The sequence below is a fragment of the Cannabis sativa genome, chromosome 1 (genome assembly GCF_029168945.1).
Source record: "Cannabis sativa cultivar Pink pepper isolate KNU-18-1 chromosome 1, ASM2916894v1, whole genome shotgun sequence".
NCBI classification, from domain to species: Eukaryota; Viridiplantae; Streptophyta; class Magnoliopsida; order Rosales; family Cannabaceae; genus Cannabis; species Cannabis sativa.
Window position 1 is genome coordinate 48,763,473 of NC_083601.1, and position 144,179 is coordinate 48,907,651.

At 34.0% G+C, this 144,179-nt stretch overlaps 11 protein-coding genes across 14 annotated transcripts; 7 read left to right on the forward strand and 4 right to left on the reverse strand.

Moving 5' to 3' along the window:
- Positions 1-1,816: 1,816 nt before the first annotated feature.
- On the reverse strand, positions 1,817-4,699 carry LOC115704691 (probable RNA-binding protein ARP1). 2 transcript variants are annotated; one of them, XM_061108437.1, is made up of 6 exons: positions 4,226-4,699; positions 3,974-4,139; positions 3,745-3,886; positions 3,292-3,337; positions 2,808-3,033; positions 1,817-2,157 (listed from the first exon to the last, which is right to left on the reverse strand). In XM_061108437.1, exons 1-6 carry the CDS (start codon positions 4,442-4,444, stop codon positions 2,114-2,116), a joined length of 843 nt encoding a protein of 280 aa, XP_060964420.1. In that variant the 5' UTR covers positions 4,445-4,699; the 3' UTR covers positions 1,817-2,113. The 2 variants fall into 2 exon arrangements, with proteins under 2 accessions (XP_060964420.1, XP_030487752.2); XM_030631892.2 differs by having other exon boundaries at positions 1,817-2,177; positions 4,226-4,695.
- A 15,827-nt stretch (positions 4,700-20,526) lies between these two features.
- On the forward strand, positions 20,527-26,681 carry LOC115703877 (uncharacterized). Of its 2 annotated transcripts, XM_061108441.1 has the most exons (5): positions 20,527-20,622; positions 20,698-20,826; positions 21,366-21,445; positions 22,695-25,818; positions 26,297-26,681. In XM_061108441.1, the coding sequence occupies exons 2-4, from the start codon at positions 20,779-20,781 to the stop codon at positions 25,807-25,809; spliced, it is 3,243 nt and encodes a 1,080-aa protein (XP_060964424.1). In that variant the 5' UTR covers positions 20,527-20,622; positions 20,698-20,778; the 3' UTR covers positions 25,810-25,818; positions 26,297-26,681. The 2 variants fall into 2 exon arrangements, with proteins under 2 accessions (XP_060964424.1, XP_030486972.2); XM_030631112.2 differs by lacking the exon at positions 20,527-20,622 and having other exon boundaries at positions 20,654-20,826.
- A 3,938-nt stretch (positions 26,682-30,619) lies between these two features.
- On the forward strand, positions 30,620-35,350 carry LOC115706745 (uncharacterized). The gene is made up of 8 exons (XM_030634478.2): positions 30,620-30,792; positions 33,386-33,907; positions 34,040-34,123; positions 34,232-34,407; positions 34,572-34,656; positions 34,746-34,838; positions 34,943-35,038; positions 35,129-35,350. Exons 2-8 carry the CDS (start codon positions 33,386-33,388, stop codon positions 35,207-35,209), a joined length of 1,137 nt encoding a protein of 378 aa, XP_030490338.2. The 5' UTR covers positions 30,620-30,792; the 3' UTR covers positions 35,210-35,350.
- Positions 35,351-37,520: 2,170 nt separating this feature from the next.
- On the reverse strand, positions 37,521-39,035 carry LOC115703878 (protein FAR1-RELATED SEQUENCE 5-like). The gene has a single exon (XM_061110443.1). It carries the CDS (start codon positions 39,033-39,035, stop codon positions 37,521-37,523), a length of 1,515 nt encoding a protein of 504 aa, XP_060966426.1.
- Positions 39,036-50,108: 11,073 nt separating this feature from the next.
- LOC115706783 (uncharacterized) lies at positions 50,109-52,477 on the reverse strand. Of its 2 annotated transcripts, XR_009685707.1 has the most exons (3): positions 50,689-52,477; positions 50,466-50,597; positions 50,123-50,385 (listed from the first exon to the last, which is right to left on the reverse strand). XR_009685707.1 is itself a non-coding variant. In XM_061108438.1 (2 exons), exon 1 carries the CDS (start codon positions 52,200-52,202, stop codon positions 51,483-51,485), a length of 720 nt encoding a protein of 239 aa, XP_060964421.1. In that variant the 5' UTR covers positions 52,203-52,477; the 3' UTR covers positions 50,109-50,385; positions 50,689-51,482. The 2 variants fall into 2 exon arrangements, 1 of the variants encoding a protein (XP_060964421.1); XM_061108438.1 differs by lacking the exon at positions 50,466-50,597 and having other exon boundaries at positions 50,109-50,385.
- A 3,422-nt stretch (positions 52,478-55,899) lies between these two features.
- LOC115705208 (PWWP domain-containing protein 5-like) lies at positions 55,900-59,874 on the forward strand. Its single transcript, XM_061108442.1, has 3 exons — positions 55,900-57,977; positions 58,056-59,011; positions 59,490-59,874. Exons 1-2 carry the CDS (start codon positions 56,090-56,092, stop codon positions 59,000-59,002), a joined length of 2,835 nt encoding a protein of 944 aa, XP_060964425.1. The 5' UTR covers positions 55,900-56,089; the 3' UTR covers positions 59,003-59,011; positions 59,490-59,874.
- A 7,075-nt stretch (positions 59,875-66,949) lies between these two features.
- Positions 66,950-69,961, forward strand: LOC115718100 (uncharacterized). Its single transcript, XM_061110450.1, has 3 exons — positions 66,950-66,953; positions 67,449-67,675; positions 67,793-69,961. Exons 1-3 carry the CDS (start codon positions 66,950-66,952, stop codon positions 69,959-69,961), a joined length of 2,400 nt encoding a protein of 799 aa, XP_060966433.1.
- A 5,787-nt stretch (positions 69,962-75,748) lies between these two features.
- LOC115705207 (protein GET4) lies at positions 75,749-89,501 on the forward strand. Its single transcript, XM_061108443.1, has 13 exons — positions 75,749-75,767; positions 75,843-75,971; positions 76,524-76,603; positions 78,044-78,122; positions 83,895-83,976; positions 84,221-84,371; positions 84,654-84,744; positions 85,071-85,154; positions 87,700-87,746; positions 87,896-88,024; positions 88,160-88,244; positions 88,352-88,432; positions 89,216-89,501. The coding sequence occupies exons 2-13, from the start codon at positions 75,924-75,926 to the stop codon at positions 89,231-89,233; spliced, it is 975 nt and encodes a 324-aa protein (XP_060964426.1). The 5' UTR covers positions 75,749-75,767; positions 75,843-75,923; the 3' UTR covers positions 89,234-89,501.
- A 14,818-nt stretch (positions 89,502-104,319) lies between these two features.
- Positions 104,320-106,378, reverse strand: LOC115708282 (uncharacterized). Its single transcript, XM_030636511.2, has 3 exons — positions 106,051-106,378; positions 105,598-105,943; positions 104,320-104,583 (listed from the first exon to the last, which is right to left on the reverse strand). The coding sequence occupies exons 1-3, from the start codon at positions 106,293-106,295 to the stop codon at positions 104,521-104,523; spliced, it is 654 nt and encodes a 217-aa protein (XP_030492371.2). The 5' UTR covers positions 106,296-106,378; the 3' UTR covers positions 104,320-104,520.
- Positions 106,379-136,763: 30,385 nt separating this feature from the next.
- LOC115704698 (LOB domain-containing protein 1) lies at positions 136,764-138,498 on the forward strand. The gene is made up of 2 exons (XM_030631898.2): positions 136,764-137,270; positions 138,053-138,498. Exons 1-2 carry the CDS (start codon positions 136,887-136,889, stop codon positions 138,377-138,379), a joined length of 711 nt encoding a protein of 236 aa, XP_030487758.2. The 5' UTR covers positions 136,764-136,886; the 3' UTR covers positions 138,380-138,498.
- Positions 138,499-141,347: 2,849 nt separating this feature from the next.
- On the forward strand, positions 141,348-141,912 carry LOC115707033 (low temperature-induced protein lt101.2). The gene is made up of 2 exons (XM_030634844.2): positions 141,348-141,552; positions 141,640-141,912. The coding sequence occupies exons 1-2, from the start codon at positions 141,472-141,474 to the stop codon at positions 141,721-141,723; spliced, it is 165 nt and encodes a 54-aa protein (XP_030490704.1). The 5' UTR covers positions 141,348-141,471; the 3' UTR covers positions 141,724-141,912.
- Positions 141,913-144,179: the final 2,267 nt, after the last annotated feature.

The window sequence follows — 144,179 nt, forward strand, 5'->3', positions numbered from 1 at the left end:
GAGAGAGAGAGAGAGAGAGAGGGGATTAAACACACTATATGTGATAAATAAAGAGATTACTAGTCGAAATACCATACCTGTGACTTGGAATCTCCATCCTTGTAACTCTGAACATCAATTTTATAGTGAAATTGAGCTCTCAATCTGAGGAGCAGCTCAACGGAGACGTAGCCAATTTATTTGGTGAACTTCGGGAAAAAACTGGTGTTTTCTAACCCTATTCTTACTATTTTTGTGTGTGTTTGAGGATAGATCAGATCAAGTTTGATCTGATCTTGTGTTTGTGTTTGATCTGGGATTTCTGGGTTGTTTGAGGTTTGGCTTCGAGTTTCTCAGAGAGAAACTCTCTGCTAGGGTTTCGAGCAAAACCTAAGGCTGAGGGAATTGTTGAGAAGGTTCTCGATCCCTTGTTGGTTTTGTCTTGGGCAAAACAGGGTCGTATTGACCCTGCTGACTTTGAAAAGTCAGGGTTAGTAAAAGGTCGAAATTGACCTTGGTTAAACTGATTAAGTTGATTGTTGGTGTAGGGCAAATTGGTAAAAGAACCTAATTCCTACAATATTTCCTTAAGCTTTATTATATTTTATTAGGTTTTAAAAATTTTGATAAACAATTACATTAAAAATGTAACCATAATGGTTATATTTTTTATAACTTGCTACAACAAGTTGCCAATAGGTTTTTTTTATTAAAAAATATAATTTTTAGAATTGAATTAATTATAATTAACTATGTACATAAAGTAAATTAACTTTTTTAATCAAAATATTAAATAAAATTCTTTTAGCTATTAATATTTTTAAGTCCCTATTATAACATTTATTTAAGTCCTTACCACTTAGCTAAAATGCTTCATTTTCTTCTATTTATACTTAATAAGGATCATATTTTGTAGCAATTTCAAACTATTAGGAAGTGTTAATGCAAATATCTTAATTGTTAACATATGAAAATATAATACCAGATGCATGAATTACTCTTCTAATTGTTAAAAAACTATTTGTGAAAAAAAAATGGTAAATATTATTTTAGACCATGTATTTTGTAAAAGTTAACCTTCTATTTGTTAAATGACTAAATGGACCCTTATTTTCTAAAATTGTACAAATAAAACCCTGAACTAATTTTTTGTCAACATAAAATTTAATAATAATCCGTTCTAAAAGTATTATGACAAAATTGTTTACATTTTTTTGTATCTGTTCGTATTAAGAATTGTCTTCAAATTGGTTATATTAAAAAAAAAATTATTGAATATTAAGTTCAAAATCCTATTTTTACTATTTTAGAAAATACAGGGTCTATTTTGTCATTTAACAAAATAGATGATCTAATCAGTAACTTTTACAAAACATAAGGTCTAGAATGGTATTTACCAAAAAAAAAACTTGTTTAGTAGTTAATTGGAAAAATTAATTAGTAATTATAAATAGATTTAGTGTTAAAATAAAATTAGTCTTAATAAATATTTTATAAGAATATAAGATATATTAATTAATGAAATAAAATAGGTTAGTATTGAATTACAAATAATTTGTTAATTATTTTTAATTCATTTTTAAATTCTTAATAATAATTCAATAACTAAAATTGTAGTTAGATGGTAACTATTAAAAATTATTGGCATTTTGGCAATTGAGTTGTATTTGTTTATTTATTTTTTAAAATTTCTTAAACAATATATAGAAGTGAAAGGGATGTGGATGTAACTAGTATTTTACTAATTTTAAATGAAACCACCAAAAAAAAAATACCAAAATTAATAATAATAATAATAATAATAATAATAATAATAATAATAATAACCCACAAGACATGGGGAAATTTAACCATGCTTCACATGGATATGATTTCTCAGTTACAATATTTTCTTTCAATGGTTCACAGCTAATGCTGAGATGGATGTTAGAGAGAGAGAGAGAAGAAATAAATCTAAAGAGAACAGAATAATGAAAGAATCTTATCAAACACCTAATCAGAGTAAGAATAATATTTTTTTTTTAAAAAAAAAAAAAATGGGAAAGAAGAGGCAGAACAGAGCAGAAATAATAATGTTGTTCTGAGCAGCCACCACCTTCCGATTGTTATTGCCAACTATAGTCCTCATCATTCCTTAATTGCTCCATTGCCCAACCTTTATAAATCTTTCAATTGTACCTATTCCACAGTCAGGCAAACTATGTCTATAATATCAGTTTACATGGATCCACCCACTTACTTTCCATATTTATATAATGTATGTATAAACCTATAATTACAAAGATATAAATACACAGATTAAGAATCACACCTTATGTCACAACTATACACATTAAATAAATCTTTTGTAAAGGTTTCAATATAATGTTATGGCCAGTAAATTAAAGAATATTTTTCGGTACCAGAAAGAGAAAGAAACAAACTAGTCAAAAGTGACAGTTGGAAATGATATTTATTTAGGGTATCATGTGCAGAAAATAATAAAAGCTAACTAGGAGTATGATTCTTGAAATTTGATATGTATTAAATTATGCTTTTTGAACTTTTAAAGCCTAATATAGATAAAAATTTAGGAGTATGATTTAGTACATATCAAAATTCGAGAAGCATAATTTAGTAGATATCAAAATTTGAAGAGCATGATTTAGTACATAAACAATCGCTTAAATAGTAAAATTGTATAAAATTAGATAAAAATCCTTAAATCTAACAATTTTCAATATTTTAAAAGATATTTTTATCGACTTTAAAAATTCAATAAATATAATTTGATACACGTTAAATCTTAATTAGCCAATAATAAACTTGCAAGTAGAAGAACGAACTACCTGAGTTAGGGGCAGTAATTGATGGGGGCTTAGAAATGATGGCCGGGACTGCGCTAATGGGCCCTGTCGTTGTGGCGAACATGTGGGCCGAAGGGCCCATTGTATGTGCTTGATGGTAGTGATACATCGGGTACATCGGCATCAATGTGTTGGCGCTCATCACACCAGGGTATACTTGAGAGTAGTGCCCTCCTCCCATGTAGGCCCCACCATTGTAGCTTAGCTTCTGTATACCATCATCACATACGATCCACTTCATTAAAAAATTATTAACTATAACAAACAAATATTTATCAGAAAATAAAAATCTTGGCATGTGAAACACTAGCTGGCCTGGAAAAGTAATAAAATTAATAAAAAGCGAAAGCTTTATAGTTGTCGTATTGTGGGGACCAAAGCGAAAGCTTTATACATGCGTGTGCACCATAATTAATGGTACATCACAATAGAGAAATGACACGTATTGATTAAGTCAGCTACTTACTGGATTGTAACTCATATCAGCAGCAGCTATGTAGGTCGGAGGATATCTGGAATAAACACAGAATATAGTTAATTCATAGACTAATTTTTGTCTCCTTAAATTTTGTTGGGCCTTAGAAATTCTTTTGAATTATTGAGATGGTTAAATTTAAAATTTTTTATTTAATTTTACTATTTTAGTAATTATTTATGCTCTCGAAACTTTGATATATTACGTTCCTTGAACTTTTACATGTACTAAATTATGTCCACTAAATTATCGTCCATATCAGATTTTTTTTTACTAAAATTAGATAAAAATTCTTAAATCTAAAAATCTGAGTTCAGATAATATTTTTAAACACCTTACAAATTCAAGACATGATTTGTTCCATATTAAATTTCGAAAGATAAAAATCTTAATTAGCAATTAAAATAATAACCTACACAAATAAAATGACAAAAAAGTACATACCCGTAGACAGGAACGGCGGCGTGCTGATGAGGATGCTGCTGCCGATGAAACGGCGTCGCAGGAGGGGGCGATGCAGCTGGATAATACCACTGCACGTGATTCGCAGGTGCAGGCGACATTGACCTCGGTCCAACGTTAGATCCTATTAATATTTCATAATAAAGATTATATATAACCCAATTTTTCTAGTGAACATATATCATATATATATGTATGTATATATGTATACCTTGTTGAGGTGTAGGAGGAGCATTTGGAGGAGTGTTTGCATTAGAGGCGGACCTTGGTCGGCGGGCGCCTAGAGAAGCCAGATTGCAGTTGGCTCGGCGACCATTAATGATCGGCGTGGCTTCCTCGCACGCTTTCTTGGCGGCTTCAGGTTCCTTAAAAGTCACCTATATATATAAAAGGACAATAATATCTGATGATCTGATTAATGAGAGTTGCAATTGATTATTAAAATGTATGATAATAAACTTACGAATCCGTAACCCTTAGAACGACCGGTGAGTTTATCGGAGATGATGACGGCTTCCAAGATCTCACCATACTTATGGAAATGGTCTCTCATGGCTTCTTTCGGAGTTTCCCATGCAAGGCCTCCCACGAACACTTTAGTCAATGTCGTATCTCCGAACTGCCCAATGTGATTGTTACCATTACCATTACCATTAACGTTAGTATTGTTGCTTAGAGTCATGATGGATTGGATTATTATATATTCTTGAAAACCACAAGGTGTGTTTAGAGAGATGAGAGCTGGGATTGGGACTTGGGAACGAATCAGAGGGAAGGAATTAATGTATAGAGGAAGAGTTCCGGTGGAATAATTAAAATAAATAAATAAAAATGGGAGAAGAGAGAGAAAGACAGATTGACAGAGAAGCAGACAGATAGACTATAATGGAGAGAGAGAGAGAGAGAGTATTATAGCTACAACCCAACGTGAGTAGTACACACTCACATACATATTACATATTATTGATTTTCTCTTATAGTTATTTATTTTTTATTTAATTTTTGTTTATAGTAAGGTTTATTGTTATGTTTATTTTTTGTTAATTAATTTTAAATTAGAGACCTAAGAAAGTAATTTCATCACGCGCTAAAAACACGTGCCACGTGAATGTGTGTCACTGAGTTACTATGTGACAGTGCTTTCTTCCTAACAATTCAACTTGATTTTAAAACTTTTATAGAAAATTTGAGGATTCAAAAGGGTAAAGTTTTCACATTTAAATAGGATTTGATTGAATTCAAAAATATTACCGAAAAAGTATAAGAAAATAAAAGTGTTTTTGAAAGTTAGCTGTACTTATTAATGGAGAAAATTTGAATATTTATGATTAAATTAACATATTATATACACAAAAAAAAATTATTTCATATACAATTTTTTTTGTTTTTTTGTACGGTTTGGGTTGTTCTGGAATTGTTCCGATAGTTTTTATGTGAATTACAATGTAAATTTTAGTTGCAATTTAAATTGTTTTATTAATTACTATGTGAATCTATAAAAATACAAAAAAAAAAAAAAAAATTGAAGTGAAGTGAAAAATAAAAAACCTCAAAAAAATGCCTAAATTAAACACATTATCAAAATATATAATTCTTATGGTTGTTTCTAAAAATACTCTCTTATCTATAAAAATTAACGAAGTGACATAAACAACATTTTCGACTTGCACTATAAGAACAATACTAAACATTTTGTTGTCCTAAGTTATCAAAATCATCCTAAGTGCACATTAGGGACATGTGCGTCATATCCTAAAATGAGATATGAATTAGCAATTATAATTAACTTAATTAAGTATTAATGATAGTTTATATTACTTTATAATCCAATACTTGTGATTATACGTGAATATTTGAGCTTAAGTTCTCATTTTTATCTTTGTGGGCATTTTTATAATTTTGACCTGAGTAAAATTACAATCTTAATGTAGTGTGTTTAATTTGTTCGATTAGTTGTATTACCAATAGATGACTTTCAAAATAGCTAGATGCGGTTGGATGAAGTTACTTGCAAGCAAATTCATTCTAAAATCAGCGTATGAGAGGATATAAGGTGAGCAAAATAGGAGTTATGATCCAAATTAGAAGCTAGTCTAAGAGTAGAATGCATCCAAGATTCAAATTGATGTGGTGGAAGATTCTGCGTAATACGTTGATGACTAGAATAAGATCAAATGAGATTGTTCATATTGACCTTGAAAAGTGGTCAACCGACACCGAGGTCGTATGAATCTGATATTTGTCACGTGTTACACAATTAGAATGAGAAAATAAAGAACACACAAATTTGTTATAGAGGTTCGGCCCCCTTAGATAGCGGGTAATGACCTACTCTCATTTTAGTTGTATTGATATCGAGGGATAATATTATTCAGATCACTATAGGTAGGATCTGATATAGCTCCCTTAAGGATACAAGGTAGAAATCAAGGTTGGAAAATCTCAAGTGTTTAGAATACTTGTGTGTGTGTGTGTGTGTGTGTGTGTGTGTGTGTGTGTGTGTGTGTGTGTGTGTGTGTGTGTGTGTGTGTGTGTGTGTGTGTGTGTGTGTGTGTGTGTGTGTGTGTGTGTGTGTGTGTGTGTGTGTGTGTGTGTGTGTGTGTGTGTGTGTGTGTGTGTGTGTGTGTGTGTGTGTGTGTGTGTGTGTGTGTGTGTGTGTGTGTGTGTGTGTGTGTGTGTGTGTGTGTGTGTGTGTGTGTGTGTGAGAGAGAGAGAGAGAGAGAGAGAGAGAGAGATAGTGAGGAAGAGAGTTATCAGACTTAGAGATTTAGGAAAGCCTAAATCCTAATTTATAACTAAAACCCTAGGATATTTTTATATTAAATTAGTTAATTACAAAATATCAAAATACCATTAAACATAGATATTTTTTAGCTATTTTATTGGGTTGTTAGGGCCCAATTCGTAGCCCAACTCACATTCCACATGTAGAATTGCATAAAAAATCCTGACAGGCCTTCTCTTGACCGGCCAGACATCTGTAGGAAGCAGACTGGCCAGTCTTGGTGTTGTTCAAAGGCTGGACAGCCATATGGCCGACTAGGGGTGGCCAACCAGCTTCTTTGGGAAAGCTGGTTTGTCACTTGATGTCCTATTTGAGAGTCGCGGGTCCTCGTTTGCTAAGGTGTTGACTTGGCCTCTTGTTGGTGAGTTGTATTGTCACATCGCACTAATTTTGCCCACGTAAGCAACGTCACATCAACTGGACAAATATTGGGATAGCATTTGCCCCTAAGTCTTTGTGCTAATGTTTATACGGATAGGGACTTACTAGTTCAATCAATTGGAACTAAAGTAGCCTATTTTGAATAGAAGTTGTTGCATTTTAAGCCTTTTGAAATATTTGTCTAGAGTCTCTGATCTCATTTTCTATAGTAAACTAACTGCTTTATTTGTTTCTTTGTTGTGTATGTAGAGCAAGTGAAGGAGGGGTCCCACATGTACTATATAAGGGATTATGGGGGGAACCCTTTTCACTTTTTACTTTTTACTTCTCTCACTATAAATTGAAATTTGAAGAAGCTCTTCCTTCTCCATAGAGGACCAAACCCACACAAGCATCATTCTCTTAGGATTTTTGCGCCGTTTCGATGATCTAAGCTTCCCACATTCTTCCTTAACAATTTCTTGTAGTGGGTAAGCTTTCTATTCCCGTTAGTTCACTTAATTTGGTTGATTTTGCTATGAATGCATGAACATTATTCTTTGCTTTGAATATCTCTTGATTCCTACGTTAGATTGTTGTCCTTTTGGTATTTTGATCGGCATGATAGCCTTAGGATACGTAATGTGTGATTTCTAGACAAAAAGATCTGAATTTGACCTTCATTGTGATTTTTGGCTCTTTGAGTCACGAAGAACGTGTTTGAGTTCTTGAAAAAACACATGTTCAGATCTGTACAGGTCTTGGCCGGCCAAGGAGGTCTTATTTGAGACTTTGTCGGCCAAGGATGGTTATTAGGGGGTTTGGCCAGCCAAGGGGGTATACTGTTGGAAATTATTTTACCAGGATCTAGATTTACTAACAAGTATGTTGGATTAACAACCTAATATGAATTCTAAAACAATGAAAATAAACACATATAAAGTTAGAAAACCTTACAGTGGGTGCAGCGGAATAATATGACTCCTTCCGTTCAGATCTCTAGCCCTTGATTCCTTTCTGTAGCAGAGCATCACCAAGATCTGAACCTGGATCTTCTTTTCTCCTTCTTTGATGCAGAAATTCCATAGTCTTACATACTATGATTGAGGTACTTGATGTGTGTGGGCACTACTCATCTCACAAGGATTTCGAAATTTTCTCTCTTTTTCTCTCTTGAATTCCGTGGCTTATGAAGCATACAAAGACATGCAAGAGAAGAGAACAAGGATTGCTTTATATAGGGAAAAAAGGAGAGTACAACCTTCCAAATAAAATAGTTTCCTTAATTACTGTGTAATCAATTAACTGCCTTATTTAGTGTGATCCACCACTTTCCTATTTTTGCTAGGCTTTGATTAGCAATTACATGACAATTAAAATTGAAAATAATAATTGGAAAACACAAACCATGTGGCCGGCCATAGGGTGATATGGGCCTCACTTGGATTTTGCAATTTCCTCAATTTTATTTCTATTTCTCCAAAAATGTCATTTTTCCAATTCTAATCATTTAAATGCCAAAACTAATTATTTAATAACTAAAACAGATTATTAAATAATATTGTCATTTAAAATAATTATTAATTAGACATACAAAGTCTCTTAATTAATAATTAAACCTAGAAACCCTTTTCTTTACGATTTCATCCTTAAACTGTGAGAATTCATAAAGTAGACATAGTCTAACTTTTAGAATTATAATTGATTAATTAAAATCAATTAACTGAGTCTTACAAGCAGTATGGTCTCAACTAGTATGGGGACCATGGGTCTATATAACCGAGCTTCCAATAAGTCGAACCGAATTTACCAAGTAAATTCCCTAACTTATTAATTCCTCATTGAATCCACACTTAGAACTTGGAATTGCACTCTCAGTCATATAGAACGCTCTATATGTTCCATGATATAGACACGTCATTAGTTATCCATTGTTATAACCCTAATGTGATCAATGATCCTCTATATAGATGATCTACATTGAAAAGGCACTACTGTTACCGCTACACATTCAATGTATTTTATCCTTAAAACACTTAACCATGTATAAATGATATTTCAGCTAAGTGAAATGAGATCTCCACCATTTATCTTCGTTTGGTTAAGCTCGAAGGAAATCATCCTTTACTTCTATTGGCCAAATAGAAGCTATAGATTCCATATTTATGTTAGCGCCCCCACTCAATTGCATTACCGTGTTCCCAAAATGTATGTATTACCCTGACACAAAACTAGGCTTAACTAACAAATCAAAGAACACGTATAGCACTCTTGAGATTGAGCCTAACCATATCAGGATTGAGATCATTTGATCTAGGATCAACAGGTGATATTGAATTGAATAGATATTACGGTAAATTTTAACATATCTAATTAAAGTTCAATATCGGTCCCTTCCGATGTATACTCCATACATCCGATACTGGTAAACTTTACCAATGTCCTGGAAAGGACATAATACTTTTCCAAGGTGTAAGAATACCTATCGCTGATTATACCATGTCAGTCTAAATCCAGTGTTCTGACAAATCAGGGAATAAACTTTTGAACATATAATAAAGATTATATTCCACTGTGCTGACAACACTATAATCTTTAACAAACACATATGTTCTGGACTTAAAAGGAATTCATACATTATATACATATAATCATGAAATAAATCATGTGAACCATGCAACATAAAATGTTATTTCTGATCTTTATTAATAAGTAAATCTGATTATATGAAATGAGTTTTATTTAGGGCATAAAACCCAACATATACCCCATAGGCTAGCCAGCCTATACCTGGAAAATGGATTCTTGGCCAGCCCTAGATTGGGTCATGGGGTCTAGCTAGCCGACCTCTAAGGCTAAGGACCCTGGCTGGCCAAGGCTCCAAGCGGGTAGCCAATTTTTTACCCTTTGTTGACCTCGGCTAGGGTCTCGTGACGACCTTGGAGGCATATACAATTGTAGTCTTATGCGTGATTCCCCTTAGGAACTCTGTATAAGGCTCGATAGTGAGTCTATTATAGTCAATTGTATAACTTAAGACTTACTATATGTCTAAGTAAGTGTACTTAAGACGGTACTTGGTCAATAATTGCCCTTGTACATTGTGATTTACCTGGAAGGTATCCTTGGGTACTATTGACTTGAATGTGTTTGTAGCTTTGTCAGGTTGCTCACCTCCCTTTATTACTTCTATGCAGGTGGTTCTGAGTGTTGGATAAGGGAGGTGACAGCTACGTAGGTCCCTTGGTTATCCTGTGATCATGGCTAGAACAAAATAAACTTGTTGTAGAGCACCTCCATGTGACCCCCATGTAGCCAGGGTGGCTACAAGGGGTCAGGTCAGGATTGTAGAGGAGGCTACTCAGCTTCACATTAATGTTAATCTAGAGGTTGACCAGGAAGAGGTGCCTGAGGTCGACTAAGGGGTTGAGAGTCCCGATACTGAGTCTGATCTTGAGGAGGATGCATAGTTAGGAGAAGGAGATACAGGATATGTATTTGTCCTCTCCAACTACCCTTTGGGTCGTTACGAAGCTGATGGTATTTTTCTGAACAGGCTTGGTGGGCCTTCAGTGCTTGGCTTGGATCATATCTTGGTATAGTCTTTTAAGCCTGAGATACTGGATGCTAGACCACAGGGAGACAGTTGGGTCTCACTCGCTTCTACCCTCTATGTTGATGCTTTTGGCAAGGTACTTGTTAGTGGTTTAGTGAGGGGTGTCCATTGTGAGATACCTCATAGAGATCAAAGGGTGAACCGACTTCCCCTAGTTTGGTTGGCTTGGTCAAAGTATCATATTGAGCAGGGGCAGTGTTGCCGCTTCATCCATACTTCCAAGACATTGCTACTTACTTTGGGATGTGTCCAACACAAATCACCTTGAAAAGTATCAAGTACCTTTCAGCAATGTTTGTTTTATATAGGGAGCTAAGCTGGCCTTAGCCTACTCCTTATGAGATCAGATATTATTTTGATCTGAAGTCTGCTCTGAAGCAGAATAGGACTGGGTACTTCAACTTCAGCCAAGTTGGCTACCAGTGGTTGGGTGACACCAATAGTGCAACTATGTCAAAAGTTGTTGGGTACGCCAAGAAGTACTTTATTGCTTAGGAATTTCAGAGGATTGGACACTACGAGTTCTGGCAGGTACTGTTCTTCAAATGCTCTATCCCCACACTGTAAATGAGGGATATGGTGAACCACATCTTGTCTCTTTGGGTGGATAAGAGAAGCATACTCAGGTTGACCAGTGTGGCCAAATTCCAAAAGTATGGTTTGTACCCTCTTGCTCCTGGAGTTGTGCGAGCCCCAATTGCAGAGGGAGCTTGTCCTGGAGATGGTTAAGTTCCTGACTTGGATGACGACGTGCCTTTGTCTCGTATAGCTTAGAATCTAGAGAGGAAAGAGAGGCCCCTCTGTCGATGCTTGGCTAGTAGGGGTTCAGTTGGTGATGCTTCTCTCTAGATCAAGCTTGGAGGCTAGACTTCTGAGGGATTTGCTCGCCTCTTGCCTACATCTAAAGGCAAGGGCAAGGCAGTTATTGAGGATTCTGATGATGATGGTAATTTATAGTTGATAACGCTATCTCTTACATTCTTGTCTTGCATTGAATATTTATGACTTGCTTTCTGACTTTGTTACTTTCTTTTTGCAGATATGTCTTCCAGGTTGAGAGGCCTCACTAAGGGACCTTCTGATGAGCCTTCGGGTCGACTGAGGGCCAAGGTGGCCTGAACCTCTTATGGCGGAGATGCTACCGGATCATCTCTGCCTCCTCCTCCACCAGGGCCTGCACCAGCTGAGCAGCCTATGATAGATGATCCTCCTGCTATGAGGGAACTGTTGGATTATATTTTACTAGGACCTAGATTTACTAGTAAGTATGTTTTTAACATCCTAAATATGAATCTCTAAAACGATGAAACTTAAACACATATAAAGTATGAGAAACCTTACATTAGTTGCAGCGAAATTAAATGACTCCTTCTACTCAGATCTCTAACCATTGTTCCTTTCTGTCGCAGAGTATGATCAAGATTTGAGCCCGACACTCCTTCAGTTGTTTGGATTCTTCACATTCTTACACATTATGATTGAGGACTAACTTGCTATGGGTTGGCATGCACTCAATCTCTAAGGCTCAAATTTTTATGTGAAAAACACTATAGGATTTGGAAAATAGAAGAGAGAAAAGAAAAAGAAGAAGTCTCAAACTCTCTAGTTGTCTGACAAGATGTAAACTAGGTTTAGAGTCATTAGTTGGATTAAGAGACCATTCTTTTCTTTTTATACTAATTCACTTAGGGTTAGGATTGAATTATATGGAATAAAAAAATGATAAAATAATAACAAAATAGGGCATAGTGGCCGACCATGAGAAGGGCCCAACACTAGTTATATTTTTGCTATTTTACTTAACCATTTATCTATTATTTCACAAATATTTTCTAATTTCAATCCTAGAAATGCCAAAATTATTTATTTAATAATTATAATTAATTATCAAATAAAATTGTCATTTATATTATTTATTAATTAGACTCTACAAAGTCTCTTAATTAATAAATAAACCCTAAAATCTTATTTCTTCACAATTAAGCTATAACTTAGTAAAAATTCAAAAATAAGACATATTCTAATTTAGAATTATAATTGAATAATTAAAATCAATTAACTGAGTCTCACAAGCAGTTTGACTCAACTAGTATGGGGACCATGGGCCTATATAATCGAGCTTCCAATAAGCAGATCTAGAATTTATCAAGTAAATTCCCTAACTTATTAATTCCTCCTTGCACCACTATAGATTTGGAATTGTACTCTCGATTATATAGAACGCTCTATATGTTCCACGATATAAATACGCTATGAGATTATCCATTTGTTATAATCCTAATAATCAGTGATCCTCTATAGATGATTTACACCGAGTAGGGACAAATTTATCATTACACTCTTCAATGTATTTTATCCTTAAAACAATTAGCTACATATAAATGATATTTAAGTGATCTAATATAATCACTGAAATGAGCACTCAATCATATATCTCTATTAAGCCAAGCTCGAAGGAAATCATTGTTTCACTTCTATGTCCAGATAGAAGCTATAGATTACGTATCTATGATTAGCGCTACCCCTCAATTGAACTACCATGTCCTTAATCTATATGTCACGAGAAGAACCATTGGTCGACTTTAATGAACAAATTGAAGAACACAAATAATACAATTGAACTAGAACCTAACCATCTCAAGATTGAGATCATTTGATCTAAGATCAACTAGGTGATATTGAATTGCATAGATATTACGGTAAATTTATTATATCTATTCCAAGTTCAATATCGGTCCCTTACGATGCATACTTATACACCCAACCCAAGTTTACTTTAACCAATGCCCTGGAAATGACATAACACTTATGCACGGTGCAAGTAAACTACACTGTAGATTATCCTATCAGTTTAACCCTGTGTACTGATAAATCATAAGAATATATTTAATCACATAATCTTGATTACTTTCCACTATGTTGACAACACAATAAAGAAGAATATCAATGTGATAAGGATTTGGATGAATTTATAAATAAAATAAATAAATAAATGATCACATGAACCAAATAACACATTAAATAAGTAATAAAATAAATTTGTTTCTTTATTGATAATTGAATAGAAAGGATTGCATTGAAATAGAATTTTATTTAAAGCACGAAGCCCAACAAACTAACACTTGCAATAACATAACAATCAGTACATTTTCATTAATCCTAGATTCATTCTAGGCCGTACACAATAATAGACCAGTTTCTAGTTAAATTTTTGCCACTTTATTTTAACCACTCATTCTTCTTTTCAATAATACTATATTTTCTAATTCAATCCTATAAATGTCAAAACTATTTATTTAATAATAATTAATTACTAAATAAAATTGCCATTATGTTATTTATTAATTAGACCATACAAAGTCCCTTAATTAACAAATTGACCCCAAAATCTCTTTTCTTCTTAATTAAGCCCTTGCTTAGTGAAAATTCTTAAATAAGATATAATCTAATTTTAGAATTATAATTGATTAATTAAAATCAATTAACTGAGTTTGCAAGCAGTATTATCTCAACTAGTGAGGGGGCCATGGGCCTATATAATCGAGCTTTCAATAAGTAGATCTAGAATTTACCAAGTAAATTCTCTAACTTATTAATTCCGTCTTGCGCCACTATAGATTTTGAATTGAATAGCACTTTCAATTATATAGAACGCTCTATATGTACCACGATATAGATACGATATGATTATCCATTGTTACAATCCTAATAGTCAAGGATCCTCTATAGATGATCTACACTGAATAATAGGGATAAATTTACCGCTCTACCCTTCAATGTATTTTATCCTTAAAACCCTTAGCAACCTATAAATGATACTTTAGTAAACTAATATAATTACTTAAATGAGGCCTCAATCATTTATCTATATTCGGCCAAGCTCGAAGAAAATCATCGTTTCACTTCTAAATACTTATAGAAGCTATAGATTCCATATATATGAGCAGCGCTCCCACTCAATTGAACTACCATGTCCTTAATCTGTATGTCACGAGAAGATCCAATTGGTCGACTTTAACGAACAAATTGAAGAACATAAATAATACAGCTAAGTTGAACCTAACCGTATCAGGATTAAGATCCATAGACCTAAGACTAACTATTGATATTGACTTAGAAAGATATAACAATAAGTTTATGATATCTTATCCAAGATCAATATCAGTCCCTTCCAGTGTATACTCCATACATCCGATACTGGTAAACTTTACCAATGCCCTGGAAAGGACATAACACTTATCCAAGGTGTAAGTATATCTTATCGTCGATTATCATGTCAGTCTAAATCCAGTGAACTGACAAATCATGGAATTAAACTTTTGAACATATAATCATGATTATATTTCATTGTGCTGACGATACTATAATCATGAACAAATATATACATATTTATGTATGTTCTAGACTTAGAATTTATACATTAAACATAATCATGAAATAAATCATGTGAACCATGCAACATAAAATGCGATTTCTAATCTTTATTAATTAGTAAATCTGATTATATTGAAATAAGTTTTATTTAGGGCACAAAATCTAACACTTTCCATATCTGCGTGTGAAAAGCACGAGTCCTAGACTTGAAGGGTGTCGTTGTTACAAAATAGGTTATGTTAAAGGCGAACCGGTCAGGCTTGGGTGGTTGTGCATGTATAGCATGAATCACCCAAACTACCGAGACTTTTAAATTTAATGTTTAGGGGTTACTTTAAAAGTTCATGACTGTTATCCTGATTGTTTCGTCTTTACTTATGTTTAAAAGTTTTCACTTGTTTTGGCCACTTTTTTATCATATTGTTGACATCCTATCGTCATTTCATCGACATCCTATCGATAACCAACAATTACGATGGAAAATAGAAATTTTTACTAACCTTCGACAAAATATCAAAAAACCATCGTCAAATCATCGATAAGTTGTGCTTAAATATATTTTCCATATGTTATCGACATTATGTCGATATACTATCGACAAACTATGTTGCATCTACTTTAGACTGTATTATTAATAAAATGTCGATAAGTTATCAAAATCTTGTTAATAATGGTCATCCTTGTCCTTTTATTGCATAATATTAACATTTTATTGATATTCTGTAAAAAAATCTAATTTTCGAGAGAAAATCAGATCTGGCATTTCAGACCAAAAAATAGTAAAATAATAACAGTTCAAACAAACACCACACACATATAACAAAAACAAATTACATATTACATATTATTCATAATGTCTAAAAAATGGTTAAAACACAACTTACCTATTATAATGGTGAATTTGAGGGATTGATGTGGTCTGGTTGTCAAATGTCCACCATAGTCAGAGAGATTAAAAGGAAAGTGAGTGAGAGGAGGCTTGAACCAAGCTTAGAGAGAGGGTATCAGAGAGAGAGAGAGAGGGCAACAGATTGAGAGAGGGTGTGACTAGGGGTGAGCATAAAATCCAGAAAACTAAAAAAGCCGTTCAAAATGACCTACCGAACACCGTTGGAACCGAAAGCGATGAAACCGAAAATCAAAAAAACTGCCAACGGTTAAAACCGCCATTGAATGGTCAGTTTTTTTTTTGTAATAAACCAACCGAAAAAACCGAAACCGACCGTTATACATAAATATTAATTTATTAAGTTTTTTTTTGCATGTATTATAGTTACTAATGATATATAAAATTAATATATTATTTTTTTATTAATATTAAAGTTAAAAGAATAAGATAATTAGTTTTTGAACAATTAATTTGTATGTTTGTAGTTGTAAAATATAGAATAATGTATTTATAGAATAAATTGGATCATTTTTTTTTTGTAAAAAAAAAAGTTCGGTTTGGGTGGTTTACACCGACCAAACCGAGGTTCAAAACGGTCGGTTTTAAGATAGGTTTTGGACTGGTCGGTCGGTTTTTGGATAGGTTTTGGATTGGTCGGTCGGTTTTTGGATTGCACCAATCCAGACCGAAAACCGAATTTTGGATTTTTATATAGAAAAAAACCGACCAAACCGACCGATGATCAACCCTATGTGTGATTGAGATTTTTTTTGGCTGTGATATTTTTTTTTTTATTTTGATTTTTTTTAAAAACAAGAGCAAAGAGGAAAGTTCATGTAATCAAAAAAATTATTTTGTAAAATTAATTAAAGGGGTAAATTTTGAAAGATGTTTTATTATACAGTAGAACCTCTATTTAAGAATACCCTATTCAAGAATAACCTCTAATTTATTATAAAAAAATCAAGTCCCAATTTGGGCTTATTTATAAATAAGAATAACCTCTAAACTGTAATTAGTTATACAATTTCTAAGTCTCGAATTAACAAAGTATACCTCTATATAAGAATAATTACATTTTAATAGAATATATGCATATATTTTATAAAATTATTTATGTAGAATTAGTAATTTTATTCCAAATTGTAATACATGTATAAATATTATATTTACTCAAAAATAATTCTATTATGCTATAATATTAATGATTGTTTAATGTCATTGTTGTAACATTGATATTTCTTTATATTTTGAATTTTTTTTAGTGTAACTCTATTTAGTTATAACCTCTCAAATTAGAATATAATTTGCTTAGTTCCAAGTGTATTCTTGGATAGAAGTTCTACTATTTAGAAATTGGCTAATTAGTAATTTTTTTCCCCGAACTTTAACATGTACTAAATCATGCCCCCTGAACTTTTTTGGCTGTTAAAAATTCCCCCTGAACTATTAAGATTGTTAAATTTAAGGACTTTTATCTAATTTTAGTAAAAAAATTCTAACATGGATGAAAGTTCAGGGGGCATGATTTAACACATATAAAAGTTTGAGGGGCATGATTTGGTAGATATCAAAGTTTGGGGAGCATAATTTAGTACATGAAACAGTAAAATTGAATGAAATTAGACAAAAGTCCTTAAATTTAACAATCTCAATAGTTCAAGGGGAATTTTTAACGGCCAAAAAAGTTCAGGGGGCATGATTTGGTATATGTCAAAGTTCGGGGGGGAAAAATTGCTAATTAGCCTTAGAAATTTTTCTCACAATTGGAACTTCCCAATTGTATACATTAAAGAAACATCTTAAAATAGCTCCCCAATAGAAAAGCGCCGTGTCATCAAGCAATGACGTGATTTAGCTCTATTCGACGTTCGCTACTTCAGTTTTGAGGATCAAACTCACCCAAGTTTTCCTCAGAAAAACTAAGCAAAGCTGAAACTGCTGACCAATCAGTGCGAACAAAAAAAAAAAAAAACAAGAACACTTTATATTCGGACTCTTTTTTTCTTTTCTTTTCTTTTTTTTTTAAATTAATTATTATTATTAGTTTGGATCTCTTAAAGGGTACGAACCATATTGCTGTGCCCAAAAAAAAGGTTTTATGTTCAGTCTCTCTAAGCCCCAACTCTCAAAATCCTCATTTTAGTAGAACTTTAAAGTAGATCTAGCAAGGTACGACCATGATCTTAATCTTTCGTCCACTATTTTTGTGTCAATTTCGTTTTTTATTTTTGTATTATATTGATCAGCTTCTTGATTCTGTTGCTGTAGATTCTTTCAAGCTTGCATTAGGTTTTTTTTTGGGATTAAGGATTTTTGAATATTGTTACTTTATTTATTTATTTGCGGTTGAAAAAGCTTTTTTCTGATGGTTTTGAGAAATACCCAGATAGCGATTTGAATGGATGTAAATAAGGACGGGGAAATCCCTGTCGGTAGTGTTCCAGAGTCTACAGTGACTGAGAGTGAGCATGTGGCAGGTGAAACCCTAGTCGGTTCTGGTGGTGATACAGCTCAGGGGCAGATTGAGGGGTCATTCAGTAATGGGGTGGAAGATGATTCTTGTCATGGGAATGACATAATGGTGAAAGTATTAGGTTCTGATGTATATGTTGGTGGAGTTTGTACTAGTGGGAGTGGCGAGAACCTGGATGATGAGAATGAGGATGCCGTGCCTATGGATGTTGAAGTGGTTTCTGAGAAACCCGTTAATTCCATTGGCATAGATGGCTGTGGTGCTATTGATGAACAAGATGGGGAACTTTTGAAACAGGGAAATGGGGGTTCTTTGGGAGTGTCAGAATCATTGGAAGAGAAGGCTCAGCATGTTGATGGCATGACAAGGGAGGCGAGCTTGGGGGAAATTGTGACAAATTTTCATTACTTTCAAAGGAGTGCCTTTTTAAGGTTCAAAATAAGTACTATCATGGAAATTTGAATTTCGAAAAGTAACTAAATGTGGGACTTAGCGTAATTGGTTGGGTGATTTTACTACACGTGTCTTTATTTCCTTAAGATTATTTTCTCCTAATTCTTTCAATTTGATGTTATGTAGTGCTTAATAGATTCTTATTTTCTTTGGTTATATGTTTTTTCTTGATAAATGCCTTTAATTTTTTAATTCAATTTTTTCTTTCTCTTGGCATATTAGCTGTAAATGCTTTTAGATTTTATGGTATTTTTTATTATTAAAATATAACTAATGTGAAAAAACAAATAAATTGTAACAAATAGTCTTAAATCTTAAATCTCACACTAATGAAGGTTAATGTCTATTTTTTTAAAAAATGAAGTAAATGGCTTTTTATAAATGTTAATACCTAAAATACCCTTGATTATATAGATGAAGCTCAACTCCATTTACGAACACCATACCTTAAACCAATATAGAAGCAATATATCTCAAGGAAAGCGCCGCGAAAAAAAATTAATATACCACCAGCATAGTAAAAAAAAATTAAACAAAAAACTTAATTTAATATTCCACAAGTTTTTTTCTTGTTCTTTCCTTCATGAAATACCAATGAACATAAAATCAATATACCTCAATCAAATATAACTATACTTCATACTTAAATTAATATTTCATGTTTTTTTCCCTCTTTCGTTCATTATATACAATAACATATTAAAATAATATACCATAATATTAAATTAATATATTTTCTTTCAATTTTTTTTTCTTAGTATATTATTACACATAAAAACAATATATCATAGTGCAAAATAACTATACCGAACACTAAACTATTATTCAATTCTTTTAATTTTATTTTTATTTCTTTCCTTCATGATATATAATATAACATACAAATACTATACCTTAGAGTAATATGAATATACCCTAACAATTCTATAGTCAAATAAATATATAGAAAAAACTTAAATAAACTTTTCCAAGTTTTTTTTTTCTCTTTTTTTCATGATATACCATAGCAAATAAAAACAATATACCACTCTATTTATTTATTAATACATCATAGCACATAATAAAGATATACCGTACAAAATAAAAAAAAAATACTAAAAACTTAAATTAATATTTAAAAGTTTTTTTTTTCTTTCTATCCTTCACGATATACCATATCACATACAAACGATATACCTTAGACCAATATGCATATACCATAAACTTAAACTATTATACTATTAAATGATTTTTTTCCACGATATACAATAACATATAAAAATTATATTCTGCAATCATAAGCATAAATACTATAGTGAAAAATTAATATACCACCAGTATAGTGGAAAAAATATATATACCAAAAACTTAATTTAATATTCCATATGTTTTTTTTTCTTTTTCTTTCATTCATGATATACTAATGAACTTAAAGACAATATTTCCTAGTGAAATATAACTTTACCTCAAACTTAAACTAATATTCCACATTTTTTAATTTCCGTCTTTCGTTCATTGTATACCATAACACATTAAAATAATATACCACAATCTTAAACTAATGTACTACCTTTCAGTTTTTTTTAATATACTATTGCACATAAAAACAATATACTGTTGTGCACAATAACTATACCAAAAACTTAATTATTCAAGGTTATAATTGTAATTTTATCATCAAATTTTTCAGTGAATAAACATTTTGTTAATTTTTTATAAAAAAGGACATTTATTATTTTATTTTTTGAGATGAGGGACATTTATTAACTTAATTATGTTAAATTTAGGGTCACTTTGCATCTTGACCCAAAAATTTTTAAAATGACAAAAAACTATTTTTTATTCTGACTTTTAAAAACACAATTTTAAAAAATAGGGTTCAACTTTTCTTGAACACAAATCCGAACACAGTAACTCTTTTTGAGGGTATTGACCCTAAAAAGAAATGTCAAATTGAAAAAAAATGGCAATACAAATTACACCCAACTCGTTGAGAACATAACATTCATTTCCAACACAGCTGCTTGATTGAGCCAGACCCAGATCTCTGCCATTGAAATACCTCAATTCTAAGAAGCAAGGTCATGTCCGGGGAGAGACCTAGAAGAGGTGTTCTGCCTCCGGCTCAAGAGGTAATCCATCTTCTTCCATTTATTCTTTTTACCTCTTGGTTTTGGTTTTCCCGAGAAACCATTCTCTCTATTTTGTGTTTGTTTACCTGAAAAGTGATTGGAAGCGAAAAAGAGGGGTGGAGGGGTCTTGTGGGTGTTTGTTATTTGGATCCAAATAGTTGAATTTTGAAGCATTATTCGTTATTTGTTCTATGAAAAATTGATCACCTAATCGTTTTGTACTGGTGCATGGTCCTTTTGGAAAATGTCAAATCTCGGTTGATTAAACTGTCATCAGCATCGATTTGTTTCTGTATTAGAATATTCCTATTTTGCTTCTGATTTCAATTTCACGTACAAACTTAGATGCATAATTTTGTTGAATGTTGAAAATTTGGTTAGTAATAGTTGATGGAAAGGAGTTCTTATTGAAATTTGGTGCAGTTTTTGTTCGTGTGGTCTTAATTTATTAGCTAAGTTGAATGTTCTTTCAACAAAAAAAAAAAAAAGCTAAGTTGAATGAGTAATTCCAGTCTGTTTTTTTTCGATTTAAAATGCAGAATATTGAGAAATTAAAGAAAGTTGTTGAAGAGGGTAACTACTATGGAGCTCAACAGATGTACAAGTCTATAAGTGCAAGGTGCGGACATTCTCTTATGTTCAACATATATAATATCAATTTACACACACACATATATATATATATATATATATATACATACATATATATATTAGAACCTTAGATAATACACTTGACCAAGTAAATTCTATTCTAATGGAGAGATTATAACTAAATAAGGCTCTACTGTTTATATATATAAACATATTAGACGGCAGCAACATCCAATGCACGTTTAGCATTTTTTCATGCTTATTAATATAAGCTAACAATTTATCTAAATCTGATTTAAGACAAAAAATTTCATGCTGACAAGATGAAGATTTCTACTCATGAATAGCCAAGCACTAATTTATACTATCTTACAATTTCGTAGCTTCAAAATGGTTTAAATGTTAATGTAATACTAGTACTAAAATCACATGTTGAAACCAAATAATCTCTTAAGATTCCGTGTGTGTTGCCCTCCAAAAACTATTGTTCTTCGAAATAATATCAAGGTATTCTTACAAGTTTGTTACAGATGTATCTCATCCATCTACTGGTCTTGTACCTTCCACGTTAGTAGATTAATCATTGCAAGACATAGGATGAGATAGAAGACCATATCTAGAGCCAAAACCAATGTGCCTTTCCCAACCCGCATAACTCATATATCAGAAACTTTGGAAAAATTAGCATAACTCAATAATCTTAGTTAAGTAATTTACCTAACAACGAGCATGGCATCCAGACTAATTTGTATTATAGTTAACAAATTAAACTTTTTTAAGCTTCTTCGTTAAGTAACAGAAAATTAAGATAACAAGTGTTAAACCAACAAATTCTTTACACCACATAGGCCCTTTTTATATATAAGGATAAGGAGATAAGGGAATATATATGTATGGATGAGTTTTTTTAGTGGTTACATTTTGTAACTATAGTCTATAGGTGATTAGCAACAAACTTATGGAAATTATTGCACACTTTATTCATAAAACATAACCCAAGGTGATTTGTAGTAATTAGCTATAGTTTTCAACCATGACTTTTGGCGTTCAATATGTTGTGGGGGATACCTTACAATTTAGAATTTTCTCTCTCAAATATTGTAGGGTGCAAGGGGAGAATCCGATGTATATGTTTGTACATGTATATATGTGTGTGTATATTATTTATTATACATGTGTGTTAAGTGTATAAGTAAAGAGATCATCTTAAAAAGTTCAGTCAATTGCTTTCTTCTTTTCCTTATTTGGTGAGACTCTAATAACATTGAAAATTTCAGTTCAGTAGAGAAAGAGCAGTTGAAGATTGCGATAACTGGTGAAAGCACCGAGAAACACACAAATTTGATTTCAGAATCAGAGTCCTCACTCCAACAGACTCAAGTAATTGCTGAGAATGAAGTTTCTGTAGTAGAATCTAAGGTTATTTCAGTTTCTGAAAAAGATGAGACCTTGAATCCTGAAGAATACTTTGATGACAGCATGGCTTGTGATATCCACGTTCAGTCAAATGTAGAACAAGCAAGGGAAATAGATAGACAAGTGAAGGATAGTGATCAGGTTTATTCTGATGGAGGACATGAAAAGGCTTTAGATTTCAACACTGAAGTTTCAGGTGCCGCTGAGCACCTTAAGCCTATAGAGAACTTGGAACAGACTGAGACTTGTGATGTTTCTCCGATTTGTGTTAGTACTGTACAGGAGATAGAAACTGAACATGGAGGGCAGCAAATAGAATTTGAAAAGCAACAAGAAATGCCTAAGAAAATGGGTGGTGTAAATGAAAATGATGGTCATGCATGGGCAGATGTGACATTCTCATGTGAGCCCAGTGAATTAATACATGTTGAAGGTACAACACCTGGTGACAATTCTCCTAACCCTGTTGATAAAGCCGTGCTATCTCCACCAGACCATGACAGGAACTCACCTACTCAAACAGTATGTCGCTCAGAAATGGACAACCAAACCACTAAGAACGTGGACATTGCTCCAATGGACACCAATGAAGTTTTGATTTCAGCTAGTGAAGCTTTGGGCCAGTCAGATGATAATCAAAACTTGAGTAATGAAGAGTGCTTACAGGAGGGTGTAGCCACTGATTATAGTATTTCTGATGGAAATTTCGCAGATGAGGAAGGTGTTAAAGAGCAAGTTACCCCTGTTGAGTTTAGTTTACATGGAGAGAAAGACTTGACAGTGGTCAAAGAAATTACTGATAGTAAACAGCCAAACAACAGCGAAGAGAAAATCATTAATGAGAAATCTCTGGAGCCAGAGAATTCGTTAGTGAATCAACAAAGTTGTGACTTACCACCAGAAGATGAAGATGTATTTTCTGTAACCGACTTAGTTTGGGGTAAAGTAAAGAGCCATCCATGGTGGCCAGGACAGATATTTGATTTTACTGATGCATCAGAGAAGGCAATGAAGCATCATAAAAAGGACTGCTTCTTGGTTGCCTATTTTGGGGATAGAACATTTGCGTGGAATGAAGCTTCATCTTTAAAGCCCTTTCGGTCTCATTTCTCACAGATGGAGAAGCAGGGCAATGCAGATTCATTCCAGAAGGCTGTCAATTGTGCTTTAGTAGAAATTTCGAGGCGAGTACAATTAGGCTTAGCCTGTTCTTGTATACCAAAAGATTTACACGACAACATTCAATTCCAGGTCGTTGAAAATGCAGGGATCCGGCCAGAATCAAGTATAAGAGGTGTGGATGAATCTGCTAGTGTTAATTCCTTCCAATCTGACAAGTTGCTTGAATACCTTGGAGCATTAGCACAGTCTCCATCAGGTGGGAATGACCGATTGGAACTTGTAATAGCGAAGGCTCAGTTGTTAGCCTTTTTCCGTTTGAAGGGGTTTTGTAGCTTACCTGAATTTCATTGTTGTGGAGGATTGGTTGAGAATAACACCGTTGGCTCCCGATTTCAGGATAGTTTACATCCTGATGATATGGCTGAGGATGCAAGTTCTCTTTCTAAAGATGACGAACGAGCTTCCTCTAGCCAGGAGAGGTCGAAATTACATAGTTCTTCTCATAAACGGAAACATAATCTTAGAGACGGCGTTTATCCTAAATTAAAAGAGAAAAGCTTATCAGAGTTGATGGTTGGTGCCATAGATTTTTCAGATGACGATAATCAGTCTGGTAAGAGGAGAAAGGGTGTAGATTACCATGCTGAGGACTTGGCAGCTCAAGATGGAAGGAAAACTGTTTCTGTTGCAAAAGCTTCTAATTCCACTTTTCCAAAGCAGTCATTTAAGATTGGTGAATGTATCCGTAGAGTTGCTAGCCAGATGACTGCTAGCCAGACGACTCCCAGCCAGATGACTCAGAGTACTCCTACTGTGAAGCTTGAGAGGGTGAAGCTAGATGGAAGCAGTGACAGACCTGGGGATGGTTATGAAATTTCCTTTCAGAGCTCTGAGGATGTCTGTAGAGGAAGGACAAGTGATGCAGGAAGGGCAGCTGATGCAGGAAGGGCAGCTGATGCAGGAAGGGCAGCTGAACCAGCAGAGTACTCTTCACTAGATGAATTACTGTCTCAACTTCAGTCTGTTGCACAAGATCCCTTGAAGGAATTCAATCTTTCAAGTGTTATTATTAACTTCTTCACTGACTTAAGGAATTCAGTAGTGATTACAGGCCAGTATTTTGGGAGTGAGCATGTGTCAATTGACAAAGTCACTGGTAAAAGGAAGAAAGGGTCTCCTGAAACTTTTGAATTTGATGATATGAATGACACCTATTGGACAGACAGAGTCATTCAAAATGGTTCAGAAGAGCAACCTCTCCGTAGAGGCAGGAAAAAAGATAATCAACTTGCTGCTACACAGTCAGAAAAACCTCCTCAAGAAGGCCGTAGAACATACTCTAGGAAGCGATACTCTAATGGTGAGCTTGGCTTGACACCAGAGAGACCTGCTGGCTACGTTAGCGAGAACGCACCAGCAGAACTCATAATGAACTTCTCTGAGGTAAAATCTATGCCATCAGAAAGTAACCTGAACAAAATGTTTAGGAGATTTGGACCACTCAAAGAAATGGAGACAGAAGTTGATAGGGACAGCAGTCGTGCTAGGGTAGTTTTTAAGAAGTCTTCGGACGCAGAAGTTGCTTGCAGCAGTGCTGAAAAATTTCACATCTTTGGCTCAACACTTGTAAATTACCAGTTGAGCTATACTCCAACTCTCCCTTGTAAAGCATCTCCGGTTGTTATTACAACTCAGGATCATGAAATGCAACTTGATCTCTCTGCCCATGACCATGAGATGCAGCTTGATCTGTCCACCCACGAACATGAAATGCAACTTGATCTGTCCACCCATGACCATGAGATGCAACTAGACCTCTCCAGTCTGTCAAGTTTTGAGGTTAATTTGGTTTAGGAATTTCAGGTATGCATCATATACTAAATATATTTAGTTGTCTTTTGCAGCTCTTAAACTTATATTAAATTTCTCCTTACATTGATGGAAGGAGTAATTACTATGAAACTTTAAAGTATATTGCTAGTTGGAAAACACTTATAAGGTGAACCATGAGATGAATTTTCGTTATTGTTTCTGGTTATAATGTCTCTTCAGTTCTGCTGTTGGGTATAGAGAAGAGAATGTCTAATTAATTTTGTTCTCACACACACAACACATCTGTGAGAGTTGGGATTATTGTAAATAGAAAAAGGATAAAGACTGTTGAATTGCTAATAAAATGTTGGCATGTGTGGTAATGTTGATAAAGAGTTATTGGTAGATATAGAAGAATATAGATTGCCTATGCTCTTGCCATGATTTTCTCCAACTTGATTTTCTCATATACTTTTTACTATTCTGTGCATTATCACATTTAACTTGAGAAAATCCTTGTCTATTACAGGAAAAGGTTTTAGAAATCTGGCTGCAATGCTCTCACCTGGGCTGCCAAAAGGAGGTATAGGTGACCGAAATGTTAACCAGGTTATGAGATATTCACTTGGCTTCTGGGTGCTGTGTTTTGTTTTCTGTCAAAATGCATTTTTCTATCCTTACCCTTACCCTTCTTGTAATCTATCTGGTTGTTTAGTTTAATTTTAATGTATAGCTGAGTTAGCTGAGCTTCTTTTCATAGTTCATTTCTGTTCAGCCAGTCTTTTTTCTATCCTTGATGACTACTACAAAATTGAATCATTGATCAGGGGTGCACATGGTGTCTACTTGAAAAGGGTAAGAAATTTTCAGTATTGTCTATATAACATGCTGGGGAACCTTGCTTTTTTCTCTTACCTGAGAGCTTCTTATAATAGACTCATTTGACAATTAACAACCAATGCATTTAACTTGTACTTTTTTAACATGATTGGGCTCAAAATGGCACAAAATTTACGATTTTGTACCATCTGATGAGATCCAAGGTTTGAAAACAAAATTAGCTTGTTTGATTGATGAATCTTAGAATTTAAAATAAGATGAATAAGGTTTTATTTTAAAATTAATTGGCAATGGGAATGGTATCGCATTCATCTTATATATTCTATTATCTTAGATATAGGAGTAATTAAATAGTTTTTGGGTTTTGGGAGACGGGTGAGTACTTGAGGTGGGTTATTCGAAGAGAGGCCTTTCATCTAGAAGAAATGAAAAGAAAAAATATAAAGAACAATCACCTGTGTTTGAATAGGCAGGCTTTTGCCTTTTTATATAAATCAGTTATGAGTATGAAGCTATTGGTTGTTGCCAATTTTTTCTTTCCTGAATAATATTTTCCCCCTATATTTACCTTAAATATCTTTTGGAGTTTTGTTGTAAATTTTTATTGAAAACTGATATAATTTAATTACATTTAATATATATTAAAAAATAAAAATATATATTTTAATTATATTTATTAGATTTGTAATACTTGATTTTGTGTATTTGTTTTTATGATAATTTTTTATATTTTATTATTTGGTACTGGTAGTGTTGTTTTATTTATTTTAAATTTTATTTCAAACTTTTAGTTGTAAACTTGTAAGGATAACATATATATATAAGAGTATTAAATTAAAATGAAGGGTGATAATAAGTGTATTTTTGTAATATTAACTTACAGTTTATTTATTCTTATTCCGAAGTGAAGTAAATGTGTGAAATGATGAGAATATTGTCAATCTAATTCTAATTCCTGGGACAAGTAAACAACATATTCTAATTTCAATTCATCCATTAAGAGTAGTTTATTATTAGTGAGTTTGATTATGTATAAGTAAACATATTACTAGAGTTAAAAGTAGTCAATTTAATTCAATCTACATTTTATTTATGCATACACGTGTAGTTTTACAAAATATTTATATGCAAATAATAATCTTTAAGTTAATATGTTTGCTACAAAAATTAATAGTAATTAAAAAAAATTAATTTCTTCTATCAATCTTTTTTATAATAAGAGAAATTTGTTGTATGAAATTTAGATTTAGTTAAATGTTAGATGCTAATTATTAATTTTGTTTTACAAAATTTGGAATTTTAAAGTATAATAAGAAAATATTACAATTGATTAATAGTTTGAGATTTAGAATAAAGAAAAAAAAGTAACTAATTCAATTTGTACTTTTTACATATTGGGTTGGATTGAATTTAAAGAGTATAAATTGGATTAGTATAAGTTATTGAGTTGGAATTCTACCATTCCAAACCACCTCTTCATCTAGCCCTACCTTATGAGCTAAAACATTGGCATTTGTTTGTACATAAGTAAGAGTAACATTAGGGAAAAAAGACTATACAATTAAACAATATTTGAAAGTGAAGAGAAATTGCTGGAATTACAATTAATCTTCTCAGCCAATCCTTTTGAATATGTTTCTACTTGCTGAATAGGCATCTGAACAGCTACACACCAACATCTCATATTTTCTCGAATTGGAATAATACAACCAACAATAACTCTTTTTACATCATTTCTAATTACAGCTCTAACACCTATTTTATCTATTCATTATCTATTGCAGCATCTACATTTAATTTTAAAACTCCACCAGATTGTGGTATCCACTTTGCCTTGCCACAGATTCAGATTTATTTAGTCCAACTTAAATATGAATCTTTTAGATTGGATTAGTTGAATACTAATTAAATTGTTTAATTTTCTCCTCTTTTTTACCTTTGTAGCTAGCAAGTAATAATTTCAATGATTTTTGAATCAATTTATTTTTATTAAGTTCTTATAGCAAAAGTACAAATTAAATAAGCATTTGTTGTTTTATATCTATGGATTTAATTTAATTTTTTTTATAACTAAAAAGCAAATCACATGGTGCACATTTTAATTTCACTCTTTTAACTTAATAGCAATCCCAAAGACCACCGAGTAGTTAATTGGGGCTTATACATTGTTTGTCAGCGGAATCCCTCTCATGTAGGGATATCATGACCTATCAAATAGGGTGCACAAATTTTCATTACTTTCAAAGGAGTGCCTTTTTAAGGTTCAAAATAAGTACTATCATGGAAATTTGAATTTCGAAAAGTAACTAAATGAGGGACTTAGCGTAATTGGTTGGGTGATTTTACTACACGTGTCTTTATTTCCTTAAGATTATTTTCTCCTAATTCTTTCAATTTGATGTTATGTAGTGCTTAATAGATTCTTATTTTCTTTCGTTATATGTTTTTTCTTGATAAATGCCTTTAATTTTTTAATTCATTTTTTCTTTCTCTTGGCATATTAGCTGTAAATGCTTTTAGATTTTATGGTATTTTTTATTATTAAAATATAACTAATGTGAAAAAACAAATAAATTGTAACAAATGGTCTTAAATCTTAAATCTCACACTAAGGAAGGTTAATGTCCATTTTTTAAAAAAATGAAGTAAATGGTTTTTTTATAAATGTTAATACCTAAAATACCCTTGATTATATAGATGAAGCTCAACTCCATTTACGAACACCATACCTTAAACCAATATAGAAGCAATATATCTCAACGAAAGCGCCGCGAAAAAAAATTAATATACCACCAGCATAGTAAAAAAAAAAATTAAACAAAAAACTTAATTTAATATTCCACAAGTTTTTTTCTTGTTCTTTCCTTCATGAAATACCAATGAACATAAAATCAATATACCTCAATCAAATATAACTATACTTCATACTTAAATTAATATTTCATGTTTTTTTCCCTCTTTCGTTCATTATATACAATAACACATTAAAATAATATACCATAATATTAAATTAATATATTTTCTTTCAATTTTTTTTTCTTAGTATATTATTACACATAAAAACAATATATCATAGTGCAAAATAACTATACCGAACACTAAACTATTATTCAATTCTTTTAATTTTATTTTTATTTCTTTCCTTCATGATATATAATATAACATACAAATACTATACCTTAGAGTAATATGAATATACCCCAACAATTCTATAGTCAAATAAATATATAGAAAAAACTTAAATAAACTTTCCCAAGTTTTTTTTTCTCTTTTTTTCATGATATACCATAGCAAATAAAAACAATATACCACTCTATTTATTTATTAATACATCATAGCACATAATAAAGATATACCGTACAAAATAAAAAAAAAATACTAAAAACTTAAATTAATATTTAAAAGTTTTTTTTTCTTTCTATCCTTCACGATATACCATATCACATACAAACGATATACCTTAGACCAATATGCATATACCATAAACTTAAACTATTATACTATTAAATAATTTTTTTCCACGATATACAATAACATATAAAAACTATATTCTGCAATCATAAGCATAAATACTACAGTGAAAAATTAATATACCACCGGTATAGTGGAAAAAATATATATACCAAAAACTTAATTTAATATTCCACATGTTTTTTTTTTCTTTTTCTTTCCTTCATGATATACTAATGAACTTAAAGACAATATTTCCTAGTGAAATATAACTTTACCTCAAACTTAAACTAATATTCCACATTTTTTAATTTCTGTCTTTCGTTCATTGTATACCATAGCACATTAAAATAATATACCACAATCTTAAACTAATATACTACCTTTCAGTTTTTTTTTAATATACTATTGCACATAAAAACAATAGGGTAATTCTACAATGGACACCCCAAATAAGATATATCAATGCACCACTTAAACTCTTAATAATTATTGGGTGTTAAATCAAGTCCACACATTATTTGGTGGGATGCAGTACAGGAATTTTTTTTTGTATTTAAAACACATACGTACAAACCCTAGAATTATGTGTTTTGTTATATTTTTAAACCCCACTCACCCACCCCTCTGTTAAAAAAAAACAGTCGCAATCTTCTTTACAAAATATATATAAAAAAAAGAGTTGAATCTCATATAAAACAAGGGAGAGAGATTTTGAAGGCAAGGAATTAGCAGGTAATTACACACTCTTTTATTCTTCTTGTTTCATTGTTGTATTCACATTTTTTTTTATTAAATTCTCACCTAAAAATTCAGTTTTGTTCCCTCTTTACATCTGCCATCTTCTAGTCTTTGTGGAGTCCTTTTTGATTTCGTTGTAATCCTTTAGTTTTCTACACTGGTTTTGTGTGTATGTGCTGGTTTTTTCTGGTTTTCCTTTGTTTTTTACTGGTTTTTACTGCTGCCCTGTTTTTGGGTCCTTTAATGAAGTTTATTTCAGATTAAAAAAAAGAAAAACTCATATCCTAATCCAATCAGATAATGCCAAGTCATCAAATGGTCCAACCCATAAGTTTGGTTTTTTTTTGGAAGTGCATGTAAACTCAATATTATACTGAATTGAAGGTCTAGTCTAGAACACAAATACTTCCTCATGTTCTAAATTCAAAATGAACTTTGATAATATTAAAAAACAATGGTTCCTAATTAAATTACAATTATCTAAATTGATAACTTGAAATAGATAATATCAAATGAGAACTCCAAATAAATAAATGCTAGATCTTTCAACTATTCAGATGATGATATACACTTTGGAAATCTGAATGGGAGTGTTGTAAGAGGTTGATCATCAGATAATCCTTGACTAGCTAAACCCAAGGTATAACCTAAGGCAATACCCACCACTGCATTTCCTACTTGCATATACCTTTGTTTAATTGGTCCACTAAGTTTATAACAATCGGGAAATCCTTGCAGCCGTGCTAGTTCACGTACAGAGAGCACTCTATCTTGCTCTGGATGAATAATTATCTGGTTGTGAGGTTCAGCTCTGGTCACTACAGTTCCAATCGTTTCGTCCCATACGTTTGGTTATTGCCACAAAACAACCCCTGTGGAACTTAACCTGGTCCATTATCACTTGGTGTGCAATAGTCCATACAAAATTATAGGTGTAAAGACCACAGTAATTGCTCCCTAATTTGTAGTCTTCCAAACCAATCTCATACAAATTAAAATGTAAGGTAAAAAAAGGAGTAAGATTACAGTAATTGTGTTTTCTTTCAAAATCTCCAAGCTTTTATATCAGAGGAATGGAAAAAGATAGGATGGAAGAGTGAATAAATTGGAGATATAAAGAGAGTAAGCAATAGGGGAAGTGGAGAATATAAGAGAGTACGATAGGACGAAATATGAAATCTGAATCTAGCTACTAGCTAGGTAGGCCTATCAAAATGAATTCTTCCCCCACACTTATCTACCTGGGTTAATTATTAAAAAAAATAACTAATTTATGGGATAAATTTAGCATAACAAAATTACATTCCATGTTTGTTGATTTTTTCCCCTTTGTTTAATATTTTTTATTTTTCTGATTGTTGCCTCATTACTTTTCTTGTAAAATACCAGTAGAAAAGCGTGTATTTTGCAATTTAGCTGTGAAATTATTTATAGAGTTCTGGATGTATTTTTTACAATAGTGGATAATATGACTAGTTTAGATAATATTAGATAGGTATTTTCATACAATGGGGATTAGTTTCAAAGTTAAAAGGAACCCCTTCCTTCCAGATGATTACAACCCCTATATCTTTGTATTTTTTTTCTTTGGTTGTTCATTTTTTTTTCTCTCCTTTGTATTTGGATTTTTGGTTTGTAATGCATTCATTTGCTTCTTTTTGGGTGCTTTCTTTTCTGAAAAAAAAAAAAATTATATATGCTGAAAATAATTAGAGTCATTGCTATTACCCAACACCAATAATTGAGATTAGGAACTCTGTCTTAAATATATGAAAGTCTTATGGTCATCTTTATAGTTCTCTGTAAGTGACAATTTGTGTTTACTTCTCATAGCAAAATTAAAATTGAAAATTTGATGAAATATATTCAAGTAATCCTAAATACATAAGATGTGCTTCATTTTTTAAATATTGAAACACTACTGAAATATAAAATGGTGACAATATTATTGAACTTGTAAAAAGAAGTATATTTTATATTTATAGTCTCATTTTATGTATCATAGCACACATATATATATATAGGCTCTATCAAAAAAAGTTCAAAGGAATGTGTTTGGTAGGGGAAATCAAATTCATGGTTTGAAGGAATTTTAAAAAAATAATTAACATTTTAGAGGAGCTATTTGGATTCTTTGGAAACTAAAAATAATGGTGTCTTCTTGAATCTCTTCTATGATAACTCCAGAAGCCATGTTTCATGGACAATTATATCTCTTGCTCAATTAGTGTTCAGATTGTGTAGTTTTTTGGTGTTAGTTCATAATATTTAAGCCCAATCTTCTTATTTAATTGTTTAAGTGCTTTTTTCATTATCGTTTGACAATACAATATAGATTAAAATTTTTCTCTTTTTAATGGATATTGAATGCAACTCTTTTTGGTGGAGTAGCATTAGGCGTTGCTGATAAATATTTTCTCTAAAAGTTTAACACATTTGGGATATTTATTGTGTGAGGTTAGAATTTCACCCTTATTGAGTTTGAAGCTTCATTATAATGACTTAATTAACAATATAAAGTGTCAAGTTCAGACATGTTACATCACCTATTTTATTTTTTATGAAACATTGTTGTTGGTTTTTTTAGATGGAGAAATATCTACTACAACACTTGGATGAAGAATTGAGGCGTTTACAAAGTGTGACCCAGCAGATGGAAGAGTGTATTCATTCAAAGAATCACGAGGTTGATAGATTGGTGGAAGTAATTTTGAGGGCAGAGGAGGGTAGAAAAAATTCAACGAATCAAATTTTGTCTAGTTTAGCAACAGTAATTGATAAAATAAATAGTTTTGAAGGTCAATGTTCAAAGGGGCATATGCAAACCGGTTTGGCGGAGAGTAACATGGAAAAAGATGCTAAACAATTTCAGATGAAGCAATCTAATGTTGGTGAAGTGAAAACTAATATAATGACTTCAATTGAATGTGTAGATGGTAAACCAGTAAATAGTGTTGAGAGTGAGGTGAAGTTTGTCTCTGATTTGAAAAGGAGTGGTAATGTGATTGAAGGTGAAAGTTCAAGTGAAAAGCGTTGTAGAACTGTGCCAAACCGTATACCCTCTTTTACCCAATTTGGGCGAACATTGAAGGATTTAGGACACATTAAGGTTAAATTTTGAGAACATATAATATCTAATTGCTCTACTTTGTTCATTATTATGTTGTGTAAATTGGAGACAAATGGTTTAGAATTTCAGTTTTTTGTTGAATTTCATAATTTTGTGTTTGCTCTTTGTTAGGGGATTGATGGTGTTGAAATAAGAGGATCTCAAAAGTCATTATCAACTTGTAAATTATCAGTTAGACAAAGTTCATGTGTTAAGGTATTGAATCATTCTTTCTTAATATATTTAGAGTGAAATTTTTTTGTTCTTTTTCCCAATTAGATAATAAATATTGAAATTGTTAAATATATATCTTTTCATGCACAGGGTGTGTCTGAGATATGTCCTGTTGGTCAGGATACTAGTAGTGGGTTAGATGTTTTGGAACTTTGTAATTTGAAGGAGAAGAAGGACGTTGGACCTTTTAAAGTTAATGTTTCACTAGTTAATGTCGAGATGGATAAAATAATCTCGTATTTGTTTGAGAAGAGCTTAAAATCAAGGTATATATTGCATGTACTATGTTTTTTCTTTTTATAATAATAAAAAAAAAAACAGTAGTTATTTTGCTATTTAAAAGTGTGTCAAGAAGTGAGATGTCAAGTATGTCAATTCTAGTGTTGATATTTTATTTAGATAATGATATTTTTTTATTATTTTAATGTAGTGACATTCTAGTTGACACTAAATTTCATCAGTTGGAGCGTCATATATTTCAAACACTTGCTCCTTCTCAGAACATTAATGGAGAGGTTGGTGAATGAGTATGTATATTATTTTAAGTATATTTAATTTATTTTGTTAACACAACGTTTGGTTTATTTTGATATACAACATTTAGATAATAAACATTGTATCGGAGATGTGTACACATAAAAGGAGAGATTCTATGAGTAAGACTGGTTCAAACTGGTACCTAACTACTTGGATGACGGTAATAAGTTCGGTCATGCATATTTTTTTTTTTTTGGTATTTTTTTTTTAATTGAATACGATACATCTGTTATATTTATATTTTAATTTATGTTTGAGATACAGAGTAAGTTTACTTATTCCAAGAAAAGCCAACGAAATGGTGGAACAAGTAATCCAATGAGATCATTCTTTTTAGGAGATTTGGCTTTGTGCGAGAAGGTATATTAATATGAAATTTATAATTATATCATAATACAAGGATTGTAGTTTTATTTATGTACTTGTTGTTTACATATTTTTTTTTTTCAGATATTTGTTCCTGTTCATGTAAGGTCCGAGGATCATTGGATCTTGTTGATAGTAAAGATGAAGGGGATAATAGAAATATGAGACTCACTTCATGGTGGAAAGTCTGTTGGGAATGAAATTTTGAAGGAAGCGGTTAGATAAATTACCATTATTCATAATAATATATCTATGTGCACTTTTATGGTTATTTGATATTGGGTGGTGTCTCTTTTGCTTAGATAAAAAATTGGGATTGCTTTTTATCTGAAGAAATAAAAAAGTTGCATGGGGGAAATAAGTGGTCATTTACAGAATTTGAAGTTATTATGATGGATGTACCTCAACAGCCTAACACTTTTGACTGTGGGATCTATGTTATCAACTTCATGGAGGAACGAGATACACAACTTCTTGTCCCCCCCTAATGTATGTATCTTTTAGTGGTCTTATTTGAAGAAATTATTTTTTGTTAATAGTTTATTATAAATTTGGCTAACTAAATGTTTTACCTTTTAGTATGACAGTGATAATGAGCGTATGCGTGTTGCTTGGAAAATATTTTCTTCAAGCTTCAACAAAGTTAGGGAGTCTCAAATCAAGTACACATAGACGAAGAATTTAAAGTTGCATCTCTGTGGCTGTCGAAACTTTTTCCTGGATAGTAGTGTTTTTTTATTATCTTTTATGAACAAGAATCGTTGTAATTTGTCTTTTTTGAATGAACAAGGAAAAATTATTGATTCGAATGAGTACACTTGTTTTTTTGAAAGAGGTATTACTTTTCAAGTCATTATAACATTTCTATCTATAAATTTATTCCATTTCAAGTTTTGTTTGCTGCTTTTAAATTTATTCCATTCCAAAGTTTTGTTTTGTGATATACTCATTTTTCATGTTACGAAAATTCTAGACAACAAAAGAGTCGTATATAAATATACACACTCCTATTTCTTGGCATTATTTTTAACCTTACTAATTGAAATTATTAATCAAATGAAACACAATTTTAAATGACAAGTAATAAACAATTTTAAAGGCTCATTACACATGTACCTCTTTCAAAAATTCATGTTTCTTGTCATCTTTACCATTTTCAATTTGTTGTAGATTTTCATGTGTCTAATAAGTGTATTAAACTTTTTAAATTAATACCAATGAATGGACTACTCTTTTTATGAAATTAATCTGCGGATGCAATGGGAGTCAGCCCCCTCGGTCTCTAATACGAGGGTCAAACGCAGCACATAAGGTCAGCCTTCAGTTCTACAGAGCCAGCAAGCACAAACGTTGTTGCAAAAAACAGCAGCAGCCCCAACTCTAACAAATACCAGCTGCTAACTATATTAATAAATACATGTTTTTTTACAAGCTTCATAAAGACCCTTGCTCTTAACTCTAATTTGCACAACTTTCTTGACATCTTCGCTTAGTCTACTTGCAGCAGTACACACCATATCTCGAAGATGCATCAGTTTCTATTCTGCCAAATCATATACAAGGCAGCAGCAACAACTGCATTCTAGACTCGATTTTGCAAATCATGAGGCATAGTCTTGAACCTTAAAAGCAACTCAGCAACAGAATTGGGCCAATGAATACCACCTAGCTATTTACTTATGTCTTCAAAAACCTGTTTAGCATAAACACAAGTAAAAAGCACATGGTCATGAGTTTCAAACTCGTTATATGTACATAATAGTATTGGTGATTAATTTGCACTACATTTCCTATTCTATAATTGCCTATATCTTGAATTGATTGCTTTCCAGCTCAATTCATCAAACAATTAATGAATTATACAACTCCGTAGTCAGAAACCATTTATAAGTTCTTATGAGGACTCATCATTAGTGATTATAATTTCAACTTAATTTGTACCGTAAATGTTTTTCATTAATAGAAACCACATATATAAACTATATATTTTGCAACTTTTCATTATGTAGTGTATGGAGGATATAGTCTTATAATACGTGTAATGATAATAATCCTAAAATTAACAAAAGAGTTGGATTAGATTGCAGATCCACATTTAATATCAAGAAAATGAAGTCATGTTGCTGCAGAAACATGAAAGTTTACACAGGCTTCTATTTGTATCTTATTTTGAGACTTTCTTTTATTAAAAAACTCATTTAATTAACCAGCAAAAGGCTCACAACAGAGCAAAACAAAATAAAGTCTTAAATGACAACAAGAGGTGCCAACTCCTCAAAGCAAAAATAACAAAAACCAGAAAGGTTACTAACTCACTGGCGAAAACAACTATTATTTGGTTCATGATAATTAAAAATGTGAAAAGGAAACCACTTATTAAAAAACATAATAATAGCATCAAACAAAAATCAAAACAGGAACAATCTATAAGCATTAGTCCATCTTCTTATTTTCTTCTCCACTTTGATGTACCACTTTATTGAATATCATGAGTTCCATAAGGTGCTCCCCACCAATTTCTCATTGTCTCTGTATCATCTTTTTCCTTTCTTTCTTCCGCTACATATGTTGCATCAAATTTGTGCTGGTCTACATCAGTTGTTTGAGGTGTTGCTTTTTTTCTTTGATTAGCATCTTCCCAACACTTTATATTTTCATCAAACACAAATTCCTCATCTGAAACCCCATTATGTTCATTATCTTCCCAAACATTGCAGTCTTCATATGCACCTTCACCATTGGATATGTCCAAATCAGAATTATTTATATTCTCTTCTCTATTTTTCTTGCAGGTTGTTTTGTTGTGGCCATACATTCCACATTTGGTGCATTTTCTTTTCCTCACTTGCCTCGAGGTACCAGCCACTTTTCCGGTCCCTTTATTTTTGCTAACTCGGGGGTTGTTCAAATCATATTCCATGTTCTTGTCACATTGACTTGGCTCTTCGTATCCATCTTCTTCTAATGAAATTTTTTGTAGCCTATACATTAATTGCTCAAGTTCCTTCTTTGCCAAATTCAAAAGATTGTCACTCGTACAAGCAAGGAAAGAAATTTGGTAAAGCTGGGTTGAAATATTACCAAAACGAATTTTGTCTTTACGACATGTGAAGCTGCATCGGGTAGAACTTTCGTTTGGTATTTCTTGTACCTCTCGTGCATGTATTGTCCATTGTGTAATGACCAAAGACTTTGGAATTGAAGTCACTTTGAATTTTTTCATGACACAGAATATATGTCGGCATGGGATGCCATAGGTCGGGAAATATTGACATTCACAACCTATAGAACCAGTTGACAAGTCTAGATATACTGTTCTATGCAGCGTGTCAAAAAGAGGTGTTTTTGTCAATCGAACGACCACCATATCATCTTTTTTTGTTGAAGAATCTACCATGTACCTTGCTTCTTTTTCTATTTGAGCACGAACTCGGAAAAACATATTTCTTGTGTACAATTTTGCTGCCTCCTCCTCGATATGTGTCATGTTTGTCTGCTGAAGCAACGGCATAGTATTCATCGTGTCATAGTCATCCTTGGCATCTCGAGTTCTTAGCAATGACATTCCCACATCAATAGCACGAACAAATTCATACATTTTCATCTTCTCATTCACTCTCTTTTTAAGTAGAGCATGCATGCCCTCACACCTTTGTGTTGTTGTCATTCCAGCAAAGAAATTACCTCTCAGGTATGCCTCTGCCCATTGCTCTTTTCTATCGGTCATCCACTTTGCCCACTCGTTTTTTTGGAGCCCATATTCTTCAATCAAATCTATCCATAAAGTTTCAAACTCATCAACAGAGTAATAGTTAAAGAATAATTTATTGAGCTTCCTTAAAAACTCTGGATCCTTCACAGCTATCGCAACCTTCTTGTGGATGTGCCAATAACATAATCTATGAACAACTTCAGGCATGGTTACATTGATTGCAAGTCTTATTGCTGGATCACCATCTGTGATGACCGTCTTTGGTGTAACCCCTCCCATGCAGTCTATAAATGTTTTTGTTGCCCATAGTTGAGTTACAAGAAAGATGAAAACAGAGAGAGAGAAGCAAGAAGAGAAAGGAATTCTTTATTCAATGTATGTACTGTTATGATACAAGAGTTGGTATTTACACAGAAGTAATAATAACAGAAAACACACTAACTAACTGTACAACAGTATAACTGTTATTAACTAACTATAACAGCCCTTAACTAACTTCCTAACCGTATGGACTCTGTATCTCAACATCCCCCCTCAAACTGCACTGGGATTGGCCCAGTGACAGTTTGTTACATAAAAAGTTGAACTTAGGAAGAGTTAAGGGTTTGGTGAAGATGTCAGCAGGCTGCTCTTCAGTGGGAATATAGCAGACAGTAAGTTTGCCTTCAGTGACCAACTCTCGAACATAGTGTACATCAACCTCAATGTGCTTTGTTCGGGAATGAAAAACTGGATTAGAGGCTAGTTGTTGAGCTCCTTGATTATCACACCATATAACTGGTGTTCTTGCTGGTTTTATGCCTAATTCATTTAGCACAGAAATGATCCATACAACCTCTGTTGCAGTGGTAGATAGTGATCGATATTCAGATTCGGTGCTAGATCGAGCCACTGATTTTTGCTTTTGGACCCCCATGAGATTAGATTTCCTCCAAGCTTTACACAGTAACCTGTTGTCGATTTTCTATCATCCAAATTGCATGCCCAATCCGCATCTGAAAAGGCCTCTAAAGTAAGACATGTTGCCGGTTTGAAGATGAGTCCCATGTTAAGTGTGCCTTTAATGTATCGAAGGACCCTTTTGCATGCATTCCATTGGGCAACAGTTGGCTGTTGCATGAATTGACTCAGTTTATTGACTGAGAAGGCAAGATCAGGTCGAGTCATGGTTAAATATTGTAGGGAGCCAATGGTACTCCTGTATAGAGTAGGATCTTCGAACAAGGGACTGTCAGCAGTGTATAATTTGTATCCTGGGGTTGCTGGTGTAATGCATGATTTGGAGGTGTCCATGTTGGTTCTTTTGAGGATATCCAATGCATATTGTGATTGTGACAAAGAGATGATGTTGCCGGTTCTTTGAGCTTGAAATCCCAGAAAATAACTCAATGACCCGAGTGTTTTGAGAGCAAATTTGGCTTGTAGATCAGTAATAACTTTGTTGACAGCTTTAGAATTGGCACCAGTGATGAGAATATCATCAACGTACACTAAAACAAGTAAGGGACTGCCATTGGAAGTGCTGAAAAACAAACTGCTATCTGATACAGAATTGGTGAATCCCCAAGCTAATAATGCACTTTTGAGCTTCTCATACCAAGCTCTAGGTGCTTGTTTTAAGCCATACAAGGCTTTCTTTAATTGACACACATATGTAGGATAGTTGGGATCTTCAAACCCTTGTGGTTGCTGCATGTAAACCACTTCTTCTAAGTCACCATTTAGAAAGGCATTGTTTATGTCTATTTGTTGTATGTCCCAACCATAGGTTGCTGCAAGTGTAAACATGATGCGAATGGTACTAGCTTTAACAACCGGGCTAAAGGTATCAAAATAATCAACACCAGCAGTTTGTTGAAAGCCCTTTGCCACTAGCCGAGCCTTTAGCCTTTCTACAGTTCCATCAGCTCTTAGTTTGATTCGATACACCCATTTATTGTCTATTACATGCATGCCATGATGGTAGGGAACTAGAACCCAAGTATTATTTTTCTTTAGAGCATAGTATTCTTCCCCCATGGCTTTATTCCATAAGGGATTGTTTAATGCCATTTTTAAAGAAGTAGGTTCTTTGAGATAACATTAATAGTCATTTAACTCAGCTGCAAGAGCTTTTGGTTTAAAGATGCCAGACTTGGATCTTGTGGTCATAGGGTGTATTGATGTGTTTCTTGAGTCATGTTGGGCATTGGTAGTGATGGAAACGGGCAAGGCAGGTTGAGTGGGAATATTGGGGTCAATTCTTGGTGATGCAGGTGGCTGTAGAGGAATGTTTACAGCAGTGGTGACATCAGTATGGTGAGAGAGAGGGATTGGCTCGGTTCTTGGTGGTGCAGGTTGTTGCACAGATTGTGTAACTGGTGGTGTGATATTGGGATTGAGGAGAGGCACATTGGATGGTAGAGGGAGATACTGAACAGTAGGAGTAGATGAGACAGACTTGGAATTGGAAGAAAACAGTTGGGAATACGGAAAACATGTCTCATCAAAGGTGACACTTCGGGCAATATAAATTCGACCCGAGGAATGTAGACATTGATACCCTTTGTGTTGAGGACTGTAGCCCAAGAATACACACATGGAAGTTCTGAAATGAAACTTGTGTTTGTTGTAAGGACGTAATAGAGGAAAACATGCACACCCAAATGTTTTTAAAAAGGAATAATCGGGTTTGGAGTGGAACATATTTTCATAAGGAGAGATGTATTGATTCTTTTGGATAGGAAGTCTATTAATGAGATAGGTAGAGGAGACAAAGGCATCCCACCAAAATGATAAAGGCAAATTTGCTTGTGCAAGCAAAGTAAGGCCCATATCGGTGATGTGCCTATGTTTCCTTTCTACTCTTCCTTGTTGTTGGTGTGTATGTGGGCAAGGGTGTCTAAAAATGATGCCTAAGCTATAAAGAATAGGCTTGAGAGGTCTATATTCCCCATCCCAGTCAGCTTGGACTGATTTGATTTTGGTGTTGAATTGCCGCTCAACATAGTTGTTAAAGTGTGTGAAAACACTTGCGGTTTCAGACTTTGCAGTAAGAGGAAAAATCCATGAGAATTTGGTAAAATCATCAATGAAACAGATGTAATACTTAAATCCTTCAGGTGAAGGATGGGGTGAGGGTCCCCACAGATCAGTGTGAACTATTTCAAAGGGTGCATGGGTTCTATTTTGTGATGAGGGAAATGAAAATCGGTGAAGTTTGCCATATTGACATGCATGACAGAGAGGCATTTCAGCACTAGTAATATTGAGAAAATGGAGAACTTTATTGAGAACTTGTTGATTGGGGTGGCCAAGTCTATTGTGCCACAATGATACAAGTTTAGAAACTTTATTACAAGAATTGGGAACACTTGTAGTAGTAGAATTTTTATTACAAGATGAAGTAGAGACAGCATGTGCTTGACAGAAAGAAGCATTTCTTGCAGCAGCAGGGGCTGGGAGATGCTGGTTGGACTGTGGAGTCTTGTGAGTAAACTTGGGTGCTATTTGGTAGAGGCCATCTTTAAGGGCACCCTAAAGAAGAGGGATCTTCGATTGATTGTCCTTGACAAAACACAAATCAGGAGTGAATTCAACAGTGACATTGTTGTCACGAGTAAATTTGGAAATACTAATCAAATTTTTTGTTATGGCTGGAACATGAAGAATGTTTTTAAGATAAAGAGACTTTCTTGCAGCAAGAGTGCTATGACCAATGTTATTTATAGAGAGTGAGGAACCATTACCTACAACAATTTTCTCTTTGCCTTTATAGGAGCTTTGATGATGAAGGTTGTTGTTATCTTGGGTGACATGATGAGAGGCTCCACTATCAAGAAACCAGGATTCATCTGTGTTAGAAGTTGTTGCAGCAACATGTGCTTGAGGGTGGTTGGGGGCAGAGGGTGCATCATTGTCATCAGGACCATTGTAGGAGATATCAAATCGTCTGTAACATTTCTGAACTGTGTGACCAATTCGTCCACAGAGTTGGCATGTAGGGCGATTATTGTTGTAAGAACCTCGGCCACCATTGTTGTTTGATCGACCACCAGGAGGGCCTCTTCCTCGACCTCGAAACTGGTTTGTGTTGCCACGGCCATTAGTGTTGGGAGGGCTTGATTGGTTTCTTCGATACTGGGCATAATTTGCCGTGGCACCATTTAAATCAATGGTGGTATGGGTTTGATTTGCTTCGATGCGAATTTCCTGGCTTTGGAGCATAAACTGGACTTCAGCAAGGGTGAGATTTTCTCTTGAAGTCAAATTAACAACCACTGCTTCGTACTCGGTTCCCAAACCAGCAAGAACATAGAGTATTAATTGTTCATCTGAAATTTGATTTCCTGCAGCTCGAAGACCGTCTGCCAGATTTTTCATCTTCAACAGGTATTCATCAATGGCCAGCGATCCTTTCTTGGTGGATTGAAGTTGATTCATGAGATTAATTTGTCGTGCTTGCGATGCAGTGCCAAACAATTGCTCAAGAGTAGTCCAAATTTCAGAGGAGGTAGCACAATTTACCACATGCCCAATCATAGATTCAGATATGGTTGACATTAGCCAGGAAAGAAGAAATTGATCAAGACGCATCCAACGATTGAATTCAGGATTACTCACCATTGTTGTGGATTCTGGAGGTTGACGAATCCTAGCTTGAGGCCGATTTTGATTTAGCAGAATTCCTTCAAGATCATGTGCCCGTATTGCTGGAAGCACTTGTGATCTCCAAAAAAAATAGTTGCTTCGATTTAGTCGTAATGGAGGAACAAACATTGTTGTAGGAACGATTGACTGATGAGCTGCTTCACCGGAGGAGGTCGCCATGGAAGTACACCTTCAGCTCTGGTACCAAGTTGAGTTGCAAGAAAGATGAAAACAGAGAGAGAGAAGCAAGAAGAGAAAGGAATTCTTTATTCAATGTATGTACTGTTATGATACAAGAGTTGGTATTTATACAGAAGTAATAATAACAGAAAACACACTAACTAACTGTACAACAGTATAACTGTTATTAACTAACTATAACAGCCCTTAACTAACTTCCTAACTGTATGGACTCTGTATCTCAACACCCATGTATATGTATCTGAGGACTCGTCAGATAGCAAAGCGAACCCAAAAATCGTTGACCTGAAATGATTATTGACCCCTAACCAAACCAGAAGTGGCTTCCCATAGGCGTTTGTCTTGTACGTGGAATCAAAGGCAACTGAATGGCCAAACAAATGGTAGTCTTCTCAAGATTTTGAGTCAGCCCACATCACATTCAATAGGCGGTTATTGGCATCATAGCTAAATCTACAAAAACAATCTACATCATGATCTGCCTTATGTTGGAAATAGCCGATAGCCCTTGCTGCATCAGCATTTTTTAAGTGCACTGATTCATTCTTTGCAACTCAATTATACAAATCTTTAGGTAGGAAAGACAGTTTCCCATAACCCCCAACTAATTCTGCCATATAAGAGTAAATTTGGCATGTTTTTATCCCTGCACTTTTCATACAAGTGGCATCCATTAACATCCCATCCGGTATAATTCGGTTCGAGCGAATGAATTGTCGAGCCCGGCAATGACCAAGGGGTGGGAGTGTGTTGAACGAAATTCCTTGCAATACCATTTCCCGTCCTGCTTTCTCAAGGAAACTCTAAATAGAAACTTGCAACCTACCCTAGTAATAGCCCTCGACTCTCTTTTGCGGTTCAAGTTTTTAATCCATTTCATTCACGATGTCCTTTCCTTAGACTGAAACCGATCATGTTTGAGTATTGGTGGATAAAGAACTCTGCATCTTCAAATGTCAAGAACTGTTTTCCTACCAAGTCCTCCCGAACAAGTTCAATTGGGTCCTTGAAGATTTCTAACTTTTCAGCAGCTATAATCCACTTGTCCTCAGTTTGTTCTGCAAAGTAATTATTGCTAACTTGTTCTTCATTGAAATCACTCATTGTTTTTTTTGCAGTAATCTGAATTACGATTCAAATCCTCTACTTCTATCATTATATATCATAGAAGGAATTTGTTCTGCAAAGTACCTGTGCACATCATGATAGTATTAATAGATCGTCAGCACTGCATGAAAAGGAATAGATATTTAAGAAATTATAATAGTGATCAGATTCAGGGCATATATACAAAAATAATTTAAGACTTCAGAGTTTCTCCTTATTTTTTTGTGCTACAGGAATATGTTTGGCTACCAACATTATTAAGCTACATGATTAAAAAGAGACCTGGTACTTCAAGAAAGTTATTGGTTTATATAATTATTGAATTCACTATTCGGAAAAAGAAGACACGAGGGAACTCAACAAAAAGTTAAGGAATGTTTGGTATCTAAATTAAGGTACATTTTCCCATATAGAAAGGGGCTTACAAGTTGATGTTCCAAATTTTGATAATGTCATGGATGAGGAAAATTCAATAAATGCTTAAAGTAAGATTATTATCTCTTTCCTGATATCATTATATTTTCCATACAAATACAACTAAAAACTGAACAGTGCAAGCTCATCTCACTACAAGTACAAACAATCTTGTGGTGTTTTTATTACTACATCCAACTCTCCAAGTCCAATTCCAGCTGAAATTCATTCTAAATGAAAATAAAGTCAGAGCTCCAATTAATAAAAGCTTAGTTTCTATCAAACAGAATTCCCCATCTACTTAGAATGACATGTATTCTAGGATTAAACTTTTTTTAATCGTCTCCATATGCCACCTTTTATGGCCAAATCATATCTTATATGCAATATACTTTATCACAAAAACAAAAAAATTCAAGCCATCATTGATTTATTATTGGGTTCCATAGACAGAACAGAACAAAAGTCAACTGGGCATTTACTTCATCACCCAGAACAAAAGATCAAGTGTTCTTTTCCCTTGAAACTGATAAGCCACCAGGTTCAGTAGGAGTTTAGGCTTAGTTGTTAACTCTCTTCATTTTTTATTAGAAACTGATGTGTATTAGTGGTTGAGTTATATTACTCTTAGAAGCTGATGTGGCAATTATTTTAGAATACTTTAGAGTATATAAGGGGAGGAGGTCTCCTAGAAAGGGCATGAAGAAAATTGGTAAGAGTTGAGACTCATTGTGGAGAGCCCCAATCCTCTCTGAACATTGGAATAGGAGTGAGAGAGCAAGCCTCTCAAAAGCTTCTGATTTTGTAATTTTTTTCCATCCATTCAATAAAGTTTCAGTGAGGAATTTCAGCTAATCTAATCTATTGTGTAATTGCAGAAGTTGATTCTAACCAACAAAGAACTCACCAATTTGGTGTGCTGAGCTGCGGACAATGGCACTAAGGAAATCTGTGGAAACTAGAGTAACTTTGAAAAGTGACGCAACTAAAAACATAATATAATCACTTAGTAGCAATAAGAGATTGCTTTTAATCCAGACACCACCAAAGTCTTGGATTTCAAAGGGAAAACAGAGGAAAAGCATACAAGTAGCAAAAAGTTATTGAAAAAAATCTGAATCCAATGTTTTCAATATAGAAAAATACTTTCATTCAAATTATTGGGACCGATCTTACACACTACATAATGACCTTAGGCCTACATAATGACCTTAGGCGCATTTGTCACTTGGAAAACTAACACAAACTTCGTACTACTGGTCGAGGACATAAAACAATATAAAGTGAACAAGATAAACTAAATGGACTCTTCCCAATTGCGCATAAAAATAAAAACTCAAAAAAATTATCTATTTAACAGACAATCACAGAAAACAAGGTGGTCTCTGAAAAATTAAGGAATATCTATTTAACAAATAATGATCTTTGACTCTAAAGATAATTAACTCTTCTATAAAATGATCTACTCAGAAGGTTTTCCACGACAAACCTGCCAAAACTTCAAGATAAATCCCCATTCCGTCTCAGCTACAACAACCAAAGCAGCAATCAAAACAGCGTAACACCGAAATATTCCATCGAAAATCTATGATTCACCTCATCACAAGAAGCAACAATCAGAAATATCAACAATTGAACATAGAGATACACAAAACAATATAACAATAACTAAAGGGGTGAGAATGAGATAACATATGCACAGAAAACAGAGTTGGGTGGGTGAGAGAGTATATAATCAGTCATTGAATTTAGATTACGAACTGAAGCATATTATATTCCTGAAACATTATTATATATCTCAAAAAACTATTTTAACTTCTCTCCTAGATGTTTGGGAGAAGCATATTTCTTAAGCACCGTAATAGGAAACAGTTACTTGTTTCACAATGAAGGTGAAACACTTCACGAGCAAATGGGTAGAAGTTTTTTAATTTATTTATTTTTTAAAAAAATATACATAATGACAAAGAGGAAGATATTATAATAAAAAAAAATCATATTTGTTTTGGCATTTAGGATAATTTTTTAGTCCAAATTTTTTATAGTTGTGTACATTGTAGTTATTTAAAACCTCTTGTAAAATATTAAAAAATTAAAAAACAAATTAACACACTGAAACAGGGTTCAAACAGTCTGTTATACCCGTGACACTTTCATTTTATACACCTGTGTAATAGACTATTTAAAAAAAAAATTAATGGATCACTTGGATTTTTATATGCTTGGTAGACTCTTCTATCTTTTTCGGCATTTTAAAAAAATAGTCCATTTTTTTCATTATCACATACATCGTTAAACATTATAATTACTCTAAATTATACTCATTTTCAATTAATGTTGCTGCTATAAGAAAGCAATATGAAAATATATATTTTTCAAAAGAAAAGAAACAAGTAAAAAACCTTAAAAGAATCCGTAAAAAATATAAAAAAAAAAAATTGTAACAATATAAATATATATATATATGATTATAAGTAAATTGTTTAAATTTTCTTTCAAAATTTTAGTATTGCACTAGCTACTCATTTAATATAGATTCGTTTACCAAAATAAAAATGTTTGCCCTTTATTTAGTTTCTTTGTACGATAATAATATTTTATTTTTTTTAAAAAAAAAATATATTGTTTTATTATTCTTAACTTTGTTCGAATACATTTGATTAATTTTCATTTAGTACTTTACAGCTAGTCGAATTTTATTCAAAATAATAGCCAAAGAAACAACAACTATTTCCATTGTCTGATGTCCCTATAATTAGAAGAACTTTTCATCAATTAAAATTGAATAAAAATTTTGGCTTTAATAACAAATAAATAAATAGCAATAATTCAAAAACAATAGAACATGTTCACATATTTCACCATTTGTGTAAGCAGCTCTCATAAGTTGTATCACATATATACCACAATCATAATCTACACATTGCTTCTTATGAAATGGCATTAGCATAATACTAAACTTCTCAAACTATTCTCAAACTTCAAACACCTACCAATATGCATGCTAAAAGCATTAGCAAATGCTAAAACCATGTTCACCACCTCCAAATTCAACGAATCCTTCTCCCAATCAATGTAGTAACATTCAGTGATAGATAGTCTTCTCTCTGGTGTGGCCTCGTAGACTACGAGTGTTCGAAAGAACACTGATACCACGTACAATCCCATTGTCTCAATTGATTTTAATTTCTGGTATTTTATTTCTAGTTCTACTGTGTTTCTGCAAAATTATGTTCTGCGGTGACAGAATTGTATTCTGTTTCTGCCTACTGTTAAAGTTGAATTATTACTATTATTCTGTAATAATTATTGACATTTGCAAAAACTCAGTTTTTTACTATTAAATGGTTGTTATTAAGTTAGAAATTAAATAAAAATAAATAATAATTAACTTATAACCTAATAGTCACCTAATAATTTTTTGTAATTATATATAAATATATAATTTTATTATACCTATAACTTTAATTTTAAATTATTACACGTAATTATTTAATTTTTTTTATTTAAATATTTAAAAAGTAAAAAGTGAAATAAGTTCAATGTATTTTCCAAAAAAAATGGCTAAATTCCTCCATCCTTTTTTTTTTTCCAATAAGTAGTCATTTACTCAAAAAAACCAAACCAAAGTCAAAAAATAAAGTCCAGCTCTCCTACAATGGTATTTGAATATACACAACTTAGCCTTCAGCTTGAGGCCTTATACTTAGTTCTTCTAGTTGTAAAAAAATAATTTAATATCATTTAAAAATAATCAATTATTTAAAAATTAATTATAAAAGAAGAGAATTCTAATTTGTGTAAAAACAAGTCTAATTTTTATAAAAAAAATAAAATAAAGTTTCATTGTAAATATTATAATTAAATGACTAAACTCTTAAAATAAGGGCATTTTACAATTTTATATACATTATTTTAATTAATTATAAAATATGTGCAAAAAAAAAAAACTTATTACCATTTTCTCATATATTTTATTATTAATAATTTTTAAAACATTAATATAATAAACATAAGGATAAGATATTACAAAACAATATTATAAACATTAATTACATTAATCTATTTATGGTAATTAGTTTAATTATTAATTATTTATATTATTTAATGATTAAAATGTATGGTTTCATGTAATAAGTTTACAAAATGTATAAGTTTTTAAAATAATTTTTTATAGAGGAAGCTGCATCCAATCAAATTGTATGTTTGTGTTTCCCTTGTTCATTCTAGTTGTTTGTGAATATGGGATCTGTGTATAAATTATGCACCATTGGGTCCAATAGTCGGTTCTTATAGTGATTAAGTGGCTGGTTTGGCATCAAAATTAAGCATAGGAGAACCTAAGAGTTCAAATGGTCACGTGTATGGTTTGCTTCCCCGAGGTTTGAAGTTCAAGTCTCTCATGAGTACCTACATAACAACTGCTATAGTCCCGGTCCCAGGGGAAGCATTATTTATTTATAATTATTTTTGTAGATGATTTGTGCTGATTGTAAAACATCCGGGGTTGTTTTGGTAGTAGTTAAGAAAATCACAGGGGAGTAAACTATTATATGCTTTCATATGATTGACAAATGCTGCTAATATGATATTGAAGTGATCAAATAGTCATTTTGTTTCTAAATTTGTTTTAGAGTTACAAGACAAATGCATTGTTGTTATGCAGATGATGGGGGCAGAGTAGCAGTTCAATGGCAATTTTGATATCAACTCCTATGCTTAGCCTCATAGTCACATAATAAAAGAAACTTCTATCAACACAAAAGCAATCCTCACTGCCTACATGACATCAATAGTTATACTTTTCTACTAAAACCTTAAATTATCAAAACAAATTGAAAAAACTCTCATATGGACCGCAATTGAATGCACATATCTCTCCACAGAACATACACCGACACAACATTTACTTTAAAGCTAGTCGCATTTATTCAAAGACGACAATATAATAGCCAAAGAAACAACAACTCTTTCCATTGTCAAGTGCTCCAGTAATTAGAACATATTTTCATCAATTAAAAATAATAATAATGTTGGCTTTAAAAACAAATAAAATAAATAAATAAAAAAATAGAATAATTCAGAAACATACGTGTACACATATTTGACCATTTGTGTAAGCAGCTCTCATAAGTTGTATCACATATATACCACAATCATAATCTACACATTGCTTCTTATGAAATGGCTTTTGCATAATAATGAACTTCTCAAACTTGAAACTCCTACCAAGATGTATGCTAAAAGCATTAGGAAACGCTAAATCCAATATCACAAGCTGCAAAATAGGTTAAGTAATAAAAAAAATGTTAAAGAAACAAACAAGCTGAATTATAACTTCTCCAATTCAATACTCACAAAATCACTGATAATTTCCAATCCTAACGCAGGAGTCACCACACGGAGGTCATCATAAACATATACACTTTCATCAACAATACTAACAATAGCTAATAACCAATGACGCATTGCTAAAAGGGGCATAAATATCTACAGAATACAAATAAATATTAAATGTTAGATTGATTCACTTAAATGGTATGGAAAATATAATAAAAAAAAAGTAAAATCAAAAGAGTACCTTCTCACAAACTGATATATCCCCAACCCATCTTCGCAGATTAGTAGGATCTTTAATTGCACCTTCTTCAAGATAGGGTCTTTGACATAATATTCAAAGATTTATATAACCTCAATCTAAAACCATTTACTATCTATAATTGACTAAGAAAAATTAACACTAACAGAAATACTCGTCGGTATAAACCAAAATTTCATGGAATGTCCTCTTAGCTTAGCCTCATAGTCACACAATAAATCTACTACCATGTTCACCACCTGCAAAATTATTTATCAAACAATAGGTAAGAATAAAATAAAAAATTAAAGCAATACTTTGAGCCAATATTTATTCAACGAACCCTTGTCCCGATCAATGTATTAGCATTCAGTGATAGAAAGTCTTCTCTCCGGCCCACGACTCTTTCACTCAAATATAAAACTTCCCTACAAAAGGAAAACACAAAAATAATTAAAGTAACACAATTATTGTTGACAAATTAAGTTACAAACATAATTCTTAATAAGAGATAATAGTTTTTACTTACCTACAATTCAGTGAGTTGTCAAATATATATTTAGTCACACCTTCTTCGCAAGAAGAAAATGAGGACTCTTCAATAAAACAGGGTGTCGAACAAACTACTAGATACAATGCAGAAATTTTTGAAAACTTACGATGCTCCTCGCTTCTCTCACAAGCCAATTTTACTTTGCCATCCTAATATATATATATTTATATATATAAATTTTAACACATTTACACACACTACTAAAATGTATATTTATACAAGAAAAAGAATAAAATAAAAATAATTACCCACTTACCAATGCAGACAACTCAAACTGAGTAATATCATATAAGTTTAAATCAAATCCAGAACCAACATGAATAGCTACTAACTCTTTCTCTTCCTTAACATATGGATCGGAACATCCATATCCTTGCGCAAATCTCGTTTTATTTGATATTGACTCCTTATCTTTTGTTGATACTAACACCTTAGATTTGAACAACCCCCCTTCCATACAGTCTCCATCATTCGTCTCGAAACAATTCCATTCATCCAACATTGATGATTCCTTTTCAAAAGACACTTTTTTATTCTTCCCACTGTCTTCAAACTGAACATTGTCATCACCAATGCAATACTTTTTACCACAACTAACATTCAAACTATTTTCATCCACCTTATTTACCAATATTTTTTCATCTTTCACATTAGGTATAATCGAAACATCAAGATCACTACTGCTAAATCCTACAATATCTTCTACCAATTTCAAAAATTTGCCATTTTCCGTAGAAGGTTCCATATGACTACATAATTTCGAGTTCACCGAATCTTCAAATAATGCAACTGATGTTCTCAATAACACATCATCAGACTTGCAACAATCTTCATGAAAACGATAAAGATTATAGGCACAACACATCTTTGACTTTATAAGTGACACCTTTTGACGTAACTCTTCAACTTTGCAACTCTGCTCAGAAAAACCTTTTATCAAATCTAACAATTTCTTATTATCCATCTCGACCTACACACAACTGTGACACCAAAGAATAAATTTTAAAAACAACATGACAACCAAAAAAATTATTAGTCAACACAACCAAAGAAGAATTAACATAAAAATGTCAATTATTTAGTTAAATAATTTCTTATTGGAATATAGATTGTTTTTTTTCTCTTGAACATAACTTTATTAAATTCTAAATTCTAATAGAAATATCCCCAAAATAAAAAAAAAAAATATTCAAAGTGTTATATGGCTTAATATGCAATATATAAATATCTGTAAACATTATTGTGGACCAAAAATATTTTCTTATCTCACACTTAACTTCAATATGTTGAATTTTTATATTAGTCTTTTTTTTCATGTGGAATCTACTTTTACTTAATCATCATATTAACGGTATATATTCGTAGTTCGTACATTTATGGACCAAAATCTGGGATCAAAAAACAGAACTAATGGCAACAGTAAATCTTACGCTTATTTTTTCAGTATTACACATCAAAACATCAGTATTTCTCTGCCACAGGTCTAGATGGAAAAAGCCTCAAAAGAAAAGCCGAACACTAAACTATTATTCAATTCTTTTAATTTTATTTTTATTTCTTTCTTTCATGATATATAATATAACATACAAATACTATACTTAGAGTAATATGAATATACCCCAACAATTCTATAGTCAAATAAATATATAGAAAAAACTTAAATAAACTTTCCCAAGTTTTTTTTTCTCTTTTTCTCATGATATACCATAGCAAATAAAAACAATATACCACTCTATTTATTTATTAATACATCATAGCGCATAATAAAGATATACCGTACAACATAAAAAAAAATACTAAAAACTTAAATTAATATTTAAAAGTTTTTTTTTCTTTCTATCCTTCACGATATACCATATCACATACAAACGATATACCTTAGACCAATATGCATATACCATAAACTTAAACTATTATACTATTAAATGATTTTTTTCCACGATATACAATAACATATAAAAACTATATTCTGCAATCATAAGCATAAATACCATAGTGAAAAATTAATATACCACCAGTATAGTGGAAAAAATATATATACCAAAAACTTAATTTAATATTCCACATGTTTTTTTTTTCTTTTTCTTTCCTTCATGATATACTAATGAACTTAAAGACAATATTTCCTAGTGAAATATAACTTTACCTCAAACTTAAACTAATATTCCACATTTTTTAATTTCCGTCTTTCGTTCATTGTATACCATAGCACATTAAAATAATATACCACAATCTTAAACTAATATACTACCTTTCAGTTTTTTTTAATATACTATTGCACATAAAAACAATATACTGTTGTGCAAAATAACTATACAAAAAATTTAATTATTCAAGGTTATAATTGTAATTTTATCATCAAATTTTTCAGTGAATAAACATTTTGTTAATTTTTTTATAAAAAAGGACATTTATTTATTTTTTTTTTTTTTAGATGAGGGACATTCATTAATTTAATTGTGTTAAATTTAGGGTCACTTTGCATCTTGACCCAAAAATTTTTAAAATGACAAAAAACTATTTTTTATTCTCACTTTTAAAAACACAATTTTAAAAAATAGGGTTCAACTTTTCTTGAACACAAATCCGAACTCAGTAACTCTTTTTGAGGGTATTTACCCTAAAAAGAAATGTCAAATGCCAATACAAATTACACCCAACTCGTTGAGAACATAACATTCATTTCCAACACAGCTGCTTGATTGAGCCAGACCCAGATCTCTGCCATTGAAATACCTCAATTCTAAGAAGCAAGGTCATGTCCGGGGAGAGACCTAGAAGAGGTGTTCTGCCTCCGGCTCAAGAGGTAATCTATCTTCTTCCATTTATTCTTTTTACCTCTTGGTTTTGGTTTTCCCGAGAAACCATTCTCTCTATTTTGTGTTTGTTTACCTGAAAAGTGATTGGAAGCGAAAAAGAGGGGTGGAGGGGTCTTGTGGGTGTTTGTTATTTGGATCCAAATAGTTGAATTTTGAAGCATTATTCGTTATTTGTTCTATGAAAAATTGATCACCTAATCGTTTTGTACTGGTGCATGGTCCTTTTGGAAAATGTCAAATCTCGGTTGATTAAACTCTCATCAGCATCGATTTGTTTCTGTATTAGAATATTCCTATTTTGCTTCTGATTTCAATTTCACGTACAAACTTAGATGCATAATTTTGTTGAATGTTGAAAATTTGGTTAGTAATAGTTGATGGAAAGGAGTTCTTATTGAAATTTGGTGCAGTTGAACTGTTTTTTTGTTCGTGTGGTCTTAATTTATTAGCTAAGTTGTATGTTCTTTCAACAACAAAAAAAAAAAAAAGCTAAGTTGAATGAGTAATTCCAATCTGTTTTTTTTTTCGATTTAAAATGCAGAATATTGAGAAATTAAAGAAAGTTGTTGAAGAGGGTAACTACTATGGAGCTCAACAGATGTACAAGTCTATAAGTGCAAGGTGCGGACATTCTCTTATGTTCAACATATATAATATCAATTTATACACACATATATATATTAGAACCTTAGATAATACACTTGACCAAGTAAATTCTATTCTAATGGAGAGATTATAACTAAATAAGGCTCTACTGTTTATATATAAACATATTAGACGGCAGCAACATCCAATGCACGTTTAGCATTTTTTCATGCTTATTAATATAAGCTAACAATTTATCTAAATCTGATTTAAGACAAAAAATTTCATGCTGACAAGATGAAGATTTCTACTCATGAATAGCCAAGCACTAATTTATACTATCTTACAATTTCGTAGCTTCAAAATGGTTTAAATGTTAATGTAATACTAGTACTAAAATCACATGTTGAAACCAAATAATCTCTTAAGATTCCGTGTGTGTTGCCCTCCAAAAACTATTGTTCTTCGAAATAATATCAAGGTATTCTTACAAGTTTGTTACAGATGTATCTCATCCATCTACTGGTCTTGTACCTTCCACGTTAGTAGATTAATCATTGCAAGACATAGGATGAGATAGAAGACCATATCTAGAGCCAAAACCAATGTGCCTTTCCCAACCCGCATAACTCATATATCAGAAACTTTGGAAAAATTAGCATAACTCAATAATCTTAGTTAAGTAATTTACCTAACAACGAGCATGGCATCCAGACTAATTTGTATTATAGTTAACAAAATAAACTTTTTTAAGCTTCTTCGTTAAGTAACAGAAAATTAAGATAACAAGTGTTAAACCAACAAATTCTTTACACCACATAGGCCCTTTTTATATATAAGGATAAGGAGATAAGGGAATATATATGTATGGATGAGTTTTTTTAGTGGTTACATTTTGTAACTATAGTCTATAGGTGATTAGCAACAAACTTATGGAAATTATTGCACACTTTATTCATAAAACATAACCCAAGGTGATTTGTAGTAATTAGCTATAGTTTTCAACCATGACTTTTGGCGTTCAATATGTCGTGGGGGATACCTTACAATTTAGAATTTTCTCTCTCAAATATTGTAGGGTGCAAGGGGAGAATCCGATGTATATGTTTGTACATGTATATATGTGTGTATATTATTTATTATACATGTGTGTTAAGTGTATAAGTAAAGAGATCATCTTAAAAAGTTCAGTCAATTGCTTTCTTCTTTTCCTTATTTGGTGAGACTCTAATAACATTGAAAATTTCGCCCGTAGAGAAAGAGCAGCTGAAGATTGCGATAACTGGTGAAAGCACCGAGAAACACACAAATTTGATTTCGTAATCGCAGTCCTTACTCCAACAGACTCAAGTAATTGCCGAGAATGAAGTTTCGTAGTAGAATCTAAGGTTATTTCGCTTCGAAAAAAGATGAGACCTTGAATCCTGAAGAATACTTTGATGACAGCATGGCTTGTGATATCCACGTTCAGTCAAATGTAGAACAAGCAAGGGAAATAGATAGACAAGTGAAGGATAGTGATCAGGTTTATTCTGATGGAGGACATGAAAAGGCTTTAGATTTCAACACTGAAGTTTCAGGTGCCGCTGAGCACCTTAAGCCTATAGAGAACTTGGAACAGACTGAGACTTGTGATGTTTCTCCGATTTGTGTTAGTACTGTACAGGAGATAGAAACTGAACATGGAGGGCAGCAAATAGAATTTGAAAAGCAAGAGGAAATGCCTAAGAAAATGGGTGGTGTAAATGAAAATGATGGTCATGCATGGGCAGATGTGACATTCTCATGTGAGCCCAGTGAATTAATACATGTTGAAGGTACAACACCTGGTGACAATGCTCCTAACCCTGTTGATAAAGTCGTGCTGTCTCCACCAGATCATGACAGGAACTCACCTACTCAAACAGTATGTCGCTCAGAAATGGACAACCAAACCACTAAGAACGTGGACATTGCTCCAATGGACACCAATGAAGTTTTGATTTCAGCTAGTGAAGCTTTGGGCCAGTCAGATGATAATCAAAACTTGAGTAATGAAGAGTGCTTACAGGAGGGTGTAGCCACTGATTATAGTATTTCTGATGGAAATTTCGCAGATGAGGAAGGTGTTAAAGAGCAAGTTACTCCTGTTGAGTTTAGTTTACATGGAGAGAAAGACTTGACAGTGGTCAAAGAAATTACTGATAGTAAACAGCCAAACAACAGCGAAGAGAAAATCATTAATGAGAAATCTCTGGAGCCAGAGAATTCGTTAGTGAATCAACAAAGTTGTGACTTACCACCAGAAGATGAAGATGTATTTTCTGTAACCGACTTAGTTTGGGGTAAAGTAAAGAGCCATCCATGGTGGCCTGGACAGATATTTGATTTTACTGATGCATCAGAGAAGGCAATGAAGCATCATAAAAAGGATTGCTTCTTGGTTGCCTATTTTGGGGATAGAACATTTGCGTGGAATGAAGCTTCATCTTTAAAGCCCTTTCGGTCTCATTTCTCACAGATGGAGAAGCAGGGCAATGCAGATTCATTCCAGAAGGCTGTCAATTGTGCTTTAGTAGAAATTTCGAGGCGAGTACAATTAGGCTTAGCCTGTTCTTGTATACCAAAAGATTTACACGACAACATTCAATTCCAGGTCGTTGAAAATGCAGGGATCCGGCCAGAATCAAGTATAAGAGGTGTGGATGAATCTGCTAGTGTTAATTCCTTCCAATCTGACAAGTTGCTTGAATACCTAGGAGCATTAGCACAGTCTCAATCAGGTGGGAATGACCGATTGGAACTTGTAATAGCGAAGGCTCAGTTGTTAGCCTTTTTCCGTTTGAAGGGGTTTTGTAGCTTACCTGAATTTCATTGTTGTGGAGGATTGGTTGAGAATAACACCGTTGGCTCCCGATTTCAGGATAGTTTACATCCTGATGATATGACTGAGGATGCAAGTTCTCTTTCTAAAGATGACGAACGAGCTTCCTCTAGCCAGGAGAGGTCGAAATTACTTAGTTCTTCTCATAAACGGAAACATAATCTTAGAGACGGCGTTTATCCTAAATTAAAAGAGAAAAGCTTATCAGAGTTGATGGTTGGTGCCATAGATTTTTCAGATGACGATTATCAGTCTGGTAAGAGGAGAAAGGGTGTAGATTACCATGCTGAGGACTTGGCAGCTCAAGATGGAAGGAAAACTGTTTCTGTTGCAAAAGCTTCTAATTCCACTTTTCCAAAGCAGTCATTTAAGATTGGTGAATGTATCCGTAGAGTTGCTAGCCAGATGACTGCTAGCCGTACGACTCCCGGCCAGATGACTCGCAGTACTCCTACCGTGAAGCTTCGAGAGGGTGAAGCTAGATGGAAGCAGTGACAGACACAGGGATGGTTATGAAATTTCCTTTCGTAGCTCGAGGATGTCTGTAGAGGAAGGACAAGTGATGCAGGAAGGGCAGCTGATGCAGGAAGGGCAGCTGATGCAGGAAGGGCAGCTGAACCAGCAGAGTACTCTTCACTAGATGAATTACTGTCTCAACTTCAGTCTGTTGCACAAGATCCCTTGAAGGAATTCAATCTTTCAAGTGTTATTATTAACTTCTTCACTGACTTAAGGAATTCAGTAGTGATTACAGGCCAGTATTTTGGGAGTGAGCATGTGTCAATTGACAAAGTCACTGGTAAAAGGAAGAAAGGGTCTCCTGAAACTTTTGAATTTGATGATATGAATGACACCTATTGGACAGACAGAGTCATTCAAAATGGTTCAGAAGAGCAACCTCTCCGTAGAGGCAGGAAAAAAGATAATCAACTTGCTGCTACACAGTCAGAAAAACCTCCTCAAGAAGGCCGTAGAACATATTCTAGGAAGCGATACTCTAATGGTGAGCTTGGCTTGACACCAGAGAGACCTGCTGGCTACGTTGGCGAGAACGCACCAGCAGAACTCATAATGAACTTCTCTGAGGTAAAATCTATGCCATCAGAAAGTAACCTGAACAAAATGTTTAGGAGATTTGGACCACTCAAAGAAATGGAGACAGAAGTTGATAGGGAAAGCAGTCGTGCTAGGGTAGTTTTTAAGAAGTCTTCGGACGCAGAAGTTGCTTGCAGCAGTGCTGAAAAATTTCACATCTTTGGCTCAACACTTGTAAATTACCAGTTGAGCTATACTCCAACTCTCCCTTGTAAAGCATCTCCGGTTGTTATTACAACTCAGGATCATGAAATGCAACTTGATCTCTCTGCCCATGACCATGAGATGCAGCTTGATCTGTCCACCCACGAACATGAAATGCAACTTGATCTGTCCACCCATGACCATGAGATGCAACTAGACCTCTCCAGTCTGTCAAGTTTTGAGGTTAATTTGGTTTAGGAATTTCAGGTATGCATCATATACTAAATATATTTAGTTGTCTTTTGCAGCTCTTAAACTTATATTAAATTTCTCCTTACATTGATGGAAGGAGTAATTACTATGAAACTTTAAAGTATATTGCTAGTTGGAAAACACTTATAAGGTGAACCATGAGATGAATTTTCGTTATTGTTTCTGGTTATAATGTCTCTTCAGTTCTGCTGTTGGGTATAGAGAAGAGAATGTCTAATTAATTTTGTTCACACACACACAACACATCTGTGAGAGTTGGGATTATTGTAAATAGAAAAAGGATAAAGACTGTTGAATTGCTAATAAAATGTTGGCATGTGTGGTAATGTTGATAAAGAGTTATTGGTAGATATAGAGGAATATAGATTGCCTATGCTCTTGCCATGATTTTCTCCAACTTGATTTTCTCATATACTTTTTACTATTCTGTGCATTATCACATTTAACTTGAGAAAATCCTTGTCTATTACAGGAAAAGGTTTTAGAAATCTGGCTGCAATGTTCTCACCTGGGCTGCCAAAAGGAGGTATAGGTGACCGAAATGTTAACCAGGTTATGAGATATTCACTTGGCTTCTGGGTGCTGTGTTTTGTTTTCTGTCAAAATGCATTTTTCTATCCTTACCCTTACCCTTCTTGTAATCTATCTGGTTGTTTAGTTTAATTTTAATGTATAGCTGAGTTAGCTGAGCTTCTTTTCATAGTTCATTTCTGTTCAGCCAGTCTTTTTTCTATCCTTGATGACTACTACAAAATTGAATCATTGATCAGGGGTGCACATGGTGTCTACTTGAAAAGGGTAAGAAATTTTCAGTATTGTCTATATAACATGCTGGGGAACCTTGCTTTTTTCTCTTACCTGAGAGCTTCTTATAATTGACTCATTTGAGAATTAACAACCAATGCATTTAACTTGTACTTTTCTTAACATGATTGGGCTCGAAATGGCACAAAATTTACGATTTTGTACCATCTGATGAGATCCAAGGTTTGAAAACAAAATTAGCTTGTTTGATTGATGAATCTTAGAATTTAAGATAAGATGAATAAGGTTTTATTTTAAAATTAATTGGCAATGGGAAGGGTATCGCATTCATCTTATATATTCTATTATCTTAGATATAGGAGTAATTAAATAGTTTTTGGGTTTTGGGAGACGGGTGAGTACTTGAGGTGGGTTATTCGAAGAGGCCTTTCATCTAGAAGAAATGAAAAGAAAAAATATAAAGAAAAATCACCTGTGTTTGAATAGGCAAGCTTTTGCCTTTTTATATAAATCAGTTATGAGTATGAAGCTATTGGTTGTTGCCAATTTTTCCTTTCCTGAATAATATTTTCCCCCTATATTTGTTTACTCTCCTAGGACCTTAAATATCTTTTGGAGTTTTGTTGTAAATTTTTATTGAAAACTGATATAATTTAATTACATTTAATATATATTAAAAAATATATATTTTAATTATATTTATTAGATTTGTAATACTTGATTTTGTGTATTTATTTTTATAATAATTTTTTATATTTTATTATTTGGTACTGGTAGTGTTGTTTTATTTATTTTAAATTTTATTTCAAACTTTTTAGTTGTAAACTTGTAAGGATAATATATATATATATATATATATATATACTAGAAGAAAGTTACGTGCAAGGCACGTATATTTAGTTTTATGTTATGTGTTCTATAATTTAATTAAGAAAGATTCAATAAATAATCATGTAATTTAAAATGATTTAAAAACTAATTTTAATTAGTGTGTGGGGTTATTTGAAAATCAATAGTAAAAAGTCAAATTTAAAATTTACAGAAAAAGAAGTGGAGAATGGAGATTAGCTTGAAATATATTTAAAAAATAATAATGCTACACACTTACTATGGACACTTAACTTGAGCCGGTAATAATAAAATTATAAAGAATAAGGGTAGCAGACATATAACTGGACATATGAAAGAAAGAATATAAAAAACAAGAAATATGATAGCTTCCAAATAATATTATAACAAAGCAATGCTCTTCAAATTTATCTTAATATCATTCTTCTCTTGAAGCCTCTCATCAATCTCATAGCACTCCATGATAGATTCAACAAAATATATGTGTTTATGTATATTTGGATTCAACAAAATATATGTGTTTATGTATATTTGGATTCAACAAAATATATGTGTTTATGTATATTTATTTTGAGCAAATCAGTAAACATATATTTTCAACAAATTAACCCGATAAACTCAAGATTCACATATATATAGCTAAGTATTCAAATACAATTGTAAAATCTAAACTTAAAACAAAATCAAATAGACAATTCATGCTCAACTTAAAGCTATATATATACTGTTATGATTACATCAATCAAAATATTCTTACTTGCTATAACCGAATTATAAAAATTAAAAAGTATAATTTGAGATATATAGACTAAAATCATCCAAATAAACAAATAAATTAGTTACACATAGAATTATAAATGATACTTTTTTTAGAGTGTGTTTGAAGCTTATGTGAAATTTTTTGGATCTCTTCACTACTATTTTTTATCTCTATTTTTTTTTTTGTATAAATATATATGTATATAGAAAATTTATATTAAAAAATGAAAAATATACGTACATATATTTTATTGTTGTTAATTAAATTCAAAATAGTATAGTAATAGAGAAAATTTAAAAATTAGATTTTTATTATTAATTTTTATTTATTTAAAATAATTAACTTTAATAAAAAAAAATTAGAAAAAATGAGAACGTACAAGATTAGGTATATATATTTTATTGGTTTTAATTAAATTCAAAATAAGATAGTAAATTTATGGTTTAAATAATATCACATGAGAACAATATATAATATTGTATATATGAAATATTTTTTTTATTATTATTTAATAATAACTAAGTAATAAAATTGTATCAAATTTTAACGTACTAATTTTATATATATATTTTTTAATAATATAAAAGTAAGTGGATAAACGGGTTAACCCCACCTATATTTACAAAATGATAAACTAAAACTATTAATTAACATCATTTAAAAAAAAAACAATTAATTAATATGTCAAATTAATAAGAGAAAAGTCAAAATACACATGACTAAAAAACATATTAAATAATCTCTCTCATTCATTTAGACATTACTTTTATCTTGTTAGTAATCTTTTGTAATGTGTTTACTACACCTTAGTTGATGTAAAAATTAACCATTACCTAAATGTGAAAAAAAAATACTATTATGGATGGAAAATTTATAAATATAAATAAAAACAACCGAGTCAATATTGACAATGACCATTATAGTTTATCTTTTTTTTCTTCTTGTAATAGGTCTTTGAATACCATTGTTCACTCTCTTGCAAAGAGGGTGCTAGTTTTAGATGAGTCTCGTATCGGGTGACTGTGATTCTTTTTGGATTTTGTTGTTTCATCTATTTTGAGCTCATCTTTGTATCTTGAAACCTTTTAGGCTTAATAGAATATATCCACTTTCTTTCAAAAAAAAAAAAAACAGAAAAAAAAAAACTGTAGATCAAACAAAAAATACTAAATTAGATCAAAACTAATCAAAATAGATTCAAATAATCAAAAACATATATAAATCAAGGTTTAGAAATAGTTAGTTGAGATATTTTTTTTTTTATTTTTTAATTATAAAACTTAAATACATGAGAAAGAGTACTTAAAAATTAACTAAATTTTAAATTTAAATTTTGAAAGTAAAAATCTAATTGCAAAAAAAAAATGAAATTAATTAATTGAAAATATAAATTATTTTAACAAAAATCTGTTTTGTTTAAGAAAAAAAAAATCTTAAAACTATGTCTTGCCTATTTTGAAAATATATATAATTTTGTTAAACTTATTTTGTTCCATACTATCTAAAATCTAAAAGGATGTGAGTACATTAAAAATAAGGCACGGATATATAACTTAACTAAAACATTAAGTAATTGAAAAAAATCCTTGATATATTAACTAATTGGGAAAAAAAAAAGGGAAATTTACATCTAGAGCCTTAAAATACATCTCAATTACATAAATAACGTGACTTTTAAAATAATCAAAGTTACTATTATATTTGTAACGTTTTCATTAATATTGGTTTTGTTTTTAGTTCATAAATTCTTTTCTTGGTTATCCTTGTGATGTACATTCTTTATTTTTTTTGTACAATATATCTCAATGTTTGTATCAATTATCATGTCTTCTACACCTAATATTTTTTTACTGTACATATATTTAATAAATATTTAGATTTAAAATATTTTCTCTTTCTTCTTTTTTTTTTTATATTTAATTTATTTATTTTTTTTGGCTACACTAATAATTATTTGATCTCAAAAATTACATATTATGATTTACACTTTAAGATAATCATTTTGATATGTGAGACACAAATATTTTTTTGCTAGCCGAAATCAAAGGTAACATTTAAGTTTCTTTAGTTTTTTTTTTTTCAATTTTTTTTTATATTTAGTTTACCAATAATATTCAAACTATGAAGTATACTAGATAAAACTATTTCATATTTGTGCTTATTACTTCTTATATTATATATATGAAAACTAACTAGTTTCTACAATAAACTTAAAAGGTAACTAAAAATGTAATTTTAAAATAAGCAATTAATAATTTAAATGTTTACTAATTTTACTAATAAATTATGTGAGCTTTTTTTTTTTTTATTATTATAATTTATTAGTTTATTAAATAAACTTGTTGTTACAAAAGAAAAATAAAAAGTAACGTAAAAGTTTAAAATAATTGAATAATTTAATATGATTTAAAAATAAACACATAAATTTTAAAGTATCAAAAAGGTATACAAAATAATTGGTATATAAAAGTGGTAGATTATTATATTACATAACAACTCATTAGTTTCAATAAATTTTAAGATTACCAAAATATATTTTAAATAATAAGATACAATAATATAACTTAAAAATAATTAATTGATTATTAAGATGTTTACAAATAAAGTTTGGAGGTAACCAAATTGTATCTCAAATTATATGATATAAAAATGAAGTTTTTTTTTTTTATGTAAAATTAACTAATTAGTTTCTTATCAACATTATAACTAAGTAACCAAATAGTTACTTTTGAAAACGGAGGTAAATTAAAAATAAAAAGTATAATTTGAGATTAATTTCGTTTCAGGCATATTAATTTCAAATTAAGGTATTTTTTGAAGACGTGGCAAGGTATTATTGTAAATGAGATTTGTTAAGGTATTTTTTAAATTAATTTGTATTTTAAGTATATTATTGAAAAAATCCCAAAAAAAATTCTTTCATATACCTTAAATAATTTATATCTTAATTTGAATTGTACACATTTAACTGTAGCAATTTTATTTTAATCAATCTATATTTATGCATAGAAAGGTGGTCACTTTTTTTTAGAGTTATACGGAGATTGATATTGGTAATTTTAACTAATTTTTAATAGACTTATATTTTGAACAAATTTAAATAACTTTGGCAAAATAGTGTGAATTATTTTAGTATAATAATTTAAATCAAAATATAAATTTATGTTACATAAATAATAATAAAATAATATATAAAATATTCTACTAAATTTAGTTTAATAATCTATTGGCCATAGGTTAGCATAAAATACATATAAAAAATTAATGAAATAAAAAGAAAAACAATTAGTTTTCAATTCATATATCACAACTATGAAAACAAAGCAATCTTATTAAGAGTGTACCTCTACTTATTAAATTTTCTTTATTTTTGGTGTATGAATCACCTACAAAATAAAATATTTATGTTTTATTATTCATAAGAAAAATGTCATTAGAAAAACAAAAAAACAAATCATATAATCAAAACACACAAGAAGATTGCAAATATTCAAAATATAATTCATACTGAATCATTTAAAAATAGTTATGCAAACATACAATTAATTGATTTAATACATAACAATACAAAGGTATATTACATAATTAATCAAATATATAATAAATCTAATAATCGTTACAAAAATATTTTCTCGATAGATAAGTAATATTAAGAAAGAAAATTGAGAAAATTACTTACAAAGTAATATTAAGAAAAGAAATTGAGAAAGACAATACGAAGAGTGAAGAAAAATATAAAGAAAAATTATAATTGATAGTTTAGGGGTACTATGTTATGAGTTTGAGTTTGAGTTGATAAATATATATATATATATAAAGATTCTTTAATTAAAATATTGATACACGTATTTTATTTTCAGGTTGGAATTGATATACACATATTTAATATAATTTTAGCATAGATATTTTTTTTCAAAATAAATAATAGATAGGTTTATAGGTTTAAATTAATTTATAAAATAAAATATAACTAAAAATTAATAGAGAAAAACAAAATAGGATACACGTATTTTATTTTTAGGTTGGAATTATTAACTAATATGTATAGATTGATATATTGATAGCTTTTTTTTAATTAATTAACAATAATAGTTATCAGTTTAAATGGGATTTGTTTTATTTTTATTTTATTATTTTATTATATATAAATAATATTTTATTATTTTATTAAATATAAATAAAAACTCACCCACGAATTTCTCATAAACTAAGAATTCGGTTATATAGACACACTTTATATAGAATAGATATATAAGAGTATTAAATTAAAATGAAGGGTGGTAATAAGTGTATTTTTGTAATATTAACTTACAGTTTATTTATTCTTATTCCGAAGTGAAGTAAATGTTTGAAATGAGAATATTGTCAATCTAATTCTAATTCCTGGGACAAGTAAACAACATATTCTAATTTCAATTCATCCATTAAGAGTAGTTTATTATTAGTGAGTTCGATTATGTATAAGTAAACATATTACTAGAGTTAAAAGTAGTCAATTTAATTCAATCTATATTTTATTTATGCATACACGTGTAGTTTTACAAAATATTTATATGCAAATAATAATCTTTAAGTTAATATGTTTGCTACAAAAATTAATAGTAATTAAAAAAAATTAATTTCTTCTATCAATCTTTTTTATAATAAGAGAAATTTGTTGTATGAAATTTAGATTTAGTTAAATGTTAGATGCTAATTATTAATTTTGTTTTACAAAATTTCGAATTTTAAAGTATAATAAGAAAATATTACAATTGATTAATAGTTTGAGATTTAGAATAAAGAAAAAAAAAGTAACTAATTCAATTTGTACTTTTTACATATTGGGTTGGATTGAATTTAAAGAGTATAGATTGGATTAGTACAAGTTATTGAGTTGGAATTCTACCATTCCAAACCACCTCTTCATCTAGCCCTACCTTATGAGCTAAAACATTGGCATTTGTTTGTACATAAGTAAGAGTAACATTAGGGAAAAAAGACTATACAATTAACAATATTTGAAAGTGAAGAGAAATTGCTGGAATTACAATTAATCTTCTCAGCCAATCCTTTTGAATATGTTTCTACTTGCTGAATAGGCATCTGAACAGCTACACACCAACATTTCATATTTTTCGAATTGGAATAATACAACCAACAATAACTCTTCTTACATCATTTCTAATTACAGCTCTAACACCTATTTTATCTATTCATTATCTACTGCAGCATCTACATTTAATTTTAAAACGGAAATTTGACATTTTATGCTTAAAAGTTAGAAGTGGTGTTTAATTATACCACCCTCCTAAAAATTTTGTAACTATCCTAATCTTTAAGTGGTAACCCCAAAATACTCCTCTCCTCAAACCCAAAGCCAGCCTCCTCTTTCTCTCTCTCTCTCTCTCTCTCTCTCTCTCTCTCTCTCTCTCTCTCTCTCTCTCTCTCTCTCTCTCTCTCTCTCTCTCTCTCTCTCTCCATCACTGCCGCCGACTGCCACTGTGAACTCTCCTTGTCCCAGCCGACTGCAACCTCCACCATTTTTACCCTCAACCTCCACCTCACTTAACAAAGCAATGGGTAAGTGTTTTTCTTAGTAAATAGTGTAGTTTTTTGTTGAATTGCATGGATCTGAACGTTGTTAGTTGTAATATGTGACTTTTGTGTCCTTGAAATGGAGGTAGAGTTTGTGGCTAACAGTCTGTGTTTTTCTGGGTTTTTTTTGTTTTTTGCGATTTTATGCGACATCATGCGATGTTTTGTGCGATGTCATGAGAAATCTGAGGTTAGGGATGACATGATTAATTTTGGCGACTTTGTACGATTATTGTACTATTTTATATGCGATAGTGATGTTTGGCGATTTGTGTGCGATATGTTGTGCGTCGTTATGCGATTTTGTTGATTTCCAGATATTGTGCGACTTTATGCGATTTCTTTCCTTTGTTGTGCGATTATTGTGCGACATCATAACTGGTTTATATTATGTTAGCTTAAGGCGATATTGTGCGATATTGTGTGCGATATAGTATGGTGATTTTTAAATGTAAGTTTGTTTGTATTTCTTTGGGACAGATTCATCTGTATTTGTGCATGTACTGTATGATGGCGTTTGGACTTTGGAGGGTTTCAACTGGGTATTTGATTCCTCAAAAAGTAAGACATTGATATTGGACATTGACTGTACACTGAAAAAGTTGCGTGAAGTTTTGCATGAGGAGTTGGAGGTGGACCCCTTAGTGTATGAATTGAAGTTAGAAGTTCTTTACATGTACATGAAAGGCACTAAGTTTCCACCTGAGGTTTTAGTGAAAGATAGTCAACTACGAGTGTTCTTGAGCATGAAGGCAAAAATGAGTGTGGACAACTTGTTGCCACTATTTGTGACTAAGGTGAAGAAGAATGTGAATTTGGAGTAGACTCCCCGAAATGTAACCCGTAGAAGTGTTGTTGGGACCTTTGTCCCAGAAACTGATCTGGGGGTTAGTTTGGACGAGCAAGTTGGCACTAATGTAGATGATGAGAGAGTGGGTATCGAATTTCATCATTCAGATGAGTTCGATGCTCCCTTTTACAACAATGATCCTGTGGTTGATTTGGGTGTGGATGATGATGTGGCTGCTGATGTACCTCCCCTGAGGATGGAACTAACTCCAAGCAACCAAGTAGAGCGACAAAGAAGACCCCCCCGTAGTGAGAATTGCCAAACACCAGGAACTAGTAGCAGTCGGCCAGGTCCTTCTGATAGTGCTCCTGTATCTGAATTTGAAGTTTCTACTAAATTCAAACCTCTTGTGTGGACAAGGGAAGACATAGAGGAAAATAATGTGTATACAACATCTCTTAGTGGTACGCCTTCAGGGGAGATATATCTTGGCAAGTTGTACAAAAACAAGGAAGAATTGAAGAATGTAGTGGGAAGGTATGCACTGAAAAATAATTTTGAGTGGATGGTAAGTAAGTCTGGCACTGATGTGTTTTACGTTACTTGTAAGGATGAAAATTGTAAATGGAGATTAAGGGGGAAGAAGAAGGCACTTTGTGACATGTTTGAGGTTACTGTGTTTCACAACGAACACACATGTAACTTGGATTCTAGACATTCTGATCACCGGCAAGTAGCACCGTGGGTCATTGGTCACATTATTAAGAACAAGTACACATCAGATGGATCTAACTACAAGGCAAAAGACATACAGAGGGATATGTTTGATGAATATGGCATCAAGATGAGTTATGAGAAAGCTTGGAGATGTAGAGAGAAGGCAGTTATGTACAAGAGGGGTACTCCAGCAGAATCTTACACGAAATTATATGGTTACTTCTACATGCTGGAACAAAAGAATCCAGGCACTATTACTGACATTGTCAGCGAGGATAACCGGTTCAAGTACTATTTCTGGTCACTCGATGCTTGTAGGAAGGGATTTAAGTTTTGTCGTCCTGTGATTAGTATCGACGGAACATTCTTGAAGACGAAGTATGGAGGAACACTGTTAGTTGTTGTTGCGTACGATGCAAACAACCAATTGTTTCTGGTAGCCTTTGCAATTGTTGACAGTGAGAATCATGACTCTTGGAAGTATTTCTTGCGGAAGTTGAAGGAAGCCATTGGTGAGGTTGAAAATCTTATGTTCATATCGGATAGGCATCAAAGCATTGAACATGCTGTTGATGTTGTTTTCCCAGAAGCATGCCACTGTGCATGCTTCAAGCATATTACTATGAATGTCAATCACAAGTTTAAGACTGATGTATGCAACAAGCAAATATGGCTTGCAGCTTACGCATGGAACAAGACGGAATGTGATAGGCATTTTGAGGTGCTGAAACAGATGGACCCTGCCATTGCTACATACGTCGAGCAAATAGGGTTTGAAAAGTGGGCTCGTCCTTATTGTCCAGGCGATCGGTACAACATAATGACAAGCAATGCTGCCGAAAGCTTCAACAAGGTGACAGAAGAATTCAGAAAATATCCAATAACTATTTTGGTTGACTTCATCAGGTTCACACTTCAAAATTGGTTTGCTTCTCGTCTCGAAAAGGCTAGTAAGTGCGCTACTCCTTTGGCTATTACTTTTGAAAATGATTTAAAGGATCAACATAAAGATGGTATGTTCAGGAGTGTCCTTCGTAATGGTGCCCAATTGTTCAACGTTGGTACGAGTCCTCAAGGTGAGAGAGATGGTGATGTAAACTTAGTGGAGAGAACATGCACTTGCGGACTTTTCCAAACGCTCAAAATCCCTTGTCCCCATGCATGTGCCGCAGCAGTTAGTCAGAATGTGAGCGTGTACACACTTTACTCTCCATATTACACTAAAGAAACGTGGAAGAAGACCTACGATGCCACAATTAATATTGTTGGTGAGGAGGATGAGTGGGTACTACCGGAACATATCAAGAACATAAGAATCGGGGTACCAGTGGAGAAAAAACCAGTAGGTCGGCCTAGGAAGAGCAATGCAGGTAGAAGACCCACGAAGCGTCGACCGTCTAGTGGTCAGGTGGAAGTGGAACCTCGTCATTGTTCGCTATGTCACAGTTCAGGGCACAACAGAGCTACATGCAAAGCTCGAGTTTGAACCATTTCTCTAATATTTAAATGAATATGCGTTGTATTGGTGGTAGTTGGATATTGTGCGATTTTCTCCTAGATTAATACTTTTTTGGTTTGTTTACCGACTTTTAGGCGACATTATGCGATTACTGTGCGATTTTTAACTGACAGAAACTTGTTTTTTAGTTTGTTTTGTTCTGTAATTTCTGGTGACATTATGCGATTATTGTGCAATTTTGTGCGATGTTAACTGCACAGGATCTTGTTTTTTAGTTTGCTTGGTTCTGTATTTTTTGGCGATATTATGCGATTAGTGTGCGATTTTTGTGCGATGTCAAAATAATCGTGATTGTTTAGTTTGTTTGGTTCTGTGTTTTTTGGCGATATTATGCGATTAATGTGCGATGTTAATGCGATTCTTACCAAAATAATTTTTCAAGATGTCATGATTTGACAGGTATTTATCAAAAATTAAAAAAAATAAAGAAATTGATACAAGCAACAATTTAAATAGCTTTAAATTTACTTGTTATATATAATTTTGGTTAGATTATAATACAATTACAAAAGGGGAGTTTATGTGTATAAGAATAACATTAGAAAAACCTACAAAAAACTACCATGTCAAGTTCTGGTAAAATAGGTCCACACACCACCTATGTCTAAAGGTGAGCATGTTATCATCATGAACATGCTCCAACGACCGTTCCAGCATCAAGTGCTCAATGTGCTCCATGGCATACATTCCACAATTGCCACTAAAAAAAAATACTAAATATTAGCAATAATTAAGTTAAGTAATTCATAATGGAGTGCAAAATTAAATTACTCAAATTATACAAAAAAAAAAAGAGATTCACCTGCTATTCGTTTGTGGTGCAACCTCAGATGTAACTCGTCTATAATGCAGGGGTAGGAGCTGACTGAGATCACCCAACTCCACCGGATGTACATAATTGTTGTATGGGAAATAACCGCTAGCTCGGATTAGATTCGCAAATAGCTCGCTGTAAGGCTTCAAATATGACTCCATGCGTGCCTCAACGGTGCCACCAATATCAGAATCATATACAATGATCTCCCATTTCTCGATATCCACCTCAACTGCCACCCAGTGGCGCTCTTTGGGAAGGTGCAACACAAAGTATATGTACTCCTGGTTCTCCCAACATGGCAAGTATATGTGCGGTATCCCCTGCACGTAATTCATAACGCCATCATCCCATTTCATCTTGCTCTTGTCACCCTCATACATATTCCAAAACATGGAAAAGAACTGTGGAGCAGATGTGTCCAAAACTACACCTTTTCGAGTGTAGACTTCTGGGTACAAGGTCCGTCTTCTTCTCAATAAGTGCGCCATGGCATCAATTTGCTGTATTCCAAAAGAAAACAGTAAGACAGAAATCGCATAAAAGTCGCACAAATATCGCATGAAATCGCACAAACCAATTACCAAAATTATTTCGAACGTCGCACAAACATCGCACAGTAATCGCACATAAGTCGCAACAAATACACAAATCACTGAATAATAATCGCACACACATCGCATATAAATCGCATAAAAGTCGCATAAACAGATTAAACATTAAGTGCAAATATAGCATATAAATCGCATGTAAGTCGCACAGAAAATGAAAAACACAATAAATTAATTCTGTTAAGAAATAACTTACAGCATCGTCGAGCCATTCGTTCAGCACCATCAATTTCACGAACCAAGATCTAGTGGCTTCGCCAGTGTGAACATCCCTAGGACGGCCATTGTCCCTAGCATAAGTAATCCACTTCTGGAAAAATTTTAACAGCCGGGGGTCCGCCGGTTTCAATGTGTCTACTACCACGGGCCCATGTCTTTGTTTCTTCTTCCCAGCTGTGTAGTCATTCAAGAAAACCGGCTTCCGCTTTCGCCTAAGCCTACAGAACTCCACCCCATCTGGTGGCCCCTGCAACTCTTCCACATCCTGAGATTCTGTATCACCCAGCGAAATGACAATGGCGTTTGTAGGAGTAGAAGGAACGTCACATACGTCAGGTTGCCAATCTTCTGGGTAGACATCATCATCATCATCATCATCATATGTCGGTGGTGATGGATGTACCGTCTGTAATGGCTCTGCCGTGTCAGATGGATGTGTGGGGTCTGATTGCTGTGCCGGCCCTGATGGTTGTGTCGGCTCCGAAGGCTGCTTCTGTAACAAACTTATCACGGTCGCAATTTGATCCATGATAAGATTCTTCATCTCTTTCTGACTTCTCTTGAAGTCAGCCTTCATCTCAGTCTGGGCAGTGAGAATCGCAAGTTGTTGCGCTTCTACCTTCTCCAACCTCTTAGCCAACAAGAGGTAGTCGGAGTCATTGGGTGGAGCAGAGCTTGGGGGCACAGTGGTAGATGCTGGGGGCACAGTGGCAGATGTGGAGGCGTCTGCTGTTTCCTTGGGTGGGGATGGTGGAATAATTTTGGACCTTTTAACATATTCTGCCACCCGTTGGGCTTGGGTCTCGAATGCGGTCGAATCTTGCGCCCCGACTTATGTTTCTTCGACCTCATCTAACCCCATTTCTACTGTGGGGACCTCATCCTCACAATTGTTCTTTCAGTAGTCAACCTCCCAATTCCGAGGATACAAAATTTGAAGCACACCATCTGAAAGAAAGCCAAATAAACATTTAACATTCAAAATCGCACAGTAATCGCATAAAATCGCGGACACTGACAAATTAACAAGTACCGATTATCACACATAACTCGCACAAACTCGCATACATATCGCCAAAAAAATCAGAATAGCAACAAGGTCAAATCGCACAAATATCGCATAAACTCGCATAACATCGCATAAAATAACTGTTCTAACACTAACATAATAAATCGCACAAAAGTCGCCAAAACATCGCATAACATCGTATATGAAAACAGATTGACAAACAGAAACATGCAGAAATCTCATACATATCGCATTAAAATCGCTTAAAATCGTATAAAATCATAGTTTCACAATTTAAATACCAAAAAAACAAAGAAACTAAGATTGACATACCCTTTTCTCAAATAGTGCAGCCACGTCAGGTTGCTTCACATCATGTCTCGTAACGGAATCGGGAGTACTCCAATTCAACATTCGAGGGAATCTAGTCCCTCTGCACTGCCCATACTTCTTCCCCAAATCTTGCATCACCTCGAAGGCCCAGTATTGCAGCGCTGGGGCATATCCATAGACATTGTACTTTGCCTCCGGTTGAGTAATTTTTTTCTCCGTCTTCCCTTTCTTCTTCATCTTATCTTTAGTAGAGACCTTATCAATGTAATTCTTCCTCAGGTCACTCATACTCTTAGTTGTGGATGACAATAACTTCTGATAAGAAAGGAGGCCCCACGGATACTTGAAGAAGTTTTCTACGTTTTCTACCAGCTTCAGCATATCCGTCCAGATATAAACACCCTCAGCCCTTGATAGAAGAACACCCTCAACAAATGTGCACAACCCCAACTTGTACACATCGTCCGCCACATCGCAGGACTCAAAAGCTAGCCAAAGGGTTTTGAAAGTGACCCGTTTGACATTATTGAGGTAGCCCCACAATATCCGATCAGACTCACACAGTGTACTCAAATCTTTTGTTGAGGGGCCACCGCTCATCTTTAGTCCGGTGATCAAACCAAACTCAGACCGCCCAAATCTGGCTTCAGTTTTATCCACGTAAAACCATACTTCATCATTTTTCACCTCAGTCACTTTCGTTTTCCTCAATAGCAGTTGATGCACAATCACCCCAGAGAATTTCAAATCACTGGCATTCCAAAAAACTCCAAAGGGAGTTTCCTTCACCCTCTCAGTCAAGTTGAAGGCTTCAAACTTAGCCTTTATTGAAGCAAAGTACCCATTTCCTCTGTACGTGATACGGCCTGGAAAATGCTCAGCCAAGGGTAGAATAAGTTCAGGAGCCATATGCATTTACAAGATTAATTAGACTACATCGCATAAAAATCGCACCAACATCGCTAAAAATCGCATAAGCCATCAACAAAAATTAAAAAGCCACTGTCAACATAAATCGCACAAAAATCGCATACAAATCGCCAAAAAAACAGCGTAACACTTGGAAATTTCTGATGTCAGTAAAATCGCACAATAAGTCGCATAATGTCGCTAAAAAATGCAAAACCTTAATCACATTCTATAAATCGCTCAAAATCGCACAACATCGCATAATATCGCTTAACATACCCAACACAAAAAGTCTACAACTTAATCGCACAAGATCGCACATAAATCGCACAAAGTCGCAAAAACACAAAAACACATGAACAGATCAATCAGCACGAAACCCATATTTTTCCTACATTTTTCTTGCACAATTTATCACAAAAACACATACTAACTCAAAATTAACCACATATTCATCCACAACTTAAGCCACACTTTAAAGATAAATTAAAATAAAAATTTGAAAAAAATACCTCTTTAATCCGATTGGGTTCGTGGGATTCGAGTGAGTGTGGTTGGTCGCTGGGATCGATTTGGTCGAGAGGGTCGGTGTTCGTTGGGTCGAGAGGGTCGTCGTTCGTTCGTGAGTTCGTTGGGTCGTCGTTCGTTCGGAGGGGTGGGTTCGTTGGGTCGTCCGTCGTTCGGGGGGGTGGGTTCGTTGGGTCGTCAGAGGGGTGGGTTCGTTGGGTAGCTCTGAGTCGCTTCGGAGGTCAAGGCGTCGATGGTCTGGTTCGAATGGAGGGGTGGGTGGGTTCGGGGTTTTGGGTTCGAATGGAAAGGGAAGGAAGAGAGAGAGAACGCTGATAGAGAGGAGGGGGGAAACTGAAAAGCTAAGGGTATTTTTGGAACCCAATTGAAAAATGAGCATATTTACACAATGTGTAATTTTTTTGTTCAAAATAACACCATGTGTTATTTTTAAGCATGAAAGATCAAATTTCCCCTTTTAAAAACACAATTTTAAAAAAGGGAAATTTGATTTTCTATACTTAGAAAATCAAAATTTTTTTTCCCTAAACCAAAAATTTAAAACCTAAAAAAACTATTCCTTTTTTTTCAAAACCCCAAAAATACCCCCTCACAATATTCTCTCTCTCTCTGCATCATCTCTCTCTCCCTCTATCTCACACCCGAACCCCAACCCCTCCGACCCCAACGCCGATCACCACCCGAACCCCAACCCCTCCGACTCCAACCCCAACCCGAAAGAGCAACCCCAGTCCGACCCCAACCCCTCCGACCGTCTGTGAAACTTTTTTTTTTCCTGCGATTTGAGAGAGAGAGGAAGAGAGAGGTCCGATGGTCGGACCTTGGGGTCCGATTGGTCGGACCCCATCGGACCCCAAGGTCCGACCATCGGTGTGATTTTTTTTTTTTTTTTTTCTGCGATTTAGAGAGAGAGGAAGAAAGAGGTCCGATGGTCGGACCTTGGGGTCCGATGGGTCCGACCAATCGACCCATCGGACCCAAAGGTCCGACCGTCTGTGAATTTTTTTTTTCCTGCGATTTGAGAGAGAGAGAGGGGAAGAGAGAGGTCCGATGGTCGGACCTTGGGGTCCGATGGGTCCGATTGGTCGGACCCCATGGTCCGACCATCAGACCTGGGGTGTGGGATTCTTGGGATCGGCCGAGATAGAGAGAGAAAGAGAGATGCTGTGAGAGTTTGGGGGTATTTTTGGGGTTTTGAAAAAAAAGGTATAGTTTTTTTTAGGGTTTAAATTATTGGTTTAGGAATCAAATTTTTTTATTTTCTAAGTATAGAAAATCAAATTTCCCTTAAAAAATAGGGTTCAACTTTTCTTGAACACAAATCCGAACTCAGTAACTCTTTTTGAGGGTATTTACCCTAAAAAGAAATGTCAAAGTGAAAAAAAATGCCAATACAAATTACACCCAACTCGTTGAGAACATAACATTCATTTCCAACACAGCTGCTTGATTGAGCCAGACCCAGATCTCTGCCATTGAAATACCTCAATTCTAAGAAGCAAGGTCATGTCCGGGGAGAGACCTAGAAGAGGTGTTCTGCCTCCGGCTCAAGAGGTAATCTATCTTCTTCCATTTATTCTTTTTACCTCTTGGTTTTGGTTTTCCCGAGAAACCATTCTCTCTATTTTGTGTTTGTTTACCTGAAAAGTGATTGGAAGCGAAAAAGAGGGGTGGAGGGGTCTTGTGGGTGTTTGTTATTTGGATCCAAATAGTTGAATTTTGAAGCATTATTCGTTATTTGTTCTATGAAAAATTGATCACCTAATCGTTTTGTACTGGTGCATGGTCCTTTTGGAAAATGTCAAATCTCGGTTGATTAAACTCTCATCAGCATCGATTTGTTTCTGTATTAGAATATTCCTATTTTGCTTCTGATTTCAATTTCACGTACAAACTTAGATGCATAATTTTGTTGAATGTTGAAAATTTGGTTAGTAATAGTTGATGGAAAGGAGTTCTTATTGAAATTTGGTGCAGTTGAACTGTTTTTTTGTTCGTGTGGTCTTAATTTATTAGCTAAGTTGAATGTTCTTTCAACAAAAAAAAAAAAAGCTAAGTTGAATGAGTAATTCCAGTCTGTTTTTTTTTTTTCGATTTAAAATGCAGAATATTGAGAAATTAAAGAAAGTTGTTGAAGAGGGTAACTACTATGGAGCTCAACAGATGTACAAGTCTATAAGTGCAAGGTGCGGACATTCTCTTATGTTCAACATATATAATATCAATTTATACACATATATATATATAATACACTTGACCAAGTAAATTCTATTCTAATGGAGAGATTATAACTAAATAAGGCTCTACTGTTTATATATAAACATATTAGACGGCAGCAACATCCAATGCACGTTTAGCATTTTTTCATGCTTATTAATATAAGCTAACAATTTATCTAAATCTGATTTAAGACAAAAAATTTCATGCTGACAAGATGAAGATTTCTACTCATGAATAGCCAAGCACTAATTTATACTATCTTACAATTTCGTAGCTTCAAAATGGTTTAAATGTTAATGTAATACTAGTACTAAAATCACATGTTGAAACCAAATAATCTCTTAAGATTCCGTGTGTGTTGCCCTCCAAAAACTATTGTTCTTCGAAATAATATCAAGGTATTCTTACAAGTTTGTTACAGATGTATCTCATCCATCTACTGGTCTTGTACCTTCCACGTTAGTAGATTAATCATTGCAAGACATAGGATGAGATAGAAGACCATATCTAGAGCCAAAACCAATGTGCCTTTCCCAACCCGCATAACTCATATATCAGAAACTTTGGAAAAATTAGCATAACTCAATAATCTTAGTTAAGTAATTTACCTAACAACGAGCATGGCATCCAGACTAATTTGTATTATAGTTAACAAATTAAACTTTTTTAAGCTTCTTCGTTAAGTAACAGAAAATTAAGATAACAAGTGTTAAACCAACAAATTCTTTACACCACATAGGCCCTTTTTATATATAAGGATAAGGAGATAAGGGAATATATATGTATGGATGAGTTTTTTTAGTGGTTACATTTTGTAACTATAGTCTATAGGTGATTAGCAACAAACTTATGGAAATTATTGCACACTTTATTCATAAAACATAACCCAAGGTGATTTGTAGTAATTAGCTATAGTTTTCAACCATGACTTTTGGCGTTCAATATGTCGTGGGGGATACCTTACAATTTAGAATTTTCTCTCTCAAATATTGTAGGGTGCAAGGGGAGAATCCGATGTATATGTTTGTACATGTATATATGTGTGTGTATATTATTTATTATACATGTGTGTTAAGTGTATAAGTAAAGAGATCATCTTAAAAAGTTCAGTCAATTGCTTTCTTCTTTTCCTTATTTGGTGAGACTCCAATAACATTGGTTTCTTTTAGTAATCTAGATCAGAGATTCACATAAAATTCTTTGCTACATACATCGATGCACTCTTGATGTTTATATTTGTCTATCGAGGGAGGAATATAACATCATAACTTTTACGAACCTACATTTGTATCAACTCAAACTTTGCCCATTTGGTATCCGTCATATGTTATTTTCACCTAGCATGTAACTTGTTACACTTTATCACCAATTCAGGTCACTGATGAAGCATGCATGCTTTATTGCAGATATGTATCTGCCCAAAGGTTTTCTGAAGCTTTGGATATTATTCATTCAGGTGCTTGCATCCAATTGGATAACGGGCAGGTTATACACTTTTTATCACTCTAGTACATAATATATTTAATATATATGGTGAAATTTATATTTAATAGTTCACATGGTAATATGTGGTGATTACAAAAGAATTGGAGATGGGCAATAAGCCCTAGCTTCGATTTGTTTACGAAAGGAAAAGGTCCTGATAAGTTGTTTAAGCTTATGAAAATCTAGTTAATGAATTGGACAATTGGAAATCTCTTATTAGTCTTTAGGCTGATGTGTATTAGTTGAATGAGTTGTATTCACTCTTGGTCACTGATGTGGCAAATGTTTTTGAGTATATATCATAGGCTTATGGTTTGTTTCACTTACGCTAGGAGAGGAAATAGGAACCAGACACAGGGGTAAGTTGGATATCATTGCTGAGCTGGCTGTTAGAGTGAGTGGAGGGGTGTTTTTGTAATTCCTTGTGTAAGTTGAGTTGCTCTTATAGAATGTATGTGAACTGAGTGAGGGTTATGCAAGAACTTAGTAATTCTTAGCATTCTTGGAGAGCTTCGACTCTAATTTTCCCTATAGAGCTAGTGTCTGATTTTCAATTACTATCAATAATAACTAATTTGTTCACCACTTGTTACTGTTTTATTGAGAATTGTTGCATCTGTGTACTGTTTCATTAGATTTCCTACTGTTTTGCTTTTAGTTTGTCGATATTACAATTATAGGGAAGGTCTTATCATTTTTTACTGAGCACCGACTCCAATAAATGTCGCCGACAAGAATGGAGACACGAATGGAAGGGATTATTGGTGGCTTGAAGGAGCACTTGAAATTGCACGACCAAAGCTTGGTCGTGATCACGAAACAACTTAAGATACTCACGAATGGGCAAGCTCCCATTGCTGATGAACTCACCACCATCATCTGCAAAGCTTTTGCGGTCTCCCAAACCTCCGGTTGGCGAATGACTGGTGAAGCCTCACCATTGTCGGGAGCAACTGGTTCCAATTCTCGCGCCAGCGAAGGAGTAAAAAGAACGTAATTTAGAGCTAGTAAAATTGAATTACCTATTTATTTAGAGGCCAATCCTGATGAGTGGACTCATCAGGCTGATCGATATTTTGGGCTCCAAAGATTGTCACCAACAGAACAACCTGAGGCAGGTATGTTGCTTAGAAGGGTAGCATTGAGTTGGTTCAGGTGGGAAACCTAAGGCAGACCATATCGACTTGAGAGGAATTAAAATCTGTACTCCTACGTCGATTATGCCTTGCTCATGAGGGCTTTGTCAACCATTTCTTTGCTCTTCAACATGTTGCGATTGTGCAGGAATATCGCCAACAATTTGAAGCCTTGGCTGCGTTGATAGGTGCATTGGATCATGTAGTTTTACAGTTTGCTTTTGCCTAAGGGTTGCAAATGGAAATTTAGGCCACATTATGTGTGTTAGAGCCCATTGGACTAATTCAGACCATGGAGTCAGCAGAGTCCATTAAGGTCATTCATGCCTTAGCTAGAAATCATTGGGCTGAATAAAACAAGCCCAATCCGGCCCAATAGTGCTTTAATTATTCTTGAAGCTAGCAAAGGCACATGCACCATGTTTCCTACCTCATCGACGACTTTGACATCCTCGAGTATAAAATTGATATCCACAATGGAAAATTCAGGGTATTGACGATTTACTAAAGTTGAATTGAAGGAAAGAAAAGATTGTGGTGTGTGCTTTAAGTGTGATGGAAGGTGGTACTGAGGGCATGAGTGCAAGGCAACGGAGTTACAACCGGTGCTTATTGCATATGAATCCATGGAGGGTTCAGAGCTCTGATACTTGAAATTCGTACTTTGCCTTGCGGCTCAATTTTCGATGGGAAGGAGTCTAAATTTGGCTTTCCTTGTGAAACATCAATTGAAAAAGTATTGAAAGAGCTTTCCAACTCAATTGGAATTGTGTTAATTCGAGTTGTACCTAAAACACTGTGAAGTATGCAGTCATCTCCTGGTTAGTTTGTATCCTGTGACCAAGTGAGCTATTTTTGTTCACCTGGGCGTAGAAATACATGATTTTGACATATTTTGGATTGCTAATGTGATATTGGTGCATCACTAAGTCAAATGCTTAAGTTGTGCATGATTTCCTGGAGAAAAACAAGATTAAGCACCTAGGTGGTGCAGGTGCTGAATGTTATGCTGCACCTTGATGTTGATTTGATGTGAGACTTCCTAATGTAATGGTGAATTGGCCAAGTCTGATGACAATTCTGGAGATTTGGTGAAGACGTTCCGTGTTTTTGATGGACAAACGCTCTACATGCACTTGGTGATGCATTGAGATCACCTGGGCGCATGGTGTCACTTGGGCACCTGGTGTCAATTCACTTGGCGCATGGTGTCACTTGGGCACCTGGTGTCAGTTCACTTGGTGCAACCTCTCAGGTTATGCGAAGTTAGGGTATTGTTGATGCTGAAGAAGCATTTTTCCATTGCTAGTGTGACAATTTGATGAATTGAACCATATGCGCTAGGTGAATGTTAACCTGGATGCATGGTCCAACTAGTGCTGGAGTACCAAGTGGGTACGACAGCTTCGGGTGATATTCTAAGTTGCCACAACATCTATCTTGAATAGAACTAGATTTTAACATCCCCTTGCTCTTGTGTGTCGGTAAATTAGATGTGCAAGCCTAGGTATGCATTAGGTGTCCACCTAGGCGTTGGTACTAGGGTTAGGGCCACCTAGGCGCCCCCTGGTGCATGGTGACTTCTTAGCTTCATTTGAGGCATGAGCACTTGTATTCACTCCCGTTTGAAGGGAAATGAGTAAAATGTCACGAAATCCTAGGGAAAGTTTACTCAAGTGTCCCTGCGTGGGGTCCCGACTCAGACTTTGTTCCTTAGTTGTCCGATGGTCTTTTGAGTAGAAAATAAGTTCAAAACTAGTTCTAACACAAAAATGAATCCAGATGGACATGGGGTCCACCGCTGGGTGCTGCGTGTGCCCCACTTGGACACCGGATGCTAAAACTCAAGTGCATACATCGTTCCTTGGTCGATTTGTGAGAACCAAGATACAGTTTGGACCTTGGAACCGAAACCCTAGCTGTCGTGCTGCCTAGGGAGCAAGAAGCTCACCTGGGCATCCCGTAGGTAACCTTCTCATAGTGTGTGAGTTTTGAGGCTCGAGACTAGAGTGTGGCTAGTCTTTTGCGTTCTCTGCTGCGTTTATGGAGTCAATTGCCTTTTGCGTTGAGATGTTGAACCAAAACCGCTGCAAACTAGGGCAAAGAGCCCACTTGGGTGCTGGGTGCTCACCTGGGGCACATGTGGTGGTGTGATGTTCAGGTGGCATCTTCGGTTTTTGATTTTCATTCCTGTGTCACCACGACCTTTTTGTTTAGACTGTTGAAGAAAACACTTTGAAACGAAAATTTCGAGATCCATGTGTTCACCTGGGCGCATGTGTTCTGTTGCTGAAATGTTAGTTGCCAAGATTATTTGGCCAAGTAACAACCCCTTTTCAAGCCTAGTATTGTTAGTCAAGAAGAAAGATGGTAGTTGGTTCTTTTGTGGGTTATCGCTCTTTGAATCGTGAAATTGTGGCTAACAAGTTCTCGATTCGTGTCATCAATGAGTTGCTAGATGAATTATACGAAGCACATGTGTCCTTTAAGCTTGACTTGCGCTCGGGTTATCACTTAATTCAAGTCCGACCAGAGGATGTGCATAAGACCACTTTTCTGACACATGAGGGCCATTATGAATTTTTAGTGATGCCTTTTGGCCTCACCAATGCTCCAACAATGTTTCAATTGCAAATGAATGAGATTTTTAGGTCTTTTCTGCATCGTTTTTGTGTTTGTCTCCTTTGATGGCATACTGGTATGTAGCCCAGATAAGGTTTACTCATATGGAACACCTCAAGATCATTCTCCAAACTCTGGCCAATCATTAGTTTTTTGCTAATTTGAAGAAGTGTTGCTTTGGGCAGCGATAAATTGAGTACTTGGCCATATAGTTTTCGGTCATGGTGTGGTGGTGGACTCTTCCAAGGTTCAAGCTATGTTAGATTGGTCCTTACCTACATCAATTAAAAGATAAGGAGTTTCCTTGGCTGTATTGGTTACTATCAGAAATTTGTCAAAGATTATGGTACCATTGCCGAGCCTCTCACGAATCAACTAAAAAGATAATTATAGTTGGTATGAAGAAGCGACTGCAGCATTCACTGCTTTGAAGACAACACTGACAACTATACCTGTGTTGGCTCTCTTCTAAGCCAGTTTTGGTTGAGGCGGGTGGTTTGGGGTATGGGTTGGGGGCGGTCTTGATGCAGGAAGGTTGTCCTGTTGCTTATTGCAGTCATATTTTGAAGTCCTGTGCTAATATGAAATCCATTTACTAGAAGGAGCTGAGCGCTATTGTTTTGGCGGTGCTCAAGTGGCGTTTGTACTTGTTGGGATGATGGTTTGTAGTTCGCACCAACGGAGTTTGAAGTTCTTTTTAGAGCAGCAGTTGGTGACTCTGGACCATAAAAAATGGTTGGTCAATTTCTTGAGCTATGATTTTGTGATTCAATATCATCTAGGAGCAGCAATGTTGCTGCTAACGCTTTGTCTAGGTGTTACATATAGTGTGCCTTACTCACCTCCACTACTGTTGGATTGGGAGGAGGTCAGCCATGACCCATGATGCCTTCTTATCCCGCATTGTGACTGACCTTGAACAAGGCAAGGATATTTCAGGTATCACTCTTGAGCATGGGCGGTTGATCTATAAAGGCTATGTGATTTTGGAAAGATTTATGATCTCACTGGCTGACGTACTAGCTTATAACCAACTTGTTCTTGTAACCGAAAATCCCTAGTATAAGAATATAATGTTACTCTTGATTGAAGCCACTTGGGAGAAATTTGATGTAATCCGTGACAAGTTTTTAACCTTAAACCTTGAGGACAAAGTTGAGATTTGGAGCAGGGGGAGGTTAATGATAGGCATGCCAGGCCTATGGTTTATTTCACTTATGCTAGGAAAGGAAATAGGTACTAGACCCAGGGGTAAGTTGGGTATCGTTGGTGAGCTTCGACTCTCAATTTTCCTGTAGAGACTAGTGTCTCATTTTCAATTACAATCAATAATAGCTCACCAGTTCATTCTTTACCTGTTACGGTTTTATTGATAATTTCTGTTCGTTTACTGTTTCATTGGATTTCCTACTGGTTTGTTAATATTACAGTGAGGATCTTATTAATATATCCCTAGTATTGGAGAGGGTGTGGAGAAAATTAGTGAGGTTTTAGACTCATTGTGGAGAGCCCCAATCCTCTCAAAAGATTGGAATAGTAACAAACCTATCTCGAAAGCTTGGGATTGTAACAATGTTGAACTTTATAATATGTCTGTGAGGAAATTCATTTATTCTTGTGTGATTATCTAACTAGATTATATCTAATTCAAGAAAAGTCTTTTAAATGGGATAGGGTTTATGTTATTAAATTTGGATGTCCATGTCTTAAAGCTTATCTTCTGTAGTCCAAACTTTTAAGTGGTGACCTTGTATTTGTACCTGACATGCCATTAGTTAATCTAACTTTATTGTGTTTACAAGATCATAGTTTTGGATGTAAAAGCTCTGGCTGAAGCTTTTTGATCCTGCTATCTAATAAAATAGTTTAAAAAAGCAGTAGAAGAATGAGAAAATGAATTAAAGAAAATGGAATCTTAGAGCAGGATAGCATTTTTAGGTAAAAATGTAATGAAATTCTTTAGATTTTATCTGTTGTTACATCCGTTAATTTGATACCCTCAAATCCATCTCAGGTAACATGTGGAGCAGAGCTAGCTGTGTTGTTTGTGGATACACTTGTCAAAGCAAGAGTTTCTTATGATGATGAAACCCTTGGTAAGTTCTTGCTTTTTCATGTAACAATTCAACGTGTATCAAATTTCATTTGTTTTTTCCCCATTTTAAGTACTTTCTGCCTTCATATCGTTTTTCCCCTTTGATGTTAATTCCTCATACAATTTGAATTCGTAATCGCTCAACATGATGATGTATATATACATATTGTTTTACTTGTTAGTCTCTTTATTTTTTCTGATCTTGTCTTGTCCGTGTTTGTAATATGACCATATAATATTCTCAGACCGTGTCAGGAAAATTTACAATAAGTTTCCTCAGATCCCTGTACCACAACATTTAGCTGATGATGACGATGTACAACAGCTTTCTGAAGCACTTGGGGCAGCAAAAACACGTGTAGATGGTTGCTCATCATTTTTAAAAGCTGCTATTAGGTGAGGATTTACTATCTGGTTGGTAGTGTATTAAAAAAATGCTAAATCCTTTTGTGAGGGTATATCATTCCAAGTGTTGTTTTAGGACAAGGTATGTCGTTCTTGAACAAAAACCAATAGTGATACATGTTTTATGATATGCAGGGTTGTCTGTCTTTGTCATATATGAAAGAGTCTTTTCAGAATTTACAATTTGATGTTTTTAATTCAACAGATATATGGTCTGCTTAATCAGATCCCTACTATCTACTCGTATGCTAATTGTTTTTTCTGGTTTCCTAGATGGTCTGCAGAGTTTGGAGCACCCAGAAATGGTTCACCTGAACTGCATGTTATGCTAGCAGAGTATATATATTCTGAATCTCCTGAGGTGGTAGGTGTGACAGCGAAGCTTTTTGCTTCAAATATTTTATTGTTGATTTAGCCCAAAAACTTGAAAGTATAAAAACGTGAGCTTTGTAATTCATACATGTCATGTGGTCTAAGTTTGGTGTTATTATTCTGACAAACTCCTACATCTTTTCTGTCTCATTGTTGAATAATTTAGATTATTAGGTGGAGGATAGTGCAATTATTTTAAGTGCTGTAAAACATATATATATATATATATTTAGATTCTTCATTATAGGAGTTTTATTGCTATTCAATTTGCATAACTTCCATCTTGGATATAGTCAATTAATTTTAATTCTATCACAGGATATGACTCGAGTATCAAATCATTTCATTAGAGGAAACAACCCAAAAAAGTTTGCTTCTGTTTTAGTAAATTTCATGGGCAAGGTTAGTGATTCTCTTTTCTCACTCTACCTTTGTGTGGTTCATTGATTCAAGTTCATAAATATGCTATGAGGTGTCCTGTATCCTCTCTGTTGTTAAAAGTAGATACTATTGATTCTTGTTCTCTCCCGATAAACCCTACATTCTTTGCATTCTTTTGAGTAATAATATGTGCACACATAATACGCAACAAAAAATTACAGAGGAACGTAACATGTATTTTTGAGAAAGTGGGTCCCATCTTAAATCAACGTGTTTGGTTAAAAAAAAAACTGCCATATCGACGTATGTAATTTTTGGTGCATGTTTTGTGTGCATGTACTCTTTATTTAAGGGGTTCTTTGTTGGTATTACAATATATAAACTGGTATTCAAATATTTTAGATTATTTTTAATATAACTAAACTTATTTATGTTTCTTATACTCTTGACTCTCCTTTTTCAAACATAGACTTTTAACTCTGAAAAACAGAATTTAAAAAGCAGAGTTTTGAAGAAAATAATGAAGAAAAACTATCTTTTTTCCTAGATTTAGACTAGGCTATTGTACATAATTTAGAGGAGAAGTTTGACAGAAAATCTGCCACTAATTCTCCTTTATTACTTGATAAAATAATCCCTTAAATCAGTTATTGAAATTAAAATCTGATCACATCAAATCAGCAAGGAGATTTAAGATCTTAGAGATCATTTTCTCTTTATTGTAAAAGTAAACCTAAAACTACAAAGAATACATTTGACATTTCAACACTTGCCCCTCAAGCTGGGAGATAGATGTCACTTGTCAATCTTTCCAAGCTTGGATATCATACTGTCCAATTTGACTCTTAGAAGAGCTTTTGTAACAACATCAGCTATGCACTCGACTGAGCACTCCTTGTTCAATCTTCTCTGTTATAAAACGAGGATCCAACTCCACGTGGATTTTTTGCTATACTGATTGTAGCCAAATTTCCGCAGAACACTCTCATTGTTGAGTTTGAGATTCTTAATTCTTCTCGAGCACTCTTTTGAGCCACATTCCTTCACAAATCCTTGAGCTAAAGCACAAAATTCAGCCTCAACACTACTCCTTGCAACCACAGTTTGTTTTTACTTCTCCAAGTTACTAAATTAGCCCATACATAAGTACAGCATCCTGTAGTAGATATTCTGTTAGTAATAGAACCTGCCCAATCTGCATCTGAAAAAATCTCAATGTTCTTGTTAGTTCCCTTCTTGAAGTACGACCCTTTACCAGGTGTCATCTTCTGATACCTTGTAAATCTGTAAACAACTTGTTGGTGAACTTGTTTAGGATCATTCATAAATTGACCAACAACACTTGACTGCAAATCTAATGTTAGGCGTGTGAGAAAGGTAAGTCAGCTTACCTACTAGGCGTTGATATTCCCCCCTTATCAACATGTGTGATTTCATTTGAGACGTAAGTATTTGACTGACAGGAGAATGACAATTATAACCTTTTGTGTAGAAGAGTATCCTAAGAAGAGACGTTTGATAGCTTTGGGATCTAATTTGCTCAAATTTGGTTGGTGATTATGGACAAAGGTTGTACATCCAAAAAATTTGATTGGCAGAGACAAGATAATAGGAACCTGTTGATAGATAAAAGAAGCTTTCGATAAAGGGTTCGAAAATTTATTACTCTCGAAGGCTGTTGATGAGGTAAGTGGCAGTTAGAACTGCTTCTCCCCAAAAATGTTTAAGAACATTAATAGTTAACGTGATATATCGAGCAATCTCTACAAGGTGTTGATTTTCCTTTAGCAACCCCATTTTGTTGTAGTGTATTGACACAAAATCTTCGGTGGATTAAGCCATTCTGTTGAAAAAAACCACCTACAATCAATCAAATTGTACTAATCTTTGGCATTGTCAATCCTAAGAACTTTTTTTTTTCTTTCTTGAAACTGAGTTTGGAATTTGGATCATGCTGCAACTTGTTTTTAAAAATATGGCAAGCATCTGACTTTTGCTTCATTAGATACACCCAAGTTACCCTAGTATGATCATCAATAAAGGAAATACCATCGATAACCAGAAATATTAGAGACTCTAGACTGTCCCCAAATATCACTATGAATCATAGAAAAGGGATGAGAGATTCTATAGCCTTCAATAGGACATGTGTTTCTCACATGTTTTGAAAGCTGACAAAACTCACATTGAAAATGTTTTGCATATACTGAACAAGTCAGGAAACATGTTTCTTAAGTAGAAATTTTTTGGGTGTCCTAACTTATAGTGCCACAACATAATAGCATTCTCGTTATTGGAAATAGATGAAGACAATAATAGCTGTTGGAGTTTGTTTTTCTGGATTACTAGATGTCTTGAGAAGATAGAGCCCCTCACATTCCTTATCGTCCTCCCTGATACCAAATCCTGAAATTCACAATATATATGGTAATTTTTAGCAATACAACTCATAGCCCTTGTAAACTTGCTGATAGATAACAGATTGCACTTAGTTCCATCTCCCATAGTAAGTGTTTATTCCTTTGTTGCATTAAGATTTAAAGACTCACTCATATTGATCATGCAGTGTTATCCAGGAGAAGATGATTTGGCTATTTCTCGGGCAATTCTAATGTAAGGTTACTTCTCCCATTATTTAAAGGCTAACAACATCTCCAATTTCAAACTCCCTAATCAGCATTCCATCTATTTTTCTCTCTCTCCTTTCTTCTTCTGATAGATTGCCCTGACTCTTGCCTGTTACAATAATTATGTTACTGTAGGTATTTGTCTTCAGGTAATCTCAGAGATGCTAATCAACTCATCGATGAAATAAAGAGTCAAGTTGAAGATAGGCAGCTTGACCTTCCTCATTCAGATTTGATCCAATTCATTACTTTTCTGCTACAAACGTGAGCTATTTAATCTGGTGCCCTTAGTTCTTTTTTCCCCTTTTAATTTCAGTGTAGATAGAAGAGATTTGTAGCTAATATATAACCATTGTGCTTGAAATGTAGCTTTGTTTCTAATTTCCTATATCATTACAGGTTGCAGAGAGATGCTTTACCTCTTTTTAATATGCTAAAAGTGAAATACAAATCATGTATAGACAGAGATCCTTCTTTTAAGGAGGTATGCATTTTCAGTAACGTGATGAGCACCCTCTTGTAATGTATATTTTTTTTGATTCGTTCTTGGCCCTGAGCAAGTTCGATTCTAATATGTTGATTATGTTTCAGTTGCTGGATGATATTGCTGAAAAGTTCTATGGAGTACGACGTAGAAATCCCCTGCAAGGAATGTTCGGTGATATCTTTAAGGTGAGTATGTGATGTGTGGTACATTGCCACCTATTCTATGCTAGATTTCCTTGAATGTTACCACCCAAGTGCATGCTAGTGGCTTTGAAAAATATTGACAATGCGATCTGAGTACTAAACTTATGACAGAACTCAGGGGCTGTCCCACCATTATCACTATGGTTTAATTTCTCAGGGCCACCAAGTGGGTTAATAGCCACAACTTTTATGTTTACTGAAGATTAGTTAATTTAGTTTAGTGGCATGTTGAGTTCTAAAACTCAGCAAAAAGAATAAAAACAAATGAAAGTCTAAAGAAATTGAAAGGTGAAAATAGATGAAGCTGCATCCAATCAAATTGTATGTTTGTGTTTCCCTTGTTCATTCTAGTTGTTTGTGAATATGGGATCTATGTATTATCCAAGCAAAATTATGCACCATTGGGTCTAATTGTCGGATTCTTATAGTGATTAAGCATAGGAGAACCTAAGAGTTCAAATGGTCACGTGTATGGTTTGCTTCCACAAGGTTTGAAGTTCGAGTCTCTCATGCGTACCTACATAACAATTGCTATAGTCCCAGTCCCAGGGGAAGCATTATTTATTTATAATTTTTTTTTGTAGCTGATTTGTAAAACATCCGGGGTTGTTTTGGTAGTAGTTAAGAAAATCACAGGGGAGTAAACTGTTATATTCTTTCATATGATTGAAAAATGCTGCTAATATGATATTGAAGTGATGAAATAGTCATTTCGTTTCTAAATTTGTTTTAGAGTTACAAGACAAATGCATTGTTGTTATGCAGATGATGGGGGCAGAGTAGCAATTCAATGACAATTTTGATATCAACTCCTATCCCAAGTGATCTGGCTAATTAACTTATAATCTGCCTTTAATTGATGCGTTTGATACGTTTCGGCAGTTACAATTTTCTTTTTCTTGAGCAGATGTAGAAATGGATCATAAGTGATCGTTTCACAGTTTTAATTTTTGGAAGTATATAAGTGAGGAACTGTATTTAATATGTTGTTTAACTTCATAATGTGTAAACATGTTATTTATTGAATTGGCTCAATTTTCTTTGTCCATCACATTTGACAGTCTTTAGCAATGTAATAAGAGAGTGCTGTATACAATAACTAGGGACACGATGAAAGAAAAAACATCTTAGTTTAGGCCCCTTCCTAATCTATTGCCATCCCCAACAAATGCTAAATCCAAGTACTGGTTCATGCTTGAATGCCAGAGCTAGTTCTTCCCACTGACTGCCACTAATAAGATAAGACAAACCAGTAATCCTTCCTACTATAAGGTAGCAGGAATAGATCTATTAGACCTTGATTCTCGTCTCGTCATCCTTTCTTTTAAAAATTCCTCCCCTACCGCAGTGGATGAGCAGAATTCTCATCCAAGGTGAAAGGAAAACGAGCATAACTTCTTGTAACTCTAATTCACAATGGAGCTTCCAGACCTTCTAAGTGCAGGCAATTTGCGTCATCACCGAGCCAAAAAGAGGTTGTCTCGTCTGCTGGGCTTGAACTCCTTTCCCCTCACTACTCCCTTTGGTTCTACCTTGTTAATGTATGTAGAGGGTTTTCTCACAAGTTTAACTTTATAATGTGTAAATATGTTATTTCTTGAATTGGCTCAATTTTCTTCGTCCATCACATTTGACAGTCCTTGGCTTGGCCTTGGACACTCAATGGAAGATGATGACTAGACTTATTGCACTTGAAACATTTGCAAGATCACTTGATTTGTTGGTCCACCCAGCGCCCTTGCTCAGCTGGTTTTGTAGTGTAGAAAGTGTTGTAAAATGTTGTCCTTCCAATCTAAAGAGATCTTCAATGTTCTTTAAAGTTAAAGAACTAGGCTATAATAGAGCTTCGACAACATAAAAGGACTCGTTGCACGATAATATTCCCTTCTCATAATTTGTCAATGTATTGTTAATGGATTTACCTTATGAAATAACTTATATTTCTCCGTTCCCCATATTTCTTAGTGTTAGATATTAGATGTATATTAGCTGTAAAATAATTAGATATTTAGTAGATATTTAGTAGATATTTAGTCTCCTAGCTTTGTATATAAATATGTATTATTCTATGAAATCAACACACAATTCGAATCACTATTTGCTACATGGTATCGGAGCATTGTGATCCGAAATTCGAAATTAGGTTTCATTAAAAAAAAAAAAGCAAAAAAAAAGAAGAGAGTTTAGGGTTTTTTTCAAAAATCTTTTCTGGAGTGCGAATCTATTCTCACCGCCCACTCAGGAGTGTTACCCATCCGCCGATCTACAGAACCCCAAAGTCCGGTCATCGAATTCCTCGCGTGTGGGGCTCACGCGCCGCCCAAAGCTTCTGCCCGTTCTCCCACGCGCCGGCGTGTGTGACGGTGCCTTCGACGGCGTTCTTTTTCCGATTCTCTACTGGGTTCTTCTAAGCCCACTCACATCTGTTCTAGGTTGTAATTCGATATTTGTTTGTCTTCTTCGTGTTTGGGTGTTCATTCTTTGGTGTTCTTTTATTCTTTTTCTCTGTCCTTTGTGTTTGTTTTTGAGATTATGGCAGAGATAAGATCAGATTCAAAATCAGTTGTTAGTTTCTGATGTTGTTCCCGTGATGTCTAAAATCACGGACCATAAGTTGATTGGTTCGAATTATTTGAAATGGAGTAAGACGATTCGACTGTATTTGAGGAGTATTGACAAAGATGATCACTTGACTGACGATCCTCCTGAAGAAACAAACGATTCAAGGAAAATATGTCTCCGTGAGGATGCTCGCTTGTTCCTTCAAATTCAAAATTCTATCGATAATGAGGTAATTAGTTTGATTAATCATTGTGAATTGGTTAAAGAACTAATGTGTTACTTGGAGTTTTTGTATTCTGGCAAAGACAACATATCTCGCATATTATGATGTTTGCAAAGCTTTTTATCGCGCGGAGAAACAAGATAAGTCTCTTATGAATTATTTTATGGCTTTCAAGAAAACGTATGAAGAACTTAATGTGCTATTACCCTTTAGTCCTGATGTAAAAGTTCAACAGCGCCAACGAGAACAGATGGCTATTATGAGTTTTCTTGCAGGACTCTCATATGAATTTGACTATGCAAAGTCACAAGTTCTCTCTGGTTCTGATGTCTCCTCTTTACAAGATGTGTTTACTCCTGTTCTTCGCACAAAGACTACCTCTTCAACTCCTCTTAATAGCGCCTTGGTGAGTCGTAATAATTCTGCACCGGAAAGAAACTCTACTCCAAGTGGATTTAAAGGAGGTAATTCACAAGGACCTGATAACCGCACACCAAATTCTGGGAGCATCATGTGCAATTATTGTAAGAAACCAGGCCACACCAAGTTTGAGTGTAGGAAGTTACAGTTTAAGAATCGACAATAACACTCTGCCAATATTGCAAGCACTAGTGATGCATCTGACAAATCGGTCCTTATTTCTGCTGATGAATTTGCCAAGTTCTCAAGGTATCAGGAAACACTTAAGTCTTCATCTTCTTCTCACATCGCGATTGCCGATTCGTGTAACTCTAATGCATGCCTTCTTTCCAAATCCTCAAACTGGGTCATTGATTCGGTGCCACGTATCATATGACAAAATGTAATTCCCGTCTCTTTTCCACTTTTCAGTCTCACAGTCCCACTTCTGTTGTCACCTTAGCTGATGGGTCAACAGCTTCTGTTCTTGGATCTGGCACTATTGTTCCTACACCTATGCTATCTTTGTCATCAGTCTTACATTTACCTGATTTGTCCTTTAATTTGCTTTCTGTTAGTCAACTCACTCGTAATTTAAATTGTTGCATCTCATTCTTTCCCGATCATTGTTTGTTTCAGGATCTTATGACGAAGAAGATTATTGGTAAATGACATGAATCTGGGGGCTTGTATGTTCTTGACCCACTTCCGCCACCCTCTATTGCTTGTTCGAGTGTTGCTTCCGCTTTTGAGGCTCATTGTCGTTTAGGTCATCCATCCCTTCCTTTGCTCAAGAAACTGTGTCCCCAATATAGTAGTTTATCTTCGTTAGATTGTGAGTCATGTCAGTTTGCCAAACATCATCGTGTTAGTTTGAGTCCTCGTGTCAATAAACGTGCTAGTGTTCCTTTTGAGTTAGTTCATTCTGATGTTTGGGGTCCTTCTCCTATTTTGTCTCAACCTGGATTCAGGTATTTTGTTACTTTTGTGGATGATTATTCTCGTGTAACTTGGTTATATTTAATGAAAAATCGTTCTGAGTTGTTTTCTATATTCTGTGCTTTTTGTGCTGAGATTCAAACTCAATTTAATGTATCTATTCGTACTTTGAGAAGTGATAATGCCAAAGAGTACACGTCTGCTCAATTTCAATCTTATATGACCTCTAATGGCATGCTTCATGAAACTTCTTGTGTTGATACGGCACCTCAGAATGGTGTTGCAGAACGTAAAAACAGACATCTTCTTGAAACTGCACGTGCTCTCTTGTTTCAAATGAAAGTTCCTAAACCTTTATGGGCCGATGCAGTTTCCACGGCATGCTTTCTTATTAATCGCATGCCATCCTCTGTTCTTAATGGTGAAATTCCATTTAAAATTCTTTTTCCTAATAAGTCATTATTTCCAGTTGCTCCGCAAGTATTTGGTATCGTTTGTTTTGCTCGCGATGTCCGTCCATCTATCACCAAATTAGACCCTAAGGCACTAAAGTGTGTCTTTCTTGGTTATTCTCGTCTTCAGAAAGGGTATAAGTGTTATTGTCCTGATCTCAACAAATATCTTGTTTCTATTGATGTTACCTTTGTAGAAAATACACTTTATTTTTCATCTTCCACTACTTCTACTAGTCAGGGGGAAGATGATGATTTGTTGGTTTATTCTGTCACATCCTATGCGCCTTCTACATGTTCTGGCGGGTCTCTTGTTCCTTCACTTGCCTCGGTCGTCACCCCCACAATGTCTACACCTCCACCACCTCCACCACCTCTACCACCTCCACCACTCCCTCGGCCTCCTATAGTGTACACCAGGCGCCCCCTCCTCCACCTCCTGTTTCATGTCCTGCACCTGTATCTTCGTCATCAAATCCGGAAATCTCAGATGATCTTCCCATTGCACTACGTAAAGGTAAACGCCAATGTACTTTTTCTATTACTTCTTTTGTGTCTTATAATCATCTCTCCTCTTCTTCTTGTTCTTTTATTGCTTCTCTTGATTCTATCACTATTCCTAAAACTGTTCGAGAAGCGATGTCTCATCTTGGTTGGCTTGCTGCAATGATAGAAGAGATGAATGCTTTGGTTTGCGAATGGTACTTGGGTCTTGGTTGATTTACCTTCCGGAAAACAGGCCATCGGGTGTAAATGGGTGTTCACGGTTAAATTCAATCCAGACGGCACAGTTGCTCACTTAAAGGCACGTCTTGTTGTCAAGGGTTATGCTCAAACATATGGAGTGGACTATTGTGATACTTTTTCTCCTGTTGCTAAACTCACATTTGTTCCACTGTTCATTTCCATGGCAGCTACTCATCATTGGCCTTTGCATCAGCTTGATATTAAAAATGCTTTTCTTCATGGTGATCTTGAGGAAGAAGTATATATGGAGCAACCTCCTGGGTTTGTTGCTCAGGGGGAGTTAGGGCGAGTTTGTCATCTTCGCAAATCTTTATATGGATTGAAACAAAGCCCTCGTGCTTGGTTTGGTAAATTTAGTCAGGCTGTTGAGAAGTTTGGTTTGTTGAAAAGTAAGTCAGATCATTCTGTGTTTTATAAAAGATCAACTGTTGGTATCATTTTGTTAGTGGTGTATGTTGATGACATCGTTATTACTGGAAATGATACCGAAGGCATCTCATCCCTTAAATCTTTCATTCACACCCAGTTTAACACGAAAGATTTAGGGGAGCTCAAGTATTTCTTGGGGATTGAAGTTACTCGGAGTAAACAAGGTATTTTTCTGTCTCAAAGAAAGTATGTACTTGATTTGCTAACTGAGACAGGAAAATTGAGAGCAAAACCTTGCAATGCTCCAATGAATCCAGCTGTGCATCTTACACGTGATGGGAAACCATTTGAAGATCCTGAGAAATATCGCAGGTTAGTTGGAAAGTTGAATTATTTAACTGTGACTCGTCCAGATATTGCATTCCCGGTTAGTGTTATCAGTCAGTTCATGTCTTCTCCAACAATTCATCATTGGGCAGCATTAGAACAAATTTTATGTTACTTAAAAGGAGCACCAGGACGAGGTATAGTTTACAAGGATCATGGACATACCCAGATTGAGTGTTTTTCTCGATGCGTATCAAGGTGCTCCAAGGTAGATAGATGATCCACTTCATGATATTGTGTATTTGTTGGGGGCAATCTGGTCTCTTGGAAGAGTAAGAAACAAAATGTTGTATCTAGATCCAGTGCTGAATCAGAATATAGAGCTATGGCCCAGTCTGTGTGTGAGGTAATATGGATTTATCAGCTTTTGATTGAATTCGGGTTTAAGACTTCTATTCCAGCAAAATTATGGTGTGATAATCAAGCTGCTCTTCATATTGCCTCAAATCCCGTATTCCACGAGCGAACTAAGCACATTGAGATTGATTGTCATTTTGTTCGTGAGAAAATTCAACAAGGTCTGATCTCCACAGGATATGTGAAGACCGGAGAACAACTAGGAGATATTTTTACAAAGGCTTTGAATGGGGTGCGGGTTGATTATCTTTGTAACAAGCTGGGCATGATTAACATCTATGCTCCAGCTTGAGGGGGAGTGTTAGATATTAGATGTATATTAGCTGTAAAAGAATTAGATATTTAGTAGATATTTAGTAGATATTTAGTCTCCTAGCTTTGTATATAAATATATATTATTCTATGAAATCAACACACAATTCGAATCACTATTTGCTACACTTAGCAACCCTCAATGATTTCCTTCATCTTCTTTTACCTAGCTACCATGTTCAGTTGCTCATTCTGCAACTCAGCTACCAAGGCTCCCGATCAAACACAGTACTAGGATTCAAACATAGTTGGAGCCAAAAGAAACATAAAACATGCTTTTGGATGGAAAAATTGCCAGAACAATAGTGAAAAATAATGATAATCTTGGTGGCGTTTAGTTGGAGGTAATGAAATGGAATTGAATGGAAGTGAAACAATTTTTATTTTATTCATTTGTTTGGTTGTATTTTAAAGTATTGTAATTTCATTAGTGATTTTTTTCTTAATTTTTTTTTATGCATTTTAAATTCTATTCTATTTTATTCATATTTATGTTCTCATTCTCATTTTTATTCTTATGTTTTTATTCCTCCAAACTAAATACCACCTAAATGCCTACATATAAACAACAATCATCGATACTTAAATACAAAAACTACAAAAAAAAAGTCATCAAAACTCAAAAGCAAGAGTTTTGACATCATTCTTTTACAAAATTCTTAAAGTTAAAAGAGAGTAGTGTTATCCTAATTTTTGGACAATGTGACGTGATACTGAATAGTGTAACATGCGTCAAGTATGTTCACAACTGAATGGGTATATTCACTCAGGAACCGTCCAAAATAGTTTAGAACGTGTGTTAAGTATGTCACTAAGCCGAGCAAGTTCCATGCCTTGCACTTCTCTAAGCAAATTAAACATGCCAAGCTGAGTCACATACTCTGTACATAGGGATGCTGTAAAAGAAGATCTCTGAAGATATTTTCCTTAAATATCTCCATGATTATAGCTGAGTTAAAATCCCTATTTTTATGGGATTTATTTTATTGAGAGAATTATGGGATTTATTATTCAGTTTCCCTTCTCATATTTTTCGAGACATTACATCTTGTATTTTCCTTATATATAGTGGAGTCATTCCATTGTGAAGGGGATCTTTTTTCTAACTTTTTGAGAGCTATTACGCTACTGAAATACTTGTAAGCTTTTACGAGAATATTAAGAAACCCACCTGGTCGGACCTTGTGATCTTAATAATTTTTTAAGTTATACAATTAAAATGAGAATAGGCTATTACCATTATCACAGGGCCAAATCTATATAAATTTCTTGTGTTCCTATTGTTTTTTTATTATTATTATTTTATCATTAATTAATCATTTAATTCAATCGCTTTAAAAGACTCAGTGTCGTTGGATAAAAATAAGGTCAATATTTTTGGTGCTTTCATTGAGAGTAAAAGAACACAATCTTATCCTTGATAAAATTTTGATCCTTTGACGATGGTCCTTGCAAGGAGATCTCAATCCACTGAGCCACGCAATCCAATGGCGACATACCCTAATGTCCAAACTCCCACTGGCATAGGAGTGGACAACCCCAATGCGCGACTGCAACCTCGAGGAATTTCGCCTGTAATCCCTGCTGTTGTGGAAATTATGTACGTAAGTATACGCAGTCAAACAAGTAATAGAGGATAAATAAGATCGTCTCCACAAGGATTTCAAACAAAATATGATGTAAAACTAACTAATTACAACTTAAAGCAAAAGAAAAAAAAAATATCAGAATGGTTGAGCAATGCTTCAAAATTAAAATAACTATAATTAAACTTGTTAAAATTAATGCTACTGTTGCTAGAAAATTGCTTGCAAAAAATGTAATATGATAAAAACTGGCTTGAATAACTAATCCCCCTAGTCAGGTTTTTTTCCCAATTGTTACAGCATCAGTTCAGCATTTCTCAAACATTTTTGCACAAAGATTACAAAAATTCTTCTAGGCTTATGAGAATTTTCCAAAACTCACAAATTAAGGTCTACCACTTAGCTCAATATATCCCTATATCAAACCAGTAAGCAGAACACTATTTAAACATCAATTCTTAAGTTATGCAAGGTAAAGGAAATATTTTTTTCCACTTACAAAGTAAAACCTAAATCTAGGGTTTCTCTTGCTCCATCCAAGTTTAATTACTAGATCTAGCCCTCCCGAAACAAGATCTAGCTTAACAAATTGTTACTCATGGCCAAGAAATAACAATCAAATAAAATGACAAGCTCACTTGAATGAACAAAAGCAAAGATGCTAAAATAAGCTTAAAAATTAATCATACCTAATATAGGAGTTATGGCAATTCAAGCCTCGAAAAGTTTAGCTCAAATTCAAATCAAAAAAAGAAATCCAAACTAAAAAGTATCTCTCCATGGATGCTACCCTTTGTTTACAATTCAACAAGTTTTTAATATCTAAATAAAAGAAACAAGAAAAGAAAAGAAGAAAGAAAAATAATAAGGGAATGTAAAAGAAAATCAAACACAAAAACTTGTGTCCTTCTCTCTTTCCTTCCTCTTCTGTACTTTGCTTCTGCAATTAATTCTTTTTCAGAAATAGCAGCTACATCATGTTGAAGAAGAAGGTGTACTTAGTCTTCTTTCTTTTAGTTGTTGGGTAAATAGGGTACAAAATAATACCCTATAAATAGAAGCTCAGTCCTTTTCCACCTTGGCCCACAAGGTTTAGTCTTCTTCCTCCACAACAGCCAGCTAGCTTAATTTTGAGTAATTGACACACTCATGTTGATGTGGACAACCAAAATTCGTTCTTCCAACTCTCTCCTCGTCACTGCCCAGAATGTTGAATTCGTTGTAGCATTGCTTCAGCAATTTAGCCCAATTTTAGCTTTTGTTCCCACTTCGTCCTTGACTCCTTTCCTTTTTCCTAACAATTTAATTCTTCTTTTTCAACAACCAACAAACACATTTAATTAAATTAACACAACTAAAAATAACAATTTTTACAAGACTTCAAAGATAACTTACTATTTAGAAAATAGAGTTATCACCTGCCAATATCAACCCCATAGCAATTGGGGTTACAACCTCCCTCGCTGGAATTATGCTCGATGTCCTAGAGACTGGATACACCAGCTAGGCCTATGCTGGAGAAACTGGACCAGGCATCGGACAACCTTCTGTGGGAGAACCCCAAGTTGATTTGGAGGAAAATGTTGATCTGGAGACCCTGAGAGAAGTGGTGGGACAAGTCTAAACTCACACACCATAGTTAGAAAGAAACATGCTCTATAGTGAACCATGTGTTAGAACAACAGAGGCGTCAATTCTAAGAGTGGATGGATAAACAGGTTGAATCCATGTGTGCCAGCAAGAAGAAATCAACCATCGATCAAGGGAAGCTACCAACTTAATTAGACAGTTCCACCAACAGACTGAGGGCAATTACTAGAAAACACACCGTTTAGAAGAGACCCAAATTGAGGGAAGGAGCCTTACATCCCCTTTGGACGACAAGAGTACAACCTAGAGGAGCGCCCAACTAATTATGTGCAAAAAACCCGCCATGACAAACATTCTGATTCAATGGCCCCAGAATCAAACTGGTGGCAACCTGATAGATGATCAAGCTCTACCAAGTCACTACCTTTGAAGAGAAGATCACCATAATTTTTGTCCCTAGCCTGAAGGGAGGATGGACGATGCACTTACCCGGCCATGTGCGGGATTTAGGGGACATGTGGCGGTGTACAACCAAGATGGACAAGTCCAAGTCTATAGGCAACCTCATTATGTCGGCCAACAACCTCCCCAAGGTCGTACAATGTCTCACAGTGGACAGTCATACGCAAACAATAGCGATGTTGAAGTTGATAGTGGACATTGCAAAAACTATCATCGCAATACTCATCGTACCCAATGGCAAAAATTTAGAAAATCTTCCGAACAATACTAATCCTCCTAGGCCAGCTCGATCTATGAGCCAACCACATAGAAGTGCTCTGGGAAATCTGTCTTCCAAAGGATGGAGCCATAGTTGATCTTTGAGATGATTTAAATCGTAGGAGAGAAAATTGGGACAAAAAGTTTGACCGTCTGCCTAAAAATCAACTGATTAATGTGGAGAACTATATTCCACAAAATGTAGATAACTTTTTAACCTTTGGTGCTCTGAAGGGTCAACAGTGACACATGCCCGTCAATAGGCAAGTCAAGTTGATCTAGGGGTGCAAGCCTAGTTGGACCAACTTAAGAGACTCATTCAAGGCCTGACCGACCTAAAACTCACCGACCTAGAGCTTTATCGAACAAGAGGTTCACCATTCTAACAACAAATCAATTCCCTCGATCTGTCGACCAAGTTCAAAATACCCACTTGGAAGATGTACACCAAGCCAACCAGATCAGTTATCTCATATCAAATACTTTGAAGATGGACCTACAAATAGTAAAAGGTGATGTAAGGCATAGAATATTTCCTGCTACCTTGGCAGAGGCCGTCCAACAGTGGTACTTCAAGTTAGCACCAGGGAAATTCAATTCATGGAATGCCTTTGCCTTAGAGTTCTACACCTAATTCTCTTCTTTGAGACAACTCCCTGCTCACTTAGAAGACTTGGTCGAAGTAAGACTTGGAGAAACTTTGAAGGATTACATAAGTTAGTTTACGACTGAGGCCACAAAAGTGAAAAGAGTTACCAAAGAGGGAAGACTAGCAGCTGTGCTAGGAGGTATTAAGCCAAAAGGAGAATTGTGGAAATATATCAAATGACTCATTGTCAGCTCGATGGGAGAGTTTTAAGACCGAGCAGACAAATTTATAAAGCTTGAGGAAGTAATTTGGTGAGTGGACATAATTAGCCAAAAAAGGGTCGACCAAAGTCCTGCACTCTCAACCACTACAACTAATACATCTATCTAGCTGGGAAACAATTTCGACCATGGTGGTAAAAGGTCGAACAATAGAAACAACCACAAAAATGGGAAAAAAGGGAAGTTTAATAATAAAATCGATCAACAACACCCCCGAGAGAAGGCATCAAAGTTCACTGTCTTCACCATACTCATCGGGGAGCGAGAAATCATTTTTATGGCAACTCAATTGGTTGTGCCTTACAAGAGACCCCCTCCGATTAAGAAAGATATGAGCAAGAAGGATACCACCAAATACTGCCAATTTCACAAAGATTTTGGCCATGATAGTAACAAGTGCAACAATTTGAAGGACGAGATTGAATTCCTCATTAGAAAGAATAATATGCACATATGTCAGTATGCGAAGACCGACCAGAACCAACAAGTTGCCCAACTTGATAACAATAAGAATCATCTAATGCCTCCATCGGTGGATGTGCATTTACAATTGATCATTGGGGGCCACACATTGCTGGAGATTTGAACAAGGCTAGAGAAAGGTATGCTCAAACACTTCAATATGAACAAAAAGATGAAGAAGTATTGGTTATGGAAGAGAGAAAACCAAAGCAGCCGCGCAGAGAAGAAGCCATCATCTCATTTAGTAAAGATGATGCTAACCATATCATTTACCTTCACAATGATCCCTGGTTGTCGAAGTGTAAATTTCTAACATGATAGTGGCTTGGTCAATGATTAATAATGAAGCTTCCTCAAATATTCTTTTTACAACAACATATGAAAAAGATGGGGCTTCATCTTAAAGATTTTGTTCCCTGCCCGCAGCTAGTGTATGTTTTTTTCGAAAAAAGTATAGCTCCTCTTAGATACATCGTCTCCCTTTCAACATAGGAAAGATTCCAATGACAAACACTATAATGGCCCAATTTCTAGTAATTGATGTACCTTCTGCTTTTAACATCATGATAGGACGACCATATTTGACTTGAAAGTAGCAATTTACCACTTGTGCGTCAAGTTTTTAACAAGGAAAGGGATCGGATGCCTAAAGGGAGACCAAAACACTGCCCACCACCAATGCTACAATCTTGCTTTGACAAAGGCAAAAAAGAAAGAACCTTCTGGCCAAGGGTCAAAGGTCGAGAAAAATTTGAATTAATAGGGATCCACCCAAGGCGAGGATGAAGACATGGATCCTTGCTTTGGAGATCCTTATACGAACATCGGGCTGGTGGAGGAATTAGAAGAAATAGAGATCGATTCCACTATGCCGAATAGGAAGCTCGAAATTGAACGAGGTTTGTTGCTCAAAATAAAATCCACTTTGATAAAATTTCTAAGAGAAAACCTTGACATTTTTTGCTAGTCGCATGAAGACATCCATATTTTTGTCCCGTACAACAAAAATGCCCTCAACGTTGATCCTAGTTTTTGTCCTGTACAGAAAAAATGGAGACTACTAGACAAAGAACGCACACAGACACTTAAGGAGGAATTATAAAAGCTCTGAACAAACAAGTTCATCATAGAAGCTTTTTATCCTGCATGGGTACCCAACCCTATCTTAGTGCCCAAGCCAAACAAAAAATGACACGTATGCATTGATTGAACCGATCTTAATAAGGCATGTTCAAAGGATTGCTTCCCACTTCCAAGGATCAATCAACTCATAGATGCTATGATAAGTCATGAGATCCTAAGATTTATGGATGCCTATTCGATGTATAATCAGATAAAGATGCATTCATCTGACCAAGAGCATACAAGTTTTTGGATTGACATTGGCTTGTATTGCTACATAGTTATGCTATTCAGAGTAAAGAATGTTAGGGCTACCAACCAACTGTTAGTCGATAAGATGTTCAAAGATTAGACTAGGCATAATATGGAAATTTATGTGGATGACATGCTTGTCAAATCTAGAAAGGCTGGGGGGAATATAGAGGACTTGGATGAATGCTTCCAAATCCTCAAAAAATACAACATGAATCTCAATCCCCTCAAGTATTCTTTTAAAGCTAGTTCAGGTAAATTATTAGGCTTTATTATTAATGCCCGAGGAATTGAAACTAACCCAGAAAAGATTCAAGTCCTTTTGGATATGAAATCACCCACGAAGGTTAAAAAAGTTCAAAGCCTCACTGGTCGGATAGCCGCCCTAAGTAGATTCGTGTCAAAATCAACAGATAATTGTGTACCCTTTTTTAACATCCTACAAGGAAATAAAAATTTGAATGGGCTGAGGAGCGTGAAGAAGCTTTTCAAGCATTAAAATAGTAGCTTGCACAGCCTCCTATCTATCAAAATCTCTGGACAAAGAGGAATTGGGGATATACCTTGCAGTGACCAAATTTATAGTAAGCATCGTACTAATCAAAGAGGAAAACAACATCCAACATCTGGTTTACTATGTTAGAAAGAGGCTAATTGATGTTGAAAGTCGATACCCTCTAATTAAAAAACTAATTTATTGCCTGCTCCTTGCTTCAAGAAAATTAAGACCGTACTTCCAAACTCACCCCATACGAGTTTACTGTTGGTTTTATGGTACTAAATTTGGTACGCAACTGAATAAAAGGTTTCTGATTATCATCGTACAATATCCTCAGGATCACCATATGTATATGTATTATATCTGAAAGTAAATAGACAAAAATATGATTTTCCCCTCGAAGCCTATTAGCGTATTCTTGAGTCTTTTTGTATGTTGTATCCTTAATTGATCTCGATTTACCTACACTATAGTCTTCCAGATCTTCCACCACACACAAGGAAGGACTAGTGTGGATTAGTACAAAAAAGTGTATACAAAATTCTTAGTCAATTCTCAACACATGAGCAAGAACTATTTTATAGTGATAATAGAGAGAAAATATTAATTATATTAATTCTTTTTAGGCTTACGAAAAGTAATGCGTATATATTTTTGGTTTATAAGGTATATTTAAAATAAAATCAATAAATTTTTTATTGAATTAAATGTTTAAATTCAAATTATTTATTAAATCATATTTAATTATTTGAATAGATAATATAATCGAATTCTATTATAGATATTTTTTTTAATAACCGATTAAGGGAATCTCTTAACTACCTTGAGAGAATATCTCAACCATCAGAAATATATATAATTACTTTTCAAATTCAAATTTAAATATCTTTTAAATTAATTAACCCAAAAATAAATTCAGTGGAGCAACCCTATTAATGGGACACTTATTACTATGTAAGAACACAGTGATAGTGACACCACCTATATCTTAATAAGACATTGGTGGTGTCTTTTATCCAAAATTTTTTTATCTTTTTTTCAATTTATTTAATTAATAAATTTTAAAAAATAAATTATTTATTACAAAATAAATAATTATTATTTTGACAAATTCAAATAATTTTTTCCAAACTTACATGTACAACTTTTATCCCTATCTTTGATAGTGTTTTAAGGCGGCCATCTAGATCGATAAACCTATAATTGTAAGCTCCAATAAATTAGATTATAACCTAGTATATATATATTATATATAAAAGTTAATGATAATAATATTAATTATTGATTTCCAATTTTATTTTTATTACAATCAATAAAAATAAATAAAAACATTCTTTATTATCATTTGAAAGCTCCATTAAATTATAAGAAAAATCTATAATATCCAACCTGAGTAAAACAAAAACATGCCAATCGAACCCTTTGCGCATTGATAATTGCGTTTTTCCTTTTCTTCACTTAAGTTTCTCCACATCAGATTCTACTTTAGGTATGCATGCGATTTTCCGAGACAAAAGCCGATATTATTAGTGCCAAGAAAAAGCTGATATTTCCTTTAATAAACTTGCTGCATTCTACTTTTTTTGGTTAGTTTAGTTGGTATCACTTCACTTTGTTATTGGCATTTGTGCTATGTCTCACATATAATAATAATAGTACTATAACATATAATTGCAGCGAAAGATAAATAAATAAAAAAAAAAAATTAAAAGGTAATAGGTGTGTATGATAATATGTACCTATACACTTTGCTAAAAAGGCATGTGGATATGTGGAAGATATGAATTTTGAAGTTTAACATTAGGTCAATGGACTGGAAGGTGAAGTTCCTTTGGTCCATAAAAACAAAAACAAATACAAAAAAAAAAATTGCATTTTAAAGCTTCAAGCAAATTGTATAGTCTCTTTTCAGCTTTTATTTTATTTTATAACCTATTCATTTGTTTAAGTTTCACAGTATTGGTGAAACCAGGTCAGTGATCTGATTTTCACGTGATATGAGATGAGAGAGACCAGTGATCTGATTTTCAACAATAAAGATTATTACATGGGTCCAAATAATTCTGACAAATTTCTATGTGTTTAATCACTAAGCATCACCCATTCACAGCATTCATTTTAATAACTAACAGAGGTCATATTTCTGAGTAAAGGTGCAGACATTCCACTTTTATATAGAAAAGAAAAGAGGATTTGACAATTTACATTATATGATAAGCTAGCTAGTCATCAATAAAGAAAACCACTCCATTTTCCTTGAAGTGATGCGTTGTGTGATCAACCAACTGCAGAATCATAAGAAGCTATCAAAAAAATTGATTTCGATTGAGAACAGAAAGTGGGAACAATAAATAATTGCTTAACAATTGAACTAGAATAGAGAAAACTACTATAAACATTTGAGTCAAGTAACTAGTGTGATTTACAACTAATGAGTAACCCAAAAAGGAGTCCAACAAACTTTGACCTTTAATTTATTGATGCATTATAAAGTAAGGATGGATTTTTTAATGGTGAACAAAGTCAACAGACACCCCAGATGTCAGGATAAGCATTGCCTTGAGAAAAATAATGATTTCTACTTTTGTAAGCTCAAATAATAGAGTATAACAACCAAATTCCAAATAGAGCTACTACTACCTTAGTGGTTTGACAAGTTAGGTGGGGTTCAGTACCCAAAAGTTAGTGAATGCATATCATATGAAAGCTTTTTGAGCGACTTCACCAGAAGCAAAAGGAAAAGAATGCATGAACATCATTAGTTTCAATTCAACCAGGGGAAAAAGCAATTACAGGATGATTGATTTGAACGACAAGGGCTCAAAGTTTAGATACCATTTCACCAAATTGCAAATTCCAAAGTGAAGTAAAGGGCTTTCTAAAACATAATGGGGCCTAAAACAATGCATCTTTCAGTCTCATCTCGTTCCAGCCTTGTAATGAAAGCCATATATAAAAATTCATTAAAAAAAAATTAAAAAAATCAATGAGAGCAATTCAGAGAAACATGTACTTTATAAAAAGTATATATTAGCCATTTCCAACTGGAAGGAACTCAAAACGAGACCACTTAGTTAAAAATACTCTTCTAACCACTTAACCTAACCTAGCTCCAAGTAGCTAAGGCACTTTTACTATATCAGCAAAGAAAAGGGTTTTCAAAAGTGAATACAAGTAGGAACAAAAAATCATCTTTTCATTCCTCAATTTTGCTAATTTGTTTAATGAAAGTTTGGTCATAGTTAAATCTAGCTCTAGAAAATGAAGAAAAATAAAAGCATATAAAAACAATCTCTTACATTGGTATCAGTCAGCTCCAGATTATAGAAATCCATAGACTCAGCCTTGAAAATTGGCCCAGCATGCCAAGTCCCACGATTGAGCTTAATGAACTTGGAACCTGCGATTTTGAAAACACGAATCTCCTCAACACGAGGAGGCTCGTACAAATGGCCACTCAAAGCCTTGACACCGTTCTTGCCCAAATCACTCTCCGATTCATTTGAATTTTCCAACAGAGATGGCCTAGCCACCCCAAGATACCATTCATGACCCCCAATCGAACCTAGACACTGGGTCACTCTCGCATGGTGTGTAATTGACGCAAATTCCAGTGGTCTTTTCTCAATTTTCATAATGTATAACCTGTTCGATACGAAATCCTAAAATTAACAATCATCAATTAACATTCAATTGATTTGGTACTGGATAATGCTTGAATGAAAACCCTAATTATGAATTGAGATCAAAACCTTGGAATTCCATGGGTGAGATCGAGTTGAGCATCTTTAGAGCTGAAAAGATCTCCGTCGTCAGAGGCCTCGACGACCTGACCGAACTCTTGGAAGGTCTCCGGAGTGGCTTCGATCGGCTTCAGCTTGATCGTCGCTGGCTTCGGTTTCGATCCGAAACGATTTTCCATTTTTACCCTTTGCCGTAGTAAGGAGAGTTTCGCGGATAAGAAGACAATGGTGGAGGAAACAGAATAATCGTCCATGAGCAGAACGTCGTCGTTTCTTTCTCTATTATTCAAAATAACAATAGGTGGAGGATTATCCTTTTTTTTTTTTAGAGGTTAAATAATAAAAAAAATTTTACATGAAAAATCCTTTTTACACACTTTATTACATAATTACCCTCACACACCTATTACTACATTTCTACTTACAAACTTATTTTTATTACACATTTACCACTTACTCATCATACCATGCATACACGTGTTCTCTCCCCATGCATCATCAATCAAATCATACTCTCTTCCCTCTCTTTTTTCATTTTGTTTTCATTTCATTTTCTATTCTTCATTTCTGTTCTCTAAGTTCATTTTGAATTCAAGTAACCTCCATTAACCACCCATAATTTATCACGTTTTTCCCTCTTATTTTTGGTTCATCCACGAATTTTCAACTTCCTCTTAGCCCACGATTTAGCAACTGTTTTTCCCTCTCTGTTTCATTTTTTCAATCTTATTTATACCATGGCAATCACTTGGTCATCTTCATCCCTTCTCCGGTTCTCAAAAAGAAATCAAAAATGAAGCGAAATCTTTGGCCAACAAATCCAAGGGTAAACGCCCAATCATTGATGATTTTGATTCTGATTTTGAAGCTCCCATGCCGAAGCGTGTGAGACCCCATTCTTCGAAGAAATCGAAGCTGAACTTGGAGGAGCCCACGCTTCCAGAAATTTCTGGGAAAAAATTTCAAAAATCTATTACACATGCTGAAGATCGGACTGAGGTTGGTTTTTAGTTTTATTTTCGTTTCCCCCTTTCTTCCATTTATGCTTTACCCAGATTTTGCCGTTTTCATGTTCATTATGCTTTGTGTGATTTTAGGGTTTCATTTGCGCATTTTGTTTTATGTTTTTAAATTTTTTAGTTATTTATTGTTGCTTTTGATCATTTCATTTGATTCTGGTCTGGGTGTTGTTCTTTAATTTTGTTTTGTTTTCTTTATTTTCGTTGTTTTTTGTGCTTACGAGGTTATGTGTTTTGTTTTCGTTTTTGGTGTTTTCAATCATTCTTTCGGTAGTTTCTTTTCGCCTTTAATAGTTTGTTACCGGTATGTTTTGATGTGTTTTCGATTTTCATTAGTGTTTAGTTGTCGTTATATTTTAGATTTCAAAACGATTTTCAAATCTTTGCTCTATATTTTTCTATAAAGTTGTATATGTTTTTTAGTTTGTTTGTTGTTTTAATATAGTTTTGTTGTTCTTTTTATACTCGCATTTTTCGATTTCTTTTTAGGGTTAGTTGTTTCATCGTTTTTTTTATGTTTCCAAACGATTTAAGGTCTTTCTTTCGTTATTTTCGTGTAGTTGTTTGCCATTGATAGTTTGTTTTAGTTTGTTTGTAGTTGTATTATGCTTTTCATACCGTTTTATTCAAAGATTTATAATTTATCTTGGCCCTTTTTTGTTATGTTGCAGTTGGGAATTGTAAATTTAGTCCTTCGATTTTACGAGATCTAAGTGTGTATGCACCGGTGTTTATTCCGTGATAAATAATATTAAAAACACTTTATCCGTTAATTTGCTTTCTTTGTTTCGTCAAACTCATTGGGCATTTTCTGGATATGCCCGAGTTTGTTTTTCATCCACAAGTCGTTCATAGTTTATTACTAAGGGAAGTTTTACGGCCTAATCCTAAGGAGTTTTGGGCTAAGGTTGTCGGCCGTTGCATACGGTTTAGTGCCGAAGAATTTTACTCGATTTCCGGTTTAGATTGTTTCTGGTTGCGCAACAAGTCGTTGTTTTCACAGAAACAAATCAATTGGTAGAAACATGTTTCCGTGGTGTAAAAACTATTGACAACAAAGCCATCGAGGATGCTTTTTTGGGTAGCCTGGTGGGGTTTGGATGAGTCTATTGGTTTGAAAATGGCCGTTTTGTATTTCATTCGTTTTCTTCTTAGCAATACTCCCGACAAAGAAGTGTCAGTTTGTTCTAGATGTAGTTGATAGCGGTCGGTGGGATGAGTATTGTTGGGGTAGGAATCATTTGAATTGACAATTGACTCATTCAAAGGTAGGATCGAGCATGGGATCATTATGAAAAATAGAAAGGCAGAGAAGTGAGGCCAATATGATGGCCGGTATAGGGCATTGGGATGTCCTTGGGTTTTCACTTGTTTGGTTTTATGAATGCCGTCCCGCAATGGTGAACTCTTTCGTAAGAGAGTTTCATCTTCTATTCCCGTGATTCGAACTTGGCAACACCATCGTCACCAAAATCCAACCCTTCGAGACTTCAAGGGCAAGATTTTTGATTTACCTTTGGAGAAGGTACTTTATAGTTTCTTTACTTTTTTTCCCGTTTCTTTCGCCTTTTATATATGTTGTTGTTTTTTGGTTTTTCCAATTGTTTTAATTTTTTTTCATATTATGTTTGATTATGTCAGTTTCGCTGAAGATAAAAAACATGCGTCCTACGATGAAGAGAGGCAGGCGCTTCAACTCGATTCTATTTCTCGATGAATCTATTGATGAACGTGGTGTAGCGAAGCAATCCTTCGAGGGTGGCTCATCTTCAAAGAAGTCCGATTCATCGTATATTGATTGGATGAAATCTAAGCCGGAGATGCTCGGTCGAATCAATCATCATCGTCGAGGACTTCATTTCGTCGAGGTGTTTTGTTGATTTTAATTTCAAATCCGTAATGATCGTAATTAAGGATATCCAAGAGAAGGTTAATGCCATTCATCGTCGTCCTTCGACGAGGTATTTATTCTTATTTTATTGTTTAGGTTTTTTTATATTTTTTTTTGTATAGTTTCTTTCTTATCGTTTTATTTAAGTTTCATTTATGTTGGTTGATACAGGGAAAGTCATCGGATGAATTAGTAACTCAAGATTCTGATGATGATCCTGATGATGATGATGATGATGATGATGCCGAGGATGATGAGAAGCAATTGCCTGATCTAGAAAATATTGATTCCGACTCCGACGATGGTGGTGAGTTGGTTAAAGTTGCTGTGATGCCGATGATGCCGACAAGGCATTCAGTACGTCGTTCCTTCGCCGATGTGAATCCTTCGAGGATGTTGGAGGGAGTGATAAAAATGTTAAGGATGTTGAGAAGCCGAAGGGCGATGAGTCTCGATTGAAGGGGACGATTTCTTTGATGGGTTGAGCTACCGGCTTGTAATAGATGATGATCAAGTTGTGTTGGGTTTGGTGAGGCCGTTGCTAAAATCAATGTAAGTTTACTTTTAATTGTTTTCAAAAAAACTAGGTTTCTTTTTGGTTGCTCATTAGTTTCTAGTATGTTTTGCAACTCGTTTTAATGCATTCTTCATTTTTTAGGTCCCCGCACCCAATCCGTATGTTGTTGGTGAAAAGTCGATGCCCTTCATACCGATGAAGAAACCGAGGATACTGCCTCTCGATACACCTCTCGTTGGATAAGAGGAAGCGTGCTCCGCCTTGAAATCTCCATTTGTTGATTTCGGGTCCGTCGATGTTCGGGAGCACTCCAATGGAGCTTATGTCCTCGGGTTCTCGATCGACCGGAGATGATGTGGATTTCAAAATGGTGACTTATGTGAAGGGCCTTTATGCTCTTAATGATGCTTTTGCCGATCCCGTATCTACCGAGATTGAGGCAAAATTTGACTTTTGGATTGGTGAAGGATTGCTTAAACATCCCTGTGTGACTCGTTTTTTATTAAATCGTTTTTGTATTATTTTTTTTTCCAGCTTTTATTCCCTGTTTTAATGCTATTTTTGTCGTTTTTTGTTGTTGTAGGCATTATAATTGTTATGAAGACGGCGCAAAGAAATTTACCCCGGTTTTAGGCTAGGTGTTGATTATGTTGAGGCTAAAACTTGGTTTGACCATTTGGCCACATGCGACATGTTTAGGAACGACTCGGTAAAGTTTCCAATTTATATTGTACTTATGGTAGTTTGTTTTTAGTTTCTTTATAAATGTTTTTTAGTTTTGATACTACATTTCGGTTTTTTACGGTTGTTAAACCTTTTCATTTGTGTTTCGTGTTGTTTTTTTCTCGGCATATGAACACCATACTCTATTACCTTCGGAAAAAAGGTAAGTATTCTTCCGCCGTGACGTTGAATTTCGCAACTACCGATTGTCTTTTTGATGATTCCATCCAAGCATTGTACCACAAATTTAACAAGGCCAAGTCAATGAAGACTAAGATGTCACACATTCACGCTCGCCCACCCAATTGCGCATTACATCCGAGGTATGCGCATTCCCCGTTCCAAGCCTTGGTATGAAGCCGATCACGTGCTTTTCATCATCAATTTAAGAAGGGAAAGTCATTGGGTTTTGGGCGTCTTCGACGTGCACGAAAGGACGTTATTTCGTACAATTCTTTCGAGAACCGCGAAGATGAATGCCGCAGCTAGGAATGCGATGAAGGCTTATTCCGTGTTGCTGCCTTTGTTTTTCGATTTACTTCGGTTCTGGAAGAATAGAGCACAAGTTCTGCCTCGCTTTCGACCCTACAAAGCTCCATTCGAATCGTGGAGCTTAGTGGTCTTGCGTCTCGATAAGAAGTGAGTGTTTCTTTTAAGTTTCTTTTATGTTGTTTTTTAGTTTCTAATCTGTTTATTTTTCCTCTATGTTTTTTAACAAAGTGATCGTGGAGCATATGTTGCCGCCTTTGCCGAATTCTTTATACACGGAAAGGATGTCCCGCGTACTTTGACATCGAAGTTTATCGAACCCGACTTGCTTCACTTTTCTACTCGTACCGGACAAAGGAAAATTGACGAAAGTATTGACAAAGGATGAGAAGGAAACCAAGTCTTCTAAGGCATCTAAATTGAAGAAATAAGATCTTTTAATTTGGTGGCTCTATTATGTTATTTGTTGAATCTATTTACTTGACAAGTTTTAGTGTTGTTGTGTGTTTAAAACTATGTAAATTTGGTTTAAAACTTTTAGGATATTTGACATTCACTCCTTATAATATCTTTATTGTATAGGTTTGTATTTCCCAAAGTTGTGTGTTTTTTTAATTGTTCAAGTTCTTATATACGGTCGCACAACTATGGAGAAACTATTAACCAACTAAATACAAACTATGTTTTCATTTTTCCTAAATAGTGCTATGAATGTATATTTATTCTTCGTATTCCATTAACTCTTTTCCCTTATTCAAGTTATGTTTTATCAATTATTGATCGACCGCCTTTAAAACTCGTAAAGAATAAGTCATTCCGTACTTAATATTTTACAAAGTGGTCGCAATCGTAACAAAACGATTTTGAAACTATTAAAAAATCGTTTCAAATTTCATAAAAATGAAATCACATGTATTTAGAGCATCACGTATCAACTGTTTGAATTTGCACACAAAATTAAACAATTCAAATATTTCATATGTATCTATTTTATTGCTTGATTGTTGCATGTCTTTCGATTGTGTCCGTGTTGTCCACATTTCGCCGCACCTTTGTTATGTTTTTTTGTATCCCATTCGATAAAAACCTTCGTTTCCTTGGTCTTCCGCATCTTATTTTTTGGTTTGGTGGCGTAACAATGATATCTTTTTATGTTTTGTGGCACATCCCAAGTTGTGTGATTGTGTACCTGATATGTTGAGCCGCCGTATGTTTCAAGCCATGTTCGCGTGGTGTAATAACCCGAACGTAGTTGTAAACATTCAAGTTCATCTCTTTTATAACAAAGAAGCGCATGAGCACACCGTAACTCATCAAGTTGGAATCGTTGCAACCGCATGTTTTCTCCTTGAGGTTGATGACCCATGATCCGGTTAGTTCAATGACTTCGAACATGGTCTCGTTTATTGGTTTTACACCGGATTAAGTGTAAAATCGTTAATATGTATAACAACGAAAAACAAACTATAAAGAAACTAAAATGCAACTAAAATATTTAACATGTCATTACATTTTCTCGTCAATGATTCCACAAAGTTGTCGACTAATTTCTTTTCTCGCCGTAGGTGTTAAAAATGTTGTTGTTTTTTCGTGCTTTTTTCCCGTTTGTGTATGTCCATTGTTGAATCAATGCTCTCAATGACTCCATCGTTGTTGTGATTGGTAGCTCTCTAGGTTGCCAAGTTTGTCGCATTTAGAGATTCAAATGTTTGAAGTAATAGTTGAATACCGTTGTTTTTTAAAGTGGTATCTTGACCATTTTGTGGTATCCAACTTGTTGTAAATATGGTCTTACACGGATGTCCAAGCTGTCCAACTCGCTCATATGGTCTTCAAATTTCCTCTCGTGTATGTTCCGTCAGCGAAGAATGGTTTATCCAAAATTGCTTGCATTCTTCTTGAAGGTTGCTTTTAGGTTGCTTAACAGGTGGTATACACAATAGCAATGTGTGATTTCTGGAAATACTTGACAAGCTGCCTTACTTATGCTCTCATGTCTATCTGAGATCAAGCAATGTTCCTCTCTAATCCCATATGTTTCTCTCACTTTTGTGAAAAACCATTGCCATGAGTTGTTGTTTTCTGAATCCACAACAGAAAAAGCTAGTGGAAAAATGTGCCCATTTGCATCCCGTGTACAAGCGAGAGCAAAGTGTACCTCCATATGTTGATTTAAGGAAAGTTCCGTCAACAACTATTATAGGTTTGCATTTCTTCCATCCTTTTATTGATGCATCCAACGACAAACAAGTACTCAAGGCCGTTGCCATCCTCTCGTTTCCATGTGCACTATTGTTCCGGATTAGTTTTTGCAACATGTGCAAAAACCGGGCAAAGAACTGTATGATTCGTTGGCTTTTCCTCGTAATTCTTCTTGCGCGTGCTCTTTGCTTCTCCATGCTTTCATGTAGTTCATTCGACCCCATACTTGTGTTTCATTTCTCCTGCGATGTCTTGTGGCGTTTGAGTTGTTTTTATGTTGGTGAACCGTGGCTTGATGTAGTTTCCAATCAATTTCGTTGTAGCTTGTCTCTTGTCGGCAAATCTGATGTTTAGATCACAAGTGTGTATCACCTTTCTGTCGTACTTTCGAATGATGAATGACTTTGTTGGCCCGTTTCTGGATGCTGTTAGTGCCCACTTGCATTTTGGATCCAAACAACAAATCTTGTATGTTCTTGCACATGATTTTTTAACTCTGAATTGGAAGTTGTTCCTAATTGCATAAAAATCAAGCACACTCTGCAGTGTTTCTTTGTCTTTGTATATTTGTGCTTCTTCTATTTCTGGATGATGCGGATCTGTGATTAGTAGTTCGTCATAATCTGTGATTTCTGGTTCCTTTTTTCGTTGTTTTCCGGTTGCTCAACCATTTCCTCTCGCCACAAGTTTTGCATAGTCCATGAAGTCAAAACTTTCTTCCCAAATTCCGGTACTCTTGCTTCAATTATATGTTGTTGATTTGTTGAGTCTTCTGTTGTTGCTGCATTGTATTCGATTGGTTGGAAGGCGCTTCTATGTGTAATTAATGAATTGTCATTTCCAAAGAATGTTGCATCGATGGTTGTTGTTGGGTTGTTGATGACATTCACACACATTGGGTATGTTGTGAAGTCGGGGTCTTTCAGTTTGAGTTGTATGTAGAAATGCAGGCTTTGATCATCCTTTATCCTCAATGGTTGGTATCCTTCCTTCACTTGATATTTCAGTTGCAAAACAGTGTTTTCTTGGTTGCATTCCAGGGCATCTTTGAGTTTCTGTTGCAAATCTTCATAGTTACAATTGGCAGAAATGTAGTGTCCACTGGCTTCATAATTTTCATAATTCATTCGATCATCGAATTTTCCATTGTAGAAGACTAGGAATGGAATGTCTTTCCTTTCCTGTGTTTTTGCAATGGTTATTAGTCCGAGGCAACGAATTTTAAAACTGGTTTTATTATGTTATGAAATAGAGTACAAACTTACTTCTATCTCTGTTCCTTTGTTCAAGCATTGTATTTCCTGATTCCTGATTTTGCCATTTTTTTGGTTGGTAATAAACTACAAAGAAACGAGAATAAAACTATTAAGAAACTTCATTTAAATTTTGGGAAGCTAACCATTTCTCAAACTGTTCTGTCCTCTATCTTTTCCACAATAAATTCCTGCAAAAAACGTAATGAAACTATTATTAAATGATTATGCAACTGTAAACCAACTGAAAAACCACAATTATATCCCCAAAATTACATAGTTCTTACGCATTGTCATTTTTCATCATGTTTATTCGAATCAGATCGATTTACAACTATTATAAAACTAATTTGCTACCATTAACATACATCTTACCTTGTATATATGCTAGCTCTTGGTACTTGTCATATAACACTTCTTCATGATTTCTAAACCATTTTCAAACGATAATGCAACTGTAAGCCAACGCAAAAAAAAATAAAAAAAAGTTATTAGTATCCCTTGTTTCCTTAATCAGAATCAGTTCTTGTTTATGGGTTTTACCATATGAATTGCCTGTTGCACACCATTGAATCAACCAGAATGCAACTAAAAATGCTGTGTATCATTGTTGAAAAAAAAATTCAGTTCATACCTTTTTTTTGGATTTGAGGGGGAGCTCCAGATCTGTTCAATACAGATTTACATTGCTTCAATCTGAATTTTCGACGATCGTTTGAGTGATATTGCACTATAAAAACCGAAATCAAATGTTGAATTTCAGTTTCTCCACGGTTGTCCTGCTCTTTTTTTAAAAAAAATTTATGTTTAGATCGTTGGATTTGATCGTTTCCTATTGAAATTCGACGGGATTTACAGCTGTTTTACGTTCGATCTGGTTTCATTATGGTTGCGTGGCCGACTGCATCGATGGAGCTTCATTCATCCTCTCCGTTTGTGACGTGCGGCTGAAGGTAAGGGCAAGTGGTATTTTTGTAATATTTTCCTTTTGGGCTGTACAAATGTTCATTGGGCCGGCCCACAGTATTGTTGTAATATTTTTCCCTTTTTAGAATATTCCTGTTTTTTTCCCAATAATAAATAGTGTGTTATCATAAATAAAAGGATAAATGACTTACAATAACTCAGTAAATTGGTGGAGGGATATTTTTCAATTAAAAATAAGCTTCATCTAACTGTAAAGTATATCTAAGCAACCCATGAGCAGCCATATTGACATTATGCTTTACATGAGAAATAGACACACTAAGGAGAGATGATAAAAGACAAGAGATATCTAATAGTGCATCTGTTTCAATGTGTAATCGACACATCCACTTATAGAATCCAATTTAGACTATGAAATAAAGTTTTGGCCTCTATTTTCACGCGATGCGAAATTTTTAATAATTGGCTTTGATAAGGCAGCGACAACTTGGCGAAGAGAATCACGAGCCACCGACTCCAATGCAGCATCCACATTAAGTTTTATGGCGTTCATCGATGGAGGCTGCCATGGAATTGGTTCAGTGGAGCGATGAGGCTGTTGTTGAGCACTGCTAGAAGTATATTGTTGTTGAGGAGGGCGAGTAGCAGCTAGTCTGAACTTAGTTTGAGCAGAGATATAGTTCTGCAAGTAGTTGGTTGCGAAGGAGGCTAACATCTTGACTGGTTGGACAATGTGACCATGAACAACACGATTTCGTTCAGTCCAGATACGCCATAGAGTGCAAATGATTTGATCCATTTCTAGTTTAGTGTAAATAGTTGACATATAAGCTAAGTAATCACCCTTGTGCATTGTTGACAATTTATTCCAATCAAAACCAGTTTCGAAGAGCGCCAAACTGCTCGCGCATATTTGCAGCCAAATAAAGTATGTCCTATGGTCTCTTAAGCCCGATGATAGATGGAGCAATTTGAGTTTGTAATGATCTTTCTTCTCACTAATGATGTTGCCACATGTGCTACATTATAAAGAACTCTCCATGCAAAAATCTTAACTTTTTTTTTGTGGAAGATTCAAAGACCAAAAATAGTTCCACCAATTTGTTGTTGACGAAGATGTCGAGAAATGAGCAATATCATCAAGAGCAACAACAAGGTGGTAATCTGATTGTATTGTGTAATCCCTATGTTGTTGTGATGTGAAATCAAAGTATTATTGCTGGGGAAATAACTGATAGAGATTACCAATATTTTTTCCACATCTAGCGAAGAGAAACAACTGTTAAGCAAAGGAACATTCCATTGTCGTTCCTCATTAATGAAGTCAGAAACAACAACAGCAGGCAGCCTCGAATCAAAGGTTGGGAAGAAAGAGTTATGTCCTAGATTCCAAGGATCTAAAGCACAAGTAACTTTTCTACCTTCTCCTATTTTCCAATGAAGTGTAGCGACAAGAAGTTCTCACCCAAAAAGTATACCTTGCCATGTTAAGGATGAAGAGTGACCATGTGAAGCTTCAAAGAAAGAGTTATTGGGGAAGTATTTCCTTTGAGAAACTTACTTAACAATGATGATGGATTATCGAGTAGTCTCCAAGCTTGCTTGGCAAGGAACTCTTGATTAAAATGCATAAAAGAGCAAAAACCCATCCCTTCATTTGACTTAGATTTGTACAGTAACTTCTAAATCTTCCAATGGATTTTAGAACCTGTCTCTGCTGTTCCCCACCATAAATTAGCCATCATCGATTCCCAATTGGTTACAAGTGGTTATTGGGATTCGAAAATAGCTCATAACAAAAGTAGGAATTGATTGCACAACTGCTTTGAGCACATGCACTAAGTACTTTTCCCATACTAGTGTTGGTAGGGCTGAACCGTACCCCGAGTACTACTGAGTGTTGTACCACATGCACTAAGTACTTGTCCCATACTAGTATTGGCAGAGCTAAATAATACCCCGAGTACTACTGAGTGTTGTACCACATGCACTACGTACTTTGTCCCGTACTAGTGTTGGTAACACTAGATCGTAGCCTTTGAACATCATATACTCTGAGTTTGTGGTGGTTTGAGGACGAGATTAAGGAATTTTTAAATACCCTCTCGATGAGGACGTTGACTTCATTTGGTGGGGGAGGGTTTGTTACACCCCAGTGAACCAAGATGACTCACTGAACTGTTGGATTTTATGCCCTAAATAAAACTCATTTCAATATAATCAGATTTACTTATTAATAAAGATCAGAAATAACATTTAATGTTGCATGGTTCACATGATTTATTTCATGATTATTTACATAATGTATGAATTCTATTTAAGTCCAGAACATATCATTTTGTTAATGATTATAGTGTTGTCAGCACAGTGGAATATAATCTTAATTATATGTTCGAAAGTTTATTCCCTGATTCGTCAGTTCACTAGATTTAGACTGACATGATAATCAGCGATAGGTATTCTTACACCTTGGATAAGTGTTATGTCCTTTCCAGGGCATTGGCAAAGTTTACCAGCATCGGATGTATGGAGTATACATCGGAAGGGGCCGATATTGAACTTTGATTAGATTTGTTAAAATTTACCGTAATATCTATTCAATTCAATATCACCTGTTGATCCTAGATCAAATGATCTTAATCCTGATATGTTTAGGTTCGATCTCAAGAGTATTATACATGTTCTTTGATTTGTTAGTTAAGCCTACTTTTGGGTTAGGGTGATACGTACATTTTGGGAACATGATAGTATAATTGAGTGGGAGCGCTAACATAAATATGGAATCTATAACTTCTATAGGAATTTAGAAGTGAAACGATAATATCCTTCGAGCTTGGCTAAACAGAGATAAATGGTGGAGATCTCATTTTACTTCGCTGAAATATCATTTATACGGAGCTAAGTGTTTTAAGGATAAAATACATTGAAGGTGTAACGGTAACTTAGTGCCTATTCAATGTAGATCATCTATTAGAGGATCATTGATCAAATTAGGATTATAACAATAGATAACTAATGACGTATCTATATCGTGGAATATATAGAGCGTTCTATATACTGAGAGTGCAATTCTAAGTTCTATGCGTGGATTCAACGAAGAATTAATAAGTCAGTGAATTTAAGATATAAATTCTTGATCTGCTTATTGGAAGCTCGGATATATAGACCCACGGTCCCCATACTAGTTGAGACCATACTGCTTGTAAGACTCACTTAATTGATTTTGATTAATCAATTATAATTCTAAAGTTAGACTATATCTAGTTTATGAATTTTCACTAAGCAAGAGCGAAATTATAAAGAAAAGAGATTATAGGTTTATTTATTAATTAAGAGACTTTATATGTCTAATTAATAAATATATTAAATGACAATATTATTTAATAATTAATTTTTAGTTGTTAAATAATTAGAATTGGCATTTAAATGGTTGAATTGAAAAATTGGCATTTTTGAAAAAATTAGATACAGAAATGATAAAACAGCAAAATTGCATAAGTGAGGCCCATTATCCAAGGCCCATGGCCAGCCACATTTATAGGGTTTTATCATTTATTTTTCTATTATTTTAATGCCAAATAATTCTAACTTAAAACCTAGGTGGTTACCTATAAATAGATAGTGATGGCTCTCATTCACACTTAACTTTGTCAGATGAAATTTGAGCCTCTATCTATTCTCTATAGCCGAAACCTCTTCTTCTCTTTTCTTCTTCAATAATTTCGAATTCCTTGAGTGAATGAGTGAGTGCCCACACATATCAAGTGGTATCTCAATCATAGTGTGTAAGACTGTGGAAAATCAACCAACAAGAAGGAGATTCAGCATCAAAGGAAGGAGAGAAAGAGATCCAGGTTCAGATCTTGGTGATGCTCTGCTACAGAAAGGAATCAAGGGCTAGAGATCTGAACGGAAGGAGTCATTATATTCCGTTGCACCCAATGTAAGGTTTTCTTAAACTTTATATGTGTTTATTTCATTGTTTTAGAATTCATATTAGGATGTTAATGAAACATACTTGTTAGTAAATCTAGATCCTGGTAAAATAATATCCAACATGAACATCGAGTGCAGGAAAGCTTGGGGAGACACTCTGAGGGATGATGTGATTCGGTAGAATTTCTGATGTATGCTTGAGTTATGATCGAGATGCATGGGAGAATGCTTGGTGGTTCATCCAAGGTGTTTGACAACGACAACAATGTTGGTTGAGGATTGAGCCATGTTCATTGTAGATGGGAAAAATGGGTGATCCATGTTGGAAATATTTTACCAGGATCTAGATTTACCACAAAGTATGTTTGATTAACATCCTAATATAAATTCTAAAACAATGAAATAAACACATAAGAGTTTAAGAAAACCTTACATTGGGTGCAGCGGAATATAATGACTCCTTCCATTCAGATCTCTAGCCATTGATTCCTTTCTGTAGCAGAGCATAATCAAGATCTGAATCTGGATCTCCTTCTCTCCTTCTTTGATGTTGATTATCCACAGTCTTACACACTATGATTGAGGTACCACTTGATGTGTGTGGGCACTACTCTATCACTCAAGGGAATTTCGAAATTTTAGAGAAGAAAAGAGAGAGAAGGGGCGTCTTGGCTTTTGTCTGAAGGAAACAATGTTCAAAGTCATTAGTTTCCTGAAGCCAATACTTTCTATTTATAGAATACCACCTAGGTTTAGGTTAGAATTGTATGGCATTCAAATAATGGAAAAATAAAATGGTAAAAGGTTTTGCATAGTGGGCGGCCATTTAAGGAAATTGGGCCTCACTTTGCAACTTTCCCATTTTGTTATTTCTCATTCCCATTTTCTCAAAAATGCCAATTTTCCAATTTAACCTTTTAAATGTCAATTCTAATTATTTAATAGCTTAAAAATAATTATTAAATAATATTGTCATTTAATATATTTATTAATTTAGACATGTAAAGTCTTTTAATTAATAAATAAACCTAAAATCTCTTTTCTTTACAATTTTTCCCTTGCTTAGTGAAAATTCATAAAGTAGACATAGTCTAACTTTTAGAATTTTAATTGATTAATTAAAATCAATTAACTGAGTCTTACAAGCAGTATGGTCTCAACTAGTATGGGGACCGTGGGTCTATATAACCGAGCTTCCAATAAGTCGAACTGAATTTACCAAGTAAATTCCCTAAGTTATTAATTCCTTATTGAATCCACTCTTAGAACTTGGAATTGCACTCTCAGTCATATAGAACGCTCTATATGTTCCATGATATAGACACGTCATTAGTTATCCATTGTTATAATCCTAATTTGATCAATGACCCGCTAATAGATGATCTACATTGAATAGGCACTAAATTACTGTTACACCTTCAATGTATTTTATCCTTAAAACACTTAGTTCCGTATAAATGATATTTCAGCAAAGTGAAATGAGATCTCCACTATTTATCTCTGTTTAGCCAAGCTCGAAGGATATCATCGTTTCACTTCTAAATTCCTATAGAAGTTATAGATTCCATATTTATGGTAGTGCTCCCACTCAATTATACTATCATGTTCCAAAAATGTACGTATCACCCTGACCCAAAAGTAGGCTTAACTAACAAATGAAAGAACATGTATAGTACTCTTGAGATTGAACCTAACCATATCAGGATTAAGATCATTTGATCTAGGATCAACAGGCCGGTGATATTGAATTGAATAGATATTACGGTAAATTTTAATATATCTAATCAAAGTTCAATATCGGTCCCTTCCGATGTATACTCCATACATCCGATACTGGTAAACTTTGCCAATGTCCTGGAAAGGACATAACACTTTTCCAAGGTGTAAGAATACTATCGTTGATTATACCATGTCAGTCTAAATCCAGTGTTCTGACAAATCAGGAAATAAACTTTCGAACATATAATTAAGATTATATTCCACTGTGCTGACAACACTATAATCTTTAACAAATTCATATGTTCTGGACTTAAATGGAATTCATACATTATATATATAATCATGAAATAAATCATGTGAACCATGCAACATAAAATGTTATTTCTGATCTTTATTAATAAGTAAATCTGATTATATTGAAATGGGTTTCATTTAGGGCACAAAATCCAACAATCCATTAGGCCATTTATGAATTTGGTGGAGTGTTTGCTTGAATAAGACTATAATTGTAGGAAAACGAATCATGTGAGAATCAAGTGAAGCACGTGTGCGAATGTGGATAGACTATCAAGAGATAACTGAGAGAATCGTAGAGTAGTTGGTTGACATGGGCAGATATCTCAAGCAACTAGATATTTGAATCAATTGCTGGTCAGCAAGATTGTGCGCTCGGACAGGCTTGTTCAGGATTGAAGTTGCGAGATTGTGGGATATTTTAAGAAATATCTAAGTAAACCCTCTACAATTATATTTTAAATGTATTTTTTAAATATATTTTAATTTAAGATCAGCCTAGTTGGATTTGTATTAGATTTTATTATTGTTGCCTATGAATATGTAAGTTGTGAAACACATAGAATATGACGTGTGTGAATCTTGCATCAAATTTATATTCCTTTTTGAGAAATTAATAAAAAGGTTGGGAAGTTTTCTCTTTCGTGTGCATGCTTTACATTTTTTGCTTACTTGATTATCGTTGCTAGGGTTTGAGTGAGATTGAGAGAATTTATTAGGAACACTTTGGGCAGAGAATGAGTGACTAAGCAAGAATGTTCAGTGCCATTGTAAAAAATTCATAACCGGATTTAAAGGTGCGACAGGTTCTATGAGATACATTTTAATAATGAGCATTGCTATTAGGTACCAATGGTGACTAGCACCTTTAAAATGTGTTGTCTTGCGATTAGCTAACGATACTCTTTAAAAGCTACTATATTAAACTATATAGGACCCGATACTAAATTAGACCAATAGCGATATTAACATGTAGGAGGGTGCTTAGTACTACTGGTGTCTTTATCTTTATACAAAAATTATGTACCAAAACATTGAAGAAAAACATTAATTTTTTAACCAATTAAAGATGACGAATGATTTATGTACAATGGTTTAGTGAATGGTTGTGTCATTGTTGTGTGCACAGACCACATATCATCGGTCATAATTAAATATAAAAGACCTGTTAATAGTTTTTTAAGAAATTGCTATTATACGTAATTAAATATAAAAGACTTATTATTAAGTTTTTTACTTAAAAAAAATTGTTTATTAGATAGTGTTAAACTTTTATTAAGAATAGTTAATAATTTTTATTTTATTAAATCATGTCAAACATTATATTTAATTGTACACATTTTTTAGCATTTCTCTTTAGTGAAAGTATATAGTTTAGGACAGGCTGTGACTATACGTTTTGACAGCAAAAGGTATATATGCATGCTCATCACCACTAGGCACTAGCTTTTTCCCTACAAATAATTAAGGTCATCACCTGAAACTATTACTGCCATCTAAAACGTCTATGTGATCATATACATATAATAATTTTATATGTAATCCCACATGTCGATATCTTTGTCTCAAAAAAAGAGAAACTAGGGTTATAGCTTTACCTTCATCATGCTTGTTGAGCCCAAGTCACTATTAATAGATTCTCTTGTATATGCTTTTTTTTTTTTGAAAACAAGCGTAGAGTTATATTATAATAAGAAAGCTAGACCTCATGGTCGTTACATAAAATGTTTGCAGGTACAGAATTGATCGGGATCGATCCGTAAACTTGGTGGGTAAAAGCCCACTTAGCGACATTATGAGCCGCAAAATTACTGTTCCTACTAATATTAGAAAAGGTACAACACATGAAAGAAGGAGAAGACTTAGTACAAAAGGAGACATAATTCTCAAGACCCCAATGGGACGCCTTCCCATTGATCGCATTGATTACTATGCTCGAGTCACTCTCCACAATAACATAATTAAACTTTAAATCTAGAGCTACTGACACCGCTAAGCAACAGGCCGCCGCTTCTCCGTACAGAGCTTCCGAGAAATCCAACCGGGACGTGTGTATAGAAATCACCCTTCCTGTGTGGTTCCTCGGCAACAAACGGTTGTGCACATACTCTCCATACCCACACGAACATCACAGTTTACCTTTATCCAATCCAGAGGTGGAGGCGTCCAGGTTTCCTTTACAGGAGGCGAAGGTCTGGGTAGAAGAGAAGGATGTGCCTCTGCATAAGAAGAACAAATAAAGTCAATACAATCATGAATATTAGGGGAACAATTGTTGTGGACCACATCATTGCGCATTCTCCATATATGGTCCACCACAATCGAGGCATAAAGGAAAACATCCTCTACCCGGATACCCCTCTCATTAAGGGACCAAATAAACTTCACCCAATCCCAGACTCTAATACCAGTATCACCCACAGGGAAGATTCCCCAAGGAGACGAGCGCCATAAATGCATTGCAACATCGCAAGTAAGAAATAAATGTTCCATTGTTTCATTCCCCACACCACACAACGGGCAACTGGTATCTTCTATCTGGAATCTTCTATTGATAACTTCACGAACCGGGAGAGCTTGTGAGAGGATACACCACCATAGAACCTTATGTCGCTCCAATATTTTACTATTCCAAAGCTTATTCCAAAGAGCAGGGGCGACAGTACGCTGAGGAGCTCTCTCCATGGCCAGAGCCAAATAAGCCGATTTGCTGGAGAAGTTCCCATTACTTTCCAATGTCCACATCCAACCATCATTTCCCATGCCCGGCGGGGGGCCCATTTTCTGGATAGCTGACACAGTCTCCTGATCGAAAATACTTTTCAGCTTACAATAGTCCCACCCACCCGAAGGGGATAGGAGATCAACCACACATTTATTATCCATGGCAACACCTCTGTTTGGTCTCGGGACGAAACCATTCAAGTGAGGGATCCAGGGGTCCCTCCAGATGCTAGTGTTTCTTCCGTCAGCCACCCTTTTACAGGCCCCTTTCCGGAGGATTACACTAGATTTAACAACATTCTTCCAGAACCAGGAATCCGAATCTTTATACTTACAATTGAGAAAGTCTTTTCCCCTTAGGTATTTGGCCTCAAGGATCTTACAACATAACGACTGACTCCCATTCATTAAATTCCAACCCCATTTCGACATAAAGGCAAGATTCATTTCATTGGTTTTCCGAAACCCCAATCCCCCCAAGGACTTGGGGAGGCACATTTTATCCCAGGCTTTCAGATAGAGACCATGGTTCCCTTTCTCAAAGCCCCACCAGAAATCACGAATCAAAGCATCAATCCTGTTCACAAGTCGGTTAGACAACTTGGTGGTTTGCATAGCATAAATGGGCATTGCCAGACCCACCGATTTGATCAGGGTAGCCCTTCCTGCTTTAGATAACGTTTTAGCCTTCCACCCCTGAAGTTTGGAAGTTAGATTGTCAATGATGAAATTAAAGTCAGCATCTTTTTGCCTTGATCTGAAAAGCGGCAACCCCAAATACTTGATAACTCCTTCCGGAGTTCCAATACCCAAAGCTTCCTTTATTCCTCTCCTCATCCCAACCGGGGTATTTTTGCTGAAAAAAATTGAGGTTTTAAGCTTGTTTACTGTCTGACCCGACCACGTGCAGAACTTGTCAAGGCACTCCCAATAGGCTTTAGCTTCACCTAGGTTAGCCCGGCCCACCAAAATGAGGTCATCAGCGAAGAAAAGATGGGAAATCACCGGGCCCCCCCTACTAAGCTTAATTCCATGTATACTTCCTTTCCCAATAGCTTCTTCTACCAATCTAGAGAGCACTTCCGCAGCACAAATGAAAAGGTAGGGAGATAACGGGTCCCCCTGTCGGATTCCACACGAGGGCATGATCTTACCCACCGGCCCACCATTAAGACAAATATTGAGTGACGTAGTGGATATACACTGAGAGACCCACCTGCAGAATTTTTGGGGGAATCCGAAACAATCAAGAACATGATCAATAAAACTCCACCTTAGCCTATCATACGCTTTGACGAGGTCAATTTTGATCGCAAATAAACCCTCTTTTCCTTTCTTCTTATTAAAAGAGTGGATAATCTCTTGCACCAGAACATTATTGTCTTGAATATTTCTACCAGGGACAAAAGCAGCTTGAGTAGGGCAGATGAGCGAGGGAAGGATAGGCTTAATTCTGTTTGCAATAATTTTGGAGATAACCTTGTATAGCACATTGCAAAGAGATATGGGCCTAAACTGATTAGGTCTTTTCGGGTTTGGCACTTTAGGTATTAGTACAACATTCGTGGAGTTCACACCCTTATGCATTCTACCCTTGTCAAAGAAATCCTTGACAGCATCACAAAAATCTTCCCCAACAGAATCCCAATAGTGTTTGAAGAATAAAACAGACATGCCATCAGGTCCAGGGGCTTTATGATTGCTCATGGCGAACAGAGTATTTTTAATTTCATCCCGGGAGGGGCATTCCACCACCCCAGCCTGGTCCGCAAGAGAAATCTTTTCCCTAAAGAGGTGGCCACAATCCAGCGGGCTTGCATTGCTAGACCCAGCAAAAATATTCTCAAAGAACTCCAAGAATTCCTGACCAATTAGTTCTCGCTCAGAAATCCAAACATTATTTTTGTTCAATATGCACTCAATTGAATTCCTTCTACCTCTAATAGCAGCAGATAGAAAGAAGAATTTGGAACTTTTATCTCCATCCTTAAGCCAGTCAATTCTCGCCCTTTGTTTCCAGTAAACAGCTTTCCTGGTTCTTGCTTCATTCAGGTTCCGACGAATTTCACATTCTAGTTTCCAATCTCTAAAGCCAGCAGGCAACGACTGAACTCTATCAAGTTTTGTCTCCAAATCCTTTATAGCCTCATCAATTTTCCCAAACTGCGATCTCTTCCACTGAAGGAGTGCCACTCTAGTAGCACCAATCTTCTTAAAAACACGGGCTGGGGGCCACAGATGGTGCACCGAATCCCAAGCATTGGCAACAACAAGCTTACTTCTACCATCCCTCGTCCAGTTTTCCTCAAATTTGAAACACTTTTTGAACTTGGACGCTATCCCTACCGTATCAAGAGACAACGGCCTATGATCAGAATTACTCGTCTGAAGCGAACAGAGAATCGCTTTGGGAAACAGGTGAAGCCAGGCTTCATTCATAATGCCTTTATCCAGGGCCGACTTCACGTGGCTATCTCCCGAACGGTGATTGTCCCAGGTCATCATGTCCCCTTGAATGCGCATATTGATTAGACCACGGGACTCCACCAGGTTAGAGATAAAAGGGATAAAGGGGTCTCTACCCGACGAGCCCTCCCGCTCAGAGGGGTCAAGGACAAAATTAGTATCCCCTATTATCAACCAAGGACCTCCAAATCTGTCTCCTAAAGCCATGATTTCCGTCCAAAATAATTTCTTTGCATTGTTGTAGGGCGGGCCATACACACACGAGAGGAGCCAAGGGTAGGTTGGGGGATCCGAGTAGACAATACCCGATATATGATTTTGAGAGCAAGCGATACATTCAAAACAAAAACCAGTCTTCCAAGCTAAAATTATTCCCCCAGCAATTCCAATGGGAGGCACAAAAATATGAAAGTAAAAGTGAAAAGCTTTCAAAATACGTACCAGGGGATTGGCATCCACCTTGAGCTCAGACAAGAACACAAAATCCGGGGAGCGCGATCTGAGCAGGGACTTCAGTTCCTGAACTGTAGAGGTCTGCCCCAACCCTCTACAGTTCCAAGCAACACCTCTCATGGCGCCTGTGGAGGAGATTTGACATTCTCCTCCACAGGGTTAGATGAGCGGACAGATAAGCTGGAGTCTGACTCTTCAATCACAAAAGAGCCAAGCAGGTGGTTTCGGTTTACTCCAAAGTTGCAGCTGGAGCTCTCACCAGATGGCTCCTCCGAAGGCTCCTCAGATAGGTCATCAACCGCCGCACGAGTCTCATGGATCCTCTTCTTAGTGTCCCAAGGAAAGTCTCTAACAACACCATGATAAGTTCTCACTAGCTTGTGAGGTCTCGAACAAAGAGAAGCAGAGCCCTCAAATTTCCTCTTTTTAAAAGGCGTAGTGCGCTCATTAGTTTCCGAAGAAGGCGGCACTCCAATGTCACCACCCAAGCTTTTGATCTCATATAAATCCAACTTACCAAAGTGTTTCAAATCATGAAGTAATTCTTCTTGGGCATTAAAAAACTGAGACAAAGCCTTCTTTTCCTCAACATTCTTTTCTGCCCCATATCCACTAGAATTAGTAATAATATTTTCATCACATTTAACTAACTTTGCCTTGTTGGTCTCCAGCCCTTTAGAGAGTTGCGGCTCATTAACATTAACCGGCCCAGTGGAAAATGAATAATTCAGCCCAAGAGACACTAGCTTACCATTACCAATCATATCACTCGGCCCACCAATAAGCAACCCACCCGATTCTCTCTCCACGTTCTCAGCAAGGTTAGAACAACAAATGGCCTTGCCATTTAAATTAGAAGGCCCAAGCCCATTAGGCCTCATGACGTCTGGCCCACTAGAGAAAACCGGCCCAGCAACTTGGAGAGATGCATGAAGTGATCGGCCCAGAGAAACAATATGTCCACCTTTATTATGTTTATTCAAATGAGGCTCATTATTCAAGGAACGGTCATAAGTAGGGATAGTACTAGGAGGTACTATACCAGGCAAACCATCAGAAGCCTTTTCATTAGTTTCAGCTTGAACCCCACCTTCAATACCCGAAATGGCAACCGGCGTACCATCAATAGCTGGCTTAAGTTTGGAGATCCACACCGCACGCTGGGCAGTACCACCGTTCGAAGAGCTCCGTCTAGTCACCATCCTTCCACGTCTCGAACCACGGGAAACATTGGGAACCGACTTCCCAGCACCACCGTCGACGCCATGGAAGTTCCCAGCTGCTCTGGGAGGACGACGATATGGAGGGTACAGTGCATAGCCGGAGTGATCTCGACAGGGCAGAATCGATTTGGCGCTTGAGAAGACGTCCAAGTAAGTAGACGACGTAGATAACCACGGCCCGTACAGAGGAAACGGAGTTCCATTGTCGCTGGTCACCATGGTCGGAGAAGAAAGCTTGCACCCCCTTCTTTGGTGACCCAAACAACCACAGTAGTAGCAGAAAATACCGATCTGTTCATATTTAAATTGTATCCACTTTCTTACTCCCGTGTCCAGATCGAAAAAACATCCAGAGAACAGAGGGTATTTGATATCAATTTCAATCAAAACTTTGAGATATTTTCCCCATGAGGATGGGTTATCCTCATGTAAATCTACATGAATAACACTCCCTGCTTTCCCTCCTAGCAGAATACCATTAGCCTTAGAGAAATAATCGTGAGGCATATTATGGACCTGCACCCATGTACGCAACATATCATTCTTCACAGGGGACACATTGGTCGGGGACCAAACTTGCAGAAAAAACGAGTAGCCACGGATGCACCAAGGGCCGTGATCCAATGCCCAACATCTATCTTCCTCACGAGCAAAACTAAGCTCAAAGCAGTTGATGAAAGTAGGGCCCTCAGTCAAAGCCACCACAGTCACAGGGAACTTCCAAGCCTTGACCACAAAATCCACAACATTGGCTTCACTCACAGTCATGGGGGCCACAACTTTTCCTAGCAGACAAAAAGTGGATAACGCTTTTCGGGAAGATTCGCTAGGAACCAACTTAATCAAAGCCTCATTAACAGAGAGACACCTACCTCTAAGAGGAGAGGTAGTTAAGGGAGCATTAACAATCTCCATTAATACCAACAGAAAGAGACAAACCACCTACCTCCAAAGACAACAAGAATAACAGGAATAATGAGAAAACACAACTCACCCACTCTCACTCCCACTACCACAGATAGGAAAGAATCAACAAAAACCAGTCCCAACTACCACAGATGAAATAAAGACACTCCCCCCCCACGAGCAAACAAGACCACTAACTAGACACACAAAGCTTAGGACACCTCACAAACCAGGGAACAAAGACCACAAGAGAAATGACAAGAAAAAAGACAAGGGAACCAAGGAAGACACAAAAGAAAACTCACAAGAGAAGCACAGTAGATGACCATGCTCTCATAAGTTCCAATGTTAGTTCGTATCCTCAGAACATTGTATTCGGAAATAGCTGTTGACTCTGCATATAAAATATATAGTAATACTCTTGTATATGCTTTTTATATATATCTACTTAACCTAAAGTTTGAAAGTGAAAAATATGCCAACATATATATAGGGCAAGACTATGGTAAGACTTAGTAAAAGTTCCCTACCAGTAGGGAAGCTTTTTTAACCATTGATTTTAGATCCTGTGATTATTATAATATAAAGTCTATACTCTTACGATAGAACTGCTTGTATACAATTAAAACTTCATATATATTATAATAATATTTATTATATATTTATTTTTTAAAAAATAATATTAATAATAAAAAATTTATTAATTTTTATTTTGAATTATTATTTTTTTTAAAAAAATAATTTGAATTATTTTTATATAAATATTTATTTTCAAAACATCACTAATTTATTTACATATATAGTTCTACCATAATTATCTTTTAAATTAATTCACTTTATTAATTTTTCTTATCAAGATAATTTTTATTAATCAAACCGAGTCAATTATATTCACAAGGGAATTCCCATTCAAAAGAGAAACTTACAACTCTTTTATATTTTTAAGAAAATTTTTATCTATGTTAGACTAGGAGTGTTCATCAAATTGCTCAAACCGCCCGCACCGCAAAAAAAATACGGTTTGAAATTTTTTATGGTGCAGTCGCGGTTTGAATTTTTCCTAAACCGCGCGGTGTAATGCGGTTTGCAGTTTTGAATTGTTAATTTGCGGTTCAAACCGCACCACACATTATAAAAATACTAATTTTTATATTTATTTAGGTCTAATATGTGAATGTCCAACCCAAAGCCCACTTTATCTCAAAAAAAAAAAAAAATCCAAAGTCCACTAATTATTGTATTATTGAAACTTAATTTTTTTTTTCATATTTATTTTCAAGCCTTATGATATTTTTGACAAGTGTTGTCAAACTTTGTTGTATTTGTGATAGTTTAATTATTGGTGATAGTCCAAACCGCAGAAACTGTAAAAACCGCACCGCATCATTTTTTGCGGTGCGATTTCTGCAGCTTTTTAGTTTTAAAATCTTTGGTGCGGTTTGGGGAAATTGAAAAACTGCATGTGCGGGTTGGTTTGAAAAAAGCTAAAAATTACACCACCCGTACCGCGAACATCCCTATGTTAAATAATTTTTTTTCATGTACAAAATTAAATCTACTTCTGATGCACTTTTTAATGCTACTATCTATACAAACTTGAATTCATACATTTTTCTTATTTATACATAAATTTTAATTTAGCCAAGCCATAAATTACACTTGATAATACATTCTTATAAATATAATATATATATTTTTTTCTATTTTTAAAATCATATGTATTTTTTTTAACATATATTTTTTTCAATAATAAAAAAATTAAAATAACAAATCTAATTAAAATAAAGTAGAAAAAAAATCATTTAATTTAATGTATATATAAAGGACATATATAAAATAACCGTGTCTTTTTATTATTGGACCAACTTTCTACTACCTTTTTTCATTATAAATATTGGCTATTATGAATACAACATAATTTAAGTACATTTTATTTCTTTTACTTTTAATTGGTTTAAATAATGTTCTCATGGCATGAGGAAGAATGGGCCGGCCCTACATTAGAACTTCCCCATATATATATATATTAATATTAATATCTAGAACAAGCTAGGGGTTATTAAAGATCTCTTAGGTATGTCCTTTAAAGTGACATCGATAGATTCTGCAGGTAGAAGGATTTTGGCTAGAAAATTTCGGCTTTGACATATAAAAGTTGTGTGGTTTCAAGTGGTTTTAAAAAGATGTAAAGGGTTTGGTTGCTTTTGGAAAGTTATTAAAAGTTCTATTTGGTTTTTTTTTTTTTTTAAATATATATATTCACAAAATAATACTCGTTGTTATTTACTTTGATTATCATTTCTGCAACTTAATTAAATTTCAATTATCATATAGTAATAATTTTTAAAGAGGGTTGTTAGTACCAATGGCTAGTAACAATTCTCCTATTAATTGCATGAAGTTTATGGAATCAAGATCTTCAGTTAAAAGATTGTGTTTCATAGTGTATTAAACCAATCTCATTATGACACAACAATTAATTTAAGCATAAAGAAAAAAAAATATAGTTAATTTTTTAATAAATGAAAAACTAATTAACGTATCAAACTTAAATTAGTTTAATAACTTTTTAACAGGGATCGTACTTTATCAACGTACGTAGCAAAGTGCATATCTTAGATTTTTATTAATTAATTATTATTATAATCATGAAAGAAAGGAGTATGCAAATTAAATTGTACTAATGTGAGCTGAAAATTATTAATTTGACCACCATACCATCAAATACTTTTTCCTTTCATCTCTATATAAGGCAACAAGAATTGTCGTCCTCATCATAAATAAAGACTACTCAAGTCACGAGTGAAGAACATATATATAAGTAAGTATTTAATTTCCACAAAAAAGACAGTGACATATTTTATTATATATGTAGCTACTTATATATAGTGATTAATTGGTAATAATTAAGTGGTGCACTTTGCTTAGCTTTAAAGCTACATGTTTTAAATTCAAAGTGTTAACCTATAAATTAAATGGCACACTTTTTGTCGCAGTGCAAGGGTTCAAGATCAACCGATACTTTTCTTTTTGTAATTTCGATCAGTACTAACTCGACCAGATGGAGAGGAAAGTCTAGCCCCAAATGCCAATAACACGTCTTCTTTTCTCTCTTTTTCTCAATACTAAATTAGTTATAATCACAATTATAAACTCACCCACTTATATCATTTTCTTACCAAAAAAAATTATTATTTAATGGACAGTACATTAATTATTCGTTTCGCTTTGTTCATATATACCACGTACGAAGTATACGTATCTAATAATATTTAGGTGGCGTTTGCTTAGAAGGAATAACATACAAATAAGAATGGGAATGAAAATTAGAATAAGAATAAAATGGAATAAAATTTAAAATGTAAAAAAAAATTATTAAATTTTTTTCTCATCATGCATTATTGGACATGATTGGAATGGTCTTTCCTTCAATTTCAAAATGGAATTGTTTATCCACCAAAATGGTGAAAAAGTCATTTCATTAGAATGACATTCCAACACTTTAATATGCAACCAAATAAAGAAATGGAATAGAGATTGTTTATTTTCCTTTCTATTCCATTTCATTACCTCCAACCAAACGTCACCTTAATGTTCATCGGAATCATTCTATCAATGTTCTCATTACCATTTATGCATAATGCATGACTCCTCTCTATTAATTGGAAAAAGAAAATGGATATGAGATAAGTGTAGTGATCGATCCGGTTTCCTGTTCTACAAGCTTAATTGTACATTATAATTAGAGGTGACATATAATCTAATCTCTTCTAATTCAATTATGAAAATTTAGATATCTAATTACAATTTAATTGGATTGAATTATAATTGTACTTATTGAATCGATTATTGAATGTCAATCTACAAATTTAATTAAAAAGCGATCAAATTCAATTACATTTATATACATAAAAAATTTAATTATATTGATTTATATAATAAAAATATTAAAAAATAATAAAACAAATATATTAATTATATTTTTAGTGGTTTTTTTTTCTTGTTGAGTTCGTAACATTTGGTTATTTTATGTACATTTTCATGATTTTTTTTCTATTTTATTACTTGACATTTTAGTTATTTCAAACTTTTAAGTGCATTACAGTTGTAAGGATGATATTTTTATGGAGTATTAAATAAAAATAAAGAGTGATATTTAATTTTTACGTATTTTTCTTCATATATGTAAATTAATACTAAAAATTAGTTGTGTAATTGGATATCCAATCAAAAAACTGATCTAATCCAATTAGTTTTTGTAGTAGTATCTAGTCTTTGTCTATTCGCCACTCTAAGTGAAGACTCGCGAATCTACAAATGTGTGCTTTTGTTCAACTCAAATACTCACAATTTTTAGTCTTGTCCAATTTCCTTACATGTCTCTAAAGAGTTAATGGGGGTTTAATAGCCTGATTATCCATTCTAATTGTCACATTCATTTTTATTTTATAAATTTGAATTTAATATATCAGCTATTACAATTAAAGGATGGATTGTACACAATTTTATTCCTATTTTATGTAAAAAAAATTATTTTCATTCCGTTTACATATAATGGTTGTTATATAAGCCAATAGTTTTAGTCTAACAACTAACAAAAATGAAGTTATAATAATTTGTCCCACATATATATGTGAAGGTGCACTAATGATTTATTATCTAATAAGGACTTTGAATAACAAAAGTACGCATTACGCATAGAAATGTTAAACTAATCCAACACGGTAGAAAAGCACACTACTACATCAACAATATCTATATTATATATGCATGTACAACACTCCAATTTGTTTCAAACTCATAAGAAAAGATGGTATTTTAATTTAGGGGTAGAAAATTATTTACATACAAGTCTCTTAATATTTGTAGTCTCTACATAGACCCATTTCCTACCGAAGCGGTGGCCCACCATCACAATAGGTCCGCAGTGTGTCGTTGTCTTGATTAGCCATATATATTAGGGAAACTTATAAAAATACTGTCACACGAATTTTTTTTTAAAAGCGTTATTTTTCTTATAAAACATTAATAGAACACAAAACAGAACAACTCAAAACAACAATTGAACAATTAAAAATATCAGTTGAACACTAATGAAAACTTAACACAGTATACTGCAGTATGAAACTTATAAAAAAAAATACAGTAAAAAAATAAAAAATACCGTCTGACAATATTTTTGTGAAAAAATGACAAAAATTAATATACTATGTAAATTTCTCTATATATTATCTCCTATTATTCCCACCCTTGCATTGCCTCACCCACTGAGTTAGTTTCAGTGGCTTTATGGCAGCATATAGGTTGTGATGATATTAGTTATCTTTTATATGAAAAAGAAAAGAGAGTATCCAACGACACTTATTGATGTTTTAGGTTAATTGGTAAGAGTTTTGTCCATATTATTCTTTCAATAATAAAATTTAGAAAAATTCAACGCATCACCCAAAAATAAAGTACTGTAATTTTTTATTTTAATTTTTTTTTATAATCGTATAAATCGTAATTATTTAAGAAATTTTATAAAATTTTAAGTTAAAAAAAAAATAACACCTTGAAAAAAAAGTTTAAATATTGTGTTACACACGTACCTCTACACGAGTAAAATAGACTGTTTGAACAATACTTTTTATATTATAAATTATTTAAAATTTCTTAAGATTTTGCATAATGTCTTAAAATTTATAACGTACATAACTATGAAAAAAATTTAATTAGAAAAATGTCTTAGATACTAAAACTATAAAAGTTTCCTAAAATTTATAATATAAAACAGAAGCGCATGCATATATAATAATTCTAAATTTATATAGGGTAAATACTATTTTGGACCATGTGTTTTGCAAAAGTTACCAATTGACCTTCTATTTTCTTAAATGACAAAATAGACTCTATATTTTCTAAAATGGTAAAAGTAGGACCCCGAGCTCAATTTTCAATGATTTTATATTTTAATATAATCAACTTTAAGATAATTTCTAACATGAACAGATACTGAAAATATAATTATTTTTATCATAACATCTCTAGATCGGATTATTATTAAGTTTTATTTTGACAAAAAATCAATTTAGGGTCTTATTTGTACAATTTTAAAAAATACACGGTCCATTTTATCATTTAACAAAACAGAGGATCCAATTAGTAACTTTTACAAAATACAGAGTTCAAAAATTAATTTAGGGTCTTATTTGTACAATTTTAGAAAATACAAGATCCGTTTTGTCATTTAACAAAACAGATGATCCAATTAATAACTTTTACAAAATACAAAGTTCAAAATAATAATATTTACTCATTTATATATTTGAAGAATTTTGTAATTGTTTAATAGTGTTGTGCTTTATTAAAAAAAAGTATATACAAGAAAATTATATAAAAACTTTACAAAATTGATACCCTCTATCTTTTTACTCAAACTTTGTATAATAAGCATCTGTTAATCAAAAAATTTGGCTGGATGAAGTGGACAGTATTTTTAACATATGTTTGATGTTGAAACATATTTTACTAAGATTTTATTTACTAACATATATATATTTCAATAGTTAACTTAATTATTGAACTACCTAGAACATATTTTCTAAAACAAAAATTAAACACTTTAAGTTTGAGTATACTTACATAGTGACACAGAGAAATAAATGACTTCTTCGGCTCAATACTCACCCTCGAATCCTTTCTATAGCAAACTATCACTATAAATACTGAACTTGAATCTTCTTTTCTCTAAATATGTGACTGATGTTCTATATAGTCTTCCTCAAAGTCCTGGGTATACACATGACAAGTGTGGGCAATCACTCAACTCACTAAAATGATAGTGATGACTTAAATTTATGAGAAAGATAGAGGCTAATTTCTATTTCTATGTAGAAAGAGAGAAGAGACTTGATTCTCTTATTTTCTTATAGCTAAAAAGGTGAATGGAGTGATTAACCTAATTCTAGTTGCATCTTTTTCTTTTATATATAAGAATTTTAGTAGGCTTAGTTTAAATGTTTATTTAAATAAAATAATAAGATAGTTGATTATGAGTGGCTGAAATTAAATTTCACTTAAATTTTAGATCAAATTATATTCAAATTTTATTTCTACTATTATCATATATAATTAAATAAATATTATTATTATTTATTAATTAATTTTATATTAGATTTAACGTTCAATTTACAAAATTTTTAAGAAAAACTTTTATATATATATATATACTAGGTATTAGTAAACATGCAATGCATGTTTGCCTAATCCGACTCTAAGCCTATATAAACCCCCCTTTATCTTTTTATAAAAGGGGGACGAACGAAAAAACTCTTTACCTTTTTATTTAATGCATATAAATACACTTTGAGAAAAAAAAAAGATAATAAAATAAAGACATAGAAAATTATTATTATTAATTTTTTAAAAGGAAAATAGAATATTTGTTAACTCAAAGAGAAGACTCAACTGTAATAAAAAATAAAAATTTTAGATAACATAATTATTTTATATATGTTTGCTATTATAATAAACTAGATCATAATATCATAATTAGAATTTTAACTGTTTACCAAACTCTATAATTTACCGAATACTCAATGTATTTTTCTTTTCACAACTCAACTACAATTGCTTTTTCTTACGTTACAATTATTACTTTTTTTTTCACAACAAAAATGTACCAATCTTGCCCTTACTTGCCTTGCTACATTAGGATGCTATTATATAACTTAGAGGAATTCTATGATGCATCCTCCAAAAATGTGTATATGGATGTCTACATAATTTTAATCTAAATTAACTATTTAAACCCTACTGTACGTAATTATAAATTATTCTAAACTTCTCCAAAGTTTGAATTTTTTTTTTTTAAATAACTACAATATACTTCTTTCTAGAAAATATATTTATAGTCATCATATATAAAATATATAAATAAAAATTGAAACTAATAAAAGTATTGCTGACCTTTGATGACTTCACAAGAGTCTCTCTTTCCTAGTCTCTCTATATATACACACCTATCCCTTTTACCACTTTCTATAATAACCTCATCACTTTACTTCTTCTTCTTCTTCTTCTTTAACAATTATTTATTTTCTCACTTTCCAAACAGAAAATATGGAATTCAAACCCAAAGCTCAAACGCCGCCAAGACTAACCGTTCCTACTGCATTTTCATCATCACTACCACTACAACAATACTCTCCCAACAATTCTTCCTCTTCTTCTCCGACTCTCAATAATTCATCATCTCAGTTATCTTCTCCACCCTCCTCTCAATCTTCTCCCACCAGTACTAGTAATAATGTTAGTCCAACTCCTCCTCCGCCACCGCCTCCACCACCAGCTATCGTCATGAGCCCCTGCGCTGCCTGCAAAATCCTTCGCCGCCGATGTGTCGACAAGTGCGTTTTAGCGCCGTATTTCCCGCCAACCGAACCTATTAAGTTCACCATTGCTCATAGAGTCTTTGGCGCTAGCAATATCATCAAGTTCTTGCAGGTATATATATATTTATTCAAACAATTAATCCTATAAATAAATAATTAAATTTTATAATATAGTCCAATTAACCATTCGACTATGTATTAATTTGGGTATAGAACATTTTCCTTAATTCTACTTTATTTTTTCATGTGCTCATTTTGGGGTAAAATTATGAGAAATGCTAAAAATTACCAATAGTGCCAATTACTCTCTACATGTTAATACGGTTTAATTTAGTCCCATGTAGTTTAATATAATAACTTTTAAGCAACACGTCTTAAAGGTGCTAGACACCACTAGTGTCCAATAACAATGCTCTAAAATTAATTGTGTAAATGTGAAGAATTTTAGTAAGTGAATATGATTGATGGGAATGTATTGTAATCTGCTCTTTTTTTTTCTTTAATTATTTTGTGTGACTTTTGGATTTGAGAAAAGTAGTTCTTTTTTAGTAATTATTAATAGATGTTTATGTGGAATTTAATTAAATGGAAATTATTAATTTTGATATAATTAAAAAGTATTTTCATTATGACGTATATATTGGTCGGAATTTAGAGTCAAGATAGTTAGGTGTTTGTTTTAGAATAAAATCTCTTCATTTCACATGTTTCATCATCACATGGGGGGGATCGGATTCTCAAAAGTCTCTAGAGACTGTAATTATTAATCCAAAACACTAATTAATTAATTGTTAATTAATTATTTCAAATATGCAATTATTGAATGGAGGTAGATAATAATAATAGATTGAGAGTGTGAAAATAAAATGAAAAATGTTATAAATTGATGATCAGGAAATTCCAGAAAGTCAGAGAGCTGATGCAGTGAGTAGCATGGTTTACGAAGCAAATGCAAGAATAAGAGACCCAGTGTACGGATGTGCTGGGGCTATATGTCAGCTGCAAAAACAAGTGAGTGAGTTGCAGGGACAACTGGCTAAGGCACAGGCTGAACTCGTGAATATGCAATGCCAACAGGCCAATTTAATTGCTCTAATTTGCATGGACGTCACACACTTGCAAGACCCCCCAAATTCCCAGCAACAGCCCCCATACGTTGACACTGCTTGTTTTCTAGATGACACCACTTTGGGCACCACTTGGGAGCCTCTTTGGACTTGATCAAACTTCACCATCATCATATATGATCATCTCTTATCTCAGTGTTTAATTAATAAATTAATTAATTAATTAAACTTAATTAATAATACTAGTAATATATATAAATATATTTATATTAACCTCTAATTGCGGAAATATGCATGAGACCCAAGAAAAAAATACTTAGTTTGGAAAATATATATCCAATAAAGTGATATCATGGAATATAATTATTATGATGATATATGTTGTTTGGTAACGAGATCAGGTGAACTTTAATATAATTAAAGCTCATTTTGGTTTCTTTAATTAATTAATTACTTTAAAATTTAAATTATAAGTAGTACTTGTTGAAATGTGTAAGTAATAATATACAAACATAGAGATGAGGAAAGCTATTATTGAAAGGGAAAGCGATCAGAAGCTGTCATATTCCAAGTTTGTGCTTATTCTTGAATTACAAGCGGTTTTGGTTACCTACCTTTATCTACTGATGAAATATGTAAGTTCCATTACCATATCAAACTTAGCTCTCTTGAGTCTTCAGCTTGATATTTATATTTTATATATGTAATTTTTTCTTAAAAAAATCATTCAAGTTACATTTCACCCATATAATTTTTGCTCATTATAATATATATATATATATAGGGACACAATTTTATTCCGTTAATGTATTTTCACGGAATTTATTATGTGATGTACGACAGTCGTTAAATGAGGTAATTATTTGATCTGAAAGCTGGGGTTTATCTAGAGATAATTAGGGTTAAAAAAATAGTAACGTACCCCGGAACACATTATTACGTACCCTATGACACATTATTACGTACCTGCCGTACAACAGAATACATTCCGTGTTTTGCATTTCTGGGTACAAAATTAGTTGTCTATATATATGCATAGATTTAAACAGTCTTCTTCTTTTGTGGCAAGTAATAGTGTTCTTATTATTCATGGCTTAGAGTTAATCAAGGAAATAATCCAAGGGAAACGGCGTTAATTACATTTAATTTTGAAGAAAATAAACAATTCACACAGCATGGTACATGATGTGAAGAGGAAAAAAATTTAGGAACATAGACAGAAAGTGACATGGTTGTATTGGACACTGAATATATCATTTATTATTGAACTATTGTCAACGTATATACTTTTAACTGTCAACATTCCAATATTGACTTTGACACATAGGTAGTCATTTCCATAGTCGCAACATAATGGACGGATTTTTTGATAACAAAAACTTCAAATGTTGCTAAATAGGTGATACAAATTTTGTGAGCATTGCTAAACAGTGGTATTTTATAATTGGTTAGCAATTTTATAATTGGTTAGCAATTTTATAATTGGTTAGCAATTTTATATATTATTTATTAAATTAAAATGTATGAGATCTGATGTTGAAATTCACCAATAGCAATATGCTACCTTAAGATGCCTCTTAACATATTTTTAAATTTTTTTCTACCACAAGCATATGGTGTACAATATAGTTTTATCTAGAGGATGTAGAATCCATAAGAATTAAAAACTTAATTTTGCTAAACACTATACTTTAAGAGCTTAGTAGCCCGTATAAAGGTCTATTGTATTAAATAATAAGGAACATTATATTTCGATAAAATTCTGTATCATCGTATTAACATTATGAAAATTAATTTTAATACAATATGTATGGTATTATTCAAAACATAATAAATAATTTCTATTAGCTTATATAATATTTACAAAGAGTCTTGGACTAAACTAGAATTTAGAGCCGAATTTCACACCCAGATTCTAGATTCGGACCCAAACCCAAACTCGGACTCAGACCCTAACCACGAACCTGGACCTGGACCCTGACCACGACCCCCAACCCCGATCCGGACCCCAACCCTAGACTTTGGCTCGACCTTGGATATCGACCTCAGCTCTGAACCCCGACCCAATTTCAAATCCCGACCCGGCTCTAGACCCGGCCTCGACCTCAAACTCAGCCCCGGTCCAAAAACTACATTAGAAAAACTATGACAATCCTTGTATTAATAGTTTTAATATTTTTGCTTCATTTTGTCAGAATTAATGGTTGTATTCTTGCTGTTTTGGTGTTGTTTGTTTTTTATTTTCGGTGTTTACAGTATAAAAGAAAAAAAATAGTTGTACAACCCAAAAACTAGGCGATAGTCGAGGTGATTGGACCATGGTGGCGGACGAGATGGGATCGGCGTGGTGCCACCATGGTGGTGTTGAGGTGATGCACTGTACTGAGGTGGAGCGGACGAGGTGTGGCTATGGATGTGTGGAGGTGAGTCGACTTTGGTCTATAGGACATGGACAGAGCACCTCGGCAAGGATCGACATGGTGTGGTATACCCTTATTAATTACATACTGATCATGATCATGAGCTGATATATAATTAGACACATTGATCTTTAATAAACAAGCTAGCTATAGTAGAAGAAAGGTTTGTAATAATAAGATTGTTTTGGTTTTCTCTTGATATAAAAGAAATGACCATTATATAAATATAGGATTAATATATATTGATGATATGTGTGTTTAACTACGTAAACTACTGCAACCCTTCTTTTTGTTGGAATGAGAGTTTGCTGCTCTTCATTTACAATATTGTCTCCATTTGAAACCGTTTTACACTTTACGTTTTGTTATGTTCAAAATTTAAAGACTATGTTCAAATGTTAAAAGAAATGGAAGAAGAAGAAGAGAAATAAGTCAGTCTATTATTACTTCAATTATGTTGTAATAATTATTCTTGCAAGAAAAGGAAAAGTTTACATAATCTAATACAAAATCTGATCCGACCCTTAGCCGTTTGGCATTAAAGTTAGTGACCAATATCCTTATCCATGTAAAGCAAAAATCCAAACTATAACTTCAAGAAATCGTGGCACTACCTTACCTCTAGCTGTAACTGGTCCCTGATAATATATATATATATAGAGAGAATCTAGTTTATCATCTTGTACACGTGTAAGATCATATGCCTATGTGTCACCTAAAGGCTCATCTAAGAGACACCTATCTCACTTGTTATAAATTATAGTTGAACTTCTTTATATTGTTATTGCTCAAATAGAAATTTACAATTATACAAATCTTATACATTATGGGTTCAGAAACTTTGATTGAAGTGATATTGGCTATACTCCTTCCTCCAGTGGGTGTTTTCCTCCGCTTTGGTTGTGCGGTAATAATTAATCTTAAATATCTTATTATGTCTATGCCAATAAATTGTGTAATTTGAAAGGTTAATTGAATTGAATTGAATATGCAGGTGGAATTCTGGATATGTTTGGTTCTGACACTCCTGGGATATATACCTGGAATAATATATGCACTCTATGTACTTGTAGGGTAGTTCATATGAGCTTTGTTGTCTAAACAAGGCAGTATTATCAAACTATGTAAAAAAGCTCTATTTTCAGATCATTATTACCTCTTACTTGGTTTCATCTGTCTTTACTTCTTGTTTTTCTCTTCATATTATTTCTCTTCATTATTTTCCTATTCTGTCTATGATAATGAAAAAAAAAAAGTGAACATAAAACCCCTGTTCAAGATGTATTAATTATTCAGACTGTAATTAAGATCAGACATTATCCAATTTGCAAGATTCACACTGTAATTAAGAATTTGCTATTAAGGTATCAAATTTGAATATGAACACAAAAATAAAAATAAGAATCGTTGGTATGAACAAGAGCAGCAAAGTCAATGTTAGCCTTATTCTCAAAACTTCACATTTTTGTTTTTTGTGAAATTGAAAATTGTCCCATGGCAATTATTTTCCCATCTTTTATATTTTTTTAATTCCTCCAACATTCTGATTTTGAAAAATATTGATGCACAAGGCAATTTATAAACTTAATTAGATTCACCTCTTCCTACAATTCTCAAATTAACTGAAAGACATCAAATTTGACATTAAAAAAAAAAAAAAAAACTCATTTTTATGTTTTTTTTTTTAAAAACACAATTTTCTCACCTCCCTCATGAAGTTTTTATTAATTAATCGCACCGAATCATTAACTTACTTTTTAATATAATTATTTTCATAAGGATAAATTTATTTTATCATATAATAAAAGGATAACCAAACTCAAAATAATATTTTAGTTTCTTTTTTATTAATTAACCAAAAAAATCAAAAGTATTGAAACTAAATCCGAATTCAATATAAGAACTGTGGTTGAGGCACTATTCAGCAAAAAACCCATTGTGAGGTACTATAAAGTTTGAGGTGATAAAAAATATTTTATTATTTTATATTTGGAAGTAATTAGACCGTGTTCTTTATCTACTTTAATAGGTTTCTAAAATAACTTACATAATAGTAGCTTGTGATTATCACTTATAGTAATTTTTCTATACTTTATTATAAAATTTATAAAAATAAATAATGTGAAAGTATATTAAAAAAACATATATAACTTCTTTTTTAATAAAATGCTATTATATTAATTCAAAGAGTCATAATACAATAGGTATTAGAGGAAAAGACCCACCGAAAGAGCATAATTTGCTAGTAAATGAGTAACAGTATTCACAAATCTATAAACATGAAATATTTGCACTCTAAGAAAATTAGACACTAAAAGAAAAATTCGTTAACAAATAATAAAAGTCAAAAACAAGAGCTTGAGAATGCTGTAATCCTTTAACCACTAAGAGAGAATTGGTTTCAATATAGTAAATTAGTAAATAAAGATCTTTAAGTCATTGCGAACTATACATTAAAGTTATTACTTCCATCACTTTCGGTCAAAAACAATCTTGGAAAGGCTTTGACATTACAGCGATGGTATCACCTTTACAATTATGTAATATCGCACCAAAACCAGAAGTATGAGTCATATTGTTAACGGTTGCATCTGTATTCAATTTCAGTCTAACGGAAGGGGGTTCATCCAATGAGCATTTGTATTGGTAAAACTCAAAGAAGAAGAAGACAGAGCATTAGCAGGCAGCTTGGAAATTCGAGCAGCTTGAAATTCTTCAAGATAAGTCACAGCAAAGTTGAGCAATATGTCATAGGATTTTGGCTTTGTTCCATGCCTTTCTTTGTTTCTCTCACTCCAAATACTCCAAAGGATTGTAGCAAACTGTTCCAATAGCATATTAGTCCATATTGTATAAACATGAAGCAGAAATTCTTTAAGATTCATGTGGCTAGAAAGATACTCATCAAGAGAAAAGGTGGAAGCCCTCCAAACCCGTTTAGGGCGTTTGCAATAGAGCATGTGTGATTGTTTCTTTATCACAATGACACAAGGAGCAACTGGGTGAATTCGTAATATGTCGTATACGAAGAATAGCAACCGCAAGAAAGCAGTCATGAATGGCACGCTAAAGAAAAATACAAATTTTTGAAGGAAGAGACAACGCCCAAAAAAAATTCCACCATTGAAGAGTTAAGATTCCACTTACAGTGGGTTGTTGTTCCTCCAACTGAGTGGCCAAAGAATAACCAAATTTGACAGTGTAGATACTATTTGATTCATGATGCCAAATGTAATGGTCCTGTTGAGAAGATAAAGTCAAAAAAATGCTCCGTATCTTTTGTACATTGGAATCAAAAAATAACGTCCTTAAGAGTGGGTAATTCCATTGACGAGAGTCGGTAATTAAGTTAGAGACTCATATTGTAATCATGACCCTTGAATACTAATGGTTGAAAATAAGTGAGTCCAGGCAACTAAGGATTTGTGGCACATATAATATTTTTTCCATCTCCAACTTTCTAACTCAAGCCTTTAGATAACAATTTCTTACCCCAAATGATGCCTTACCAAGTTAGTGCCGGATAGGAACCTA

Coding starts and splice junctions, on each gene's coding strand:
- LOC115704691 (XM_061108437.1), bottom strand. CDS start 4,444: ATGACTCTAAGCAACAATACTAACGTTAATGGTAATGGTAATGGTAAC. Junction 3,338..3,744: donor GCCGCCGTTCCTGTCTACGG/GTATGTACTTTT, acceptor TGTTTATTCCAG/ATATCCTCCGACCTACATAG. Junction 3,034..3,291: donor CTGATATGAGTTACAATCCA/GTAAGTAGCTGA, acceptor GATGGTATACAG/AAGCTAAGCTACAATGGTGG.
- LOC115703877 (XM_061108441.1), top strand. CDS start 20,779: ATGTCCGGGGAGAGACCTAGAAGAGGTGTTCTGCCTCCGGCTCAAGAG. Junction 20,827..21,365: donor TTCTGCCTCCGGCTCAAGAG/GTAATCCATCTT, acceptor TTTAAAATGCAG/AATATTGAGAAATTAAAGAA. Junction 21,446..22,694: donor TACAAGTCTATAAGTGCAAG/GTGCGGACATTC, acceptor TGAAAATTTCAG/TTCAGTAGAGAAAGAGCAGT.
- LOC115706745 (XM_030634478.2), top strand. CDS start 33,386: ATGGAGAAATATCTACTACAACACTTGGATGAAGAATTGAGGCGTTTA. Junction 34,657..34,745: donor CTCAGAACATTAATGGAGAG/GTTGGTGAATGA, acceptor TACAACATTTAG/ATAATAAACATTGTATCGGA. Junction 34,839..34,942: donor ACCTAACTACTTGGATGACG/GTAATAAGTTCG, acceptor TTTGAGATACAG/AGTAAGTTTACTTATTCCAA.
- LOC115703878 (XM_061110443.1), bottom strand. CDS start 39,035: ATGGGAGGGGTTACACCAAAGACGGTCATCACAGATGGTGATCCAGCA.
- LOC115706783 (XM_061108438.1), bottom strand. CDS start 52,202: ATGGATAATAAGAAATTGTTAGATTTGATAAAAGGTTTTTCTGAGCAG.
- LOC115705208 (XM_061108442.1), top strand. CDS start 56,090: ATGGCTTGTGATATCCACGTTCAGTCAAATGTAGAACAAGCAAGGGAA. Junction 57,978..58,055: donor TACCGTGAAGCTTCGAGAGG/GTGAAGCTAGAT, acceptor ATGTCTGTAGAG/GAAGGACAAGTGATGCAGGA.
- LOC115718100 (XM_061110450.1), top strand. Junction 67,676..67,792: donor GCACTAAGTTTCCACCTGAG/GTTTTAGTGAAA, acceptor AATTTGGAGTAG/ACTCCCCGAAATGTAACCCG.
- LOC115705207 (XM_061108443.1), top strand. CDS start 75,924: ATGTCCGGGGAGAGACCTAGAAGAGGTGTTCTGCCTCCGGCTCAAGAG. Junction 75,972..76,523: donor TTCTGCCTCCGGCTCAAGAG/GTAATCTATCTT, acceptor TTTAAAATGCAG/AATATTGAGAAATTAAAGAA. Junction 78,123..83,894: donor TCCAATTGGATAACGGGCAG/GTTATACACTTT, acceptor AATCCATCTCAG/GTAACATGTGGAGCAGAGCT.
- LOC115708282 (XM_030636511.2), bottom strand. CDS start 106,295: ATGGACGATTATTCTGTTTCCTCCACCATTGTCTTCTTATCCGCGAAA. Junction 105,944..106,050: donor CTCACCCATGGAATTCCAAG/GTTTTGATCTCA, acceptor CGTATCGAACAG/GTTATACATTATGAAAATTG. Junction 104,584..105,597: donor TGGAGCTGACTGATACCAAT/GTAAGAGATTGT, acceptor ATGATTCTGCAG/TTGGTTGATCACACAACGCA.
- LOC115704698 (XM_030631898.2), top strand. CDS start 136,887: ATGGAATTCAAACCCAAAGCTCAAACGCCGCCAAGACTAACCGTTCCT. Junction 137,271..138,052: donor ATATCATCAAGTTCTTGCAG/GTATATATATAT, acceptor ATTGATGATCAG/GAAATTCCAGAAAGTCAGAG.
- LOC115707033 (XM_030634844.2), top strand. CDS start 141,472: ATGGGTTCAGAAACTTTGATTGAAGTGATATTGGCTATACTCCTTCCT. Junction 141,553..141,639: donor TCCTCCGCTTTGGTTGTGCG/GTAATAATTAAT, acceptor TTGAATATGCAG/GTGGAATTCTGGATATGTTT.